The following is a 127,911-nucleotide window of genomic DNA, read 5'->3' as shown; positions in this document are numbered from 1 at the left end:
TTTACCGGATTATGCAAAGTATCTGTTCAGAATTTTAATTATTGCATGTAAGAAAACTGTAACCAGACACTGGCTCCTCCCTGATCCCCCTACTCTGGAAAGATGGATAGAATGTGTTAACGAAATCTACCAGATGGAAAGACTAACATTTTCACTCCGCTTGCAGATGAATAAATTTGTAATCTTATGGTCAAAATGGGTATCCTATGTTAATCAAACACTACATGCAGGAATGTTGTCTTGATTGTTTCTACTTCTACTGTATTTTATTATTATTATTATTTTTTTTTTTTTTTCATAATTGTGTTTGTCGTATTTCACTTCTATACATATTAGAGATTTGTCACATTGTAATGCACCCTTTGTTTTGTGTTCTAATGTGTTCGTTATATTTACAAAATCGGAATGTTGGGAATGGAGAACTGTGGTCTTGATCACAGACTGGAACTGTGACCATGTGGTAAATGTAAATCTGGCTATTGTACCACTCCCAATGTTTCAAAAATAAAGAATTAAAAAAAATAAAATAAAATAAAAAGATTTTGGTTTCTATTTGGTTTTATAAGCTAATTTGTATTATTTTGGTTAACACGTTTATGTATGAGTCAAGTATTTTTTTTCTCTATAAATGCAATTTAAAAAAAGAGGGAGTACACAAGAGCAATTCACAAACACAGGACCCTACAAATAATACAGACAAAAAAACTTTTTTTGCACTTACATAAATTTGGATTACTTGGTGGTTGCAGTGCAATGCCCCGTAAGGAGAGAAATAAGAAAAAGAAGGAGAGGGAGCGACAGCAGGCAGCCAAGGGTAGCAGCTCACTTACTTCATGGATTAGGCCAGTTTGTAGCAAGGAAGAAGAAAAGGAAGGAAGTAGTAATTCAGATGTAGAGAGAGAAGCGATAGATGATGTACAAGAATTTGCTGGTGAACAAGATACAGGAGCCTCTGCAGGAGAGTTACCAGAAGGAGATGCAAGAGAAGAAAGCCAGTATGGAACTGCTAGTGTAGATCAAGAGAATGTGATGGAGACCGGTGCGGGGGAATTACCTCCAGATTACTAAATAATCTTGATATAAAAAAGGGTGGGGGGTGCCCTTTTTCAGTTTCAGCACATGCCCCTCAAAAGGTCTGTGCACGGCCCTGTTGGCCGCTACCAATGTGTGGGCACAACCTGTATCTACCAATGCCGGAAGTTGTTTACCATTCAACAAGACAGTGACAACTGGCTTAGAATCTTAGATTGACTTTGATAGCTTGAACACGCCCCGAATCCCTCAGACTTACCCTTGGTGGCCTGCAGGATGCCTGAACCCCTCCTTGCCGCTATATAGACCTCCACCAGGTTAGCAGCATGCGCAGCAGTGGTTGGATTCCTTTCCTTGACTCAAGTTCTCACCTCTGGATGCAAGACCCACAGGTACTGTTCAAGCACAATAGCCTCCATGATGTTGTCTTTGCTGCTTTTGGTGAACTGGACCCACTTGCAGAACAGATCCTTGAGGCAAGTGTAGAGCTCTTGTGGTGACTCATTCATAGGGGTATTTAAAGAACGGAACCTCAGACGATAAGTCTCAGTTCTGATCTCATACTTTTTCAGTATGGCTTGCTTCAGCTGGTCATAATCCTGTGTTTGTGAAGGGTTCATTGCCATGAAAGCACTCCTTGCCTTGCCTGTAAGCAGGGGGATAAGGCGTATAGCCCAGTCTCCTTTTGGCCACTGGTAAACTTCAGCCAGTCTCTCAAAAGAGGGCAAAATATGTTCTATGTCATCTGTGTCCTCAAGCCTGGCCAATTTTGGCTCCTGGCCTTTCACCCTGGCTGCTTTTCCATCACTGTCGGTACCTGAAACTCTGGTACGCTCCATATCCAGCTGCATTTGGTTGACTTGATGGCTGAGGACTTTGTAGTGTTGTTCTCGTCTGCTCTTTTCCCGCTCCTGCCATTCGTCCCGCTCTCGCTGATACCGCTTGAAGGACTCAAACATGTGTGCAAGAGTTGTAATAGCAGAATCCCCTCCAGCTGATGAAACCTCAGCAGGTTGCACACTTGCCTCCGAGGTACCTTCTATGGCACCCTGATCCATGTCCTGAACTGCGCCTTCCTCAGGCTAACTCCTTAGTTTGGGAGGCATGTCAGAAGAGGGAAAAAAAAATATCCCCACTTGTCACTCGACCGGTACTTAATCCCACTTCTGACACCACTTGTTAGGATGTACCGGCAGCCAGGTGTAAATAAGACAGTAGGGAACAAATTGCACAGTATATTTACAATATACAAACAAATGTAAGTTTGGCTATACCAATATCCAGGCCTAAAAATACAGGTGTAAATTAATCTCTCCATACAACCCTTTTCTCTTCTTCTTCTTCTTCTTCTTCTTCTTTTTGATTGGCGGTTTGCAACTATTTCTTGTGCATTACCGCCACCACTGGACTGGAGTAGGCACGGGAGTTACTAACTATTCCCAAACTAAATATACCAGCACGTTAAACTAATATAATAATAATAATAAAAAAATAATAAAAAATAAAAATGAAAAAATAAAAACCCTTATATCCTTTTTAACAGGCCTGTACTTTTCAAAAAAAGAAGTAATAAATCAAAATTTTCCCTTGAGCTTCTTTTCAATAGTGTTTTAATTTCTAACGACATTTTCTTTGTTTTCAACTCATTAACAAGCCTCTGCCTTGCCTCATTGTATTTATGACAGTGCATTATTACATGCTCTACTGTTTCAGGTATATTGTTCTGGCAATACTCACAATTTCCATCTCCATGCTTTTTTATTAAGAACATTGTACTATTCAACTTTGTATGACCCAACCTCATCCTTGTTAGTATAATTTCTTCCTGTCTTGATCTGACAACCCTTTTCTCCCCTAAAATGACTGCCTTTTAAAGCTTTGGCTCCTCCTATATTTGGAACATACCATGTTAGGGAGGAAATTCTATAATTAACAATCAGGTGATAAGATAAAACCATAATAACATCATTTTAGTTTGGCTCTACAACATACGTCACCTACATCTATAACAGTTTAAAATGCTCAAAAACAATAAAGATATGACTTGTAAGAAAACCCTTACATACATGGTTTTCTCCCTCCCCTGTGAGGTCAGAACCAGACGGAGAAATCTCTCATGACCAAATGTTATCTTAAAATGGCTAATTCCCATGTGGACATTTGCCAAAGTGAGAGGTGCACCAGAGGGTATGTTTAGCTGTTTGAAATGTATTGAAGTTACCTTGATAATTAAATTAAATGAAATAAACACTTGTTATGTAAAGTATTCTGGTCTTCTTTTCTTGTGCTGAACATTAAACATTTAAACAAATAACATTTAACAGACAAACAACTTGAGATGAAAACTGGGATGTCACAACACCAAAATTAGCGCTACAAACATAAGGATGGTATATTTTTGCCGGCATTTAGTTTCTATGTGTAATGGTGGAAAATGTTTGTTGTGTGCACATGCCCATGCTCAATCCCTTCAGAATAAAAGTCCTAGGTCACAGTCAGTCTGTGACAGTAGCTATGCAAAGTATTTGAGTGGATTCATAGGAAAATTGTTTTTTTTTTTAGATTATCATGGATATCATGCAGAAAACTTAATTGCATGCATTTTAAAGCCATTTCAATTTAAACTTCTGACATAGGGAACAATCTGAACAATGACATCTAGTGTGTGGCTGAATGTAATAGAAAAAAAATCCCTCCCTTTCACACTTTGGTGGTGCGTCATTATCGCCATCCCCTGATGCTTATAATTTATGAGGAGTAGTCGGATTTTTATCATTACAGGGAGATTTTTTGCACACATTTCCGACACACATTCATGTTCAAGCAAAATTTAATTTTGCATAATAGTTCCCCTTTAAAAACTATTCTCTTTTTCTCTTTTGGACTCAAATGGAATAAGTATAAATAGTCCTCATAAGCATTGGTTTTAAACTGCATTGATTTCCTCAAACGGTTTGAGTTATCTTAACTTATTGGGTTTTAACTAACTGTCCACATTACAAACAAAAGCGATTAAAAATATATTAAAAAAGACTGGAAGATGGAGAGCCTATTGATTAAAGTCCAGTCAAATCTACATGAAGAGAATACGCTCCAATTGCGCATAATGAAAAATGCAGATGCACTGTTGAACTCCTTGTATTTTCATTTGAATTGTATAATAGTTATTTATAAAAGTATAATTAAAAAGCACTTTAAAGGAGTTTTTCTGTTCCTTATAACTGTATGCAGACACACTTATGTAGGTTATAATTTAATAGTTAATGTGACAATTAAGTATGCCATTTAAAAAAAAAAAAGATGTTTTTTTACAACTGACGTGTGTCAGTAAATTAAAGGCAAAGCGCATTTGTCTCAGATTAATTTTAGCATTTAATTCAGTGAAGCAGCGATTTATTTTTATCATACACAGCTGCAGAAATAGAATCAGGGTCATCTTGTGTCTAAGATGACACAAAGAAGTTCCCAATGTTCCTGTTTACTATACTTTATTTTATCAGCTGAAGTTGGCAACTTCTGGATACTGGAGCAATCGCCCTCCAAAAAGCATGCTGCTGTATGGTTCTTTAGTTGTTTACCAGCAGGACTGGTATAGCTAGTAAGGTTAGCTGTGCAACACAGAGGCACAGGACAGTTAGACGGATGATTTGTGTTGGTGCTCACGTTATGCTAAATGAAAAATCTAATCTAACATTTTAGAAAAATCTGGGACTATTATCTGTCTTGGGCTAGACTGAGTGTGTCTGAATTCGACCCAATGTTCTTTACTTGAGGAAAACAGATATTTAAAGATAATTGTTGATACATTTTTGAGATCTTCTGCTTTATTCCTGAGTTAGCGCAGAGGGGCAATGGAGATAGACGTAATGAGGTATTGATTTTCAGATTTGAAGATGACGAGGGGGTTTATAACATGAGATAAAAAAAAACATTTGACAAAGAACTGGAAAAATACACCCACTTACACAAAGACAGAAAATATATTTGATTTCTGTTTTTTATTAGTATTTTATTGCATGTCCTTCCTTGACTCTGTTAAGGTTACATGTTTATGTGCTCAGAGTTGTTAGACATCTCAGCTACAATGAAATTTGAATGGATGAGTTTTGAAATGATACGTTTTGCTTGATTTCTTTTGTTTCAGCCTTTACAATCTAAATCCTTAGAGCAGCAGAATGGGTTTCTTGGCACCTGTCTCTATACACAAAAGAGTGCTGGCGATTTCATGATGTCTCATGGTCTAAGTTCCGTAAAGGTGAACAGTGTAATTCATGCACCACTAGTGACAACAAACTTAATTGCAAAATAATAATAATCATCATCATCATAATTTTTAAATAGGTTTCTTGAATGCTGACTATCTATCTATCTATCTATCTATCTATCTATCTATCTATCTATCTATCTATCTATCTATCTATCTATCTATCTATCTATCTATCTATTCCCAGCCCTTTATATATGTGTGGAGGACAGATTCTAGGGAATGAATTTCGAGGTCCAGTTCCAACTGGTTAGATGTTTTTGGAAATAGAAGGGAATTCTATATTTTATTCATTCAATAACCTAAACATTGCAAAATATACAATAATAAAAAGATATTTGTGTATATGGTTAGTTGCATAATTTCACATTTTGTGACTGCAGCCAATGGAAATGCTTCCCTGTCTGTGCGTGTCTTGTTCCTCAAAGCACAGATCGTGAAAGCAGACCACTTCAGGTAAATTATCTTGGATAAACCATGATATTGCTGAACATTTTACTTCAACAGATGCAGGAACAGAAAATTGGATATGGATAAAGCTGTTAACGTATGTGTTAACGTTTGAGTTAGACAGCGCTGAGTTTTTGTCCAGTGCTAAGTTTTGCAACATGTAGACGCAATGTAAATAAGAGATTTTTTGTACAGTGTAGAGAGCTTTCAATGATTAAAATGGACGTTTGTGAGATCGTGATAAACTAAATGAGAGACAACATTTAAATGATTATAAAGGGAGTTTACAAATGTGATACTTATTTTATACAACAGTTCAAAAAAACAAGTTAATAATAAGTGACTTATATTTTAGGACCACAGTCCAGCAGTTCCAAACAAATACACAGCTGAGCTTCTGTGCATTCAGAAAGAGAAAACAGTGCTTCAGTAATGAATTATTTTTGAATCATTTTTGAAGTCAATAATTTTTTACTTTTATAAAAAAAATAATAATAACTTGCTTCACTCCTGAATGAACCAGCCATTTGAATAAATCGGTTGAATGAATGATTCAGTGACGAAGAGGGGGATTGAGTTTAATTTCATTTAAGTATCATTTCAGTTTAAATAATTAAATATTTTTTTTACTTTATATTTAAAACATTAATCTCATAACATTATTATTTTGTTTGAATGCATTCCCGCCAGCTCTGAGCTTCATTAAACAGTCTGTAAATATACTTAAATGCCACTTTTGTGCTCTTCTGTGCACCTCTGTAGTGCAAAGATTCATTTTGTTGATACTGAGTACATTTCATTGGTAACTTATTCTTCCTGGTTGTGTTTTATTTTTCAATTCAATTTATTGTTTTCAAATATATATATATATATATATATATATATATATATATATATATATATATATATATATATAGTACAGAGCAAAAGTTTGGACACACCTTCTCACTTAAAGAGTTTTCTTTATTTTCATGACTATGAAAATTGTCGAGTCACACTGAAGGCATCAAGGGCTATTTGACCAAGAAGGAGAGTGATGGGGTGCTGCGCCAGATGACCTGGCCTCCACAGTCACCGGACCTGAACCCAATCGAGATGGTTTAGGGGTGAGCTGGACCGCAGACAGAAGGCAAAAGGGCCAACAAGTGCTAAGCATCTCTCGGGGAACTCCTTCAAGACTGTTGGAAGACCATTTCAGGTGACTACCTCTTGAAGCTCATCAAGAGAATGCCAAGAGTGTGCAAAGCAGTAATCAAAGCAAAAGGTGGCTACTTTGAAGAACCTACAATATGACATATTTTCAGTTGTTTCACACTTTTTTTTTATGTATATAATTCCATATATAATTCCACATGTGTTCATTCATAGTTTTGATGCCTTCAGTGTGAATCTACAATTTTCATAGTCATGAAAATAAAGAAAACTCTTTGAATGAGAAGGTGTGTCCAAACTTTTGGTCTGTACTGTAGATATATATATATATATATATATATATATATATATATATATATATATATATATATATATATATATATATATATATATAGTTTATAAGTACACATTTATAAATTTGATATAAATTTGACATGAAGCATGACATATTTAAAATGTAAAAAAGAATTATATCACCTCATAATGTGGAGGTTATTTTTTCTCATTGATCAGAAGGTGCTCCTAAATGTTTTAAAATTAAGAGCACAAGTGCTCATTCTCCCTTTTTCATTAAAAATAAGTGTAATTAATACTGCTTACGTTATTATTAGAGTCCCCCCAGTAAAATGTTTTAATAAAGTATCTTCTGTTCACCAAGGCTCCATTTATGTGCTCAAAATCAGATTAAAAGGTCCGTTACATGTACATTTCTACTGCAAGCACTCAAGGACAGCATCATGCTCATACATTATGTTTTAAAGGATGTGCCCACAGATAATAAACATTTTTGATAATGAAGTGCTGATATACACTGCATGCTATCTTCACTATTCAGGTATTTTTTCCTGAGTATTATCATCCACATCTTTCCACCTACAACCTTGCAATAAAATGTAAGTGGTCTGATTTAGCATTGCTATTATAGAAACTACCAAAGCTTGTAATATTTATCTCCAAATCAAAGGAAAAAAAGGTTGTAAACCTGTCACTGTCCATCTATGGCGAATGAAATAACCTCTCAAATGCAGTGAAACAGGTGCTAGACCATCTGCATTCACTTTGATAGTTACCCTAAATCAGAGAGATTAGAATGTAAAACATTGTGAATGTTGTGCTGACATGTTTATATGTAACAGAAGATAGTAATAAGATTATAAAGATTATTCATCAACATTTTGTCTTATTTACATAACTAACCATCAGCTTGAACCCTTACATCTCATGTCTCACACCACATACGTATTTATTAGGGGTTCCACAAGGTTCAGTGTTCAGTCCTATTTACTTCTTATATAGATACAGTCAGGGGTGATATCCAAATAATGTCCTAGTTTAGTGAAGGGCTAAACTGTGTCCAACTGGCAATGCATCAAAACAGTCAATAATAACTTAAAGAGGTTGCCAACATGTACTTGACAGCAAACTAGCTCTGACTCTTTGAACTTTATTCAATGCTTATTTGTGATGCTTCCTGTTTGTTGATGGCCTTTCATTTTTCACTTTACCCATTTTACTGCTTTTCTGATGTTCAACAAAATACAATGAGGCATTTTCATTTATTTTTCCCTAATTGTCACCAACGACAGTAGAATGATGTGGAAAATAAGTACATAATATATTTTCTCAATGCAGATATATAAATACATATTTTTAAACAGTGAAAATTACTAAATCAGTACCACTACAGCTACAGCTGATCACTCAATAGCTTGGGACAATATTATCTAGAATGACATTTCATCAGAACTGACTTTGACATTTATCTCTCTTAATGCTAAACACAGATATACTGATGTTTTAGAGCTAAAAATACGTATCTCTGTGTACTTTTTGTGCAACACCATTTTTACGTACCTTACCGCACGTTTTGCAGCAGTTTCAAAGAGAAATGTCCACTGAGTGTCGCTAAAACATGGATTCAATATGTGAAAACTGCACATTTTAATTTAATTTTTTTATTATGTTGCTTCTGGTACGTATTGCAGGGGCTCAGAATTCAAATATCCAGGGACTGCCCCTAAAAGTTAATGCTCTATCATGTTGTAAATATGCCCTACATAAAAACTAAACTTAAACCTACCTGACAGTGTGAACAAATGCAAAACTGATATAACTGTTTTGTCAAACCATGGTTACACAGGTTTGAAACCAGAGCTACTCGCCACTCAAATACGTCTACATACTCCGTGACCTACCGAACAAACATACCGCCTATGAAAACCCATAGATATGAAGCTGAAGATGTGCCATGCTAACGTTCATCAGTTTTCAAATCTCCCAGCATACTAATATTGAAAAGGAAATAAAAGGTGTCAGAGTTTTATTGCCTCTAGTGTTCATTTATTTTGGAAACTGCAGTGCAGTGCAGTGCTTATTGGTACATAGTGTATTTTGCATCTTGCTAAAAAGTGCCCCCAGGTATATTTATGCCATAAGACCAGGTAGACTTATTACTTGGTTTATCACATTGACTGCCAGGCAGGATAGCACTGGACAAAGTTTGAAAATAAATCTGGTGTGAGACTTTGATTTGATCCACTCAGAAGAATGAAAGAAAAAGACACAAAATGCAGAGACAAGGAGATGATTAGACCATGCGCACTGGTGCGCACATCTTCAGCTGTAATGACACCTACATTGTGTGTTTCTCACACAAACATACACAGAACAGCCACGTAGTCTAAAAGTTGAAGTGAATATTCAACACAGAGGCAGGTTTTTACACTCTTAGCTCACAGCTGAGGTGCTGACAAAGCTTTCAGCATCTCTCCCTCCTGAAATCCATTTTAAACCATTGTTAAAGCTACAGTAACAGCCACAGTCTACCATATTCTAATCAAAGCTGATCAGCAATCTGTCTGCCCAGAGATCAGACCATATTGTGATTATTCATTTCTTACCACACACCAAAGACAGCACAGAATTTGAAAAAAAAAAAAAAATCCAAATATTTAGTGTATTGAAATTGGTATATTTAAAAAATGATGACATCAGCAAAATCACACAAGTTTTTGGTTACCTTGACCAAAAACCTAAAATTCTGACTATGAACTGGTCTCTTATTAGCATGCAAATAACTAGCATACTGGCTATTTATTGGTACGAATAAAGTACATATTAATGTCTTATTCTGCATGAAAATATTTTAGATCCCTGAATCTGACTCCATACCTAAACTTATCAACGTCCTTACTATTAATAAGCAATAGAAATAGAAAATCTTTCAATAAATCACTTTTGATAGTAAACTGGAAACAAATCAATGTGTTTAGATTTGGATACTGAGAACTCTGAATCTTTTATTGCTATCTAACATTAGATAAGCTGAACAACCACAATTTACAAGGGTGCCAATGGTCAGAAAGGGACCAGCCATTTGTTTTTGTTTTTTCTGTCTTTTCTGATTGCTCAGTTTTGTGGTTTTATAACCAACCTCACCCCTGAACACAAACATATGTATATTTCTCTTGACAACTTGGGTGTAAACAAGTCATAAATCAACAGTCATAGCATAAATGGCTCCTACACAATGACTTAATGTGAACTAACACATGCACAAAGGCACTTTTGTTCTCATGAACGCTTCCTGTCAAAGCACATCAGAATAACTTTGCTATTATCACTTTCATGTCAGGCTGGTAATAACAGCTGTGTGCATGCTAACTCTTATCATGGTTATTCATTTCAACCATTACCACCTTCATTTCTGTTACAATCATTCAGTCAGTCAATCAATATTCTGTGCAGAACTTTGTCTTCAACAAGATGCGCTCAGACCTACAGGATGAAAGAAGAGCGCTTTATGTTCCCAGGCTCCACTTTTCGACCCCTCACTGTGAGGCTGAAGCCATCGGCGCAAGCGACTCTGACTCTCCTTGAGGTGGCTCTGACATCCAGCTTTTATTTCGTTGTACCTTTATCTCTCTTGTCTAACTCTTAACAGGATGTAGCAATCCATTAACGCTTCTCTTCATCCACAAAGTGACCCAGTCGACCTACTTTCTTTTCCTCTAACTCTGTACTCCCCTCTCCGCTCACTTTGTGTTTTTTTTTGCTCAGTTTTTTTTTTTTTTTGCAATGCCCACTACGAGTCACCTTTTAAGGTTTTGACCCTGAATGGATGTGGATTTTTGCACAGCCCACCCTCCCTTTGAGTCCCCGATCAGTCAGAGATGCTCAAGCATGAATGAGGAAATGTCAGCTAAAAATGGGTTGGCTATTACAGATCAGAAATCAGTTACTATCTACAGTACAATATCTACTAGGTCTATGAAATGTAATCTTTGATATAATCTTTATACATTGAGAATGGTCTGCATTCTGTTGTGCAGCCTTCAAACTACATTTACATTGTCAATAAAACCGAACCTATGTATAGTATTACTATTATTATTATAATTATGGTTGAAGGTTGAAATAGAAAAGGAATAGTTCTTAAAAACTGCAAAAGACAAACACATTGAATATTCCTATGGTGAAATTTATTTCGCTGATTTATTTTAACTTAAAATTTCCATTTATTAATTTTGCAGAGGCAAAAGGCTTTCAAAGCAACTTATGATTGAGAAAAATATAAGCAGAAGAAACTACATAGAGAAAAACCAGAATAGAGAAAACCAGAAAACTATTTAAATTAAAATTATTTAGTTTTATGCTAGATAAACAAACAAACAATGAAAAATAACTTTAAAGCATTAATTTTTTAATAAAGTTTATTTTTACATTTATTAACACATTAATAAAATCAAAAGTTAAGATTTGTTAAAATAACTTAATGGACATGAGCTGATATGAACAAACAATGAACAATTGTATTTTTTTAACTAATGTTAACAAAGATTAATGCATACTGTAAGAAATATTTTGCTTATTGTTAGTTAACTTTAGTGAATGCATTAAAAGGATAGTTACCAAATATGATAATTCTGTCATCCTTTACTCATCCTTAAGTTGTTCTAAACCTGTACAAATTTCTTTCTTCTGTTGAATACAAAGAATATATTGAAAAATGTTGGAAAACAAACAGTGATTGACTTTCATAGCAATAGTCAAAGTCAATGGCTACCATGTTTGATTACCAAACGTCTTCAAAATATCTGCTTTAACATTCGACAGAAGAAAGAAACTTGAGGGAGAGTAAATGATGACAGAACCACTGATCTATAACAGAGAACATTATATAGATCAGAGGACAGAACTGTCATGTTCGGGAGTATCCCGGTACTAGTTGGGCCTCATTGTAAAGTGTTACCAAAAATTATTTTGTTTGCTTATGAGTTGACAGATGAAAACAGTGTCTGAATCACTGAAATACACATCAAATTTTCACACTGAAAGAATCATTCTTCAGTATGTGGATGTGAAGAAAAGCTGTGAAAATGAATTTGTTTTAAATGCACTGAATGAAAAAGGTTTGATAAATTAAAATGTGTAAATTAGGAAAATTATACAACACATTATTCATGTGTAGCTCAAGTCACATCCATTAATTAGGAGAAGAGCTGAAACATAACTCATGTTTGCATGATCCAGTGCAATTATCAGTTAGTGGAAGTTACATCACACCACCTAAAGCTATTAAATCTCTCTGTGCTCTCTGATTTGTGGGAAAAGACACTAAAAAGAACAGATTAAAAGTGCATATTGCATCCCTGCAAAACACCAACCTCAAAAGCATAATAGTGATTTTTTTGTCAGATGAGACACCTAGTACTAATTTAAAGCACTTGTGCTTCTTCATTACTGAACCTTTTGCTAAAACAAGAAACACAAAATCAATAAATATGCTAATATTTGTTCATGGCCAGTGTTGGGAAGGTTACATTGGAAATGTAATAGGTTACAGATTACAAGTTACCCTATTTAAAATGTAATAGTAGTGTAACTTTTTTAATTACTTTAATAAAGTAATGTAACTAATTACTTTTGAGTACATTTTGATTACTTTTATAAATTTCTAATGAATGTTAATTTGCAACTATTAATCATCTTCAACCATTTTACACCATGCAGGTTTAACCTTAACAGTAGTGCTCAATACTGTCAGACTTTCATCATTCTTCATCACCTGAATTAAGATGATCAAATTTGAACACATCCACCACACAATCAGACTTTACTTAGAGATTGATCTGAAGTTCAAAGCAGATTTAAAATCAAAAGAAATAGTTTATAGATACTGTTTTTGAAACCAAATCTTTGCATAACTACAGGCATCTAACTGCATCTAACAATGGTTTGGGGAAAAATAGTTAATAAAAAAAATAAAAGCATATACATCAACTCAAATACGGTTATCTAATAAGCATGTGTCCTATTTTGTGTACTAAACTCCTGAAACATTGGTGTCTTTCTGAAACACTGCTGTCTCTTTGTATATGATATGATGATAGTTTCTCAAAATAAGTAAAAATGCTCATGAAGTGACTGTTCTAGAGATTAATTTCCATGAGGGGTGGACTGGGAAAAAAAAATAGGCTGGGAAATCTCACACTCATACACCCACAACCCATTCTGAAACATGGACAACCCTATTTTTTTTTGGACCTGACATGAAAAAGATTTGAATCCTTAGGTTGGGGACATGCAACGTAATTAAGAGTTCTCTCCTGAACTGCACCTTCACTTCCATTATCCATCCATCTCTCTCATGACTTTAATACTGAAGATTTTTATTTGACTTTTACCATGTTTTGTAAGAGCAATTTTGTTTTTTTGGCAAATGAATTACCACTTGTATTTATTTTTACTACAAATTCCATAATTAAACCACGGTTAGTGCCATACCATAGGCTACATTAATTTTCCTAAGGGTTGTGTTTTTGTATCCACTAGCTCCCCCTAAACCTATGATAAAATATGATGATTTGTCTGCTAACTTACTACTGTAACATTACAAAAGATAATAATGACGTCGTGTATACAGTATTTTGAGTGATTGCGAGCAATGTGCTGCTGCTGCTTGACTAAAGACAAAACTACAATAGCATCTTTACAGATGAAACTGACCTGCACCTGAAACCCTGAACAGAAGTGTCGCTTCTCTGCTCCAGCTGTGCGCTTACACAGTTCACTCCGGTCTCTCTCTCTCGCATTGATTACTCGGAGTCTGATCCAAACCGTTCGGCGGAGGCGCGGAGAGCGCGCGAGCCCAACCATTGCCAGTCACGACTAACCGATTCATGATTTATTAGAGATTTAATTATCGAATGGCGGATTCGGAAATAATCGCTTTAGTATATTCGGCCTGCAATTATACAATAACAATATTAAAGTAGAAGGCCAAATCGTCTGCCAGGCCACCGGGAATAGTCCCGGTTCTCCCGATGTCCAGTCAGCGCCTGATTTCCACAGACACGCAGAACGTGCAGGATTCATATTCAGTCTTTTTGCGGCTTAATATTCACAGACATCAGTCCATATCGGGTTTTGATTCAAGTGTACTGACCTACTTTTGATCTACTCGTCCAAAATGTGGCATATTGCGTCCGCGTTATAGGCTGAATTCCATTTTTATGACTGGATTCTACGAATGTGTTTTCCGCGTCTCGGAGATTATGGGCCATATGTCTTAGTGCAATTTGGGAAAGAAATAAGCTGTAGGCCTATGTGGATGTGTGTAAATATTCAAATGTAATCCTCTTTGTAATCGTTACAATTTTCATAAGTAACTGTAATTTAATTACTCATTTTTTCTTAGTAACTGTAACTGATTACTGTTACATTTATTTTGTAATTAAATTACGTAACGCCGTTACATGTAACTAGTTACTCCCCAACACTGTTCATGGCCACACATGCACTAATGCATTTTGTGACATGAGAGGATTGTGACTGTTGTAGACATGACTATACATGGTAATGTCACAATCAGAGGTGCCATGCTCTCATTATTTTTCAGGGGACACAAGTGTGTGTGTGGGGGGGGGGGGAGCCACAACAGCACTTATGTTTTATTTATTTTTTTCCTTTTTATCCGAAACATTCCCAAAACCATTAACTATTTCATTAAATATCTCGATTCTAACCTTGATTATATTCAATGGTCAAATAGCCTAATAATGTAATCTATTAACTATGCATAAAAACCATAAGCAACAGATATGGGTGTCGTGCCATAAGATATTTTTTATATGACTGACTTTATTTTAAATGTGAATTTAACATTGAAAGTTAATGTGAATAAAAATGGTGTAAGTTAGGCTACTAATCTTTCATTGTACAGAAAGAGAGCAAAGACTATTTACATTGTCAAAGAACATCTTCACTTACAGTCTAGAGCTTAACCACTCTAAAAACTCCCATTAAAATCACTGAATCTGTAATTTCACTGTGAAATCAATATCTTACAGATTCGTACAAACATCAGCCCCCTTTGATGTTTCTGATGAAAGAATTCACCAGAAAGAGGTATTCAGTCAGCAAGCGAGTGAAGAAAGCACCGTCCTTTCAGCGATGACTCATCTGAACACCTCTGATTGGCCATTGCATTCATAAGCTCAACAGAATTGTGTGTGATTGGTTATAAAACACAGTGCTGTAAACACGCATCTGTCTCTGGCTCAGCTCCTGCCAGTGAATGCAGATTTGAATTTAGCAGCTGATGATATGACACGCTGAACGTTCCCACACCTGTGTGATTGTATCAAATATGGAAAATATTAATCAGCTATTTTTTGCATTCAAAATTAACTTTGCTCAAAAATCTCACTTTGAATGGGCATGACGCTTCTGATCACAATAATGAACATGACATAATAATTATTTATCATTCAGATTTTTAGAATGCATTTAAAGAATACTTTATCCATCATCCAGTTAAAATGCATGACAGCACCATAAACTGCGTCAAAGAGGTGTGCGCACACTCTGATGTAAACAGGCACATTCACACTCTAACAGCAGATGGCGCTGCAGGATCAGCAGACATGCAGCCGTTACTGCAGTAATCCTGTAAACCAAGGGTCTTAAACCGGCGGTCCGCAGCAGTGCTGCAGGGGATCTGCCAATTAATGTAATGTGATGGCAGATGGACTATTCTAAAGATGCTTTTCAAAATTTTCTGGACCTTGACAGAGTAACTTACTAGGCAGTCTATGGAACAGTAACAAGCCTCATGGTTTTCATCCAAAATATCTTAAAAAGCTTCATTCCAAAGATGAACGAAGCATTTATGGGTTTGGAATGACATGGGGGGTAAGTGATTAATGACAAAATTTTCATTTTGGGGTGGAGTATCCCTTTAATGGAACATTGTGAGATTTCGCCAACTGAGATGAATGACAGCTTTTTAGTGATAGTAAATTGAGTGGTCTTTCGTACTTTTGAGGCGATATCCCTGCTAACACACGACGTAACAGTTACGTAATGTATTGGTAATTTTTGGTAATTCCATGACTTACCAATTGACAACGTAACTACGACGTCGCATGCACGTAATTGTATTACCATCACATTACCAACTCACAACGTCGTCAGTACGTCCTTCCAACGTAACAAGATAACCAAGAACGTCCCAGATAGGTCCTCTATTCGTAATATATTGGTAACTTCATGACTTACTGGTAACGTAACTACAACGTCGTATGCACGTAATTTTAATCACCATAATTTTTTTACATTCTTTATATGCTCCCTGAGTATAGTGCTATTTATAAAGTGTAATTAAACTTCAGACACACGATTAAACGTTCCTTAAAGATAAAATGTGTTTCTTTTCACCAAGTCAGAATATGGACATGCTTTAAATATATAGTGACGTGGCATACAGCGCGCGCACGCTTCCACAACTGACGCACCCACGCGCACAATATTGACAAGAAAGGAAATACATTTTTCGGAGTTGTGAAACTTTCTATTTCGTAAGGAGTTGTGAACGTGAAATAATGACAGACTGGCTACACCATCTCATCTGCCGCAGATACAGTAACGTTATCAGGAGGACAGCGCGTTTGTTTGAAGTACTTTTCACTTCAACTGTGTCTGACAGGAGAATTGGCTTTTCTGAGGTGAGTCTTACAATTTATAATAAATAAAGAGGTTGATAAAATCTATAAAACAAAAGTCTTGATCTCCGTAAAGACGCTAAAACCCTTTTTTAATATTATTGTTTTTATTAGCCTACTAGCCGTTGAGAGTTACCATGGCAACAGCGGACAGATCAGCTGCTGGAGAGGAGAGGACTCGTCTGACAGTTTCTCTGTTTCTCGTCAGTTATAGCAAAGAAAAGTTCAACAACTGCGACAGATTGGTTAAGTAACATATGTTAATATTATCCACAGTCTACTTTAAGTACTTTTGTTAACATTTATACCTCTGTGATTATGGCATCTTAATTATCTGATATGCATACTTGCCAACCTTGAGACCTCAGAATTAGGGAGATATTAAAAAGGGGGGGGGGGGCTGTGTGTCGTCATATATATCACATACACAAACGATGTGTCGCCATATATAATATCACGTACACAAACGCAAAGAAAAATGTAATTCATTTACTTGACAAATTCAATTCCTTAAGGCCTCTCCTCAGGAGGTTAGACCCTAATTTGTTAGCTACTGTAAATGAAGAGATATGAAATAGCTAGATCTTATCAATAAACATTTATTAATTCATAGCCTAATGCAACAATTACATAAGTAATATCTCAAAACATTATAATTATGACATTTCATTTTTAAATTTTCATGTAACAGTCTAAAGCTGAATAAATAGCTGTTCTTGCCTTTCATTTCAGACGTCTGCTTCTAGGGGCCGTTCACATATCGCATCTTTTTCGCGCTCAAGGTCGTTATTTCAACCGTAGGTGCGCAGCCGCGGTGAGCACGCTCATAATGGAAGCAACGTGGTGCGCTACTTTTTCCAGGCGGGTTTTTCCTTCTCATCTCCAGAAATATATCTAGTAGTAAAGCTAATGCGAGCCGAGGTGAGGCTAGAAATCAATTAATCCTTTGCTGATACTTCTTCGTCGTCATCATGGAGAGCGAAGTTTGGTTGCATAGCAACGACAGACGCCATGGGAGCGCAAGCGTTTGGTCTAAAACGGCGCCCAGTGACGGATGGTGTAGCAATATTGTTGTCCGGGTGGAAATCGGGAGAAATTCGGGAGAAAGGTCGGTCCGGGAGATTTTCGGGAGGGGCTTTGAAATTCGGGAGTCTCCCGGAAAATTAGGGAGGGTTGGCATGTATGCTGATATGTCTGCTAGCAAATATTATGCTAGCTTAGAAGCATAAGTATAACATAATAGATTTGAGCTCTTATTAATGAACGTTTGGGCTTTTAATCACATCTTATGTGTAAAGGAGCGGTTTTTATAGCTTTGTAAACGTTTTTGATGATAATATGTCAAAAGATAAATGGAAGTAAGCTAATTAATTAAAACTAAAAGTCTGCACTGTAGAGTCTATCAGTGACGTCACTCGCGGTCTAAATTTGGCTGAAACTATTTCAAACCAGTGTTTCAAACACGTTTTGATTTTTCATTGTAAACAAATATTGATTAAAATTGTACTGTGATTTCAGGAGTGTCTTAAAAACCCTCTAAAACAGAGGGGAAGTTCCAAGAAAAATTCTAATGGGAGCTGCTGACAGAGATAGAAAACACAGGTGATCCGAGGAAGCTTATTAAATAACTTAATATTTATTTTACACAACATATCATTATGCATCTGTAACATCAAAAAATGTGAATACTGGTATTTTAAGATTTATATGTATGTTTTCCATTTTGCTATTTTTCTTTTCTGCATTTCCCCTATTCTCTAGTTTGTTTATTTCTAATAAGGAGCTGGAAGCTGTGGAGAAGCAGATGCGTGACCTCGTGGAGAAGCAGGCCCAGCAGAGAGTGGAGAGAGTGGAGAGCTGTGCTGGAAACATTCAGGGGTTGACGCTCATAAGTCCAGGGTAAGTAAACAGCTAACCCTACTACCACCTCTACTCTGTGGTTCTCAGCACAAGCTTGGTGCACCCAGGGCGCGATCTTCCCAGATGTCCATAGCGTAAGACATGAACCAGGACCTGGGCAATATGACCTCTCTCCTTCCAACGCCTCCGGTCTTCAGGATCTCCACCTGCAGGAGCTCCACTTCGCGAGACAGAACACGACACTGTTATCATCTGAGAGGGTTAACGACACCACGCTGCGGCAGACGGAGACGCTGAAGAGGGACTTCAGGAGCCTGATCGAGACGGTTTGCAGCACGACACCCGCGGCGACGATCATCGTGTCAGGACCACTGCCCACGTATCGACGAGGACACGAAAGGTTCAGTAGACTTGTTGCTTTAAATGAATGGTTGTTGTCATGGTGTAAAGAACAGAAACTGCTATTTGTTAATAACTGGAATCTTTTCTGGGAGCGTCCTAGGCTGTTTCGCGCTGATGGCTTGCACCCCAGCAGAGTCGGAGCGGAGCTGCTCTCTGACAACATCTCCAGGACACTTCGCTCCATGTGACTAGTAAGACAATTCTCAAATAACTATTATGATGAGTTTTGTTCTACACGCTCAAATAGAAGTACTTGTGCTGTCCAATCAATAAAGATTGTGTTTGTTCCAGTGTTAATTTTGACAGGCATTTTTGATTTAGCCTTAGTCTAAACTCCACCAAACTACTGTTATAAGCATGAGCCCCGTCAGACTGGTAGTGGCTGAGGTGTTGCAACAATATATAGTGATATTCTCAATGTTACCCAGAAAACAGGATACAGGTTTAACTCATTCAAAATACTTCAGCTTAATGTTACACTGTCAGACATGCAAAAGAAATCTAATGTATCTCTTGCTCTGGCTACTAGGGGTGTGACGAGACACTTATCCCACAAGACGAGATGAGACACGAGACTGGGTTCATGAGAGCGAGACGAGATTTTTTTTTTCTTAAAGAAATTCTCAATGATTTTTTTTTTGCATTATTGACACTGTTTTCCTAATGAATGTTGTTCAGTTGCTTTGACGCAATGTATTTTGTTTAAAGCGATATATAAATAAAGGTGACTTTGACTTTGAATGATAAAATAAATATTTCATTTCATTTCATTCATCTCCTTTTTCGTAGTACATACATTTTCACATCAATTTATTAAAAGTAAAAAAAAAAAACATGTTTAGGGCCCTATGAAATGTTTCATTTTTTCCCCAGCATATTATTTTTTATTATTATTGTTAACAAATTCTGTATTTTAGCATGTCTAACTATTTGAATGCATAACATTCAACATTTGATAACATTCATAACATTTGAATGCATAACAATTTATTCATTTTATTTTTTTCTTAAAGGTAGCCTTACTGATATAGATATCATACCTCAAAGTGTTGTTACTGACCACTTCCTTGTATCGTGCATGATGCATATTACTGATATTAACTATATTTCCAAAATGAGCATTATGAATGTAAGAGCCTTACATTACATTTATAACAATCATTGTTAATGTTTGAATTGTATTTCAGGGCAGTTTGTGAAGACAGATAATCAAGAGAAGTCAGTTCCAGATCCACCTTCCACACCAGACCTCTCTCTCACGAGGATTGCTGTCTACTAGCATATTGTGTTCTCTTCAGACTTCGGGGGATGCAGATATTACTCAGGGACATGTACACTTGAATATTGCAAGAATAGAGAAAGTAAGAATTACTTAAGATTTTAGAATTTAATGTTAATTGCTTAAACATATATACATATATATTTTTTTTAGATATATTTTTTGTGGCAGTGTGAACTGGCCATAATGCTGTATGATAGGTGTGAGATTCATTAAACTTGATTTGCTATAATACATCTGTTCATAAGCTATTGCATATTATTTTCAATGAATTATTTTTAGTGGTTTGGTTAAGGGTGTGATTAGCTGACGTATTATTTGTGGGAGCTTGTGATTAGTTGATGAATGTGTGCATTGTTAATGCTAATATTTAAATGCAATGTACTGAGTGCCTACTAAGACTTGCATGTTGGTGCATAATGTTTTGACCCTGGATGCTTACAGAAGGGTATAGATATTTAAATATATGGAAATGTATTTATTATTAATATATCTCAATCTATGTGCTTCTGTATGGGCTGAATGCTTTCAATCATATTTCGCTGTATATCCTACGTTTTTATTAATAATCTGGGTGTATTACTGTTCATATTTGCTTGTTAATAAATTAACTGAATTCATTTCGAGTATGTATTCATCATTCACAGCTGCTGAAACAGCCTTTAAATTAGTTTGGGCATATGAGGACATAAATTAGGTTCAAGTACTGCATGTCCGCCCATAGAATAATTATAAAAAATGACCAACTGATTACCAGCACACGACCACCGATCCGCGACGTTGCCACGACGTCGCAGTTACTTACTGGCAACGTCACAAAGTTACGTTGTGGCGACGTATCTGGGAATTTCACTTTTCCGGTTGCCACGGCGTAACTAATTACGTCGCCACGACGAAAGTTTGGTCACCAGATTACGTTGCAGTTACGTAACAGTTACGTATTTGTGTTAGCTGGGATAGATATAATCTTTTGAATAAAATTATTGTTTGGAAGTGACATCTACATATAAATGCACAAAGTAATTCAGTCTGAAGGTGCACTTGACATAGTGATACTAGCAGTGGACAAAAACATGGCATGCCAAATAGATGTAAATGAAGAAAAATATTCTTATTATTACTTTTTTAAAATTCAATTCCAATTATTTGCAAAAGTAATGCCTTAATCTTAAACTTAATCTTAAATGTCTCGCTGTACATTGCTATTCTTGTCATGTTGGAACTGGTGCTTGTACTGTACATTGCATCTGTACTTTATTAGAAAACACTCACTAATTTCACATAGTCATTGTCATTCAAAAAAAAGTAGGTACTCGATGGCGCCGCACATGGCTGCTTCAATGCTTGGCTCTCCAGTGTTTGTACGGTTTTTGTTCGTTTTTCCTGTTTTTTGTTTAACAAACACGATCAGTTTCACAAGGGATGAACTGTTGAACATTCGGCAGAACACACCACAGGATATTTTTCCGGATTTCAATTATACAGACGTTTTACTGAACATTGTTATCGGAGGAGCAGCGGCGCTGATCAAACGCTTCAGGACGCGCAGGCGGGGAAAGCGAGCGGGAGCGCTCGTCAGACTCAGGAAGCGCGGATTTCGAACGCCGTTGCCTAGCATCCATCTGGCAAATCTCCGCTCTCTTCCCAACAAAACACACGAATTCCTTCTGCTCTCTCGGACAAATAAGGATTTCTCACACTCTGCTGCTCTGTGTTTCACGGAAACCTGGCTGAATGACGCCATACCGGACAGCGCGCTCCATCTGCCGGGCTTTCAGCTGTTTAGAGCGGATCGCGAAGCAGAATCAACAGGGAAATCGCGCGGCGGCGGGACATGCTTTTACATCAATGAACGGTGGTGTACAGATGTAACGTAGACTAACCATGTTCCGTACACAACGATTGCCTTTTGCCGCCGATTGCTGAATAAATACTTCCGGGTCATATATAAAATATATATCTGTTTCATCTTAATCTTCCCCTCTTTCACCCCCGATCACGACAGAGACCCTTCAACCATTTGTTTCAGTGGGATTTCAGTAAGTTTGTCAGGTGCGCCCACTGCGCTTGAAAATGGACGGTGGGCAAGCTAAACGGGAGACTGCCGCTTGGGTGGGGAAACAGCTAGAGCAGCGAAAATGTACATTTCGATTTAATTTATGCTTCTCGCAGTATTACAGTCTTTATGAAACGAATATTATGTTATTACAAATTGATAAATAAATTACATTTTGTTGAATAAATGCTTTGAAATGGGAATATTTATACGTCAATTGTGGGTGATGATGACCACTTGGCGCCATTCTCCGCCTCAGGCAGAGAAAAGACGCTGTTTGCCCATTGTCCTGCGCGCAGTGATGTTTATATTCATAAAGGATCATATAAGTTAACATTAACTTACATGAATTTATTGTTTTAACATTTAATTGTCATGCTTTAATTAATTAAACGAACTAATACTCAATTGATTGTGTTATTTCATTGCCAAATTTTCATTAAGTTAAACTTAACATTAACCTAAAGTAAAAGTTAAACACAATGATAGGATATTCAGAGATTTAAGTTATTTAATAAGTTTTAATTCATCAAGTTAACAAATACAAAACTTTGTGAATAAACAATTAGAAGTTAAGGTTAACAACTATGTTACATGATTAACATAATATTATATTTCAAAAGGAAAGTCAGTAAAGCAAAAGAAAGAAAGATGTCAGGCAAGAAAAAACAGTATTCAAAGGAGAAATTAAACGAGGCAGTTGAGGAAGTAAAGGCAGGAGCAAGCTTAAGAGAAACAGCAAAATAAATTGGCATTCACCACACCACCCTACAGGACTATAAAAAAAACAAATATGTCCACAACCCTCATCCTAATTCGGCCCTGACACCTGGAGAGGAAGAGGCTCTCCTGTCGTTTATATTTTGGATGGCAGACCATGGCTTCCCAGTGACAAGATCCGTGGTCAAAGTTCTGGCTACTGGGATTATTAAAGAGAGTGGCAGAAGCGAGACCACCACCGTAAACCTGGAGAAGGGGCCAAGTGATGTGTGGTGGTCCAGGTTTAAGGTCTTCAACCCACTTAAGACTGCTTTCTCCACCATGGCTTCCAGGATGGGTCTGGTGCGAGGGGACATTGTTGTGGGGAAGAAGCAGTTTTCAGCTCTCCTCAAACATGTCTATCCCACTGCTGTCACAGTCCAAAACATTAAGGCCGGGTTTCGCAAGGCTGGCCTTTTTCCTCTGTCCAGGGCTGCTGTGGACACAACCCAGGTAATTTTGACATTAATACAATGATAATTCACGCTCTGAGCTACTTCCATTTCTTTTCAAGTGTGTTAATGAGTTTTACATACGTTTTATTTTCTTAGGTGGTGAGAGTGCTCCCATCTATAGATGGAAGTGATGCCACACAATCCAGCCCTGCCGCCACTGCCTTAATTACACCATCCATCGCTCCCACTGTACCATCCATCACGTCACCTACTGACATATCAGTCATAACTCAAACACCTTGCCCCACCTGTAATATTAATAAAGTGGATCACAAAAATTACCTGGTGGCAGCAGGTGTAATACCAGAGAGTCTGGCTAACGTCCTCATGAGCCCAGCCCTGGAGAGGAAGGAGAAGGTGAGGCGTCTCATTCCGCTGCCAGCCTAAGTCATCAATAGCGATGAGTATTTTGACCTGCTGGTAGAGAAAGAAACCGAGGAGAAAGACAAGGAAGAAAAGAAGCAAAAGCGTAAGGAAGAGATGGCAAAGAAGAAGGAGGAAAAAAGACAAGCCCAGGAGGCCAAAAGGCAAAAAAATCAGGAACCTCCTCCTACTGAAAATGGAGAACACTGCGCTCTCTGCCATAGAGTGGTCCCACCTGGCTCAGGAGATGAGGCCATTGATGAATGGGTCCGGTGTGACCTGTGCCATTTGTGGTTCCACCTGGAGTGCGCAGAAGTGGAGGAAGTGCCAGACACTGACTGGCTTTGCCATAAATGTAGTCTGTCCACATAAAAACACACGTTACACACACACACAATGTAAATGGTGCACACACAAAAAATTAACATTCATTTCTAGTTATGGTATTTTTTTATCAGTTTAGTGTTAAATGTAAATAGTTGTAAACACACACACACAATGTAAATAGTGCACACAGAAAATGAACATGTTAATTTCCAGTTATGGTATTTTTTTATCAGTTTAGTGTTAAATGTAAATAGTTGTAAACAAACACACATAATGTAAATAGTGCACACAGAAAATGAACATGTTAATTTCCAGTTATGGTATTTTTTTAATCAGTTTAGTGTTAAATGTAAATAGTTGTAAACAAACACACATACACACACACACACACGTATCCTGATAATTTGTTTTGAAGTTTTCACATTGATTAATCATTAAATATTTTTAATCAGTTCAAATTGTTTGCCCTTTTTTGTCTTCAGAAAGATATGGTAACGTTATTCACTTGCTTAACTCACATGCCATAATCAATATCATGACACAATCAGGCCTAGCTTGCATGCTCCTCTAGCTTTTTAAAGCAGCAAATAACTTAAATTTTAAACAAATAAAAAAGTTACTCACCTTTCTTATTCATTGAAATGATGTTTCTCCAGTTAAAATAAATAAATAGCTCAAAGTTGATCCGTTAAATGTCCATTTTCGTCATGAAAATAAAAGAAGGCGTTCTGTACGGAACATCGTAATAGCCTGTACGGAACACCGTTAACGCTTATCATCTTCCGTACATGTGCGGAGGAGGTACTTTTCCCCACTTTTCTCAAAAACTATTGGTCCAAAAGACATCAATCAAAGTGTGGACTGTGCAATAGGTATTCCCCCAGAGAATGATCACACAAACATGCTTGTCTGGCTTTCAACAACGGAGGAGTGGTTGCTGGTGTGCGGTGAAGGGTGAAAAGTGTACGGAACATGGTTAGTCTACGTTAACAGTGTTAAAGAAGATGTGCTGTCCTAATCTAGAAATGCAATTTGTCAACTGCAAGCAGTTCTATTTGCCGCGGGAGTTTCACTCGTTCATTTTGGTGAGTGTTTACATCCCTCCGCAAGCGCACGTGAGCTCAGCTTTACAGAAACTCGCTGATCAGATCACAGAGACAGAACAACAACACCCGGACTCTGTTTTAATCATTCTCGGGGACTTTAATAAAGCCAATCTCTCCCGTGAACTGCCAAAATACAGACAGCATGTTACATGTCCCACCAGAGACAGTAATGTATTGGATCACTATCACACCACAATGCATTTCACTCTGTTCCACAAGCAGCTTTGGGACGTTCTGATCACTGTCTGGTTCATCTTATACCGTCCTACAAGCAGAAACTAAAATCTTCTAAACCTGTACTAAAGACTGTGAAGAGATGGACCAGCGAAACAGAGGAGGATTTACAATCTTGTTTTGAAATCACTGATTGGAGTGTTTTTGAAGCTGCTACCACCGATCTGGATGAACTCACAGAGACTGTAAAATCCTATATTAGTTTCTGTGAGGATATATGCATTCCTACCAGGACTTATTTAACATTCAACAATGATAAGCCATGGTTTACAGTAAAACTCAGACATCTTCGTCAGGCCAAAGAGGATGCCTACAGAAATGGGGACAGGGTCTTGTACAATCAGGCCAGGAACACACTGAACAAAGAGATTAGAGCGGCTAAAAAGACCTACGCTAAAAAGTTGGAAGACCAGTTTACTTCCAACGACTCAACTTCAGTGTGGAGAGGACTTAGAGCCATCACAAACTACAAGACACCATCCCCTTGCACTGAGGCTAATCAACGACTTGCTAACGACCTGAATGAGTTTTATTGTAGATTTGAAACCCCCAACACCCACTCTGACTATCTCCCTACACAACCATTAACACCTCCTGCAATCCCCCTCTCCATACCTCCTGCTCTTCAAATCTGTGAAGATGATGTGCGCCAGGTCTAACAGAAGAACAAAAGAAGAAAAGCACCAGGCCCAGATGGCGTTACACCAGCCTGTCTGAAAACCTGTGCTGACCAGCTGGCCCCCATCTTTTCACAGATCTTCAACAGATCCCTGGAGTTGTGTGAAGTGCCTTCCTGCTTCAAATGCTCCACCATCATCCCTGTTCCAAAGAAACCCAAGATAACAGGACTTAACGACTACAGATCTGTGGCTCTAACGTCTGTCGTCATGAAGTCGTTTGAAAAACTGGTTCTGGCTTATCTGAAGGACATCACTGGACCCTTACTGGACCCCCTGCAGTTTGCTTACAAAATTGCACTCCATCCTGCAACATCTGGACAAAACAGGGACTTATGTGAGGATACTGTTTGTGGACTTTAGTTCGGCTTTCAACACCATCATCCCAACAGCCCTTCAGACCAAACCGACCCAGCTCTCTGTTCCTAGCTCTATCTGTCAGTGGATCACCAGCTTTCTGACAGATAGGCAACAGTTAGTGAGACTGGGGAAATTCTTGTCAAACAGCTGCTCCACCAACACTGGTGCCCCTCAGGTATGTGTTCTCTCCCCTCTGCTCTTCTCCCTGTACACCAACGACTGCACCTCTAAAGACCCCTCTGTCAAGCTCCTGAAGTTTGCAGACGACACTACAGTCATCGGCCTCATCCAGGACGGTGACGAGTCTGCTTACAGACAGGAGGTTGAGCAGCTGGCTGCCTGGTTCAGTCTTAACAACCTGGAGCTGAACACGCTCAAAACAGTGGAGATGATCGTGGACTTTAGGAGAAACCCCCCTGCACTTTCTCCACTCACCATCATGAACAGCACTGTGACTGCAGTGGAGTCATTCAGATTCCTGGCAACCACCATCTCTCAGGATCTGAAGTGGGACAATCACATTGACTCCATTGTGAAAAAGGCCCAACAAAGGTTGTACTTCCTTCGCCGGCTGAGGAAGTTAAACCTGCCACAGGAGCTGCTGAAACAGTTCTACTCAGCTGTCATTGAGTCTGTACTGTGTACTTCAATAACTGTCTGGTTTGGTTCAGCAACAAAATCAGACATCAGAAGACTACGGACTACAGTTTGGACTGCTGAAAGGATTATTGGTGCTCCCCTGTCCACCCTTCAATAACTCTATACATACAGAGTGAGGAAAAGGGCTCAGAAAATAACTCTGGATCCCTCACATCCAAGTTACCCCATCTTTGAACTTTTGCCATCTGGCCGGCGCCTCAGAGCCGCAAATACCAGAACAGTCAGGCACAAGAACAGTTTCTTCCCCCAGGCAATCTACCTCATGAACAGTTAAATGATCCCCACTTATGCTTATGCAATAAAAATGTGCAATATCCTTATATTTATTTGTTACCTCTCCATCCTAGTACATCCCTACATCTTACTCAATCCTATTCCATTATCATTTATAGCACAAATGTTTTTACACTTATTTATCTGCTTAATTTTTTTTTTTTTGTCTGTGTGTTGTTGTCTCTGTTTACTGGAAGCTTATGTCACTAAAACAAAAGTATGCGCAAGCATACTTGGCAATAAAGCTCTTTCTGATTCTGATTCTGATTTGATTCTTAATTGTCCAGCGCACAGTAAAATTAAACTGTTAGGTTTTAGTAAATTTTAAGCTAAATTCAAAATAAATGTTTATTTTTCCATCTAACAGTCAAATTAAAATGTGAATATTAATAAACTTACAGCTAAAATTCAGGTAAATGTATGTAATGTCAACATGGTTTTTGTTTTTTAAGTTGCAAAAATCTAAATTTTAATAATAAAAAGTAATATACAGGCAGCGATACATGTGCAACAACAATAATGTGTGTAGTTCTGATCTACTGTCTTAACAATATACAGTACGGACCAAAAGTTTGGAAACATTACTATTTTTTATGTTTTTGAAAGAAGTTTCGTCTGCTCATCAAGCCTGCATTTATTTGATCAAAAATACAGAAAAAACTGTAATATTGTGAAATATTATTACAACTTAAAATAATAGTTTTCTATTTGAATATTATATTCAATTAAAATAACTTATTCCTGTGATGCAAAGCTGAATTTTCAGCATCATTACTCCAGCCTTCAGTGTCACATGTAACATCAGTCTATCACATGATCATTTAGAAATCATTCTAATATTCTGATTTATTATGAGTGTTGGAAACAGTTCTGCTGTCTAATATATTTGATGAATAAAAGGTTAAAAAGAACTGCATTTATTAAAAAAAAAAAAAAAATTCTAATAATATATATTCTAATATATAAATAGTAATGTTTCCAAACTTGTGGTCTGTACTGTACATATACATATATTCTAAATCATAATACTGCAATTTTCTATTAATATTGAAGGCTATAAACTTAATATGTATAGCTCTGCTTGACACATTTTTTTATCAGGGGTCACTGCTCCATGTCTATCACCTAAGGGGTCCTTGCTCTGAAAAATGCTGACGACCCCTGCTGTAAACAAAGCAGCTGTGCTACTTTCTGTTTCTGAACAGGATTTGATTGTTTTAAACAGCCATTCAGATTTGCAGTGTCGTTTGACACAACACCAAATATCAAATACTTAAAGACTCAAACTTCAACATTTTTACATTTTAATCTGCACCTGTTTCAGTACAACAACACTTTTTTCACAACTTATTTCAATACCAAAATGAACTCTTCAGAAATTATAGCAGCATGACATTTTGATACCATCATATGCCTTGTTTGTTATTAACAAAAAATGAAGCATGTATTCATCATTATGTCTCGAACTTGAGGAGAGAATGTACCGTATTGCTTCCCCAGCAGTTTTACTGGCAGGAGGTGCTTTGTTGCAGATGTGCTAATGGTGCTCTAACAGTCAGGTGCACAGCGAATTAGTAGGCCTATGCCGTTCACTGATTTTTAATGTCAATTAAAACCAGGAGTGTGACAAGACCTCCATAAAACAACTGCTCCATGACAGGAGCTGCTCTCCACAGCTGCTCTGTGGCCCTTGAATGAGTTATGCTAATAGACATCAGAACTGGCCAAAATGCCATTTTGATTTGCATATGGCACATTTTCTCTCTTTATTGATTTTGGGATGGAAGGCTTGACTGGATTGACAGTTTATTTGATTGGATTGACACTGTATGACATTATCAGTGGCACAATGGGCTTACTTCTTTTTTGCACCATCATTTTCCCTTAGCTCAAATCCAGTAATGATTGCAGTATACCTGAAACCGTTTTAAAAGAGATTTGCAATCAGGTTAAATTAATTAAATCTCATGACGGACATGTTCTAGAGGAACCTTAAAATAACCTGCAACTGTTACTTTAAATAACTTTTTAAAGTGATCCAACCCATAACTTTTTGTTGTTGTTGTTGTTGGTGGTGGTATAAATAGATGTTTATATACTACGGTCCAAAATTTGGGGATTAGGGAGATTTGTAATATTTTTTGAAGAAATATTTTCTGCTGATCAGGGCTGCATTTATTTGATCAGAAATGCAAGCATATGTGAAATATTATTAATATTTTAAACAAAGGTTTTCTATTTTAACATACTTTTAAATACATTGACAAAATTATAAACGCAACAATTTTGTTTTTGCCCCCATTTTTCATGACCTGAACTCAAAGTAAATAAAAATCTCATCTTTGCTAAGCATGTCCCAGCCATGTTCGTCATGGTTCCCTTAAAATTTTCCAATGTGGTATGTGGGTATGTGCAGCGCGTATCAGTTTTTTTTCTGTTTCGACAAATTGATAAAGATGTTTTCTTAATATGCAGGTGTTTTCTTTTTCATTTGCAGCGGGTTGAGCTCACTCAGCCACCGTATGTAAATCATTACTGACGTTCGTGAAGCAGCTGAACTTCTGATCTTAAGTACTGGACAGATTGAAACGCATGCTTTTGGAGCACACCTGGCAGTGCAAAAATCCTCAGAAAAAAATATATTCATTACTCCAACTCCTCACCTCCTCCTCATTCCAGGGACGGTGGCTGCCACCACAAGAACGAATCAAAGATAGCGTTAGTCCTCTTCCTCCCACAAGAGGGGAATCTGAGAATGAGACACACTAGATTACACATAATGGTTTGATATGTCTGAATTTCACACCTGTGAAGTGGGAAATGGTGCTCCGTAGCTGACTGAAGGTGAGATTAGGAAGTCATTTTGATTAATGTTAAATCACACACTTTGACGTGGGAGTAGAATCAGCTCAGCACAAGGAGTGAGAACAATGTTACACAGTCCCTTACTGCTACTGAAAGCAAAGAACTCTGGGAGAGTTAGCGCATCTACTGATGAAATCAATTTGTCCAAGCTGCTCGGATGCTTTTGAATCCAATATTTGAGGAGAGTGTTTCCTATCTCCCTATCCTAATGACACAGTCCTATTTAAAATGAAGAGATGATAAAGACCTTTCACAGACTAAAACGGCCTTATGCAACCTTTGATGGGATCAAAACAGCAAAAAAAAAAAAAAAACAGATACGTATCCACAGAAATGCTAACCAATTTTTATGTTTTCCCTCTTCAACCACATCAGATGCAGCCAGTCGACACATGATCTAGCCATCAAACAACAGGCACCATTTATTGTGGGGACCTTTTACCATGCCATTTTGTCCCAAGCCTGGATTTTTGGCTTGGACCAGTATCCTGGGGAGAACCTGGTAACTTATTGTAGGTGGAGTAAACGTCTCCAAAGATGTGCACCATTGGGTCTCTTGAGGAATCATTTTACAGCCCTGTTTTATCCTTTATTTATGAAAGCCTTTCTGCAGTTGTGCATTCAGAAAGAACATTCAGCTCGTGCATATATGTAATGAGCATATTTGTACAAAGCACCAGCCAATACTGTGAAATCCAGCAAACCACGAAAAACACTCTAATCTACAGTATAAGTAGTCTCTGTATATTTCAGAGTGAAAATTGTTGAACCTTTTTTTGTTTAAACATTTTTTTGTTTAGTTTAATTTGTTTAATTTTGGAAAAATTATAAATAAAATAAATTTAAGTGACATTGGGGTGTAACAGTACACATAACAAATATTTTCAGCATTTGTCTTTCAGTCCGGTACAAATGTGTACATTACCAATACAACGTTGTTTTGAACACTGGATGTGTGGAACTTTCAAACACCTTGTTGTAGATATCTTCATTTTAATGAATCAATCGATTCTTAAATCGTAAAATCAATATTATGTTGTTTCAGTTGATGTGTGAATAAAACTTCACTAGACATTATATACCATGCCAACTATACAACTTTTACGTTTCTTTCAATAAGGAAATGTAAACAACAAATGCAGTTTTGGTGCTCTTTAATGTGTCATAACAGATCGTTGTATAGATAACCCAGTTCAAACAGCATGCCAAATAATTAGGGAGACATAAAAAAATTTGGGGCCCGTCCTAAAAGACAGGATGCTGTCTCTTTTGCTGAAGAGTGAGGTGTATGTTTTGTTTCAGGCAGAGCTTTGTGTGAACGTTGTAATGAGCAAATTTTATTCTTATGGCACATCATGATAAGGTTTGGTGGCATTTAACTTATAGAGTTTCGTTGATAATCCCTCATTAGTGGTGATAGAGAAATGCAGGAAGGATGAGTTGTTAATGATAGCTGCCCACTTCCAAATGACAATTCCAAAGAAATCTTTAAAAAAGGTGGAATTGATTGAAGTAAATTTGGAGTTTTAAGCTTGCCAGACGTAGACAGAAGGGTGGAGTCCATGGATGAGGAGCATGACATTGTGGAAATAGGTAGAAGGGAAGATTAGTTAGCCGCAACTGAGGCAGAGGCTTAAGTTGGGGCAACTCTTTCACCTTTTGAACTTTTTTCACTAGGTTCTCCCAAATTAACAGGAGATTCAACTTTGTCTTTAGAAGACAGCCTTAAGTATGATGTAGTTAAGCTATCCGTACTCAAAGCTTATGAACTAGTTCCAGAGGCCAATAGGCAGCAATTTCATTCTCATAGGAAAAACACCAGTCAAACATACATTGAATTTGCCCGAGATTATTTTGATAGATGGTGCACTTCTAGTAAAGCGGACGATTTTATGTCGCTTTCGAGAACATGTGTTATTCAAAGAGTTTAAACAGTGTCTTCCAGAAAGAATGGTCCTGTATTTAAACGAACAAAAAGTATCAAAAGTATCTCAGGCAGCGGTGGTAGTGGACAAATTTGTGTTTATGCACAGGAACGTTTTTCAGTCAATAGGGGCTGAGAAAGGTTATATGAAGTCACTGGTGAAAGTTCAGCCGCCCAAATTGAGTGTTGAAAAGCCCAAAGAAATGCGGGAATGATTTCACTGCCATAAGAAAGGACATGTTATTGCAGAGTGTTTGTCTTTGAAGTGTAAACACAAGTCCCAGAAAAAAAAGAGGTGAAAACTGTTAGTCAGAGTGCGCATATTGAGCAGACAAAAGATAAAGTTGACAGTGTATATGTTCCATTCCTTTTCAAAGATGTGTGTCGCTTTCAGTTAAGGAAGAGGATCAAGTAGAAGTGCAGGTCTTAAGGGACACTGGTGCAGCCCATTCATTTGTGTGTGAAGATGTTTTGCATTTTTCAGATCAGACGTCAGTTGGATCTAGTATGGTCCAGAGTTTTAATATGGAGATCATTAGAGTCCCTGTACACTGCATTCACCTGCAAACATACTTGGTTTCTGGTTTTGTAAAGGTAGGAGTACGCCCGGTCTTACCAGTGAAAAAAGTATCCTTTATTTTAGGTAACAATCTGGCCGGAGGGAAAGTTGTACCTTCACTCAAAGTGACCGAGACATTGTCAAAAGAGCATAGCTCCTCTGAATTGCCTCAGAAATATCCAAATGCATTTACTGATTGTGTAATCACACGTGCTCAATCAAAGAAAGATAATGAGGTCTTTATCTGACTCTTCTTATGTGTAGATCAGGAGGCTGAGGAAAGGCCTTAAGATAAGTCTCATGTCAGTGGTCAGGTGAGCGAGGTCATAGTGAATGACCCATTGAATTTGACAGTAACTCATGACAAATTAATTGAAGCTTAGAAGAATAATGTTTTACTTGTGAAATACTTTAAATTGGCTGAGAAACCAGAACTTGACGATGTCTCATTTGTTGTGAAGGAAGGTCTACTAATGTAGAAGTGGCATAAAAATAACACTACTGATGATAAGTGGAATGTTGTTTATCAGGTGGTGGGGCCCTCAATTTTTCATCAGCAGGTACTATCATTGGAGCATGACCAATTGTTGTTGGGGCACATAAGAGTGACAAAAACATACAACTGTGTCCTACAACATTTCTTTTGGTATGGTTTGAAGCATGACGTTGTGCAGTTTTGTAAGATTTGTCATGTTTGCCAGTATGCTGGGAGACCAAACCAGATTATCCCTTCAGCACCTTTAATTCCAGTTCTTGTCATAGGTGAAATTTTTGAGCATATTATAGTGGATTGTGTGGGTACTTTACCAAAGGCCAAGTCCAGTAACCAGTTTTTATTGACGGTTATGTGAACAGCTACCAGATATCGTGAAGCAATTCAATTTCGTAGATCACAGCCCAAGCAGTTGTCAAAGTTTTAACAAAGATTTTTACCACTTGGTTTACCAAGAATACTCCAGGCCGATCAGGGGACTAATTTTCTATCTAAATTGTGTGCTCAAGCTTTTAAATCAAACATCGCATTTCCAGTGCTTATCAGGGGTCAGGGGCCACTGGAAAGGTTCCATTAAACATTAAAAGCAATGCTTTGGAAGTACTGTATTGAGACAGGGTCTGAGTGGGACGAAGGTGTTCTTTTGCTTTTATTTGGAATCCGTGATACTGTGCAGGAGTCTCTCAAGTTCAGCCCATCAGAGCTGGTGTTTGGCCATACTGTAAAAGGACCACTGAAATTCCTGAAAGAGAGGATATTAGGCATTGAGGACTCAAAAAAAAACTATTGTTTTAGACTATGTGAGCAAATTTCACATCCGACTTCAGAAGGTTTGTATGCTGGCTCGTGAGTCATTGACTAAAGTTCAGGGTAAGATGAAAATGTGGTATAACAAATCTGCTATAAACAGATATTTTGCAGTGGGCGACCAAGTGGTTTTACTTCCTGTTCCTGGATCAGCATTAACCACACGTTTTTCGGGTCCTTACAAGCTCCTGGAAAGAAGGGTTGACACATATTACGTATTGAGTATACCAGACAAAAAACGTCAAAAACGGGTATGTCATATGAACATGTTAAAAGCTTACCATACCAGATATGATTAGGGATGGGAACCGAGAACCGGTTCTTATTCAGAACTGGTTTTGTTCTTTGAAAAGAACCTGAACCGTGAGCAATTTCTAAGTTTCGGTTCCGAAAACGGTTCTGGTGCAACACTTGACCAAGTGCTGTGAGCCGCCTTGCACTGGTGTTCGGAGTATTCAGCGTTTCCCACAAAGGATGTCATGAACCGAATAACAGACACGCCTCCCTGCCTCTTTTAATTACTGAGCACATTGATTCCAATGACGCGCATCCACAGACTTGTTGCGCTGTCGCATCTTTAATTGCCGAACACATTGTTTCCCATGACTGTATGTGCACTCGCGCCTTTGATAACTGTGCACATCGTTTTGACTGACTGTAGATCTAACGGCAGCGCGCTGCACCTGCCGCCACTAAATTACATTATATTTGTCCCATATTGTCACTAATATACATACTGGCTTCAACTTGGACCACTAAATAAATATACTGCTATTGTTATGCAAGTATGAGGGTTAGATTATTTAGTATACAGTGTTAAACAAAGTGATAGAAAATATTTATTTTAATGCATTTTAAATGTTAAAAAATGTGGAAACCACTCATTGCATCACACCATCTCCTGACTGCATTATTATTTGTAAAATAGGGACTTTATGGAGAGTGTATACATGTTTATAAGTTTAACCATTTATATTTCATTAATTAAGGGAAATTAACAAGTTTCTCAGCCCTCAAGGGACTATTTTGCCAACAAGCTTATTCCTGCTAGAAAAGCAAAGCGTTACTGATAGTGTAAAAAACATCAACTTTGAAACACATTCTGATTGATGGACTAGCATTACTCCACATTACTTACTTCCTTCCAGCAATGCTACATTCATTGAAGGTAAAATAGAAAAAAAATAATTTAAATGGAACCGGAACATTTCTAAAAATACCCCACCCTACTTATGAAGATCTGTACACTGTAATATATGTTGCATTTTGGCATTGCCAACTTTTACATTAAGTTGACAGTAAGTAATAAACAGTATTGAGCACTGAGTATTGTGCATTTTTCCTTACCACTATTTCTTAATAATTGTTTAATGATTTTAATGGAACCAGAATCAGAACCGGAACCGTTAGGTGGAACCGGAACTGGAAAATTTCTAACGATTCCCAACCCTAGATAGGATGCAAAGTTACTTGACGAAAAGCAAGATGATTCAGCCTGTCCAATTGTGTTTGTGTGGGACAAAAATCCAGGTAGTGAGCAGCAAGATTATTTGGAAGGCTCGATGGAGTCTGATACTCCATTATTGTCTGCCAGATTGACTAATTCTAAAACTTTAGCCAATTTGTCAAATTTTTTAGCACATCTTAACATTGATCAGAGGAAAGATGTTGTTAAACTTCTTGGCAAGTTCCATAAACCCCTAGAACATCAGAAATTTCAGCTTCCGTAACACCAGCATGGGCGGATCTACAGGGGGGCAAGGGGGGGCAGGTGCCCCCCCACTCTAGAGCCTTGCCCCCCCAGCTGCCCCCCTAACTTTAATGATCCAAAAACTGTACTTACAAAAACAACCCACCACTATGTCCAATACATTTACCAAAAGTGAACAATTTAATTTTTAATTTTAAATGTATTATTCGCCCTTCCCCCCTGCCCCTCAAATACTTTTTAGTTTTTAGTAAAGTTTTTAGTAAAGCCCCGAATATTTTGTTAACTTGTCTTTCTCACAGAGTAAAACAATTCATCAGAAAAACAAATGTGAATAAGATTACAGCGGCCGCGATTAACTATTCATGAACAGTGCATACTACATTTTTATTTATATTTTCCCCTTTGCATTAAAGGTACTTTTGACGTGCTTTTGCAACGTTGAGCATTGTAGCCAATCACAGACATGTCTGTTGATCACATCGGCCAATCAAAGGCGTTTAAATGAGTCACTGTGCTGAAGATGTGTTTTGCGCGAGCTCACCGAGTTCACGTTCGCAAACCTGTCATTATTATTGGCAATAAACTTAAGATGCAGATAAGAGATTCACTTGATATTATTATTGATGCTGCTCTGATGCACTACATTACGCAACGCTCTGTTTGTTGTTAGGAAGACTAAAAGTTCAGCGGTCTAGCTCATCAATGTCAAAATTATTATATAAGTTAACAAATGCCTGGTAAAATGTAAGTAGATAATTTAATATTTGACTGTTTTACAATAAAAAAAAGTTCAACTTTTTTTATTTATTTATTAAATTTTGCCTTTTTGAATTGAAAATATGCTATAATTTCCTTGATTCATTTATGTAAATTAAAAATAAAATATTAGTTGCAAATAGTTACAATTATTTCACTAATACAACAAGCCTTTCTTTTTCTTTATTCCCTTAAATCGCTTTAATAATTAATTAATTACTTTAAATAAAAATACCCAATTTTAGTTTGGGCTGTTACGTTACAACACACAATACAGTGCCAGTTAGGAGATCGATCATTTGATTAGCTAAGCCTAAGCAGTCCTATTAAATCCAATTCCTCTCAGATATCACAGCAATGAAACCAGGGGAAACAACTGGGGAAATAACAAATACAATAGAATTAAGTAGTCTAAACATAACTGGTGTGTGTGTTGTGAATTAAAAAACGTTGTAGTGTGTAAGGGCATGATTAAACAATAACTACTGTAGTTTAAAAGTGTTTTTGTGTTTTTTTTTTTAAAGCAATTCATATATAGGGATTCCATGTACCCCTGCCACCCAGCCAAGACCTCTTGCCACCCCTTTGCCCCCCCATGCAAAATTTTCTAGATCCGCCACTGAACACCAGACTGTTTCCTGCAATACTTTCCTGCAAAAAAAAAAAAAAGAATTATTTTCTTTAGCACCGCTTTTGTCCCTTACTTTTGTTGTCTTTAATCCATTAGGTTTTTATATAGTTATATAGTATATATAGTATATAGTATATAGTTATAAAATATATAGTAATATATTTTTATTTCTCTACTAAATGCAAAATTCGTATTCAGTTCTGTCTCTGCCTGCTTCTTAATGGGCTAGTTGCATATCTCCGCCATCTTGGATTTCCGGTCTTGCGAGTGTGTGCGTAGATATTTCCGGTTGTGCTAAAAGTTAGTGCTGAGAACCGGAGAAATCCAAATATTACCTTCTATATGTTTACAGGATTTATAATATCACTTCAAATGCAAATAAGATATGTACTGCTATTATTACTATACTATAAATGTTAACTGAGCCAGTGGGTTTGAAACGTGTGTATGTTTGGGTCTGGTGAATGAATTTAATACTCTTGTTCCCTACTGTTCACAAAATGAAAGTTGAACTCATGGTGTGTATACACAGCTACATAATGTATTTTTATCTTACCAATTATGTAAATGTGCAAATTACTTATTTCTCGAAAATGTTTGTATTAAATAGTTTTTTTTTTTTAATGAAATATTTACCTCGTGTGGCTGCGATTTATCTTCATAAGTATCCATTTCTCAATTGTACACATACATCACTTTGTTTCATCATTATTTTCACAACATATTTTATTATTTTACACAATTAACTAATGATTAATTTTAATATCTGTTTTATCTGATAATTAATGCAAAAGAATAACAATATACCTGCGCTGCTCAGATAATGATTTATGCTGCAGATCTTTCACAAAACAAATAAACATTGATAAAACCACACATGAATGCAAACAGCGATCTTTTAATTTATGCAAACCTACCATAATTACATTGCGTTTAATTGTTTAAACGTTTAATTTAATTGTTATCAAATAAAGTTAATAAAACGTGCTTTATCAGAAATCTCTGTGCATCTTGTTTGACAGTCAGAAACCTTGATCTTACATAACAGTCAGAACAAAACCAGCTCTTCGAAAATGTTAAGTATTGCATATTTGAGTGGTTTGTGTTTGGAAGAAGAAATCCCAGTGGACTGATTAACCTGATGCTGATCCGCATAATCAACAGAAGAATAAAGCAATCTCCGTCTTGTTTCTTGATGAATTTCCACACAGAAGTACGCAAAAATATAGGGAGGATGTTTCTCCATGTCTTTGATATACCACTATCCGCTGTTAAATTAAAAATCATTGATTATATACATCTAGCCAAGTTTCGTATGTAAGTTTCCCTTATAGCAAATGCGAGCGTCGCAAGACCGGAAGTAAGTATGCACACACTCGCATCGCTAAAGCTCACCGGCGCCATCTTGTGCACCTAGCCCATTGCACACACCGCACCTCCATAGCAGAGAAAATAAATTTAGCTTAAATATCCTTTTATTTATTAAATGTTTTGTTACCTTCCAAAAAACCCTAGATGCCAAATAATTAGGGAATCATAACATTAACTGAATTTTCCTATACATTTATGTACATCAATTTGACAGTCACCACTGACAAGCTACTACTAAATATGTTGTAGAAACGTAATGTTCTATGAAGCTGCTTTGCAACGATTTGTATCATGAAAAGCACTATACAAATAAACTTGAATTGAACATACCTGTATGCTCATGCAGAATAAGCCATTAATATGTGCTTTATAATATAAGTACTAATGAACAGCCAATAAGCTAGTTATATGCATGCTAATAAGCAACAAGTGCAGTCTACTGGACAAAGTATACATGTGCCAGATAAAAAATAATATAAATTGTTGTTTTATTTATTATTTTTATTTTATTCTTTTCGTCCAATAATTATACATGACATATTGCCATAATTGTATTTCTTTTTTCACCAGTGGACCTGAATGATGAGTGTCGTACAGTACTTCAGCATTATTCCAGTGCATCCTTTGCGTGTATTTTGAGACATAAATAATTGAGAGCTGTAGCAAAGTGCCCCATGCCCTTGCAGAAAGCTCTGGCAGCGTGACACCTGGCACAGCTGTGGGAACAGATTAAGTGGGCATATGCTGCCTTCTGCATTCTGGAATACACATCTTGGGACTGGCAATAAAAGTGGCAAGTAATTTACTTTCCCAGAATCCCTGTCCTATTTACCCAGAGAGTTAGACTGTGCCAGACCCAGTCAAGGTACGATTAATGGAAAATCTTTATGAACAGTAAAGTGTAATCTTATGTAAATGGTAAAAACAGGTTCTATTATGACCAGCTAACATTAAAGATGCTCGTCCTTTCCTGTTGTGCTGCGGTCAGTTGCTTTGGATCCAACATACTCTTGCTGCACAATAAAGGAAAATCAAATTGAATGCCCGCACTTCAATGCAATAAATAGTTTGTTTATATTTAATCTGCTGTAGCCATCAGACTCGACCAGACCTCACTCAGGGAATGATGCATCCGGTCCCGAGATTCATTATTGTTGTGACTTTTACCAGGTCTAAAGGTGACAATGATTCTGCAATGCAGATGTCTCTGTTGCTCGCTGTAGTCATTTTTTACGTGTGAAATGTAAACCCCTATGGATTTCTAACACACACACACACACACACACACACACACACACACACACACACACACACACACACATATATATATATATATATATATATATATTGCATTTTACAAAGCAAAAAGTGATACTATATATGTCCAACTATGAAGTCAACATTAGTAATATCCATGCATGACTTACAAACATCACTTACTAAGATACATTTTTTATTAAATGCATGACTCATAAACAGGCAGCAATACTGGTGCATTTCTGGCTCAGCATTTTCACCTCACTAATGAGTTGATTGCAGCATAGTGTGTGCATGCACCACACGCCAGGCCTGTATTTTACCTCACGATCGATCTCACATGTTAATACACCAAGCGAAAGTAATTTGGTCTTTTGTGGATGGGTGTAAGTTTAATTATGTTGACTGCTCAGATCAATATTTAGCATCATGCAGGGACAGACCTTTCCAGATGTCGTTTGACGAGGAATCCGCAAATGCATTTAAAAGATCTCAAACAGTGAGCAACCGTCATTATTATGATGATTTTCATGTAGGGGTTTGCTGAGTAATTTGGTGACAATTGTTTGGTAAAAGGGGCAAGTTAGGTCCACCGTTTGCCTCCAGTGGAGCAGACGTGTTTTATAATGAGAGAATGGTTTTATTTCTCCAGAGGGAAAAGCCATTAAATTGAAACACTGTTCATCTGACACTGAAAGCCATTCACGTCTCATCGCCCGTAAATAGACTACTTTGTGCAATTTTATCTCTTGTGTACTTCTCTTTTCTAACCTGATCTGATGTGTGAGTCCACATTAGCAGAGTTAGAAGGTTTCTGCATTGTTCAACATGCTGTTAATGTTAAGTAACTGTCAAAAAGCTTTATGTTGAACCAGATCGATGGTTACAGCATCAATCTGCCCATGCTAATGAGCCAAACCCTGATCCTATGGATCAAATCAAGTCCCGTGCTAAAATGGCACATGAGTGCAGCATCATGGTGACTTTTAAACTTAATAATAAGAGTATCATACTACGAGAAACGCTGAGTTACAGCCGAGGTGAAGTGAGGCGACGACCCAGAAAGAGCAGTCTCTCATCTGTCTCCTGAAATCTCTCATTCATCACTCGGCGCTCTCAGAGGACAGCCTCACCTGAGGATGATGTCATTCAAAGGTGACAGCTCTGAGAATTACCTGTGAAAATATTATATTTATATGGATGAGTTCCCGTGTGACTGACAGTGTCATTTAGATGGATTCAGCCAATGTCTTCAGTCAGAACATACTGTGTGTTAACATTTGCACACTTTTATTGATATGATCCTGTTAAGATACTTATCAGTACTTATGAGTACTGTTGAGAAACGACAGCAGAAAATGCTGATAATGTAACAATACATCGTAAGGTAGAAAAATTACCAATAAAATGTTTTGCTACTTGAAATAAAAATAAAATGGAAAATGAAAATAAAATAGAAAAATTTATTTTAGCCAGTTTAGTACACTAGATGAACTAAAATAACTAAAATGAATAAAAAACATGCATACTGTGCATATTACAAATAACAAAAAAAGTCAAATTAAAATTATGTAAACATATTGGTAACACTTTAGATTAGGGAGCACATATTCATCATTAACTAAGAGTTTTCACCTCAATAAACTCTGAATTTGCTGTTTATTAATATTTAGTAAGGTAGTTTAGGTATGAGTACGGATTAAGGGATCGAGAATATGGTCATGAAAAATAAGTCATTAATATGTGTCTAACTCGTGCTAATGAACACCTAATATGCAAGTAATTTGCATGCTAATAATCATCTAGTTAAAGGAACACTCCGCTTTTTGGAAATAGGCTCATTTTCCAACTCCCTTAGAGTTAAACAGTTGAGTTTTACCGGTTTTGAATCCATTCAGCCGATCTCCGGGGCTGGAGGTAGCACTTTTAGCTGAACTTAGCATAGACCATTGAATCTGATTAGACCGTTAGCATCTCGCTCAAAAATGACCAAAGAGTTTCTATATTTCTTCTATTCAAAACTTGACTCTTCTGTAGTTACAGAAGTTGTACTAAGACAGACAGAACATGAAAAGTTGTGATTTTCTAGGCTGATATGGCTAGCAACTATAGTCTCATTCCGGTGTAATAATCAAGGATCTTTGCTGCTATACAATGGGTTCAGCAGGCGCAGTGATATTACTCAGTGCCTGAAAAAAAGGCCCCAGCAACTCTGCTATTGCTGAAACTACACAAACTAGCTCGGACTATTTTCAGGCGCTGCACAGTTTAAAATGCAAGTAAAACACCTGTGAAAAATCTATGCAGAAATACTTTAATAAAGAGTTAAGCTGTACTGAAAAGGCATTTTAAATCTCTAGCCATAGATTTAACAACTGAAAGACAATGACAACAGTTATAATCAAGTTCTTATTCAAGAGAATGTCATGTATAAGCAAAACTAATGACCACTCTCGGTTATGATGCTGGATGAGTGTTTATTTAGGTTGGGAGGAAACACAGTCCAGGTCCCAGAGCAGATCCTCAGAAATGGAGCAAATGCAACTATTTAATCTAGGAGCGTGTTGTTTGATTCTCAAGGACATCATCACCTCCACCTATATTGAAGAGAAGGGCAAAACATTTAATTGAGAGCACCATTTAAACAAGTCAGAGAGCACCGGCAAGGTCAACACGCAGCTATGTCAACATAGCACACAATCCCCGGAGTCTCTTTCTCAAGTCATCAGAAACAGCATGATATGTTTTGTTTCCAACTTTTGTCCCGAGCACAGTTTTGCAAATGTCTTGAGAATGAGGTGAGAGGACTAGTGAAAGTCACAGGAGAAAGTGGGGTCATCGTGAAAAGCAAACACGCAGATTACTGCCCTCCGTTTTCCCCTCAAGATACACATAACCTCAACACTAGATGATTGCAGCACAATATAAAAGCAGCCTTCTCGAAGTCACCTTTCCATAATGAAAAGAAGAGAGAAGTCAATGGTGAAAGCACAATATACCATAAGTAAGATGGTAAAGCTAAGAGGAAGAATTATGAAAAATGCATTTAGCTAAATTAATTCTCTCAGACTTTTAATATACACATGAATGTAGTCTGTATTCAACGCTGTTTAATTTAAGGCTAGATTTGGGACACGCAACTTTGTCAGTTTGTCGTAATAATAACTAAAATCCAAACAAAAATAACAACATCATGAGTGAGTTACGTGTCAGGATTGATTGCATCCAAGAGTTCGGCATGAATTCCATATTGTTCCAGGTTGATTTATGCTGATTAAAGCTGGTATGGTCTCAGCCTCAGACGTCATGCCCATGCAAATTCAAATTGCTGTATTAATCCATTGCCACAAGAACAAGAGTTTTTACATATTCACATTATCATATTAATGTGAATTTAAAGTTCACGGCATAGGATCTTTATAATAAAATTTCTAAAAAAATATGATAAAAAAAGCAACAAAATGTGATTATTTTTTTTAAGGGGGCTTATTCTTTTCTATAACCACTGTATGTACATATACAAATTCTATTTTGATATTTTTAATATTTTGTAAACTTATCTTCAAATATCCAGAGAATGTGTGTACATTGCCGTATGTCATGTATCACATTTCTCTATGTGCATGGCGAGAAAATTTTTATTTAAATGGTGCAAATTTTTATCAGTTAACAATTTGCAATCAAATTGTAATCGTACATGACGAGTTGAGATCTTAAGTTCTTTTTCATTAGTGAACAACTGGCGGTGCATGTGCATAGGCAGCAGTACGAGGAGAGAAACAGATGTGTATGAGGAATAGCCACACATCCTCATGGATCAGACAGCAATGAATGATTTATACAAATAAAAGACTTGAGCACTCCAGGAAAGCATTGTGTTATCGCTTTCATTCTCATGCTTTCACGGCTCCGTTCTGCTCTAAGAGCTGGATGCAACACAGTCAGTGTTTGAAGAACAAACAGATCCCGTCCTCCTCTTATCTCTAAATGTCTTTTTAAACACATCACAGCTCCTTGTAGTCTTTTTATAAAAAAGCAGGAAATGCATGCTTCATTTTAGCTCCCCGCGGAAAAATACAACATAAAGTGCATGCAGTAGGTCTAGGCTGGTTTTTGCTATATTTTTGTTCTTTTTTTATTTTATATTTTATATTTTTAAAGGACGTTATTACCTCTTATCCACTTTTGAGCATAGACCTGATTCTGATATTTCATTCTTAAATCATAGTGACTTAACCTTGCTCTCCTTTTAAAGAAGATTTTTGCTGTTGTAAAAAAAAAAAAAAAAAAAAAAGAAAAGTTCATTTTTATTAAACATGAACAAAAAAATACTATTTTACTATATAAAAATTATACTAGATCTTTTTATATATATATATATATATAAGTTTTTTATATATATATATACATATTATTTTCTTTTTCTTTTCTTTTTTTTGGCACAGCACCAAACTTTTAAATTCCTTTCATTTTCAATGTGCGTTTGAAGTGTATTTTATTTATAAAAAAAATAAAAAAATCAAGATAATTTACACTTCAAGTTCATGTTTTTTTCCTGATGAAGTAAAAAATTCTAAAAAACAAAATTGTTCAGTAAGAATTTGCCCAAGAGCACCGGAGGGTTGAACTAGTACATTTTTAAAAACTAATTGTACTTTTCTGCTTCTTCTGGCATGTATGTTTGGAATGCTAAAATGTGTTATTTTGTTTGCAGTTGCAATACTTTCTTGGGCCGGTAAACAACACATTTGCAAAAACTGAGTCATAATACATTTGATCATATGCACATATATGTACATTTTTATATATACGGTTTTCATATTTTAGCAGTTATGACGTGTGTCCCAGATTTCTGTCAGTTCTTTAAAAACAGAACTGTAGGAGTTCCTTTCTTCTGCTAAACACATGAGAAGGTATTTTGAAGAATTCGGCTGGTAACCGAACAGTTGATGGAGCACATTGACTTCCACACACTCTCAGTAAAAAAGCACAACAGTTGTCAGTGGGACAGTATTAAAAAAGTTCACCTTTTTACCTAAAGGGTCCATATAAGTACCTAAATGGTACAAAAGTGTAACTTACAAGAAGGTACAGTCGTAGCTTTTGTACCTTTTTTCTAAGAGTGTAATATAGAAAACTCGACTTTTGGGTACCAAATGACATTATATGGATTTAGTTTGTAATTTGCATATGGCACCTCTGCACCTTGATAAAATGACACACAGAGTGTATCTGTGCCAGTTTTGCAATAGCAATCTTCATTATAAATGTCCAGCGTTCTCTCTGCATGCTGATATGAGCAGCTTCATCAGGGCTGACTGAGATCCACGGCAGTGCTTCTCCTCTCCTGCTGTGATCAAACAGGGCTTTAGAGAGATGAGCGCTGCTCTTAATTCCAGGCGTCCATGAGGGTGAAAGTGCATCCATCACAGACACAATGCTCTGCCTCCAGTAATGATGTATGGCCAGAGAGGTCAGTGACAGGTCATTGTGAGGAGGCCATTGATCAGCAGCAGGAAACATCCAGTCATTAGGACACGGATGGAAGGTGAGCCTCAATCACTGGACATAAAATGAAAGAACTGATTATCTAGTTCAAGAGTTTTTGGGAGTGAATGACTCAAACTATTTGAAACACTCCTATCGGCAATGCAAGCTTCTTTTACATCTGCAGCATCTTGACAAACTACACCTTCTACGTAGCTTCCTCGACCACCATTCATATTAAAATCCCACAGGAACAGTCCAAATCGATTTATATGAGTGTGCTTTAACCCTCGTGCGTCAATGAAAAACAAATTACACAGGAGGACAAAAATGTCTTTGTCAAACAATATGATTTATTTATTTATTTATTACCAACATCAGTACTAAACATAACTACCAAAAACTCACAGATTTTCAGGACTTTAATCCTTTAAATGCAGGTCTCGGACAAGTCCATTTTTAGAAACAACATTAATTTTGATGCATTATTATTTTTGTAAAAAACACAAACAGATTTCTCACTACATCTAAGCCACTCTCTGATATCCATACCAATATATCCACACAGTTATAATTACATAACTTCAATTCAATTCAGCAGAAGCAGAAAACAGGGAAAAAAGTGTATTTTCGCCATAGGCCAAACATCAGAAAATGATGCCATTGGGTTGAAAATAATACAAATGCAATATATATAGTATACAAATTTTGAAGCTTTGCCAACAGAATGAAAGCCTATTAACAAAGAATGCATGATTTTTATGTTAAAATTGCACTGGAGTACATTTTTATGGATTTCAGTGTGGACCACTTTTGTCCTTAATATCTTGACTATTAATTTAGTTTGTTGTTTAGTTAGTTAGTTAGTTAGTTAGTTAGTACCTGGTTTTAAATAGATTTATGAAAGAAAATAATGGTGAAATATTGCAGTTCCAATAAAAATATATATTTGTAATTATTTTTTGAAAACTTTATGATGTGTGCATTTACACAAGAAAAAAAAAACATTAAATTTGAAAAAGACAAAAATGTCTCTAGAGGCATAAGGGAAAGTATTATTTTTTATAATATATTATTATTGTAGCTATTATTTTCATGACATCTTTCTTTTCCAAACTGAACAATGTGACTGCCTCCAGCATGCATTGCAAGTTTGTGGACAGTTTTACCAGACTGACTCGTTCGAACTGGCCTGTGAGGTTTAAATTAGGGAAGACACTTTTACACTGAGGAGAGGAGCAGCAACGTCTGTTAGCCGACCTATCAATCATTTCCCACTGGGATCCTCCTCAGACTGCTTTATTTATAACTCTTTCTGATGCAGAGTTAGACAGAGAGCGAACTGTGAACATCCAATTCATATTTGTGACCATTAGGATTCACAAGATGATCCATGTGTGAGAACAGCCTTCCTGTGAATTTCGCTGGCAATTAAGATGAGTTTTAAATCTAAAGGGCAGGTTACTTCACAAGTGTGATATTTTACTCAGGTTTTCCTCCAGTGAACTCAAAAGAGTGGCTAATGAAATTCCTCTGTGGAATGACAGATAAGTGGAGCATAAAGCCACGTACACAGAAACCTGTTGCGGTTAGTCCAATTAGAAAAAGACAAAAGATGATCATAGTGCTTTATAAAAGCTGATTAACATTCACGTCCTTGAAAGAGCACAGTTACGCGTCATTGCATCACTAGAAAAAGATGCAATAATGACTACTAACTGAGAAACGTAATGTCTGATGGTGGAGTTTATTTTATTATTCATTTAATTTTTATTTTTTTATCTGCATGACGACTTCTAAGGTCATCTGTTTCATTTCATCAATGCATCAAAGCACATGTACGCCCAGGAATATGCATCAAATATATACAAAATAAAACAACATACAAAATGCATGATTCAGGAAAAGCATTACTGCAATTTGGAGAATTGTTCTGCACAGTCAGATAATATAAAAAATGATATAGGCCATGTTTTGCTCCTCGTGTTTTTCTGTTGTCGTTACATGTTTTAGTTGCTCTGAAACAATGCTGAATTTCACATACAATATATAACATTTTTAAGGGACTTTTTTTGATCATTTTGACTGTGTTAATGCAAACACAACATAAATATTACAACAAAAAAGGTCTATTTTTAATACAATTTTAACACTTCACCCTCATTTTCTTTCATAAATCTGTTTTACACTAGGTACAAAACATAGTTACACTCAAGACCTTAAGAACAATAATGTCCTCTTGGAAACCTGTTAAAACTTCAATATTTAATCCCAGTGCCATTTAAGCATAAAATCATAAAATAATTGTTAGCAGGCTTTCATTCTGTTGGCAATTTTCAAACAAATGGCACAACTTTTGAGGTTTGGCCTATGGAACAATGTTTTTGTTTGTTTGTTTGTTTGTTTTTTGTCATCAAAAATGAATGTTGTTTCTAATCACTGATTTATGCAAAAGTGCAATAATAATAATAATAATAATAATAATAATAATAATAATAATAACAATCTGGTAGTATATGGAAGATTTTTTTTTTTTTTTCAAACAGAAAAAGATATAATCCGGAATCCAAGATGGCAGCTATCTAAGGTCTTCTCAGTGTCTCTCTCTGGACTGATTCCATTTAAATGGATTTCATAGTATTTTATTCCTTTTAAGTTGTAGTTTTTAAGTTGTACAAGTCATTTATATGGAAATTTCATCTTGAACTTTTAAGAAGATTGTGGACTACTATGAGTTTAAAAATGACACTATACCTCTGCTCTGAGCTAACTTTACTAACCTGAGCCTGATCCAACTGATCCTATTAGCCCAGGCTAAACAGAGCTAGGCTAACTGGCCTGGCCTGCTACATTCTCCTGGAGCTTGGGCTAACCAGCCTAAGCCTGCAACATCATTGTGGAAGCTGGGCCATACTCTACAAGATAAACTGGTACTGTTATTAGTCAACTTTACTATTAGTAAATTAATGACGATGGCATTTTTCTTAATTTTCTTATCCCTGTTGGTCACATGGAACTTGATTCCGGGCACTGATCCTAGGGTGAGTTGTTTTAATAATATGGTGGGCATACAGGATACCTACTATAGTGGCACAAAAACCAGTATTGACATGCACCAGGAACCATTACACTTTTGTTGGAACCTGGACTTCTGGATGGATCTGTATTGGGATTTGCCTAAACTGCAAAAATTTTTTGCTTTGTATAATTTGTCTTTCTCAATTAATGACAGGCAGTGCCTGGTTTCAGCATATGATAGGCCTGCTTCAAAATATACTGTGAAATGCAGATTGATTATTACACTACTCCTACTTTTATCTGGAAATGTGCAGCCCAATCCTGGCCCCTGTTTGCAATGTGTCTTGACCCCTGCTGAATTTAAATCAATGCCTGGACTTAAATTTCGCAGTTTACTACCCAAAATGGACATGGTTAGAATTTGGATTGAATCTACAGATGCAGATATAGCGATAATTTCGGAAACATGGTTGACGAAATCAGTTACTAATGAAGATATGTGCATGGGTATAATGTTTTTCGCAGTGACAGGCCGAAGAAAGGTGGTGGCGTAGCTATCTATGTTAAGTCAAGATTTGGTGCATCAGTTGTTCTGTCTGAGTCTCTCTGTAAGCAAATGGAGTTTTGGGCCTTAAATGTTGAAAGTCCCTTTCAATAACTGTTGTGGGGAAAATTTTTAATGAACAAGCCTATCATCATGATCTATCTTTGATTAACTGGGGACAGCTAGGCCTGTTACCTGACGTTGAGCTTGCCTGGACACTTTTTAAGGAGATTTTTGAGAAAATTGTAAATAAACATGTTCCTTGGACAAAGCACAGAGTGAAGGGACGGGAAAACCCTTGGTTTTCTCCAGAGTTGTCAGACGTTATCCATCAGCGAAATGTGGCATGGGCTAAAGCTAGAAATGGTGATTCTGCCACTGACTGGTCCATTTTCAGACAACTAAGAAATAAATGTACCTCTCTTATCAAAAAGGCTAAATCAGAATATTATTTATCAGTCACAAGTGAAAACCTCAATAATCCATAGAAATTTTGGAAAGTCATCAAGTCTCTTTCTGTGAATAAAAGTAATGAAGAGTTGCTGTCTTAAATTGCTTTAATGAGCATTTTGTATCAGTTGGTTCTCTGTCCGAGTCGACAGGAGTAGTCGCTGTCACTCCATGCACATACTCCTCAGTGTTTTCTGGAGAGCGTTTTAATTTAGTTTCTTTCACTGTGCAGCAGGTGCATGGAGCTCTTAAAGCATTAGATCACAGAAAACCTCCTGGACCAGATTTAATAGAGCCTTACGTTTTGAAAAAGGTGGCTGATTTTGTTGCAGAGCCCCTTACCATTCTTTTTAATCTGTCAATTCAAAACAATGAAATACCATCAGTTTGGAAGTCAGCTTTTGTTACTTTGTTTGTCCTGTTACTGCAGGACAGTCATACCAAAGTACACATCCAAATCTACTACTGCTTGGTTCAGGGATCAGTCATAGAATGTACTTGAGTGGCCTGTTAAATCCTCTCCAGGATTTAATTCTCATTGAAAATATCTGGTTGAACTGAAAGAAAGCAGTGGTCAATGTGAAAACCACAGATTATCAGTGATCTGGAAGCTTTTTCAGGCAAGGAATGGGCCAAGACTGTAGTAGAGAGGTGACAGAAGCTTCTAAACACTTACAGACAGCGTTTATTGGTGATTTCAAAGAATAAAAGATTCTGCACAAAATTTGAATTTTGGGGGTTGAATAATTTTGAACATAAACGTTTAGATCCAATTTGAATTTCATCATGATTCATCAGTGTTCCATTCTCAGAATCACTCAAAAGTGTATTAACAAACTTTCTCTAATACTTTACTGATGCCTTTGTTAAATTGTTTTCATAAAATTTTGTTGGCCACAGCAAAATGCCTTGCAGGTCAAAGGGGTTGGATAATTTTGATATATATATATATATACAGATATAAAATGTATGAACAATTTTTTTGTTTTGTTTTTGACAGACATTTTTGTCCTCTAAATCCTCTGCGTAACTTTTTGTAAGGGTTAGAGCTGGATAGTGATTTAGTCCTTGCAGAAATACTGAGATGCTCCAGTAAATCTCACAGGCTCACAATTATGTTTAAAATGTTCAGCACAAGCCACTGATAAACACTGTGCTAGCTGATATGATTTTAAACTGAGCTTAGGTCCAAAATATTCTATTGTCCCTTTGCACGCCTCACTTTTCAATTTATAAAACAAATTTGCCTTGTCAGTTCAGAAAGCACAGATAAGACCGGCAAGATGCACAAATCGCTGGGGTGCACTTGCTAAACATCACAAAAAGCAGATTTAAATATTACCACAAAACACTGTGACCCAGTTCTCCAATACAATGTGATGAAATCAGGAGCTTAACACAGGGTTAATAGCAAGGGCTGTATAATTAACATAGGGCTGCAATTTGGAGTCCACAACATGCCTTACATGTCGATGTAATAGACCCTCGAGTGATAGAACGGCTTCTCTTTATTTCCTACAAGATGTGCTCGAGTGTTAGTTTGGAGAAAGCCAAAGAACTGCCAGCCGATAAACATGGTGGAAATCAATGACAGTAAGCTGCCATCTTTTGGGACTCATTAAGTTTAACGTTTGCTCTGCATGTTGTATAACACTGAAGGGAAATTTCTAACGTCTGTAAGAGCATCTGCTGAAGGAGTTCCTCGGCTGAGGAATCAGCTGTATGCCAACATACAGGAATTACACGTCTGAAATGATGTATTTTAGTGATGGATTAAAGGTGAAGTCAAGGCATGTCGAGACACTGAATCAAAAAAAAACTTTAGGTACGAATATGTATCTTTAAGGCTTCAATATGCTCACTTTAGGTACAAAGGTAACCGCTTTGTTCCTAGTGACAGTTCTTGTGCCTTTTTTTCAGAGAGTGAAACATACAGAGATAGAAGTTGAAGCTCAAGGAACTTTATGCTTTTCTCATTAAATGTGACTTAAATTAAGTTTAAAATGGACCGAAGGTCCTAAACACTGGCACAGTGTTGTATGATTTTAGCAGGCTCAGATCTCTTATTTTTTGCCATATATGTGTCATGCCTGTTAAGTATATGTAAGGATTACTGTGTGTCTCTGGAGTGGTGTGGTGAACAGCTTCACCGTGACCCAGTCATCAAACACACCACCGCAGAAGGACACCGGCATCAGTCCTCGGGTCCTCGAAGTCATCTCATTCCAATCTCTTTTCCCTGCGTGTCTCACATACAGCGAGATGAGCAGCCAGAGGATCTACTGAGTAAACAGCATGAGACTCTCACTTTTCCAGAACACAAATAAACCCAGGATTCAGTGTTTCATCAGACAAGCACAGAGCCGATCAACCAGTTTATTTGATCAACCAGTATTGATTCTTAAATCTTAAGATCTGTCTTTAAGTAGTGACACTTTACAATAAGGTTCCATTAGCTGCCATTATTGTCTAGACTCATAACAGTGTGTGTGTGTGTGTGTGTGTGTGTGTGTGTGTGTGTGTGTGTGTGTGTGTGTGTGTGTGTGTGTGTGTGTGTGTGTGTGTGTGTGTGTGTGTGTGTGAGAGAGAGAGAGAGAGAGCATCTTTCCCAGCTCTGCTGTCAGCTCTGTCTCTCTGCTCAGCTGAACAACACACTTTCATTAACCCTCAACACACTCACACTGACACAGAGGTCACACTTCCACAAACATCCATCCGTATATGTGTGTGTTGGTTTGGGTGTGTTTATTTCAATCTGATCTTTTCTAGATTTCGTTCTTTTTGCAGTTAAATATTTAATCAGGGCATGCTTTATAAACACCTTCAAAAATTATGTCTTTGTCTTTAATTTAATGTTTGTTTCTATGATTTTCTTGTATTTTATTGGTGTAACTGTTTTTGTGCAGCACTTTGGCATACAGTCATTTTTACCAGCACTATAGGTGACTAAACACACAAACACACACACACATAAGACATCTTTTTTCTCAGGTTAATGATATTATCCATAATCTAACACAATCCGACCCCTAAATATATAAAAGGATTGGACTACATAATGTGAACACCCATTATAATATGGGTTATTAAATGCAGAAATGCAGATAAATGTAGTTTTTATTTCAGTGTAGTGATATAAAAAAAATGACAGGAGTGTCTGCAATCTTAAAGGCCCAATTATTTGGTGTTTTAGGAAAAACATCTTATGACTGAGTACACAAAGCATGGCAAGACTTCATCAGCAAAGAAGAAAAGTGAATATTGACTGTCAGTCACTAAGTATTGTGTCCAGACAACACAGAACTACTGCAACAAAGTGACAAAAACCTCAATATTCACTGTGAAGAAGACCCCGATTCCACAATAACGGTCCACGGAGAACTTAACAAAGCCAACATCAATGAAAGAGCTGCGACTGCTAAATCTTTAATCACACACACCAGTGCTGAAAAGATGGTTTATAAAACCTGAAGAGTTTGAGCACAAAGATACAAATCACCTGACTATGATCAAACCAGAGTGGATGGTGTTGAAGAGAAGAGTGAGAAGTATATCTCTGAAACAACTGGCAGATGTTTTTATAGGCTTCATTTAGAAGCTGTCTGAATTTGTTTTAGGAAGGTTTGAAGCTGTATTTAAAATGGCAAATGGTGGTAAGATACCTAAATAATGAAAGATTGCACATTTCCCATTTGCAGATGTTTTTTATGGTTATTTTAAACAAGCCAGTTCGTGTAAGTTTTATAAGATTTTGTTTGCACATATCTATATGTCTGAGTTCTCCACACTTGTTTTCCTCGTGTTTAATCTGTCCGTCAGGAAACACAGGAGCTCGAGAATGAGTGGACCCTGACACCCAGTGTCTCTCTGTGGAACTACGATCATTTGTCTCCTGAGCCTCAGTTGTTCTACCAAAAACCGATTCTTCTGATTTACTTTCTGAAAACCTGCTTGCTTGTTTGTTTATGAAAGGATTCATCATCCCTTTAATTAAACTCAATGCACCTGATGTGATGCTGCAGCACGATGAGAATCCAGCTGAAGTAAAGTAGCAGCACACTTCACTCACATAATCAGACTACAGTTACTTTTTTATTTATTACACATTACAATTACCATACAAATGCATTAAAATGCACAAATTTAGATTATTTCTTATTCACATGTAATGCATGGATTCCTTTTTCTTTTCTTTTTTTCTTTTGTCTGCTGAACCTCTTCTAATATTTGATTAAAATACCCCGAGATTTTAATAATTGATTTAAATACTAGCATGCTCACAGTTCTCTGACATAAATTAAAGCTCACATGACATGCAGGAAAACATAAAAAATGTAATCTTTTTTTTTTTTTTTTTTTAGAAAATTTTTATTTTAATTTGTCATTTTTTATGATTTCAGTTATTTAAAAAGACCCTTCTGCAGTTCCTTAATGGACCCCATAGGGAAACCTTGCTGTAATGTTTAATGCACTTCATGATGTTAACAACAAACATAATTTTCTTTCTCTTTAAATTTTGATATCAATATAGTACAGGATGATCCTATTTAAATCCATGGATCAACTAGCTCAAAAGTAATCTAAAATTAATCGAAAAGTCTGTTATGTCCTGTTCACTTTCAGAGTGTTTCTAAAGTTATGTTACTTGGTGCACTCTTCATATTACATTCCTGCAAAGATGACAGAAAGTGTACTTGCAGTTGCTGTTGTATTTTAGACCAGAAATGAGGCACAGCTCAGGTCTCACCTGTCTGAAGACCTCGATCAGCTGCTTCAGGTGTCTGTTTAATGAGGGTTTGAGCTCAACTCTGCAGGACAATGGCCCTCCGAGTGCAGAAGTGAAGAATCAATCGGCTTTGTGCTGGAAGGCTAAGAAATCTTAAAGAGATGTATAAAATTTGAACAAGAAGAGCAATTAATGGGACGTGCTTCTTTCCCTTTTATGATCATTTAATTCTCTTCCGTCTGGACTGGGAGAGCTGCTCTTGTGATCTATAATGCATATTGTGAAGAGCAGTTTGGAATAATTTCCAGAAGTCTCAGCCATGGAAGAAGCAGATGAGATGAAAAAAAATCTAGACTCCATCCATTTAAAGGTCTTAAATATTCTCTGTCAACTCGGCAGGGCTTTGAACGTGCTGCTGAATATTCAGACGCAGACACGTCTCTTGTCCTAAGCTCATTACAGATCAGTGATAGAGAAGCATTAAATAAATCATCGCTTGATTTTACATTGGGACCTGACCTGCTGCTCTCTGAGAATGAAGCAGTGATGGATGTTCATTACTGATGTATCAGTGGCATGCATTCAGAATTTTTATTTATTTTTCACTAAACAATGACTGTCTTTATCTGTAGCACTTTAGAATAATGGTCTGTAATTGCAGGAAGTAATGCATTGTCATAATTTCCTCAAGTTAATCCAAACTTTTATTTTGATGGGTTGCCATCGTTCAGTTTTAGTGATGGTAGTTTTTCTGAAACGTAAAGCTGAAGTGACTCTCAGAGTGGTCTGGGAACTTTGAATTGTGAGATAAAAAGTCAAAATGAACTTTTTTGATAGTGGCGTAAACATGCTTCCATATTTATCTTTCATCCACTTTTTTTTGCAATTTGTGTTTTGTTTGTTTGTTTCGGCTCTGCATTATGTTATATTTATTTTTAGTCCTAGTATTCTTAGATTTGTTGTTCTTGTATTAGAAAACCATAAATCCATGGTAATGAAAGAAGACTTCTAGTAATAAAACTATTCAAAGTAAATAACTTTTTATGCTCAGAAGTTGTCACGGTGTTGATGCTGGATCATCTTCAGTCTGGAGAATCATGCTAGTTTAGCTCCAGTGCAAAGAAACAAACCAAATTCTGACAAAATATGAAATCCATGCTCATGTTTCAGGGTATTTAGGAACAAAAAGTACAAAGATGAGGCGATTTGAAAGGCCGTATCATTTCTAGCAGAGTTTAGGAGAAACAAAGAATTCTGCCCAGTAACAGGAGCAGTCACAACCCCAGATTTATTTCAACAAAATAGTGAAAATACAGTTTATATAGCGCACTCTCTTCTCAGCTGTACATGATCAGTAACATTCATTTACAACAAAACATACAGTAAAAAAAAACCCTTCTGCTTATATATCATTAACACAATCAACACACAACACATACTAAAAAAGAAGAAGAAGAGAAGCATCTGGGTCCAGAGAGGTAAAGTAAGGATGAAAATGTAATACTCCAGTTATGTGCTGTAATATAATACATTTGCTTGTTTCATTTCAATCCTATACATCTAAGGTTTAGTTCATGTACAAATGTATTTGTTTGCTTACAGAGCAATAACTATTAAACCATTTTTGCATTCTATACAAAACTTTTCGTCCAAAGAGCATGAGCTAACAAGGAATGAAAATGCACATCTAGCATATAAATATATTTTCCTTTGACAAGCATTATCGATCTCGCTCACTATGTACAATGACAAGAGTAGCAAATCCAATAGCTGAGACTGTACAAATCAGACGACGCATCCGCACCATCCTTATTGCGTAAAAAAAACAGGCAGACGCAGCACGATGCGCATTTCAGCGAGAAGAAACACTGTAAACCGAGAATGTGTGTAAACACGTCAGATGCTGAAATCATGCGCCGCCGCCGAAACGTCCTTATCTCACACTTCACGCGTGTGCATCGTTAAAGTACCATAAAGGTTCGTCTCTGAAGCATGTTTGATCTGTGTTGGGCATGCACACGGTGTGACGCTCAATCAGATCAGGTTTCTCCCAGAGGAACTGAGCAGATGCTGAACAGTGGGCAGAAAAAGTAAGACGTCAGCTTAAAAAAGCATTTGGAGACTGTGGAGGCTTCATTTCTGAGAGATCTTTCTTCACCGGTCACTTAAAAACATCCGTCTCGAGTTGGTCGATGATCAAGAAGAGGCTTGTTTTGTCGTTAAATGACCTGCAAACCTGTAGAGTACCGTCTCTGTCCGTGAAGCGCTGACATCCGGTCACACGGCAGAAACCTGCTCTTCTGAAAGACACACAGGAGGACAAGCACATGACGCTGAGTTCAAACCATCACTGCTGGTCTGCACTGAGTGCTTCATCAACACTGACCCACAGCAATGCTATTTACAGCCGATGGCACTAAAACACGGCCAGGCCACATTTCACCCCACTGTAAATACAGGAAAAGGTTCATGCATGTGGTAAGTTGGATTGTAATTCACACAGAATGTTTTTTCTACTTTTGTGTGATATGTTCATCTTTTGCAGTATCGCTCATAAGAGACTCCATGTAAAGTTAAAAGAATTTAAACTTTTACACGCAGCGCCGCTCATTAGTGTAAGTTACGAAACAGTGGACCAATCAGAAGAGCCCGGAGGCGGGGCAAGCTTTGCAAGCTTTTGTTTGCAGAAGCAAATTGGCATGACTGTTTTATTTGACAGCAACATTGCAGAGGCATTCTGTGCTGCGCTTTTTTACAATCCAATCCTGAGCTCTGCATTTAAAGTTTTTAGATGCATTTTGTAAGAATGCCCCCTTATGCTGTGAAGCACTTCTACATCACCATAGTAGGTGATAGATATATGAACAAACCCTTCTGGAGAACCATTCGAAATATAGATAGGAGTAGAACTGTAAAGCCTGATGTACTGCTGAATTTGGCTCAAATCATTTAAAGATATGGAACTGATGCAAATAGATGAAGTGCATTTAAATAAACCCAGTGCAGTCAATGTAAGTCTCTACATTAGCAAATAAAAAATAAAAAAAATGAAAGAAAATTCCTAGCAGGGAAAGAGTTCCATTAGGCATTTTAGTTGTTTTCTTTTCATTAGTCTGAAACAGCACATTACAAATAGTGCCCAAAATTACAAAATTGACCAGTGCAATGCCTTGATATCACCTTCAACTAAATTCACTAGTGTGATGTAGAAGTAGCCAAAAATGGTGTTTTCTTGCTGTCAAATATGATTCAGGTCTAGGGACTGAGGGGTGAAGTGTGAGCCGGACGTGTTTCTCTGCTCTGCAGGGTTTGACCACATACCCTCCTCACTATCGGCGTGAGAACGGAGAGTAACACTGGCGAGGCTGTGTCGCAGCTTGCACCTCTGCAAGGCCACGCTATACTCGGGCGGCTTTACATGGGCCGGCCGCAAGGCTCCTCCGTCCTGCACATCGCCCAGCGTCAGGCCCTGGTACCCCGGCGGAGTCGGGGGCGGCGCTTTGAACCTATCGTCTTTACAGGGTGACGTTACACAATACACTGGCAGGAAGCAGGAGGAGAGGTGCAGGAAGTGACGTGATGAATGGGAAGGAGCACAGAAAGAAACAAAACACAGACACACACAAACACACACACAAAGCAAACATCAATGAATGAAACGGGGTACGTAAATCAAAAAGACATTCACTAAGACACTGACACGGCTGCAGCAGACACAACACAAGCAGATTCACATTAACCCTTGACTGCTCGACCCAGCTCCTCACATCTATTCTTGTGCAGTAAAAAGTGCTCTATTTATTTCTGATACTCAAATGTGTCACAGGGATAATCCTCAGCGGTAACTAGATTATAACTACTGATATAACTAGCTACTTATTTGATCATGTGTGTTTTTTTGCTAACATGACTGATTGGATACAGTCACTCTACCAGGATGTAAAAGCATGATCACTTCCTGTGTGACACAAATCTACAGAATGTTCCATTGTTTTTCAATCTGAAAATTCCATTTTTAGTCTATCTACTTGTTTTCTTTGTATTTATAAAACAAACACACACACACACAAAACTGACCCTCTAACACTAGCTATGAAGGCACAACAGAGCCAGCTGCACATTTATCATCGAGCAAGAGGACAGTGGACTCTGTGGGTGTCCCACGTAGACTGACGCTCACCTATGAGTCCCTTCTCCGTGCTGGATGTGACGGTCTTGTACGAAGCGTCTGTGCTTTGCTGATCTTGCGTCTTGCGTTTGACGGTGCTGTAGCTGCCCTCGTAGGTGTCCGACAGGGAACTGGAGGACGTCCAGCTCTGTCTGAGCTCAGATCCGTCTCTGGAGCAGCTGTCCTCCGCTGTCCCCTCTGCGATGGGGGCGCACAGGGGCGTGTGGCGATGGTTGAGCAGGTCCAGAGCTCGCTGGCCTGGAAGAGTCTGGAGGTTGTCGTGAGAGTTACTGGAGCAGGAGGTCCAGCTCCCGCGGCCGCTGTCGGCCAGCTCAGAGACGGAGGTTAGCTCGGGCACCGTCAGCTCCTCCGCGCTGCTGGACAACATGCAGCTGGTCTCCCTCACGGCAAGGTGTTGAGCTGAAGATGAACTGGGACGAAAGAAAAACACTGACTAAACACACACCGCATTCAGCTGTGAAACATGGTGCGAGGTTCAAAAATTCTGTAAATGTTTTATTCAATATATACTGTACATATGAATTCAAACTGGGTTACATCCTAATTTATCAATACATAAACATTTGCATTTGAGGGATATTGGACGATATGATAATCTTGTGTTTAAAAAGGCAAATCTGTATACTGAATGTGTTAAATTTACATTTAATCATTTAGCAGATGCTTTTATACAAAGAAGACAATGGAAGCAATAACCTTCCTGTGACGGACAGAGAGAAGCCACATGAGTTTACGTTGAATTAAACGGCAGATAAACTTTGTTATGTAACCAAAATACCAATTAATATCCCCCCCCAAAAAAAAAAAAAAAAAAAACGTAATGCATAATGTGGTACTTTTATTTTGAAATGCATTACTACTTTCAAATGCTGGCACTTTTGTTAAACCATTTAACAGTAAATTTAAGACCAAGGTAAAATATTAATACCAAGTCAAGTTAATTGAATGGAACACAATATGTCAATATGGTCTCTAAACGTCAATGTCTTTTATTTGTAAAATTCAAAGTTTGAAAATGCAATTTCCAAAAGCTCTCCATTACTTTTTAATTCATTTTACAAAATAATAATAATAAAACAAAAACTGCTCCCACTCATCGGAATAAGGAAATAACTTTTACTCTACCTTCTGCTCAGCATGTCTGTCTTGTTTTCAGTGCAAATGTCTAAAGACTCTTAAATAAGATAAATGTACTTGGGTAGCAACATAAGAAGTCTTGTTTTATGAGAAACTGATATCCAACGAATATCAAAAAAAAAAAATCTATTTAATTAAAAGGCAAAGTTTTCATTCCCCACTGACAGATATCATTTTGTTCAATTCCTCAGAAAACAAGACTTCCTATATCTTCAGTTCGCATCTGAAGTAAATGTATCTTGATTTAAGGATGTTAAGATATTTGTATTGGAAAACAAAACAAAAATACTGACACTTTTAAAAAAACATCCTGAAATTGCTCAAACTCGCATTACAGCACAGACATCATGACTCCAGCAGAAACGATTCGGATCAAGCTGCTTTGGGCAGGAGACGCCTTGAGGTGTTGTGGGATACACTACCTCGTGCCGGGCTGACTGCAGTCGGCTGGAGTGTGTGTGGGCGTCTCTGGCCGGACGCTGATGGAGGGCGCTGCGGGCATGGAGTCCACAGAGCCGTTACTGACGATGCTGGAGCGCGAGGAGATCTCGCTGGAGTCGGACAGGTCAGACCTGCCGGAGGGCATGAGGGCATAACCTGTGAGAGAGAGAGGAGACAGAAGATCAGACGACACAGACCTGAGAGTACAACACAAACCTCTGCCTGATGGAAAGCTCACAGTCAGATCATTACAGAGAAACAGTGAAGAAGAGAGAAACACGTGGAAGCATCGGCTCGCTGAGCAAGCAAAGATCCTGTCATCATTCACTCACAAAACATAACCTGACACAAGCTTTCTTGACATGCACATTCAATTTTTCAAATGCACAGATGAATCTGAATAAACGACGACAGGAGCTTCATCCTCGACTGAACTACACTGAAGCGGAGGGTTAAAGTGTCTGTCTGTCTTCAGACTGTCTCACTGTCCTAGTTCTGTCCCTGGACTCGCTCCTGTCTCTCGAGAGTCTGAAGGGGGACCTGAAGCGCTTGTGTGTCTCTTCCTGTCCCTGTCTGCCGCTCTGACAGGTCATCCTCGGGATCTGTCTCTGGAGGAAAGCCTCACCTATGCCACCCGAGCGTCCTCCCGTCCTGACACCGACCTCGCTGGCCAGAGACGAGGACGAACCCGACAGGTTCGGCTGACCGCAGTTCTGTCTGGGAGCTCCGCCCACTGTGAGGGAATGATGGGAATATTTCAGAAACACTGAAGCATGAATCACGATTAACACTGTAAAGCATGACCTGTTCAATAATAGCCTGAAAAGTGGAACTTTTAGACAAAATCTTTAGTCAAAAAAGCTTTTTTGTTCTGTGTCATATTTGATACATCAGGTGTATCAGCTCATACTGCTGATATTTATATGGACAAAAAAAAGTGATGAAATTCTGACGCTTTTAATGCAAATCAAAAGTAGATACTTACATAAAACTATATAAATATTACCAGTCACTCTATATCTCCAATTATATGTAACAGTAACATGATATTTAATGCTTAGTTTGATGATCAAAACATATAAAGCAATGCAATCCAATGATGATTGAGAGATGTCTGGATGATCATGTCAACTGAAGCTGCTTCAGTCCAGTAAGTGTTCAACTTTTTAAATATTACTAACAATATCAAAGTTATTCTTATGTTTAGTTTATAAAAATAAGCAAAGATTTCACACGTGATGCACGAGCTGAAGACGGACGTTTGTACAATTATTCTTTATTAGGAACTATTAATCGCTTCATCAAGTTTTGATCGTCTTGATAATTTAGCAGACTTCGTAATCTATGTATCAAATATAACAACTGCTTCCGTTTAGAGTAAATACATGACAAGACCTTGAGCTGAAGATCAGGGTCGTACCTTTGCGAGGAGATCCCTGTGGGGAGACGGTAGGACTGGAGTGCAGGGACGAGACGGTGGCTGTGTCGTCTGCTCTCTTGATGCTGATGTCATCGCCTGCTTTCTTCAGCATCTGAGGTGAGTTTGGACCTGAAGAGCACAGCAGACTGTGTTTCAGAAGGCACTGACACAGTTAGACAGCAGAGGGAGTCGATAAACCACGATAAACACAATGATGCTCGCCTCACACTGTTAAATACTACTGTGGTTATTTGTATCGACCCATTCGTTTGTTTTGATTTGATTTGCTACCTTTCTTCAGAGTGGTAGTGAGGACAGAGCAGGAAATGATGGTGAGAAGAAGGTATTATTATCCCTAATGAAATTATACAACCCACCTCTCAATGTTTTCGCACTACGAAGCATGATTTTCTTACTCAGTATTTTTGGCGTTTTCCATTTCAAATATGGAAACATTCTTAAATCAAGATACATTAACCTGAGAAGCAAAAAAAAAAGATTTCTGAAAAAATATCAAAATGTTTAAACTTGAAACAAGAAAAATCTACGTCGAGTTTCTCTTTGTATAAAGTTTATTTATCTTAACCATAGACACATTTTTTAAGTATAAACATTTAGGAGATAATTTTTTTTGAAAATAACACCTAATAATTTTTTTTCTTAGCAGGTTTACTTGATAAGAATACTTGGTAAGAAAATATATTTTAAAAAAAATTGAAGATCTGTTTTTCAAAATTGCTCTGATAATGTTTAAAGCAAAAAACTGTTTACATCTCAAATGTATTCAGAGGCAGTTTGAGTCAGTATAAACTTAACGGTGAAGAATAGATGAATATCTGTCAAAAAAAGTTTAAAAATATATAAGGACGTAAACAAAATAATTTGCATATGAAATACTTGTATTAATTCTTTACATTTTCAATTCCGTACAGTATAGGTTTTAAGAAATTGAATACGTTTTGTATTTGTATCTTCGTGTAGTTGACGTTTTGTAGTGGAAGTGATGCTCATTATGAAAATGGTAAAAAAAATAAGCTTCAGCGTGCACCGTTTTTTGGTTATTATGTAAAATTCTGCATCAATTGTTATGGAATTGTGTATGAGGTCTGAAATAATCCAGATGAAGATGATGAACACAGTATTGTGTCACTTCAGAAAGCTTGTGATGGGTCACGTACTGAAGGAAGCGGACAGGTCTTTGGCGATGCTCTTCTTGCGCAGAGGGTAAAGGCTGACGGGAGGAACCTGCAGCACCTGAGAGACACGGTTCTGAGGCTTGGCTGAAGACACACCGGAGCGCATGGACACCGGGGACATGTCTGATTTAGCAGACCGGCGCTCGCTCAGGTTCTTAGACACTGCAGGGGAAAAACACACACAGCTGAGTTTCACTGGGGGACATTATTCATTAAAATCTCCAGTGCTCCATATTTAACTGTTTAATTTCAAAATGTAAAGCAAAAACAGAAAGTTCTGGTAAACTATACTACATAAAATGTATAGTTCATAAGGTGGTTGTTGAGTTTAGGTATGGGGTTGGATTAGGGCTGTAGAATATGGTCATATATGATACACACGTGTGCTGTAGGCCGCTTCACACTGCAGAGACATGATCTGGAACTTCTCCTCGTCCGTCTCCACCTCCAGGTGAGCCAGGTACTGCTTCACCTTACGTGCCATCTGGGCGTCCTCGTACAGCTTCTTGGCGTTGAGCAGAGAGCTGCGGCGCACACGCTTCTTGTGATTGCCCTGAACGTCCAGCAGGTTTGAGTTAGTGCTGCCCTGACTCAGAGATCTGAGGAAACGGAGCGGATGAGGAGTGAGACAATAATTCAGATGCTTCATTCCTGCGTTCACTAATAAATGGGAGGACAGTTTTTTTTTACAATTATTTTTTTGGTCTTGCAAAGAAAAAAATGAAAGATTCGATTTCTGTGAATCTTGTTTTTCATGTATGGTTATGAGGTTCTTGCATGTACACTAGAGGTAAAAAGTTTGGGGTCAGTAAGATGGACAAATAATAATAATACATTTATTCAGCATGGAATTGATCAAAAATAATTTTATGAAAGAAAATGCATTTATTTCTTTTTCAAATAAATACTGTTCTTTTGCACTTTTTATTCATCAAAGAATCCTTAAAGAAAAAAATGATCACTGTTTACACAAAAAATATAAAGATTTTTCATCATTGATAATCAGAAATGTTTCTTGAGCAGTAAATCATCATATTTGAATGATTTCTGAAGATTATGTGACACTGAAGACTGGAGGAATGATGCTGAAAATACAGCTGTGCATCACAGGATTAAATTATATTTTACATAATATTCCCATAGAAAACAGTTATTTAAAATGTAAATAATATTTCACAATATTACTGTTTTTACTGTTTTTTTATCAAATAAATGAGCAAAAATAGCCTCAGTGTGAAGAGATTTTTTTCAGAAACTTAAAAAATCTTAATTATTCCAAACTTTTGACCAGTAGTGTATTTGTAGAACTTTATTTGTAAAAGTCCTTTCCTTTTTTCGTGGATATGAAACATTGAACCTCATATACTTGCCACTCGTAGCGAACTATGACTACAGCAGCGTAATGTGGCCATGCAATTTGTTCAGTTCCATTAATGCAAAAAATCCACAAATAACTCGAAAGCGAAGACCATGATCCGTTACGTGATGATCAATGGATTAGAGAATGAGAGAGAGGAAGGAAGAGTCGCAGGAGATGTTGTGTCCAGGTTAATGGTCATGACACATTCAGGACATGCAGGACAGCACACTTACCCTAAACTCTTCCACCTTTTCTTCCTGTAAGCAAAGCCAATGAGAGGCAGAAAACAGGTAAACAGAAAGAGAGAAACACTCAGACAGACAGAAGCACCACCAACAAATACTACACTTGATCCTACAAGAGAAAGAAAGAAATATATGCTGCAAGTGTGCGAGCGACTCGATGGCATTAAATGAATGACTAACTCAAGGATCGAGACTGGGACCGATCAAGCATTTTTTAACTGTTCAGCTATCCTAAACCCAATCCTGTCATGCCTGTGTCATGCACCTTCAACAACATTTTCTTTTAATAGTAACGTGTACTGATGAATTGTTCACAATAAAAGCCGGAGTAATTTCAGATTTCTTGTGTACTTTCAGTTCATGCTCTCTGTGGCTGTGTGCGAACGTCTGCAGCCGTCACCTCTGTCTGAACATGAGCGCTGGGTCCATGTTGGCTGACGTCATGCGCACCACATTTCGTATCTCCTTGCCGATCATTCGTAACTTCTCGAAATTCACCAGGCCATCAACACTGGAATCGTTACCTGAGAAAGATAAGAGATGACAGACAGTATTAAGACCTAAAACTAAAAATACTACTGTGTGTCAAACTATTTCACTTGCAATTTGTAAGTAATCTACCCAGCACTGCACATGTGTATTTCAGAAGGTGAACTTGACCTACTGACCTTCGTGCAGGAAGGTGAGATCTTTCTTGACCACAGGAAACAGCGGGATGATGGGAGGCTGTACGCTCTGGCTGCTCAGGATGTTGCGGTATTTGGCCATGTTTCGTGATGGGTCAAAGATGTCCTGAAGATCACGGAACAGTTTCTCATACTTGCTGGGTAGTTTCTCCCACGTGCTTCTCAGTCGAGCTACTGGAGCCAGATTAAGACCACTGAAGAGCACATAAAAACACAGCACATGAACATCACGTACGGTCCTGCTCTCGAGTTCACACACCCCTTACACAATCAAACAGATGTTGAACCATTTCAAAAATAAGAGTGATCATAAAACTGCATTGTATGTTCTGATGAAGCTGCGCACACTGTGGAACAAAGAGCATGTTTACTTTTTAACATGATCATTTTTGTAAATTGTCAGTTATGGATTATTTTGTCTTGTGGATAATTTAGAAATATTGGTACAGTGTGTCTATTCTGATGACTGTATATTCATGCATGCGACTGTGGAAAAAAAATATTTGGGCACACAAGTGTGTGACCCGACGAGGCCCCCCCGTTCTATGAGGTGCTAGAGAAACTAATAATAGCATTGGGGATCTTGCAAATGCTTCGGTCCAGTGTTTGCACTCTGGACAGCATCAACGTTTTTTCATATAAAATTCATATAAAAAAGAAAAAAAGAAAATGAAGATGTAAAAAAAAATTCTTGCATTTTTGCGTGCTATAAAAATGCATCCCTGGTGATAACCATAGCAATGAACAAGAACAACAAATATTTAATATGCATATATACAACATGTAAAAATAGGATGTGCATTAAGCGATATAAATGCACACTTACAGATTAATAGAATACTATTAAAATGTTCATAACATGCTGTTGCAATTATTTGAGAATGCATTTACTTGTATATCTTCTAATCACATAAAACTGGTCAGATTCTAAGCTTATCTGAAGCAGAGTTGGACATGAATGAGGCTTGGGGTAAAAATTAGTGAAAGTGCTGAATGAGAGGTTCACGTATCTTTAACAGGCTACACACTCTGAGCGAGTGACAGGTCGAACTACTTGTCAGGTGCATCTCATATTGAAAAAGTGAAATACTTTTATTTCAATCACTGCGAAATAGTTCTGAGAGCACAACTGACTCACCTAATGATGGCAAACATGGAGTTGAAGTTCTTGCACTCGCGGCAGTGCAGGGCGATCTTGATAAAGTGCTTGATGGTCTTCATGCGTTTGAGCGCGTTGGGCTCGCGCAGGATCTCAGAGGCCACCCAGAAGGTCTCCTGGTTGATGACCTCCTCGAACTGCTTCAAATGGCTGCTGCCGCCACCGCCGGGGTCCAGCTTAAACAAGTCGTCCACATACTCGGTGGACTCGATGTTACGAAACAAGCCGAAGTCTCTCATGGAGAGCTGCGCTGCCACCTCCACAGTACTGAGCTGCAGGAGCCCGATCTGACTCTCCCTCAGGAGCTCCTGAGCGTCTTCATCAGAGCAAAGCGTCTCTGTCTCCATGTTGTTCTTCAGGTAGTACCTGAGCAAACATACAAATGAAGGGATTATTGTAAAGTCTTGTCACACAAGCGCACATCACGGTGTCCCTCTTGGATCCATCAACTCAGTCTAAATGTAAGATTTATGGATTTGAATAGCATAAAATGTTTTCTATCAATTTGGATTACACAGCATTAACATAACTAATAAACTAAATGTGATGCACACTGAAATCAGAATGTAAACTAAATCAGAATTCTTCACTCAAAAAGGAAAACATGGTGTAGTCTATTTTTAACTATTTGCATCTATTTGTATTTAACAGTCATTTTCAAACCGTGTTTATTCAGATTGCTTATAATCAAATCATAAATCTGTAAATCTAAACTCATTAAGTGCTGTCAAATACATTCAAACGCACAAATTCAAATTTCTTATTTACAATTAATGCAGGGATTCCCAAAATTTGGGAATGTAATATATATCTTTTTTCTCTTTGTATTTTTTTTTATCAATATGGTACATAATTATCATATTTGAATTATTGATGTTAAAATTTATGTTTACACATGCAATTAATTGGCCACCCAACTCACAACTACTGCTTCTGTCTCTTTTTTTTTCTTGACAAGAATTGCATTCATTTTGCCGTTTTATTTAAATATGTCATTAAAAATTAATTGTACTGTCAGCCATTATAAGTGCTTGTAGAGTGTGCTCTTCAATTGCACGCAAAAATACAGCGGTGCATGCTGTATATAATTTCATATAAAGGCACAAAACAAAACTATGAGCCTGCACTGCCATTGTTATGTCACCAATTAAGCCACGAAGTTACCAAAAACGTGATTAAAGCTGCTTTAAACCTTGCACGTAAGTATTTTCTTGATATTTGATGTCTCTGAAATGCTGTTGTTTTCCAAACTGTTCATTAAAGAACAAAAGAAAAAAGAGCCTTCTGTAGCTTTAAGGATTCATCAATGTAACTTAATTCTATTTCTGAATAATTCCTACTTGCTGAAGATGACATTTATTATAATGGGTTTATGTGAAGATTGATTAAAGTTCACTCAAATTAGAAGTTGTTACTTTTTAAAGTCTAATAAATGTTTCAATTGATAGTTCTCAATTATACTGTAATGTTGAATGGCTACTCAATGGTAAAATATCAGAAAAAAAAAAAAATTCACAGAGAAATCAGTAGTAGTATTGCCACTGAACAAATATAAAAAATATACTGTATTTATGTAGTTTCTACATTAATTTGGAAATGGAATGTGAAATTATTGCAATGAGAAAGTATATTTCAATACTTTAATGTTAGGTGGGATTAATCGCTTATTACCTGACTTCTAATATCAGAAAAAAATGTGTGATTAATTAGTTTAGTTTTTTAATCGACTGACAGCACTCATTTAAATCAAAGTGGTAATTGAGTCAGATCAAAAGCAGTCTGATTATATTACCTAAAATGTGTAATGTAATTGTGTCATGCAATTTGAAATCCGTAACAGACTACAATTTTGTAAGTAATCTACTGGTCACACGTCTTCACTCTGAAATGCTGTGAAATTCGCAGAAGCTTGTCCATCCTTTAACCCACATTTGAATGCGTCTGAATGGATGTCAGTGGAGCCATGAGCTGGTTCTGCTTACCTGCCGTTGAGCTGGATGCGGTCCGCTAGTTTTGAGAGCTGGTCGGGCAGTCGGCGCTGTTTGATGACTCCTTCAGGACTAATGGAAACCTCACACAGCGAGTAGGTCTCTGGAGCGGCGATGAGGCTGAACTCACTGACCACATGTGAGACGACATCTTTAGCTGTGGTGTCTTTACTGATGATGATATAGCAGCTCTGCTGGTCGGCCTTGAACACGCGGATCACCTGATCGGGAATGTCTGTCAGTGTCCAGAGGAAAGAGATGGAGTTAAACACAACATATGTGAAGATGAATTATTCAAAACATATTCATCAGAGGAAATGAAAGAGGAGGTCAAAGGCTCAAAGGTGTTCAACTATTTACAGATGAAGTCTTATCGGCTTGGAACACACTCCATCACACTGATGCATTTTCACATGCTTTTGAACAAACATTTCATGCCACAAGCCTATAATCACGTGCAAACGAGTTCAAAACAGTGAGTTCACAACGTGTACTTACAGTAGAAACCAGCCACTTCGAGGAGCCAAGAAACACACAGAAAGTGAAGACGGAGAAAGAAATATGACACATGACAGACAGAGCACACATGATCCAACCGTGAAAACATCACAGCTAATCTAAACTAATATAAAGTCTCTCGTAGCGAACATCACGCTGCATATTAAAGCGATAGTTCACCAAAAAATGAAAATAAGGTCATCGTTTACTCACTCTGGTGTTGTTCTAATGTCATATGCCCTTCTATTGTTTTTAGAGCACGAAAAAGAGATTTTTTTGAAAACATTTAAAAATGTAATGCACACACTCTTGTCTATATAATGGCAGTTTTACTGTATATAATGTGCTGGTTTCCACATTCCTGTGCAGAGGATCTGAAACCGGCCACAAGCTTTCATTTGACACAACCCAGAGCTGAAGTTACAGTAAGGGGACATTTACAGGAATCCTTCCAACATCCTCATATATTCAAACTACATCTCTGTTTGAATGTAGAAGGTTTTCAGAGCATCGACATCAGGTCCACAAATCTACAGAAGAAACCCTCCACCTCGAAAGAAGATGAAATAACTAGATGAAATGAGCACTCATTATGAAATTAATATAATTTAAAAGAGCATACTTCAATGTGAACTGAGTGTAAAGATTTCGTTCAGCTAACTGCATGTCATTTACAATTAAATGAAAAAGTTATATTAAATGCAATTAGATGAACTTAAAGAGTATTTTTGACCAACTTAAGTAGAACTAAAGTACATCTTGGTAACACTTTAGATTAGGGACCAATTCTCACTATTAACTACTAACTACTATTATCAACATTTTGGCATTTATTATTACTTATAAAGCACATATTCTGCATGACCATATTCTACATCCCTATCCTACCTTATACCTAAACTTAACAACTACCTTATTAACAATTAATCAGCAGCAAATTAGAAGTTCATTGACGCAAAAGTCATAGTTAATGGTTTGTTAATAGCGAGTATAATTTAATACTTCTATTGTCTTTGAAATATGGCATAAATATGCATACTAAACTGCAAATAAGTACATTTAAAATATATTAATTTACATGCAATATCGAATAAGGCACTACAGTTAAAATTAAAATCAAGGACTTTACATGTGCTCAAGTATGTTAGGCCGCATATCAAAATAGGTGCACTTTAAAACAGAAAGGATTATTAAATGTAATTATTTCACATGTAATTTTAAAGTGATACATTTAATTTGACATTATTTCAGTGCACTTTTTAAAAGTGTACTTTAGTGATTTAAAGACAGACAATTTCATGACTATGTTTCTTAAATACACTTAAGAGGCCATTTAATTTTATTCATATTTTATTATATTATATTTACTGCAAGTACAGTTTTTATAAAAATATACTTTTAATACTTGAAGCACATTGCAAACGCCCATTCAATGAAATTAAGCACAAGTCTTTCACTCATGATGCCTGCCGTCATTCTGCTGCCACCATGTATCGTTTCACACTGCATTACACACACAGTCTGTGAATTCTGAGCAGCTCTTCAGCACATGCACTTCATGATGACACGTATCATCGGCTGCGGGTGGCTGAACTGGTGCTCTGATGGTGTGAGGTCTTACCTGAAGGGTTGGTAAAGTCCAGAGCGCTGGCGGTGGGATGCAGCAGGTCAGGACTGCTGGACGACAGACTGCCCGGGATGGGCATTATGGCCACGCTGTGCCTGCACTGCTTAGTGCCCACGATACTGTCGTCCTGAGACTGAGACATGCCACCGTCACTGCAGACACAGAGAGAGACGGATTTCATCCAGCACGAACACTAACACTGCATGCCAATGAACACATACACACACATGCAGATAGATGGAAGAGATTTTCACTAGGTGGTTTTATGAAGTGATTTTAAGACCTTTTTAAGACCAAGTAAAGAAAGTTTACGGAATAAATGAAATGGAACACAATACATCAAAATGGTCTCAAAAAATGTCAAAATAAAATATAAATAAAATGTATGCTTCAAATGGCTCCTCTCCAAACTACTAGAATTTCGAAATTAACTTACTGAAACTTCCGATCACATGACAAAAAAACCTGATGTTGTTCATCAGTATTTTATTATTTTTTTTTATGTTTAAAATTACTAAATTAAAATACATTTACTTGAGGATCAAAATGACATAAGAAGGCTTGCTTCCTGTGACCACAATGAAATGAGTTGATGATTAAAACAAGAACAAAGATCTGCCGATTGGCTCGGCAAAATCAACTTAATTCACAGGGAAAACTTTTCTTTCCCCAATGACAGATATTTGTTCTTGTCTTGAGCATTAACTCACAGAATTTTCTTCAATTTCTTAGGAAACATGACTTCATACTGTCACAATTCCTGTTCTGTGGCTTGCGTTTTGTGAGGACTTTTAAGTTGAAATGTAGTCTTAGTTTTCTTTGGTTCATGCTTCCTTCCTGTGTTTCTGTCTCTCCTTGTCTCGTTAGTTCCTATGGTTACCCTGATTAGTCACACCTGTAACTAGTTATCCCCATGTTCTGTGTGTTTCAGTCCTTGTGTTTAGGTCATGGTTTGTGAGTTGTTGTTTGCTGGGTTTCCTGTTCCTGTGCTTCTTTTCTTTTTATTCTTTTTTTGCCTGTTTCTCAGTCCTGCACTGAGATGTGGGCAAATCATAACACATATGTTTAAATTGCATCTCAAGTAAATTTGTCTCTATTTCAGAAGTTTTGGAAAACAAGTCAAAAATACTGAGGAAGATATACATTTTTTAGCAGTGCATGGAATATTTAATTAAAAAGCATAATTATGAGATAAATAAAAGAGTCGAAATTATGAGATAAAAAGTCCAGAGATAAGTCAAAATTGAAATACTGCATCTTAATTATGAGAAAAAAAGTAAAAAATTATGAGAAAATAAAATTGACATTAAGTCATAGTTGTGAGCTAAAAGGTAAACTCATGACACTAAGTCATAATGAGATAAATTCTGAAATATTAAAAAGCAATTATTCAAAATTATGATATTGTCATGATTCTGAGATAAGACAAAATGACATGTCTGTAGTAAATAGATGTAGTGTTAATTTTGTGTGAAAAGATTGTATTTGTGTTGTATGACGTATTGTGTTGTATGACTGATTTTATGAATGTAAGAATTTTTTGCTCTGATTTAAGACCTTTTTAGGCTTTAATTTGTGTAAGGGTGAGACTTGAGACTTGTTAAGATTCAAGACCCACAGATACCCTGCATATGGACATTTAGGCCGTTTTCACACTTGACTGACTCAATGGGATGAAGCCAGACCAAATGTGGATTGGCTAAAACAATAACTAGACAGCTCTTCGACTACTTATTAACATCATCCAGCAACCCTTAAGTGACGTCAAAGGAAAAATTTAAGACGCTTTAGAGAAAGCATCACTGATGAATTAAGAGAGGAAATAGAGGTAGTTCTGATTTGCAGTTGACACACGCCTTCATCTGCTGCAGACGTATTATAATGGATCGGAGAATGTGAGCTGCTCGCCGAAGGCCATGAGAAACGCTGTTAAGTCTAAACAAACTGAGATGTGATGCCAGAAGCTTCAGTGTGAAAGCGCTCTAAACAGACATGAGCACAAACACAGAATGAACACACACAATTCATGACTGAGACACGAGGCTTAGATGAACAAGCACAGCAGAAGAAGGGCGAGAACACATGACGTCTCAGACGAGAGGAAACAGTGCTGTCTCGTGTGTAAACTCTGTGCCAGTCAGACCTTTACACAGACGACCTGATTAACATGCTGCTGTCTTGCTCTCAGAGCAGAGAGTAAAGTCCGATCTGCTCTGAGAGGACAACACTGCCTCTCCATCCATCACTCGACTCTATGACATCATCATCAACACATCTGATACTGCGGGAAACATCAATACAAGTGCACAAAAACACTGTAGATACAACGTACATCACTTCAGATACACATGTATGCAAGCTCATTCCCACCACAAGAAAAAAAATAATTTAGTAAATCACAATCATGAGAAAGTCAGAATTATGAGATAAAATGTAAAATTATGTCATACTACGCCGTAATTATAAGATATAAAGCATAATTGAGGGAAATTGAAAATGATGAGATTAAAAAGTAAAAAGATAAGTCTAAATTTAAATACTATTTCTTAGTTATGAGATAAAAAGTAGAAAAAATAGACAAAACTAAATTTTGTAATTTCAAGTCAATTATGAGATAAGTCAAGATATGACATATTATGTCATAATTATAAGATAAAAATATGAGATAAACTGACAGTCAAAATTATGAGATAAAAAGTCAAAAGATAAGTCTAAATTGAAATACTGTATCTTAATTATGAGATAAAAAGTACAAAATTATTAGATAAAACAAAATTCATTTTAAGTCATAATTATGAGGTCAAGTTATGACATACTTTCATAATTATAAGATAAAAATAATATTTATGAGATAAACTGACATACTAAATCAAAGTTAGGAGAGAAAAAGCTTACATTTACATACTTTACCTTAAATATAGTATAAAAGACCATTTTTGACATTTTAAGTCATAATTATGAGATAAAAAAGTCAAGTTTTTATACAAAGTCATAATTAAAGTTTGAAATAGAAATAGATCAATAGTAATGAGATAAAAGTCAAAATTATGATATTGTCGTAATTATGAGATTTAAAAAAACTATTTCTGAGATAAAAGACAAAATTGTGTCATAATTATGAGACAAAAGTCATAATGTCATGAGACAATTAAACTTTTCTTAAATTTAAGTTCAAAGTCAAATTCAAGTGCTTTCAGCACCTTTCACAAAACCGGTTTCATTTTTTGTTCTTTTGTGGCAGAAATGGACTTCTATACACATGCGTAGCACACCTACACCTACAGACGGATGGAGATCTATCGGACTCTAAATGGGACCTACAGAAAGTGTTTGTGGAGTCACATATTGACTAAAGCTGTGATTGATGAGGAAGAAGGCGCTTTTGTCATGTTGTGCCCGGTTAGGTGTTGTCTTTTATTGGTCAACATCTTTTCCTTATGTAAATAACAGTGCAGTGTCAGTTCCTGTATGGAAGTCATTCGTTTCACTTCCTGTTTCTGTTTGTCACAGGACATGGCAGTGCATACTAGTGTAATACTGTAGCATTATTCTGTGTTTAGTATGTAATCCCAACTGTATATTTAACGTCATACTGTGATTAGCTGTTGGAAATGTTGTGCCTGGTTAGTATGTGACGCAAATCTTAGTGAACAGAGAGAAAGTGATATGTGTTGTGAACATGCACAAGGATGCTAAGTCCACTGTAAACACAATAATACGCTTGATATGAGGATGAAACAGCATGAAACACAATGTTCTCTTCTGGCAGAGGTTGTGCTGCACTACTCCCAACATTATGCCTTTATGATTATTTCATAAGAGAGAGAGAGAGTGTTAAGCAGGTGTCTCTTACCCAAACAGTCCCCTGTGCAGTGAAGCAGTCATAAAAACAGAAAACACGTGATGTCAACCAGTACAAGCATCAAGCACCTAGATGAACCTCAAACACAAGCCTGTGAGGTGCTCAAACACACTCTCACGCTCAGTCACACACACCTAGCAGGCTCACTTTACCTCAACATCCAAAAATAAAACATACACTGTGCATGAACGACATGACGCATGTTTTAGGACTTTTAGATTGTCTGCATTGTGACACTGTACCATGTCCTAACTAGACATGACATCCGATAAAAGGTCTTTTCAGGGTTTTTGCAGGTTTTATAACACTTGCACTCTCTGTTCTATTTCTATTCCCTGTACTTAAAAAAAAAAAACTTCACCCTCTAACACTAGTTCTCTCTTCTTTTTTTTTATTCTATCGACTTGTTTTCTTTTTATTTATTAAATAAATAACTTCAAACTCTAACAGTAGCTCTCTCTATTCAATTTCTCTTCTATGTACTTATCATTCTTTTTATTTATTATTTAAAAAAATAAAAAACTTGCTTCTGTTGTTTTCTTATTTGTAAGTCGCTTTGGATAAAAGCATCTGCTAAAAGAATAAAAGTAAATGTAATGTGAATGTGTATTGTTAAAACGTTTTAGTTATGATTATTTGCATTGCTTTAAATGCATGAAAATGACAATGGATTTACCCAACATCTTGAAAATGAAAGGAAACATGAACTTTAAACTGTGAACAAACGTGTACTTCATGATTAGGATTGTATGTATTTCGAGACTGTATGTATTATTTTGATGTTAAATGGTTTGATTTGATTATTTCATGACATTTGCAGTCCCTGCAATGAGAAAATAAGGAAATCATACAAGGGTGTAGTCAAGAGTTCAGCTCAATCACACCCAACTGAAGGTTTCTAAATAAACTATAACATCTTTACAGCAGTGAAGAATGTGCTTTACCATCATGAAAATAATGGCACAACTCTTGCTAGTCTTTAAACACTGATTTACTTTATGCAGAATGATTCTGGGATGAAATATGAGTAAAACGTTTTCATGAGCTCCTGTAGTGACCAGTGTATCTGCATCCTCCATCCTCTGTTCATTCATAAAGGCACCAAACCGATGGATGGAGGTCTGTTTAAACCCTGTGAGAAAGTCATGCAGTGAAATGCCTCTAGAGACCGTAAGAGCAGTAGCTCATGTTCTCTGTGTGGCGCCAGTCGTGATGCTGTACAAAAAAACATGTCTTTACCTGAAGGGTTTCGGGGGCAGGATGCTGAATCTGGTCTTCTCCAGCATCTTACGGATCTTGTTGCGTCCTCCAGACACCGTGTTGGCCTTCATCTTCTTGCGGCTCTTTCTGTCCGAGGGAAACTCCAAGTCGCCGGGCAGTTCAGGGATGGAGAAGCGGTTGATCCTCCGCTCCTGAATCTTAGGGATGTGAGGACCGCCGTTCTTCTTCTCGTTCCTCACGCGGCTCTGAAGCTCTTTGAAAACTGCAACAAAGTCAAATGGATCTGCTTTTCACATGACATGATGCACATGGTTTCATAGCAGCTTTACAGAAAGTAAAGCCTGTCACTAAAACACTCCACTTCAGCTTTCATTGTCATATGTGTAGAGTATGATCTTTTGGAGACACGTGGTGGAAACGCTTCTTTATTTGCTAAATGTTTTTTGTGGTGCTCCAGATTATTATTATTTTGTAATAAATTAAATTAGCAGCTCGGATGGAAACAGCTAATTCACGGGTGCTTCCTCAAAATGATTAAAATAATCCTCAAATCCTCGTTTTCTCAAATTCAAGAAGCTGTCACATCTGAGGAAATTACCTCAACACCTGTTAGCCAAGTTAGTTCTGAGACATACCGAAGATATTTGTCTTCACAGTAAGAGAGAGGTGCGTGTTGTTCTTCAGGAAATCCATTGCTTTGGAGTACGAGATGTTCTCAAAGTTCTGCCCATTGATCTCCAAGATCTGAGGACAGACGAGACACAATGTATTCATGCTGAAATACTGATATGGTAAATGTTGCTCGGTGCAGAGCAGAGCTCCTGTAATCTGTACCTGATCTCCACGCTTGAGTCCTGCTTCTGCCGCTTTACTGTCCTCCTCCACAGTCTCCACGAAGATGCCGAAGCCGCGCTCACTGCCGCCCTGAACGGAGAAGAACAGCGGAGACTCTCTGGACGGCTTCTGCAGGGTGATCTGACGACACTTGGCTTTAGCAGCACACGCAATGTTCAGCAGACGCAGATGACCCTTCATTTTCTGAGACACAAATTAACCATACATAAATATATTCCCTTTTATTTCTTTAAATATGTTCACAATTTGTAAATATTCTGATACTTGTTCATATTTTTATTCTTTGGGTTTATTATTATGTCTTGTTGTTGTGCTCATATGTGTGCACTGTGAGCTTCTTTAACAAGAAAAATTCCTTGGCAATAAAGCTCTTTCAGACGAACTTGCGTCAGTACGATGCGTTTGATTGTGAGAATGACTATAACTATAACTGCTCTGTCAGTGCTGTTGCTGTAGCTGTTCTGCTCTGCCGTTATATATGCACACTCATTTTTATTGTTTTAAATTAAATTTCCATGGCATTTCATGATTTAATTAATTCCCAGTAGGGATGCACAATATTGAACTTTCCCAATATCCAATATTTTTCAACTAATTTTAGCCGATATCCGATGCCGATACCGATATATTTTCTTTCGTTTGGAAACAACACAAAGTTATTTTTTAATTTTGGTTAGTTTTGAGCTAAAACTTACTTTTTAGAGCTAAATAAACAATAATGAAGTTGTTTATATCATGAGAGTATATTGAACGTTGGCTTTGAAAATAACTATTAAAAAAAACAATCACTTTGTTGCATTTAATTATATTTATTTTCAGACAGATGCAGTGCTTATTATATTATATTACATAACATATAAGTGACCCTGGACCACAAAACCAGTCTTAGGTGTAAATTTTTCTAAATTCAGGTTTATACATCATTTCCATTGATGTGTGGTTTGTTAGGATCTGACTTACAGGATAAGATTTGTCTGAGATACAACTATTTGAAAATCTGGAATCTGAGGGAGCAACACAATCTAAATATTGAGAAAATCCTCTTTAAAGTTGTCCAGATGAATTCTTAGCAATTCATATTACTAATCAAAAAATAATTTTGATATATTTGCATTAGGAAATTTACAAAATGTCTTCATGGAACATGATCTTTAATATCTTAATGATTTTTTGGCATTAAAGAAAAAATTTTCCGATACCCATACAATGTTTTTTTGGCTATTGCTAGAAATATACCCCAGAGACTTAAGGCTGGTTTTGTGCTCCAGGGTCATATATTATTTTATTATTATATATGTTATTTTAATCAGTCGTATCATTTGCATAGGAACCCTGTTTTATTGAATCAGTCTGGTTCTGTCTGATGTCGACACTCACCGAGGAGTCCAGTAACTTCTCAAAGTCCTCCAGGAACTGAGTCATTACCGGATCGCCTTCAAAGTCGTTAAAATGATTGTTTACCCACAACAACACGATTCTCGTCACCTGCCAGATCCCAAAATATGTCAACACATGCAACCCATTATTTACCACAAAAACAACACTGTAAGAAACAGAAAGAACGATGCACACACACACACATACTGACCGTGTCTCTGAGACTGTCCACTTTGAACCATTCCAGGAGTTTCTTGCCCACTTGCATGGGGCTGGACAGGAAGGTGCGGTACGTCAGGAGGAAGTCCTCAATGTAAGTGGGATCCACCACTGATGGCTCCTCCACCAGATGCATGATCAGACGCTCAGGAGTGCCCTGATACAAACAACACAAGAGCACCTGATACAGAGCATGCATGCAGACAGGGTGGTTTCTATGCGGTTGCTAGGGTCTGAGTGAAAAGAGCCCAGACGTCATCATCAGGAATCTCGTGAGCAGAGCTGGGTAGATTACGTACAAATTGTAGTCTGTTACTGATTACAGATTGCATGCTGAAAATTAGGTTACTCATTTTAGGTGATGTATTCTGACTACTTTTTATCTAACTAGTTTTAAACGTATTATTGAATGTAACGTATTGATATGAAAGCAAAGAGAACTAAAATAAATTGCAACTTTTGATATCAACATCATGAAATGCATTAAATATTACATTAGACCGGGGTTCCCAAACTGGGTTTAATGTAAGAACTTCTGTGGGTTTGTGTGTTGATAAAAAAATTATTAATTAAATAATTGTATTATGTTTGTTTACCAGCATGTCATTGTGTCAATTAACCGACATCTGATAAATGTATACATGTGCATTGTTAAATTATAGGAATATTAACTTCCTTAGAGATATTTCAAGTAAATATTTTATTTTAAGGGGTTTGACTGACAAAATTTTTTGTGAATCCCAGCATTACATGAACAAAAATGAACAAACATGAAAACAGAAGACATTTCATGCCCAAAGTCTTCCAGGTCTGAAATATTTTTGTCCTGCAGAATCAACACTTCCTGAACGTCTCTGGATATGATGATGACATTAAGTTTCTCAGCTACATCACCAGCGTTTAGTAACTAAGCATAATTATTTGTTTAAATTATAGGTTTGTAGATTGATTCAAATTGCTTTTGTGAATTAAGTTCAAGCTAAATGGTATGACACACAGTAGGATTTTTAGAAAAGAAAAAGCAATATACTCTAATTATGGAATCTGATAACGTAATCCAGATTACATGTAAACCCAGCACTGCTGGTGACTGATGCAGACATCACAAAGAGCAGCCGTTCTCCAGAGGATCAGAAACTGAACCTGACCCTGAACATCTCTGCTCAGAGAGCTCTGCCCCCACACATCCAACAGATGACGGGAAGCACCACTTCAACAACACCAGGGCTAAGAGTCTAGTTAAACTCACACAGAAACCCAAGCCACCACAGGTCAATAGGGTCATATTTAAAAAATGAACAGCATTCACCATACTTCCCCAGCTGATTAATCAAAGCAGATTAAAACATTACAATTTTTCCAAAATGTCATGTTTGAATATGTTAAAGAGACTTCATCAAAATATTAAATAGGCACTCATTTGCATAAGGTTTTTGCAGAGGGATTTTGGATTTATCTATTTATCACTGCAGACAGAAAAAAAGAAATCCTTACCATGTTTTCAGGAATTAAATATTATACGAATCAGGTGAATGATATATGAACAAACCCCTCTATATAAACCTTCAGAACAGACTATAAACAGAAATAAACTGTAAAGCTTGGTGTATGTAATTGCTGCTGAAGTGGAAAAAAAAAACCTCATGGCTTTTAAAGATATAGATTGAAACTGAAATATTCAAATGCAAATAGATAAAGTGTCAAATGTGCATTTTGGATGTTTTCTTTGCACTAGTTTGAAAGACGAAATATCTCTAATTGACTAGCACATAAAAAAGAGTCTTAAGTCAGGTTTTAAACCATGGTAGATGAGATCTTTCCCAAGGCTTTACTTTGGGTTAGTGTCTCAATGTGATGTTTATTTTTCAAATCGATCATCATTTGTTATTTTTGCCATATCCTTTTGACCAGCTTTAAACTGACCGTACTAAACATACAAAAGCTGCCCAAAGCAATGAACGATTCTAGAAACTACAGAGACTCTTCCTCACCTTAATGACGATGTGGCCCTTCCTGGTGCCGCTGCGGTCCAGCTCTCGGTGCTCCTTGACCATGACGATCTCGCCCTCCTCCTCCTCCTTGTGTGTGTTCTGCTCCACATGGTTGAGGATGCGGCAGTAGTCCTCTTGTGCGATGCACACAAACTGGTCCACAACAACATGAGGAAGAGCAATAAATTGATAGTAGAGCAGGAGGTTACTCTGCACCAAACACGGATACTTATTGCACCGACTCATGAGTGGAGCACGCTCGGTGCAACATGTCTATGAGAATGTGTGTGATCGTCGGCCTCACGGCTAAAGAGGAAGTTGAGGTGGAGTCTTTATTTTAGGGAATTAGCAGTGCTGCTATATCAGGAGGCATTTACATTTGAACCCTGACCACAGCACTGTGTGATATGTCAGTGATAACACTGCTCACTCATAACTCTGATTGAACTGAAAGGAGTGTGAGTATGTAGACATTTAAAGCTTTTATCCAAAGTGACTTGCATTGCATTCTAGGTAAAAAAAATTTATTGGTTCATGCATTATACACTTGGAATTGAACCCATGACCTCGTTAATTATATATCTTTCAGTCAGTTCCTTGTACAAAGCTATTAAATGTTTTCAGAAGATTTTTGTGATAAAGCATGCAGCTTCTTCAAAACGTTTCCAAAAAAAATAATCATACAGGTTTGGATCAACTTGAGGGTTAGTGCTTCCGCACACCATTGATGTCAACAAGAAAGATGTGTGACGAGGATATAGAAGGAAACAGCGAGGGTTTGTGAAACTGGCACTCCGTGAGAAAGTTTTAACCTGTTGACCAAACCCCCCATTATGGGACTCACAGCTGAAAGTGCTCTACCTAACTTAAGATTGTAACAGTTTTCTATTTCAGTGTGTTACACACATAATTTTGGTTTCTGTGGAAAATGACTATTTTGGCTTTACTTTTTTTTCAACCAGAGTTGATAATGCTCAAAATATTAAAATTTATAGACACTGAAGTGCCTTAAAAAATTGTTTCCACACTGAATTGTTTTTTAGTTGATATAAAAAATACATGAAATCAGTCCTGGAGCAATCTAGAAAAGTAATGGGTTGAAAGTCACATCTCATGAGTTTCTATTTAAAATCTGAAGAAGATACCATGTAAAAATGAGATTCCTGCAAACATTTTTCTGACACTATGTCTTGTTACCCCCCCCAATATAAAAAATATTTACCAACTGTATTGAAGGGTTCTACAAACTGTTTTAGTCATTAAACATACCACTGCATAGTTTTTCCAATTATAAAACAATAGACAGAAACTCATACATCATATAAATTATTTGAGTACAATAAATAAAATAAAAAAAGATTTAACTTTGTATGCCAATTACAGAACATCCTGAGATGGCTACAACTGCAGCATTTACAATGATTTCTGTTCATATAGTCAATTATCACGTGTTGACGTGCTGATGGCCAGTTATAGAGATGGTAATCATATAAATGTGCCATAAAGTCAATGATCACACACACTATTCATATAGATGCCATTCACATTGATAACTGTGGTTACACAGTAATAGCGAGCTGATTTGCGCTCAAACAGATGGTAATCATCAAGATACAGGCACATTCAACGTAAAACACACTCTCGCATACAGTATATGAAAGAAAAAGACAATCGCTATAAGTTACACCTCCATCAGATGACATGTGCGTCAGAGCGCGTCACGAGTCGTCACGACAGAGCGCCAGAATTAAAATAAACAATCTTCCGCCTATCTTTCACTTTATTTTTTGGATAATCACTGTATGCTACAAAACCATGCCGTTTTTTTACTACCAAGACGCAGTTTCCGACTGTGAGTTATTCCATAACGGACACAAACACTACTCTCCATGAAGAACTGAAACATAAACAATGGAAATATCATCCATATTACAACGTTATTTCCCCCCGTTGGACCAAACGTGCTTCATGAGATGTCATTCAGTGGACCCTTACCTTTCTAACTAAACTGGGATTTACAGCTGTGGATGTGTTGATGACTCGTTATTACGACGAATCTGGTATGTACTGCGTTTCCATTCTTCATGTTTTGATGTGTACTGCTTACACAAATCTAGCAAATACAATCTTTATAAGCTTTCCATTGAAAAACAGGGATCTGTCGTCGATGCTTGAGGCTTAGCTCTTTATAATGATACATAGTTTGTCGAGATAAAATTTGTCCCGTTTCATTTAATCTATTCGTAAATATTGACACGTGCAAACCAGGAGAGTTCAAGACGCCCATGTTTGGGTGCGTGTTAAGAGGTAAACTTGTGCATTGTGATGCATATGTCTGTTGACCAATGAGAAGTTCACACAAGTGGTTTTTGCTGCACATTAAAGGGATAATTCACACAAAAATGGACATTCGGTCATCATTTACTCACCTTTGTGCTGTTCCAAATGTCAAAGCTGTTTGGACATCAGTGACTTTCAAAATATCCTCCCTTCTTTTGTATTTTTATGTCATTATTGACATTTTATTACATAATTTCAACTTTTTATTTCAGAATTATAGCTACATGTTATTTCCGACTTTGTCATAATTTTGTTTAGTTTTTATCTCATAATTGTTCTTTATTATCTCATAATTATAACATAATATGATATAATTTTGTCTTTATCTCATAATTACAATTTAATATATTATAATTTTGTCTTTTTATCTCATGAATAATACATAGAGTTTTATAATTATGACATAGTACAAAAATGTTGAATGTATCTAATAATTATGAGATAATTATATCTCATAGTACATTCATATAATTAATCATAATGTGTCTTAGTATGACTTAAACTCATATTAATCTCAATTAATTTCATAGTTTTTACACAGTTACACAGTATGTCATCATTTCAAATATATCTCATAATTATGATTTTGTATCTCATAATTCTGACTTACTTCATAATGTCCATTTTATCACATAATTCTGATTTCCCAAAGCATTATGTTTTTTTTGGGATTCAGAAATGGACTTGCATGCATGCTCTCACCTGGCAGTCATCTCCTTTGGTGCACACAACCCCGTTCATGAACTGTCTGTCTAGAGACGGTGAGATTCCAAAGCTGTTGCCCATGCACAGGATCTCTGTTCGGCCATCTCCATAGCTGATCTCTACAGCACCATTCAGGATCACGTACCACAGGTCCAGCTACAAACACAACAGTGCACTATGATCACAAGACAGACATCAAATGAGCTTTATGGATGTCAGATCGGTTATTACAGATGATGGTATGGTGGTGAAGAACAACTGAGATGGCGTTCCAGGGATCACATTCTTGTCAATAAAGATGATAGCTCCCTTGCATTTTTACTGGATATGGATATTTTGTTTGTACTGCATATTCTGTGTGTCTCTGTTGATTTGAGCGTCTGCGTCTCAATATATGTAGATATGAGCATGTGAACTTCATCTCCAGAGCTGCTCTGAGACTCACTTCACCAGCTGTACTCTGAGAAAAACAACCATCGAATACACACTGAAACTAAAAGTAAAACAGAAAGTCCTTTACAACAATCTGTCAAAATAAAAGCCTGGTTTAACTTGCAGAAATTATGACAGAAATATATTACTATTGTATACTAAAATGTAATTCGCAAGTAATAATAATGATAATAATTATGTTAATAATAATAATAAGGTATCCAATGCTTAATAATAAAAATAATAAAAATCCAATGCTTGTTGGAAATTAATTATGTTTTCATTTCATTACATTTTAAAAGATTGATTTAATTTTTATTAATTTAATTAGACCTCATTTCTTATGATAAATGTGTATTAAATCAAAAAACACAGAATCCAGAAAGAAAGGAAAACAGAATTTGGTGGAAAATAACAGATTTCATGGAGCCCTAAATTAAAATGTAGCACTGTGGCGTTTAATTGTGAACAAACTAACAAACGAGAAAAAACATTTCCTTCCCCATTAATGCTAAATGAGTGAATATCGATATTTTATGATATTGAAATATTATGATAACATTTTTGACCATATCGCCTAGCCTGGAAAGGTGAAGTGGCTCCATTAATGTGAAAATGTGTGTGTGAACACTTTGTGTGTTTGTCTCCTTCTCGTCCACACAGAAGTTTGTTTGTCCTGTTGACCTTCACTGTAGCCCACACACGAATAAGACGGCTAAATGCGTTTCCGCTCTCAGCTCTTTTAAACTCATTTATGACGTGCTTCAAAGTGTCTTCCTGTGGTCTGACATCTAACATAATTACTCGGTTTCATGATAGACTGCTCAACCTCAAAAAACAGCACACACAATGCTCTTTAGAGGGCTAGATTGTCAACCATGTCACCAGCGACTGCTTTTATTGTTGTCTTCATGAATCGTTTGTCCATTCTTAAATGATTCTCTTCTTAGTCACAACTATGTGTATGTAATGTGCTGTAAAATATCTCCAAATCAAGGAGTGTGAGATCATTACAGATCAATGTTTTGGAGCTTATTACAGTGTGAGGATGATCATACAGCAGTCTATTTGTTTTTAAGCCAAACCTTTGAGTTTGAACTAGGCTTAAATCAAATTCATAAGAGGGTGTGAATGGAATTGATTTATGGAATGGGTGTCAATACCTAGCCCTACTAGTAATAGTGAAGCTGACATAGCACGTCTCTACCTCCTGCTTGTCCTGAAGAATGACGGTGCCTTCCTGTTCAACCACCTCGAACATCATGACCCGACACAGCTCCCTCCTGACAGACATGGTCATGTTAGCAAACGCCGGCAGCTGATGCATGAACTCCAGGAGCTGCTCTGTAGAGAGAGATGTTGATGAGTGTGATGTCTGCCTTTCATTCAGACTAAAATAAAAACAAGAAGTGATTATTGTGCATCAAGTAAAGCATTGGACTGTTTGGCATTGAGAATTTTTACAATTACGTACAACACTCTTTGTCCTGATTTTCAAACACATTTTGATTCCAGTAAGCAAGAGCACTTAAACAAGGTTCCTGCAGGTTTTATAACAATAAATTACGACTTTTTAAAGACCCTTTTAAGACCAAGTAAAGAAGGAACAAATATTTCAGTTCATGATTCTGAAAATTCAGATTTGCATCACAGTAATAACTTATCTTTTAAAGTATATTTAAACAGAAAACTGTTTAGGCAGAAGAGACTTCTAAATTTCTCAGAAAACGACTTCACATCTTCATTTTGCATCTCAAGTAAATGTATCAAGATTTAAAGGAAGTTTAGATATTTGAATCCGAAAACAATCCAAAAATAAATTTTTAGCAATGCATGCAACATTTAATGCCACGACTTTATCAATTTGAGACTTTATGCTCTGATTGAAGACCTTTTTAGGCCTTATTGTGTGGAACGGGGAATATGAACTGAATATCAACTTAAGACCTGCAGAAACCCTGTTGCCTCAACAACCGAGCGCTTTACCGATGTCGTCATCGGTGCGATCCACCGCATCCTTCTCCAGACACTCTCGCACCAGATCTCTGCCCAGAAGAGCCTCAGAGGAGCGCTCGATATCTTCATCCTCCTCCTCTTCCTCAGAGTCCACGGGAGCTTCAGGGAGGCCGGACAGATCCACGTCTCCCAGCTCGCTCTCTGTGGCCTGTGGAGGAACACACAGCATTGATTGCGGCTGCTCAGTTTTAGGAAAGCAAATCACTAGGCCTGTGTCCCATTGGGACTCCTGCTTTCGCTGCTATTCAGCACTTCCTTTCTCATTAATGTCATTGTAATCTCTGCTAAACTGATAAAGAAGGGATTTTTGAGAAACCTGCATGGATCAAGCTCTAGATGCAAATATCAGGTGCTTTCCTGTCATGAGCCGCATATGCAGCGCTGCAGTTATTAACATCAGAGACATTCAGAGCAAACTGCATCTCATAGCACTGTCTGTCATGAGTTTACTGGCTTGTTGTGCATGTGTGTACCGAAGGTGAATGGTGTTTAACACCTAAAGAAGCTGTTCTGGAACTGATACCAGTCCTTTCATTTATTATGAATCATTAAATGGTTTACTTTGGTTTCTTTCATCCAAACCTATGAATAGTCAGCAGCATAACAATACAATGTGAATGCACATCACGTACATGAACCATGCGATATATATAAGGGTGGAGTCATTTTTTTTTCACATCTCAACACTCATATTTAATCATACAAATCATAAACCTCTTATTTACTGTGAGGATTCAGACAGATCTGATTTGTGTACACTAATGCAATCATGTGATATTCTTGTTTATTTCTGCAGTAATTAAATCATGGCCTGCATTATGACATTTAAAATGTATTTAAAACATATTTGCATGTAATCGGTGAATGTGCATAATGTGTCTGACATCATTCAGTATTTCCAGGTATATTTTTTGATTATATTTCTTAATCTCTTGTCATTGTGTACTTCATGATGAAAAGGCATGATGATCGTCAGGCTCTGATGTACTGCATGTTTTCTGATTTCTGAATGAACACTGTATCAATCAAACGTCAACTTAATTTAACCCTAAGACTGTATTTGTTTTTATATATGACCATCAGCACCCTTCACATACAGTACATCACACATCAGCATTGGCCAAAACACAAACCTTTATACAAGCTATTTATTCTTCATCAAGATTATGATTTTTAACTGATCAGATCGGTCACTAATCTATGATCATCGGTCAAAAAATATGTATGAAAGCAAAGACAGCTAGCAGAGCTTTATTAAGCTGCCTTCGAGACTGGAAGGACAGAAAAGGCACAGATTACTTTCTAGCGAAAGTCAGAGAGGAACCAGAACTCAATAGTGTGTCACTAACACTTTCATACTGACGCAAAGAGACATGTTCCTATAATAACACAGAACTGGCATTATACATTCAAACATTTATACATTTATATACAGAGAGATATAATATATATTTTAATATAAATATATTTAACATTTATGTTAGAAATACTGTATGTTGTACACAGCGAAGCTCAATTTTTGCCTTCAAACACCAAAATATATTTCAGTTTAAGAAAGTTTTCTTACTGTAGCCAACATTTAGGCTTTACTCATTATTTGTTTTTATTCAAATGTGTCTTTTTTATGTGCTACAGATAAGGTTTTACAAATCTGACATATGTTCAAGTTGATTTATTTGTTTCTACAATATTTAGTGAATGTATTTTCTTTGATTGAAACATTTGGAGCTTTTTAAATGTTTTAAAAAATATATTAAAAAAATTTTTTTTTCAAAAACTGGTCAGAAATATAATGGTAAAAAATATATTTACATAAATATATTTTTAATTATATTTTAGCAAATGTATTTTTTGTTTATTTTACATTTTATGTTTAAGAATATATTTGAAAATGTATGTTTTTTCCACTTTGTTTCCATGATTTAGATACTCTGAACTGTCAGTTCAAAACTGGTTCAATAATTCGTTGGAGTTATCGTTGAAAAATGTTCACAGAAAAAGCTTCAAACTCTGACTCAGATTCAGGTGATAAAGTGGCTGTACCTGGTAGATGTCTGATAGGCTGCTGCTCCCCGAGTCACTGGCGATGCTGCATCCTGATTGGCTGGGAGGCATGTGCATCTGCTGGTGGGAGTGGTCTGTCAGGTGCATCTTGCTGAGGTCACCAGGAAGCTGTGCAGACAAGACAGGAAGTGAGAAATGTTGAATTGAGGACATCATTTATAATGCAGCTCATGAGCGACCTGTCTGCCTCTGAATGTGAGTGAGAAAAACACACAGGACAACTTAATGACACGGACAGAAAACAACTCAACAGTTTAACAGTTAAAACAGTCCTTCAAGATGAAGGTATTGGGTCCTGAGAGCCAAAAACAGTGTGTCTGAGGATTGTTTTAATTCATAAATAAATCAAATCAAAATGTTTCATCAGTTGAGCCCAATTAGACATGAATATAATCAATGTTTTATCAGGATATGATTTTTTTACATTGAGATATCCATGTGACACGGAAAAGATACTGTAAGGGGTTAAGTCTGAAGTCATTTTTATTTTTAAAATAAGCATCAACTAAAAACAAACAGTGTACAAAAGAACCAAAAACAAGGTTAACTAGTAATTTCAACGTTTTATTGGTCTTTTCTTGCCATTTACAAATAATATATACCCAAAAAACTTATTGTCACAAACCTGGTTTATTTGAACTGTCAGAGTCATATGTATGACAAATAAAAATAATTTATGTAATTTAGTAATTTATGCATTTTCTGCATTCTTGTTTCTTGCAGTGTTTTAGTGAAAGTGTTTCACTGTCTTTCTGCTTCTGTTGTAAAAATAAGCACATCATCTGAAGCTCTTTCATTGCTTTCTGCCCGAGAAGTAACTCGCACAAAGCAGAACTGGTTTGAATCAAACGCGTACCTTAAACAAGCCTGAGCGCTAACATTAGGATGTGTTATGAATGCATAGATTTCTTATCTTTTCTTACATTTTCAATGTAAAATCATTGCAGAGTTGATCAAGAGTCAAACAGAGGATCTGTTGATGAGAGCGCTGGTGCGTCAGGCCTTTCATTCTGTGAATGAGCTGGACAGCTGTGTAAAGGGCATCTGTGATTCCTAACTGAGGCATAGGGGCAGACGAGAGGCGCTGCTAATTGCTGCAGTCGTACTGTGCTCACTCACACGAGGGTCTCTCCCCTGCGCTTCAACTAATGATGCCGGGAGATTAAATATGAATGCATGCTGCCTCCTGCCCCACATCAGCCAGACTCCAGGACTCACACTGGACCCATGCACTGATGCACACTCTCAGAGACACGCTAGCCTGGAGAGAAAAGCACCGTATTCACATAAACTGTGCGTTTGAGCCTCACTGTAATACTGAAAGATACTCATACCGCAGCTAATTAGGAAGTGATGTTTTTATGAGGAGGTTTTATGGGAGGTAACTCCTGGGGCGCTGAGAGATGCTGTCCTTGTGAAAGGTCCACTGAATTATTCATACGTGCCCCCACGCTCACGTCTAGACTAGACACATTCAGACTGACCATCACTTCATGATGGTTTAGTATTAGATCAAAAAATGCCCTCATGAAAGAAAAAATGCCGGTGGAAACAAAATACTGGCCTTAATAATACGTGAATAAAGTTCACATGTACTCGAAACGGTGTTTCCCATGAATTACCTAAAGTCAGGCAACCAGTCACAAAAATATTTGTACACTTCTTATAAAAACATAATGTCTCCATCGTTGTTTTGTGACATCGCACTGACAAAGCATCTGATTTGTGCTTAATGCGCTTAACAAATGAAAAAAGGCTGCACTGTAATGAAGTATATAGTCCTCACTGTGTTCATTTACACATGAGCAGCTCATGATCCAGTGTTTTCAGCATCTCTGAGAAGCTCAGTTTCCAGAGAATGCTCTGTGATTGTTATTATACAGTGTGGATTATTATTTTTAGGGGTTCAAGTGCAGAGCAAAAAGCATGTCAGATTTTAAAAAAACAAAAGCAATATGTTCTATTTTGGATTTTTTTTTTTTAAAAAAACATATTTTTGTAAACTAGACAAAACACACATTTTGATTTAACAGTGAATTCTTTATCTATTAGGGTTGTCAAATTATGACAATTTGTCATCTATATAAGTACATTTAGATTGATTACCCTAATTAATCACAAATTAATTTCACATCACTTTCGGACATTTTAACACATTACTGTGTTAACTAAGAAAAGCATTAAATAGACATTACAAAACGTAGCTTTAGAGATTAATATTTTGATTTAACCTTGCATAAATAATGATAATAAATAATAAATTAGTATTTTTTATTTTTTTAATGAACATTTTTACTAAATACATTACTAAATTTCCTATTACTAATAAGGAATAAAAAAATATATATATATTACTCTCAAAAGTGCCAGTAGGTGGTGGCAAATCATTGAGTCCTTCATTCCACCAATTACTTGGTGATACATTCAGAAACAAAGCTAGTGCTTTTATTTTAATTTGCAAATAAAACAGACAATATTGACAATACTATGTCTAAGATTTAGCACAACCTTAACTTCTTGTTCACTGAACTGTTGTATAAAATGATTATCTCTTTTGAAACCATGCAGATATTAAGGAAAAACAGCACTTTTGCTCATGTGATAATGCTAAACTATATCACATATGAAATAAATATAAGTCACAAACCCATAAAGGAGCATTTCCTGCCATCATATCTTGAATTTTAGAACATATAACCACATTCTTACAGACTTCATCATGCAGTGCAGTCAGTCATCCTGCATCATGTTCATCAGCAACTGCATCATTATGAGATGACACACAGATCTGGGCAGCTGCGTTAAATGTGTTTATCATTCTAACATTCTATCAGCTCACTTAATTAACTCACTAATAAAGTCCATTTTTTAGATGAAACGTTGTTTATTTGGTATTTCCAACAGCTCACACATGCTCCACAGCCCTGCTCTGATAATACACACATCACAGATTCAGTGCTGTGAACACGAACAGATCTCAAAACGGATCATAAAGCAGGACTCCGACACAAACTGTGCTGTTTGCTCTCCTGCAGGCCTGATGTCCAGCTGCATTAGTGTTGGATGTAATTCACCAGCAGCGAGCCCTCTCATAAATGACCCTGCAGTGCACAGCCATGATCAATGCAGTGCATGTTTAATGCTATTACAGCAGAGAAGAGCCCTGCAGCACATACATTAAACTCTGAGTGAACCAGACCTACACTGAGCTCCCCAAACCAACACAGACCCCTAAACACAGCATTACACGAGACATCAATCATGTGTGCTGAGGAGAATGCCCTGCTTCTTTTCAACATTTTCAATTCAAAACAGCAAAATTTGGGGAAAAAAGTCAAGCAGTTTGCATCGCTGGATATTATACTAGATATCAACATTTCTATTATAGAACAATATAAAATATTTCACTACTTCCAGTTAAAACTGACGCTTCGCATTGCAATTTGTGTTCTGCCTTTGTGAACCACAAACTCTGCCTACTTTGGATTGATTTGATTCTGGCATTGACGAGTGCTGTTACTCGCAGCACAGGCAGACCAACCTGAAAATGTAATGTTTAAACCAAATAAAGTACAGCATAATGGAGGGCAGCAGTGCAGTACAAGAGTTTCAGATATTGGAGGAACAATTTGTCCATTTCTATTAGGGCTGCACGATTAATCATATTTTAATCTCGATATTAAAGATATCCACCTTTCTCGATTAATAAAAAATAATTGTCATGATATTGGCCGGCTCGTTATTTATCCTGAAACGTGTTTTCAATTTGGCATTTACATTATCTTGCATTGCTAACAAGTCTTCACTAGCGTAGCGTTCATACTCGTGGTTGCCAGATGTGAAGAGCTTTAAGCCCCAAAACAGAGCTTTTCTCCTCTAAGGATACACTTTCTGCCCAGTGTTTTATTTAATTTGTGCAATCTGGCAACCCGGTGCACGTTTGCTGATGACGATATGATACGAGTTTAGCGATCTCTCCACAGTGATATTCTGCTCATATGAAAGTGTCACATAGACAATGTTTTTCACAAGCTATTTGGACTGACAAGGAATACATGTGCTTTTCCTAGCTGTGACAATACAATGGGGAAAAATGTACATAAATTGGAATTGTTTGAATTTATATTAAGAGTTTCTAAAGTTTTTACCAGTTTTCGTGTTGAAAATGACATGGCAATGTTAGTTTTCAGTGGGTATTAACAATCTTTGAGTAAATTCGCTGTGGAATCTGAGTGGCTTTTACCCATTTGCGAACAAATTGTCACTTAGAAAATGTAATGTGAATACAGATGCAAAACACTAACCAAAACCATGAGTTTTGTATTATCATAGTTGGTTAAATGAAGTCAGTGTATAGTCAGTGGAGGTTGGTTAAAGGACACATGAAATGTTATTTCCTTTCCCTGTTGAAAAAAATTAAATAAAACGCTAGACCCAGCCTAAGCTGGTTGACTGATTTTAGTTGGTCATCCAGCTCGGTCTTTGCTGGTCGAAGCTGGTCAGAAGGCTGGTTTAAAAGAGGTTTTGACCACTTCCTTAGCTGGACAGGCTGGGAAACCAACTGGAACAACCAGCTAAAACCAGCTTGACCAAGCTGGAAGACAAGCTTAAACCAGCTAATTTAGGATGGTTTTAGCAGGGGTTTTATCAAAAATCGAAATTATCGTGATTATCAGTTTAACCATTATCGTGCAGCCCTGATTTCTATGATGGTTACAGCCCTGGTTTGTTTGACAATGAGGGAATTAAGACAGCAAATTGCAATTTAAAATGTCTTGTATTGTATTAAGTAATGTTTATAATAATAACTCTCCTTATGAACAAGCACAGCAAACCTGAAACTTTTTTAATTAAATTGCATTTTAAATTGCAGCTTTCATTGGGAAGAACACAACTACATTGTGCAGCCCCAAACGTGCAGCCCTAAAAACAACAGGGTAAAAACAGCTTAAACATTTTAGCAACCGCATATAATTGCCCCAGCAAACACCTACAACAACTCATCACACCAGAACGTTTCGCATGGGCACAACAGACAGACAGATGGTATGTTTGTATTTAAGACAGTGCTATCCAGGGGCAAACAACGTGCCAACCTACACCATGTGAGTACTGTGAACAGACCAGCCACATGACACCCTGCCCTGTCCATACACTCCACGAACAAAGCCCAAGCTCTTCCTAAGAGACACTCGATGTCAGACCTCCAACCTGAACCTAGAATCAACTGCGTGACGTCACACACTCGTGACATGATTACGGCTGATCTGATCCCATCTGCCTTCACACAACAAGTATAGGAAGATCAAAAGCTAATGATTCGGGAATCACAGATGCATCCCGAACACACAGAGCTCAGGTCAGCATGGGTCCGCTGGGGAGGCTTTATAAAGCGAACACTGTCCTCAGAAAGATGAGAGAAAACCCAATTGTATACTGATGGAAACAGATGACTATAAGTGGCACTGAAGCACTGAAGGCTGATGTTTAACTGGATGATGAACTGCAGCATTATAATGAGCGAGGATAGGTACCGACCCTGTTGTTTTAGGCCTTTATGTACTTCCAACATGGCCCATAATCTAGAAAAAAACATGTTCTTGATGAGAACAGGCAAGTTTGTCTTGCTGCTGTCAATTAATTAAATAACAAACTTCTAGATCCAGTCACAACTACATAGTCCAAAGCCATCACTCTTTAAGTGTGGAGTGGTTTCACAGAGCAAGCTAAAGTTATCAGACGTATGCCAACCGTACCTTTCTTTCAAATAAAAGATATGCTCTTACCATCTGAATATTATCCAAACAGATGCTGAGAGCTTTTAGCTGCTCTATCCTGGGAGGTTTAGGGTGTCATGTGGACAGGAAGGTGAGGCGATCGGGATCAATACACTCAGCATTAGTCTCAACACGTTCTTTTCCATCGTTAAATTATGAGTCAAGGCAAATGCTGCACTTTGAGAGAGCAGCTTACCTCCAGCTCCTGTTACTCACCAGATCTGCTGACTGAAAGAAAATCTATGAGTGAAAGCGTGACCATCGGCAAAACACAACAACAACAAAGGTCAGAGCATCCGAAAATGTTACCATTGGATTAGGTAAATGTTAAGAACTGGTGCACGTAGAGAAGTGGATCAGATCTAGACCTGTAATCATGGACTCACATATCACGACCGACTCAGAGGCTAAACTAATGTGTGAACAACTAGAGGATGGTATTTCTGTTAAGTCATGTCTCAGTGATGTACCTTTACTCTGCAGTCGCTTAGTACGGACGATATCAGTTATTATAACTAGCTAAAACTAATGAAAAACATACTTTTTCTCTCTCTCTCTCTCTCTCTCTCTCTCTCTCAAGTTAGGTTAACTTTAAAATTAAGATGAAAACAGAAAACCAATTCAGAATAAAACTGATCAAATGTATACATTGATCGCAACACAAGTCGCTCTGGATTAAAGTGCCTGCGATATGTATACATGTAAATACATAAAAAATACAGGTTTGCATTATATCTAATGCATTCTTATCAAAACGTGCTGATATGACGTGGAGTTTCTGATCTGGGGCTGTAACAGGATATGTTTGAGTTTGAAATTACTTAGAACTGTTTTTATCTCAGTGTCTTGAAAATACTCATGACGCAAGACTCTTGAAAAACAACAAGACGTGACTGACTGCACATGTGTACAAGGTACTTCTGTGGAAGTGATGGTATTCAACACTTTCACCATTATTCAGATTAGTCAAGGTCTTTAAGGGGGTTTCACAGCAGTGGAACAGAAGAACCATTGACACCAATAAAGAAGCTTTGATTTAAAGAGTGTACTGTCAGTGTAGCCCGTGTTAGCCTCCCTGAGAAAGAGCAACTGACATCCGAGAACTAAGACACTGACACTCGTCCATGGACAGTATAGAGGAGAAAATAGCTTTAATAACACGGCCAGGCGGTTGGCTGCCAAGTTCAAAGATGGCCAGACCCCGGGACACTAATGGAGCCGGAGAGTGCAGCTGAGACACAAAGCTGAAGGCCAATTATCGGCTCCTGAATTATGAATGATGGAGATCTTCCAGCTCGGACAAATCACAGCAGGCCAAGAGCAGAGCTCGATCACTGAGACGTTATGAGGCTGCTAAACATCAACAGTAAATCACGAATGGAGAGGGAAAGAAACGTATGTTTGAGTGCAGCATTTAAACAGAAACAAATTGGGAAAAAAAGAAATAAATTACGCAAACTCTGATTATGATGAACTCAAATGATTTGGGACATGTACAGTAATCTGCATCGTAATTTGAGCCCTAGATAATAAACTGACCTTTGACCTACTTAAACAGATCACAGTTGACCCAAGCCTCATGTAATAGATGTTCCTGACAATATAAATCTCCAGAGACGTTCACTGTATTACAGTCCCACCAGCATTATTTCACCTTTTTGATTTTTTTTTTACTTTTGATAATTTTTGGTGGGATCTTAGTTTCAGACCAATTCTCACTATTAAATAGTTGCTTATTAGCATGCACATTACTAGCATATTGGCTGTTTATTAGTACTTATAATGCATGGTCCATATTTTAGATTCTTTAATTCGATCCAATAGCGAGTCTCTTGAGCTAAAGTAGTAGTTAATAGTTAGACAGTGAGAATTAGTCCCCAAACTAAAGTGTGACCATTTTTTTTATAATTAAGATAACAAATGAGATACCTAATGTGTCAGTAACTTTAAGTAGTATGGCATTTTTTCATGATTATCATGTAGCTAATTATGTAAGATTGCAACACAAAGGTATCATTTTGTTGATATTGTATTACGTTCCACAATGGTGGCATGAAAGCCAACTATAATTCCCTCATATTCTGCTAAACTCTGCATGAGAAGGCGGACCAATCAGGTCTGATAACACAAGGACAAGTGAATTATGAGAGTCTTCTTTTTAGACCTATTCTACCAAATGCATTACACACATATAACAGTCTCTGTGTTTACAGTATTAGTGAATGATTAACAGCATAGTGAAGCCTGTGAGCTTCATGATGAAGACAAACACCAGACAGACACACCTGTCACACTCCATTCACGTCCAGCTGTACTGAATCATCACTGAAGCGACTGCATATCAGACACGTGTTGGTAAAGTCTGGACTCGACTGCATGCAAGAGAAGGGAAACCCAGAGCTACTCCTGCTATTTATTCTCTCTCCGGCTCAGAGGAAGGAAACGTCCTCTATAAACCCATCAGAGCACAAACGCACCTGACTTGCATGTTGTTTTTCGAAACTATTCACTTTACCGTAATAACTCAGACTCTGACTACTGTGTGACACGCCCACTTTTCAGTATCCAATTAAATACTGTGTTTCTCTTGTTGTATGTGAGGTTTGAGAGACATTCTGGTAGCTCACAGTTCAGAGTCGTTGGCAGCTTGACTTCCTGATGTGTGAAATGCGGTGACTTTGCAATGCTTTGAGAATATTGTTTTGTTTGAGTGGCCCAATCAGACGAGTTTGGAGGCGGGACTATCTGTCTGACTGATCAATGGCAGATGGGGAGTGCTTGGGAAACACTCAGAAATGACACACTTACAGACTCAAACGTTCATGTACAGTAAAAACACCTGACTGATGATCAGAACGGGGGAAACTGTGCCATGAGCTCCATGCAGCCCATCTATACATCTGACTTCTGATATTCACTGCATGCAGGATATTCTGTGAAACAGGATGCGTTCGAGCCGTCATCGATTCATGAGAATCAAGAAAAAAGTCTTTCATGAAAGTATAAATTAATTTGTCAGCAGATGCATGAAGAAAGAAAAGAAAACTGCATGGCAATCCACAACAAAGTACAAACACACATGCAATCGACACACACCACAAAAATGACATCACTTACTTTGGAGGACCACGGCTGCAAGCAGTTGGCATAGCAACGGACGAGGAAAGCCATTTCTCAATAAGAGAGGGAAACTTTCCAGCGAATGGGAAAAGCAAGAGCAAGTTCCTCTGGGAATCCAAACGAATACACACTCGATCTGGCCGTGATGTCAAAGAACGAGCGAATCACGCAGTATCCATGCCATCAGGGATCGCCAGAAACGAGCCTCGCAGGATCTATTCAGCGCACACTTACAGAACCCCGTCCAGATCCATCAGCACTCCACAAACTTCCTCTTCACACGAGCACAACTCCAGGAGTCGGAAAACTCTACACGCTCTTCTGTCCGAGTCTGCACCAGACACCGAGCCCAATGCAGACGCTTTCTGGGGAGAACGGCAGAATCCGGCTCTGGGGCTCGTCCCGCTGCTTCATCCAGCTTCTGAGCGCACATCCCTGGCTGGAGACTCTCCCTCGAGACACATACATCGATCGGACGCTCTGCCTCTGAAGACGCAGCGTCTAGGAGTGAGAGGGACGGAGAGGAGCCCGGTGGAAAAGCATGACATCACCTGTGCTGGGAGGGGTGGGGTGGGGGGGTTGCATTAGAGCGATTGGCTGCATGGAGGAGAGGAGAGGAAACCCGAGCGCCTTTATTGATCAGAAAACAGCCAGCGTCTTCTCCTCTAAAAACTCCTCTGTGCACAAACACAGTTCATAAATGACAATGACAGACAGCATAAATCACAGCCGATTGTTGACAGAGGGTGAAATCCGCTCATTATGCTAATGTATTCCTTCTGCACGCGCACCGTGATCTGTTGCGCTCTTTTGTGCGCATGTGACAAAGGTGCATTTCTGCAGTGGCATGAAGAAAAGAGATCCTATAATCAGGCTGTGAACACAATGGAAAGATGCACAAAAAAACCCATTGCATTAAAAACACTGCATGCCATTTATGCTGCAGCTGCGTGAACACACTGAAGCTCATGCTTTTTCTCTGAAGATGTAATGGGAAACGTCTCTGAATCCCATGCCTGCTCCCTACAGAAGCTCAAGCATGACATCATCTCTTTCAGAGGCAGCCAATGGGAGCGCAGCAAATAGAGCTTCCCAAGGAGTGATCGAGTCGCTTCTCATCCCTCAGTTCGGTGCGCTTCAGATATTTCTCCAGATGAGGCATGAAGAACATGTTTATCTTTTTTTCTTTCTTTTTTTCTTTTTTTTTTATAAAAAAATGGTTTAATTAAAAATACAAATAATGTAGAAAAAAAAGAAACAAAAGATCAAAACAACATTATTTATGTGAAAACTATAGAGTCAACTATTAGTGAGCCATTTATGTGGTTTGATTACATAAAAAAAATTTATGTAAAATTTATGTGTCATGTGACAAAAAAGAGATTTTTATGTAATGTGTAGTAAAATCTGTGCGATTAACTTAAAAAAGAAAAATCAAAACATCTGGACCAGCCTGACACAGTAATACTGACTCAACCAATGAGGTGGGACTGAGGTGGGACTGAGGCGGGACTATCGTTTGTCTGACCAATGGGAACGAGGGAGGTGTCGGGGAAAAATACACACGGCACCATTCATATTTGAAATATTACTTAAAAAAAAACAGTAATATTAAAAATAATAACATGTCATTCTACTCTCTGCAATACTTGTTTATGAAGCCCTAATTAATAATGTATAACTGACAATTAAATTATTTATATGACCATTAACCAGACAAAAGTAATAACTGTCACAAGCTTAAAGGGACAGTTCACCCAAAAATGGGAATTCTGACAGTGAGCTGTTTGTTTACTAACATTCTTCAAAATATCTTCTTTTGTGTTCAACAGAAGAAAGAAACTCATGCAGGTTTGGAACAACTTGAAGATGAGTAAATGATGACAGAATTATCATTTTGGGGTGAACTGTCCCTTTAAGTCGACCCACTGCAAACCTGCTTTAGCTAAGTTTACATGAAAAGAGCTGCGGTGCAGCTGTAGAGAGTGTAAATAGATGACAGAAAGGATGTACTTCCTGTCTGAGCGAGTGTGTGAGAGGGTGAGTGTCAAGGCTGCTGGTTCAGAATTTACATTATATATTATATATATTAATATTTAATATATAAACAAAACATATTTTCTAAATATATTCATGCATGTATTTATATATACATAATAAATATACACAGTACGCACCAATATATTATGTGAACAACAACTTTTATTTGGGATGTGTTTACTAGTGATTTATCATTTGACAGCACTAATGAATAAATAAATTAAAGAAATATTTTTTCCAGAATTGGACACTGCTAGACTGGGAAACCAGCACATGACATGACTTCAGACTCCATTCACTGTAAAAAAGTTTCTCCTTTTGTGTTACTTTTTTTTTGCATGATCTACTTAGCGTCTAGTACTAGGGAGTTACTGTCTGTAGGGTTCACACTATTCTTCCAGCTCCACACACACTTCCTGTGGAGTGAGCTCAGATCTAAAGCAGAGTGAAAACCATCCATCATGAGAGATGTCTTCTGCTATAAGTGGATGAAAATATGAAGCGGCCCATGAGGCCGAGCTGGATGATGTCATCCTCTAAATATAGACCTCCAGCACAAACAGCAGCCGCAGAGATGCTCCCGCACACACGTCCACGTGAAGCTCCCCATCGCTCTCATGCAGCACACTCACTCGTGCGCTCGGTAAAACACGTGCATTTCTCCAAGATACAATACTGATTCTCAAGCACAGCCACAGAACACAAGACGTGCTCTGCTTGACAGTTTAAGGTCACTCTGACTTCATTACGCAGAAGGAAAGCTGCAGGCCGCCTCTGACTCAAGGATATTAAAACATGCTTGTTCTGTTTCCAGAGTGTTTGTGGAATCTAATCTGCACAGAGTCACATGAACATGAAGAGCATAATGTTTTTATATTTGGATATACTTTAAAATGTAATTTATTTCTGTGATGCACAGCTGTATTTTCAGCATCATTCCAGAGTCCAGAGTCTTCTTCAGAGTCACATGATCTTCAGAAATCAGAATAATATACTGATTTATTATCAATGTTGGAAACATCTTTGTTGCCTAATATTTTTTTGGAACCTGTGATGCTTTTTTCAGGATTCTCTGATGAATAAACTTTAAAAGAACAACATTTATCCAAAACAGAAGTGAACAGACGTGTTTTTTTTTCAATATAAGTCTTTACTATCAATCTTTTCATCAATCTTTAACACATCCTTGCTATATAGAAGTATTAATTTCTTTTTTTTTTAAAAACTAAATAAAAATTACTGACCCCAAATCTTTGAACGATAGTGTAGATTTATATTTTAAATAAATACAATAATTTTTTTTCTGTCCTGAAAAAGTATCATAGTATAAAATTATATATATATAGCCTTGAAAAGCATAACAAATGTCTTGAAAAAAACAACATTAAAAATCCTAATCCCAAACCTGTCAGTGATTTCGTAATGCTCTGTAAATGATGCTTTTATATGGAGAATGTTATTAAAACACGTACAATAGCGAGTGGGTGTTGATATTGTTTCCTATACCGTGACGTTAGCCAATCATGAGAGTGTTGCAGTGTTTTTCTTCACAGTAGCAGGTTGGCATCGCAACTAATTTATTTTTATGGCAACAGTGGGGAGGAGACATTCATAGTGGCTGCATTCAAAAATAGTAGCTATCTATTCTGCTGTTTGGCTATTTTCTGTTATTTCCGTTATTGCATCACATCTGTAAAAGCGCCTCTCAAGACCCTGGAGTTCTGCACTGCGCTTTTTTAAAACCATTCCTGAGTGCTGCGTCTGGTGTTTTTAGACACAAAGATGTGCTCTGTGTAAACAGCCCTTTAGAGAGGCAGGAAAGTCATGATGACCACACAACGCTGGTGGTCAAGGATGCTGGACAGAGGGTCACATGCACAAGGTCCCAGAATCCCTAGCGACGATGAGCACAAGTATTAGTCAAACGAATGATGCAGCTGTGACACAGTTCAGCAGCCGCTGTAAAGCTTAAGCCATTTTAACACCAAACCCCACATCAGACTGTATACACTGACACAGACTCACTTCTGACATAGTCTGGATATTACTGCACACATTTCTGAGCCAATCCCCAGTGGTTTAAATTCAGATACATACCCCATATCTGGACATCTGACCTATGTCTGAACACACACACTGCATTTAAAAGTTAGCCTCTAATGCTCATTAAGGCTGCATTTAATTGATCAAAAATACAGTAAAACTGTTATATTGTGAAATATTATTACAATTCAAAATTACAATTTTCTATTTTAATATACTGTAAAATGTCATTTATTTCTGTGATCAAAGTTGTATTTTCATCCAGTCTTCAGTGTCACATGATCCTTCAGAAATCATTCTAATATACTGATTTAATATCAATGTTGGAAACAGCTGTTGTTGTTTTTTTCAGTATTCTTTGATGAATAAAAAGCTTAAAAGAACAACTTTTATTCCAGGTCTTTAGTATCTTTTTTTTATTTTTATCAATGGAACACATACATGCTGCATAAAAGTATTAATTTCTTCAAAATAAATAAAGGAAAAAATGTACTGACTCCAAACTTTTGAATGGTAGTGTAGATTTTAACAGAACATTTCTATTTGGAATAAAGTAATACAGTTAGCAGACAGGTTTCCCAGCATGCCACTGGTGTTGACCCTTTACAGGAAGTCTTGCTCTGTCTCTGCAGACTTTGAGCTTGTAACTTCAGGAAACACCTTGAGCTCTTCACGAGAAACAGAGTACGAGACGGTAGAGAAACGCGGCAGCAGCATGTCAACATGAGCTTCAGATTGCAGAAGTCTGGTGAATCTCCGAGGCATGACTGTCAGTCGATTGGCCAGACGTCTTGCAGACTGACAGGAAACACAACACCACAAACCTGCATTCTGCTCTTGTTTTCTTTCCCATGTTTCTTTCACACTTCACATAACGACTGAGCCTTTAATTACACACACAATCCGCTCTTTTAATTTACTCAAAACATGCAGCTCATACATTCAATGGATTGAATATAACTCTTCTGTGATGAATGTAATTTTAAAACATTATTTTGATAATGTTAGTTATCATAAAGAGGACATCAGCAGACTCTCATGAACATGTGTCGAGGTCAGCAAGTCTTCTGGTGCAGCTCTCCAAAAACCCACTGACATTTATGAATGAAGAATTTATGATAATTGTCAAATATATATATTTAAAATCTTTTAAATAATAACGATTAAGATGTGCACAAACATGCATTCAATGTGATTTTTTTTTACTACATTATATAGTTAGAGTCATTACATTTAAAAAAAAATAATATATTTTTTTAATGAACTTAAGAATTTGGCAGGTGATTTTTAACTATATTTTTACCCTAATTTAATTTATTTTTTATTTTTTTCATATTATTTATTTTCAAAATGTGTGCGTACATATATATTTACATGTGTGTGAATGTATGCATAATAAAATGTTTACCGTTACTATTATTTTAATTTAGTCTGATCTTTTATTTTATTTATTTAATCCTTTATTTTTTTATTTTATTTTACTTTCTTCTGGGTTGCATGGCAAAAGACTGAAATTGTAAAAATCTTTGTTTCTCATTTTTATTTATCTTCTTGTACAATATGGCTGGCAGAGAAGACAAGGGAGATGTGGATCTAAGTGCAGGACATTTAAGGAATGAAAAAAAACAGCAATACTGTATCCAGAGCTGAACCAATGAACTAATGAGTAACCAGCGGGTGGGTGTGGCCTAATGAGTGTCCTTAACAACTAACAAGAAAACAGAGCAACAATGAAGACACAGAAGCACACAACAAGAGTCCATAACCACAGTCACAGGAGAAACAGACAGGGATTGCACTGGCAATTCAAGAAATAAACCTCATCAGTCACTTTCTAACAGCGTTTAAAAGACGAACTCTGCAGTCAGATGGCCAAACCACAGCGCTAGAGGACATGAAGACCATGGCAAGCATTCAAAGACCCACTGCAGCAGACCGTGAGAGTTCAGCACTGTCCCTACTGTATCATTACCCAGAAAACCTTCATCACAAACATGTGAGATATTAAGATTCACTTGAGACAGCGGTCACAAGCCACACTTAACCCTGTGAAGCCAGAGAAATCACATATTTTGGATCGAGCTGATCATTTAGAGACCTGACTTGCACATCAAATATAACTCAGTAGATCTACAGGTTCAATATTCTTCTGAGGATGTTAAGAGACGAACATGAAGCACATCCACAGAAGGAACAGAGGCTGAGCACTTACCTGCTACAGGACATCAGCACAGAAAGAAGAAGAACACATTCAAGATGACGGTTTCTCGCTGTCTGCACAGGAAACAACACAGCCTCCGCTAACAAACTACCAGCAGCAGATAACAGCCTTGAGAGTCCTTGTGTGTTCAACAGATTACTGAGAAGTCTAACTGACGGCTACTGATGCTATCAGGAGAAGAAACTCCCTTCTTGACTTCACTCACGCAATCCAGACATTTCCCAGATCTGAGCACCGAGGTAATATTCCCTTGAACTACCCTAACACTGGGAATCTGAGCGAAGATGGTGTTGTCTTACCGTGGCCGATGCCTCATGGGCGTCTATGATCAGCTGCCGCTCTCCTCCGGTGTTCACTTTATGGACGCGGCGGCGAGAGTTTCCCTGTAGAGCCGCGTCGTCGCTCTCGCTGGCGTTCTGCACCTGTAAAGAGCCCGAGTCAGAGACATCAGCCTCCTGGTTGAACATCCAGTTCTTCCAGATCACTGAGAGCCTGTGGAAGCGCAGGAGACTCATCTGGACGGCGTTTACATGCTATACGGGACGAAAGAAAGCGGGTTCGAGAGGCTGAGTCGGCTAGAGTCGCTCAGCAGAGCTACAGTCGGGCCACAGCTTCCTGTAGGAAGCCGTATAAACACAAATATCCTCTGCGAGCAGAAGCAGCACGTCTCTAGCGAGTCCTTTGTACAGCGTGCTGTGTCTCTGAAACTGTAAATAGCCAGAGTCCAACTTCATGTACTCTAGTAGTGCATCTGAAGAACATGTTTCAAGTGAATCTGTGTGAAGTCTGTTCAGAGCTGACACTTACATATCAGATCATGAGCTGTGTGTTGTTTCATGAAGGTACTTTTGCAAGACCTTTTTAAGATCAAGTAAAGAAAACTGAAGGAATAAATTGATGGGGATGCAAAAGGTCAATATGGTCTCTAAATGTCAATGTGTAGACAGCACATAATGAGTTGTATCAACACTTCAAAGTTAGAAAATGCAACTTCCTACAGAATGAGATTTTCACTACATTTTGAACAACATATTCAATTCAAGTTTTGACAAACATATATAACTATTGCGGAAATATTGTTCTTGGAAATAACTGTATCTGATACAGTAAATACAAAAAGTGCTGTTCTTCCTCAGTATTTTTGTCTGGTTTTCTATTGCTAATCTCTAAAAGACTTTTAAATCAATATACAATTACTTAAGAAGCAAAAGGACAAAAGTCGTCTTTGTGAGAAACTGATTAAAGTGAGTTTGGTTTATGATTAAAACAAGAACAAATTCCTGCTAGTGCATTCAGAGAAATCTACTTAATTCAAAGGGAAAACAAAAGAGAAAAGTTTTCATTACACACTGACAGATAATGGTTCATGTTTTAAGCATATGTGACCTGAGCTGGCAAAATGAATCACAATGAGCATTTTTTCGATAATGCGTTATTTTTATGTTCACTTTCTCCGTTAAAAACCTTCAGAATGATGTATGATTTGTTGGATTCGACTGAAATGACTGAGCTACACCAGTTTGACGTTGACAGATTCAGCAGTGTTAAGTAAAAATTTTTGAAGGTCCCAAAGCAGAATCACAAAGCAACATTGCATCTTTTTTCCTCTACTTCTTTTCTTAATCAGGGCTTGAATTTTGACGTGGGATTGTGGGGATTGCGCATAATTCTACTCATTCTCTCAGTTTCCGCTCTTGTAACGAGGGAAATTCCCAGTGTCGTAATGTAACAAAGTAAAAATACTTGACATAGCGAACCATTACATTGTATTCTGTGCACGCGTGCGCACTTCCGGAAAAATCGGCCGACAAAAAAAAAAAACGGCTGATTGCTGATCGCGTATTTTAATCAAAAACTGTCCGGTTCTGATTCATGGCCGATCAACCGGTGCATCCCTAGTTTACTTATTGAATGAATCCGCTTTTAGGACAAATCGGTTGAATAAATGATTCAGTGATTCATTCATTAACAAGGTCAAATGCTTTGTTTCTGAATGAATTGGCCGTTTGAATGAATCAGTTGAATCTCAATGACTCACTGATTAACATTCACTTGCTGTCACCTACTGGTGGTTTTAATTTCACATTTCAACTATTTTGTTTCATGTTTTAAATTATTTCAAATATCAGTAGTTCTGGAACAAGTGCTTCTTATTCGTACCAAAAAATACAAAATGGAAGAAATAGTTAAAACTGAACACAATCTCGCTACTCAAGCTCTGTATCAACATAAATGGTGACTTCAACTTCTGCCAAAGTCATTTTCTGGGACAGATGAGGGAATGTATCATTTGCATGTGCTTTTGAGTCATTGATTTTAAACATTCAATTCAGTGCTCTCTGTGAGCTCACACCCAAACCACTGACTGTTTACTTGTCTTTTTTAGTTAAAATAAATTCAATTCAGAGTTTGGAATCAAAGTTCTTTTTAAGTATATTCCTCACAATATAAATATGAATCAACAACATTATAAATTCTAAAACACAAATACACTGGGTGATGAATCATTTAAGTTTGATGACTGTAGTTTAAAATATGTCAAAAAATACCCAAACTCCCCCTCAAATGAACAAAAGTCCCCCCATAAGGGCCACCTAAAGGGGGAATTTCCCCATTATCCAAAACAAAATTCAGGCCGTTAATAATATTCACTATATAAATAATCACAATTATTTAAGAAGAACAAATATAAGAAATAAAATCAAATAGTGTATACATTTTTTTATCTTTCATCTAAAATGCATTCAAGAAAAGCAAATCAAAGCAAGTATAAATCACTTCAGCGTCTTCATTACAAATAAACAGATTATTAAAACTACAAAAGCAGCTCAATCAAGAGCAGTGAGTGATTGCCTCTTTTCTTTTATTGTTATAAATTATAAGTTATACATTAAAACCAACTGTTATGCACGGACCTTAAAACTATACTGAACTTTTGCTAAGGTCGTCAAGAAGCGAGAAGAGATCATTTTAGATGTTTAATTAATATTTGGAGCAATGAAATAGCTAGATGAGGGCTTAATTAAAAAAAAATTTTCTGAAAGCCTTAAATTCAATCAAAAATGTTCACTTGTTTGGTCCGTAGCTCTAAATTAGCCCGTGCACATTCCCACTCACTTTGCCAGCACAGGTCACATATTTTAATTTTGCATGTCAATTATCTTGATTTAAGGATGTTTAGATATTTGTATTGGGAAACCGGATGAAAACACTTAAAAAGATAGTCATTTTTGTGCACACAATATTTAAGGCAGTGACTTTTATCATTTTAAGATGTTTTGCACTGATTTGAGACCTTTTTAAGACCTGTAAGAAAAAATCATAATTTTTACAGTAAAAAATCTTGTGTGCTGAGGGCGTATATACTTGTTAAATTATTGTGCCATTAGTCTTGTGCACTTCATGTGAGGAGTGTAATCTGTCAGATCAGTCGCTTATGAGAAGTGGATGCTCTCTTAAACAGATGCTGCCTGTAAAGCCAGCAGACTCGGAGGTGCACGGAGTGAAGAGACAGAGACAGGTTGTCATGTCGGAGCAGAACGGTCATCTATCACGCCTTTAATGTGACACGCAGCCTTAAGCATCAAGGGGACAGAAGACAGAAAAGGCAGATCCCAGTGTTCACCTCAGGATGAGTTATGAGAGGAATATGTGAAAACTAGCTGTAAAATAAATGAAATTAAAAAAGCATAATGATAATAATGTTAGACATATTCTGACAGAAACGTTTCTACAAGTCATGCACGCATGTGTACTGAACTAATGCAGCGCTGTTTTAAACACTGTACATGCAGTGCACAAATTCAGTGTTTCTAGGATGGCACAATATCAGTACATCGATATATCTGATGTTATAAAAACACCATCCAAAATTTAGCTGTTGCAAGAAGTTGTCCTAAACATGAGGCATGCTTTCAGGGTCAGAAATTATTGATTTCCAGGGGCAGTTTTTATAATTACCTTCTAAATGGACCTGTGTTGTTTTTTTATGTCAAATGCTTCCTTCAATCACAATACTATAGACTACAATCAATCAACAAAAGCCATCTTTACACTACAAACATGGAATTTGTCAGGTACTGCCTTGTTTTATTAAACGTATATACTGCGCTTGGATCCTCCTCCTTGTTTCCGTTACAATATTGAATCTGTGGGTGTGTTTTTGTTCATTTTTACCCCAAGATACCATTTCTGATTCTGAATGCTTTTCATCAAGCACTTCAAAGTGTGTTAGGTCGTATTATTTGTGCTATTGCTAATTAGTAGGGATGTCCAGATCCGATCACGTGATCGGAAATCGGGCCCGATCGCGTGGTTTCCGACTCGATCGGAATCGGACGTTACCTCCCGATCAGGACTCGGATATATATATATTCTCATTAATTTTTAACACATCTTTAGTTATGCGGTGGCACAGAGTTAGACCCTTTTGACTCCACACAGAAACAGCGACGCGTGCGGCATGACATCACTTTGTTTTCAAGAGCTGGTGTGAATAAATATAGATTCAAACTCAAAGAGACATGATAGTTTGCGCATGACCTGATATTTCATTCGGACCCAGGATTATGGCGTGCGCGCACAGCGTTTGAAGCCCAATTCATGCGTCCCGCAAATTGAGACTGTGTCACGCAAAATCAATGCTTGCTCAAAAAAAGTTGATGTCCTCTATATCCTCGAGCCCCAGGCAGCCAATGAACATTACTTGACAGTTCAGCACGCTACTGCGAGAGCGGGAGCGAGCGAGTTTGAATGAGAGATGAAGTTTACATCTTTATTATTTCTGTTTTAACGTTTTTCCTACATTATTTATATTAAAATATGTTATGTAGGCAAAAACTCAGTTTACTATTCGACTAATTTACTGAGGTGGCATCGTTGTTAACTTACAAAAATGATAATTTGGTGGATAATTTACATTTTTCCGTTAATAACAGGTAGTGTATTCCGATGTAAAATTACCAGTCGCCTGTGGACGCTCAACAACCATCTTATCTGAGCTCAAAACGCTGCTTGAGCAAGTGTCAAGATACTAAAAGTAATAAATACATAATTATGAATGTTTATGTGTGTTTATTTTTGTTCTCAGTACGTTATTTTAATAGCAATTAATGATTATGAACATAAAAGCATTACAATATATATATATATTATTATTACTATACTATTGATGAAACCACAAAGCTGACGCGGGAGGTATGTATAACTGCAATAGCTATAAAGTAATTTTGATTATTATTGCTATTAGTATTATTTTCTAAAATTAGGTAGATGTAATATAAAAGTACACATGGCAATGTTTTTGCAACAGCTCCAAGTCTCACGCGCAGTGTAGGTTATACGTCACTGTCCGAATCCGTTCACTTATTTATTTATTCACTCCTTCCTGATATAGTGAACTCAACTGCCATACACTATATAGGGATTAGTGAATGAGTGAATTCCCTTCCCTTGAGTTGTGATGTCAGACTTTTTTTTAAACTGTTCCTGTGGTGTTGAGCAACTACAATTCATTTTAATCCTATAATTTTATATTATAATTTATTTAAAGTGAATAAATTGTAATGAAAAATTAATAAAATAGCTAAAGTAAATCATAAGTGGAAGTGCATCCGTCAATTCTGTCATGAGCATACATCAGCAATTACACATGTTTAGGGGAATAGGGCATTATTAATATACCATGTAAGGTGGTATGTGCTAGAAATGGCACTATCAGTGAGTCTGCCCATGGGGTGTCCCACATTGTCCCTCAGAAACGTACCCCTTGTCCCCCCTTGGGCTTATTAGCAGGTGGTCACCCTACCCAGGATACAGCGAGATGAACATCACAGAGCGCTAAACTCTCATGCAGTGTGTGTTTCATTCATACTCGAAGCCGGAGCGCGCTCTCGCGCTGATATCAGGAAACTCCTAATATGGACAAAAGCGTCCAGCTATGCTGTGGTGCGCACAGGAAAACAGAAACTTATGCAAACACGAAGACGTTAATATACGATCACGACAATAAATTGTTCTTCAAGTCATCTCCAGCAGGTGATAAATAAAGTATGAACAATGCAGTGCTGATTGACATAGTATTTATTACAGTATAGAAACTATTCTGCAATTATTATGTGATAAACAGTGTTTGTAGTATATAAACAAATCATTATTATTTGTTATTGTCCAGCATTTATAGATTTCTAAGCCAATTAAAAGCTAGAAAATAAGAGAAAAATTAAAGTTGCCTATACTACCAGTCAGAAGTTTTTGAACAGTAAGCTTGTTAAGGTTTTTTTTTTTTTTTTTTAAGAAGTCCCTTCTATTCACCAAACCTGCATTTATTTGATCCAAAGTACAGCAAAACAGTAAGATTTTGAAATATTTTTGCTAGCCTATTTAAAATAGCTGTTTTATATTTGAATATATTTCAAAATGTAATTTATTGAACATCCTGGATCTGTTTTTTCGCTCTTCTTTATTCTTTTTTTATGTATTATAGAAGTATCGGATCGGGACTCGGTATCGGCAGATACTCAAAATCAAATGACTCGGACTCGGACTCGAGGACAAAAAAACCTGATCGGGACATCCCTACTAATTAGTTTATTTATTTCTTTTCTTTAATAATGTCGGCAGGCTATATCAGTTAGCCTTGCTGTTTTTGCCGTGGTATTTTTGTTCAAAACAAAAGACAAGATAATAAACTGTTTGACTTCTTGTTTTTATACCTTATTGGAACCAACTTGGAATCACTAAGAATCAGAATCAATAAGCAGAATCAGAATCACTAAGATTCTAAAACATTCTAAATAGCTAAACAATGTTCATTTGGAGTTTGTTTCGGTGGATAAAATCAGCCCGTCAGTGCAAACTTTTCTGGAAATCTTAATTTTTTCACTCGATCGATTGAGGTCAGACAACTTGAAAACGCAAACAAACCGGAGACCTGAAATGCAGAGCTGGTGTGAACATGTCTATTATTTACATTTATGCATTTTAGCAGACGCTTTTATCCAAAGCGACTTACAGTGCATTCAGGCTATACATTTTTTTACCAGTACGTGTGTTCCCTGGGAATCGAACCCACAACCTTTTGCGCTGCTAACGCAATGCTCTACCACCGAGTCACAGGAACACCATTATAATGCAGAATGCTCGAAGAACAAAAAAACAGCATTCAATGTGTGTCCCACATATTTCACTGTTCTAACTCTAGCTTATTTCTGTCATTACTATCAGTAGCAAAGGGGGCCGATTGACGAGAAATATACAAATTCATACCATTATGCTGATAACATTTAATTTACCATCAAAATATCTGAGTAACTTTAGAAAATAAATAACTTTGACTTTGTTTTCCCAATTATTCACTGTCACATCTCCTGTAAACATCCTCCTCAGTAAATGAGTTTCAACAGGTTAAGCCTGATAAAGCCTGAGCTTTCATTTTCAGAGTTGATGACCATCAGCTCATGTGAGATAAAGCTCATATAATGGCTCATTTCCTGCTCGCTGGAGAACAATGATATTATGATATGATGTTATTACCCACACCAACTCTCCAGCGTTCACCAGCTTTTCCCTGTGACTGATTTTGTCACCTTACATCAGAGCTGGCAAACTGCTCCTGGAGGCCTTTCTGAGAAAGACGTACACTTCAGCAAACTTTTAAAAAGAGCACTTGTTACAGAAATCATTTTTTATAAGAACATACTCATACTACATGTAACATTTTCAGACATTGACCAGCAAGTTATTTACATTTAAATGAAAATTTCTCGTATTTTAAATATATATTAAATCCAAATAGCTGGTCTTAAGAAATATGTCTTTGAAATATGGTTAGTGTACAGCTGAATGTACTGACAAACATTTATGGTAAACTAAAATATACTATAATATCATTTCTAATTGAACTTCTATATCGTGTATTTAAATAAATGTATAATTACGGATCTGTAATGATAAAGTTGCAATTTAGTATGTTTAACACTCTGCAGTTAAAATTACAGTTATTATTAGACATTTTTATTCATAATCATAAGTGTACATATTTAAAGTATTAAACAAAATTCTATTAAAACGATTATTTAAAATGCACTTTAAAGGTTTTTTTTTGGGGGGGGGGGGTCATTATACCATAGTGCTTTTTTTTACACTTGGAGACATATTTAGTAACAGCCTGCACCACTGCAATCCCTTTTCTGTCGTTAAAAAACTAATGTAAGGATTTAATAAACATTAGCAATAAAAAGACATGTTTTTTCTTCAGCTGTCCTTAATGCATAATTATTTTCCTTTAGTAATCAGGTTGCATACTTTATTTAAATCTCCCGACGTCCCAGTGGTGGTGCTTCTTTTTCAGATTTTTCATTGTTTGATATTATGGCTGTAACTTTTCTCATCTTAATTATTCACTACCGGCTAAAAAGACTGCCTCAACTAAAACAGTAACCTAAAACAATGACTGAACAGATTCTGACAGCCAGTGTTGGGGAAAGTTACTTTTAAAAGTAATGCATTACAATATTGCATTACAATATTTACTAGTTATAAAATGTAATCTGATCCTGTTACTTGAAATGCATTAGCCCCAACACTGCTGACAGCTAACTAGTTGACAATAGTTGACATCTGCAGCCTAGGTCAAAAGGGAAAGTGGTTTCAGAGGGTGAAGATCAGGCATGTGTATTAAGAAAGCATGTTGTGAGTGGACGTCAGCAGACGCCTGCTGTGTGAGGAGATGTGTGTATCGTGCCACTCACCACAATCATCTCGGACGGCTCTAAAGTGATGCATTCACAGCCTCGTCTTCCTCCACGCTGCGTCCCGAAACTGCAGTCACACAGAGAGACAGAAAGAGGGAATTAGAGCCTGAACCTCTCTGGATAAACCACACAAACTGACACGTTAAACACATTCATATAATTCAGTGACTGTAGTCAGAGAACCGTCTGATTAGACAGTAACAAAAAAAAGTAAGTATGTGCACTGCTTGATTTAGCACTGACGAGTGAAGCGCATCAGTGACACTTTTTCTTTTTGCTCTGAAAACAGCAGCATGAGATCTTGAACAGCTGGCGTCTTTAAGAAGAAAAAAAACACTGATATACAATAAGGTCAGTGCTTAATTTCACACTGCTAATTTATGTATTCAGCAGACACAAATTCGGAAAAGAACATTCATAACACAGAATGCCAAGTTCATTAGACAACTACAAGCTAGAGAAGAGGACAAAAGCTACAAACACCAATTGAGCCGTCTGTGTGCAGGAATGGACTCTCAGTTTGTGTTCACAGATCACGGTGCAGAAGTGTCATTACTGTGTGAGTGAAGCCAGAGAGGGTCAGAGGTCAGGTCTGATCTCTTCACACTGGAGTGAGACTGAACCCTGCTGACAGATGAAGGGAAGAGCTGCTAGCTCATGTGCTCCTCTCTGTGGATGAACACAAGTGCTGCAGCTCCAGTGCTGCTGTCATCTAAAGCAGACTCTCCTGAAGCTCCACATCCCTCTTTAGTGCTGTTCACTAGCTCAGTCTTCACTAGTGCTGGACTTCCTAATAAAGTCAATCACATATGCCCTTTACAAACAAAAAGTGTCTTAGGAAATTTACATCAATCTATTGTTTTCTGTGAGCGAGTAAACAAGATGATTTTCATATCATTTTGAAGCAAAACTTCCTAAGACCCCAGAGGATTCACCAACTACAAACTACAACATTTGTCTCAATAAACTCATAATTTGCTGCTTATTAATAGTTATTAAGGTAGTTGTTAGTTAAGGCATGGGGTGGATTAAGGGATCTAAAATATGCTCATGCATGATAATACATAAATATGTGATTTATAAGTACTAATAAACAGCGAATATGCTAGTCATATGCATGATAATGAGCAAATAGTAAATAGTGAGAATTAGTCTCTAAATTAAAGCGTTAACAATTAAATTTTAGGAATCAAAAAGCTAATTAATTTAAATGAATTTTAACAACAAATAAAAAAATGTAGAGCCCTACGTGTTATGTTTTATATTTACATTACATTTAGTCATTTAGTAGATGTTTTTAACCAAAAATTCTGTTTTATTGTTCCCCAATTTTATGCTTTTCATTTTTATTTTTCTAGTTTATGCTTAAATTATTTCATTAAATGTTAAATCTTTGTGCCAAAAAGAATATCTAATAAATTGAATTATTACAACTTTTAAAATGCAACAATTTGTAAAAAAAATAATAATAAATTACAATAATATGACCCAAATGATTATTTTTTATTATTATTAAAATGTATTATCAAAAACTGTGGTAATCAAATAAAGCCATAAAAACATTAACCATTTAAATTAGTATTAAAAAGCTTATTGTTTATTGTTTAAATTAAAACATGGACAATAAAATGTTTTAATCTCTATTATTAACTGTAATAATAATAATTATTATTATTATTATTATTATTTCTGTTGTAATTTATTCCAGTTAAACTAAATTTCTCAGAGCAGCTCTGGAGATACACAAACAAGCTCCCCGTGCATGTGAGTCTGAGTAGCAGACGAAACTGTGCCACTCGTTCACACAGAGACACGCAGACTTCAGATTTCAAAAGCACTCTTTTTGCAGGTTAATATTCACAGACACAAGTCCATGTTGCCATGCAATATTCGGTGACATTCTGTGTCGTACAGTAAATGAAAAGTTTATGACTGGATTCTGTGGTTCCGAAACACATCATTTCATATAAAAAATAAGACCAGAGCACATCAAGGCGAGTGATATAAAGACGTCAGAGAGCTGAGCATGCTCAACATCAGCAGAAGTGAGTCTGAGCTCAACTTTCTCTTCCTGACACTGATAATGTTAAAACATGACAAAGCCGTGAGTCCGAGACAACACAGAGTGCTGACACTGAACCCACAAACCACCAGCAGCCAGCGACTGCAGTTAAAACTACAAGTTCAGAAGTCACAGAAAAACTGCTATTACCCACAACCAACCGACTGTGATCCGAACAGCTCACTCACACCTCCACCAGTCCTTTCAGAATGAATCAGGTGCTGCTACAGGAGCCCAACGTCCTCAGATGAGAGTCGCTTATCCATGACGTGAAGACCAACGCTTCAGCCCGAGAGCCAAATTAAAGCAGCCAAATCGGCTCAAAGCATCCGAAATATTTCCACTCAGATTCCTCTGTCCTGCAGAACAACGTCTTGTTTCCGAGAAATCATGATTGTCATGCTCTGAAACTTCAGAAGCATGAATTCTGAAATCCTGAAGGGAAACTTCCCGGTCTTCTTGCGAGAGAGCATGTGTGTGTGTGCGTGTGTGTGTGTGTGTGTATGTGTGTGTTGGGGGGGGGGGGGGGGTCACAGGAGTGAGGGCTGCTTCCTGTCTGGATGCATTCATGACACACACAGCTGGAAAACTCTAGCGACACGAGTTCGGCATTCCTCAGTGCCACTGACCCCTGCAGAGGTCAGGAAACACACACCCACACACACTCTTCCCTTTATGTTTCAGGACAAAACACACCCACAATGAACACAAACACTCCAGCCACGAGGCTTAAATAATCAAACAGACAGTAAAAAAGCAAAAGAAAAATACAATAGAATATAAAGATACAAATGAAACAAATTGTGCTTTAATGTTTTTTTTTTATGCAAGTCTCAAGCAGTTTACAGCCTACTACAGAAATTAATAATCAAATGTAAAATAAAACAGCAAAGTCTTCACTGTAAGCATGAAGCTTTTTTGTTTCTTAAGCTTTAAAGCTAAGCAACAAAAATCCTTCACTCAAGAGCAGTGTGTGACTTTGAATTAGTCTTTTGCAGAGGTGTGCACTCGAGTCATGTGACCTGGACTCGAGTCAGACTCGAGTCATGAATTTGATGACTTCAGACTCGACTCGACAAAATGTACAAAGACTTGCAACTCGACTTGGACTTTAACATCAATGACTCATGCCTTCACTCGGACTTGCACCTTTTGACTCGAGAAGACTTGCTACTTGCCATGAAAACCTGGGGGAAAAAAATGTTCACACGGCCGCGCCGCTCTCAGTGTATCTGCATCTGTGAAAAAAATGTGCACCACCTGTATGCATGCAGAGAGCACACGCGCTGCCTGCAAGACATCCAATCACTGTAATCCCATGTTGGTTTGATTCGACAGCAACTAAGCAGGCACATTGCAAGACAACCACTGAAGCGCAACAAGCAACAACGCGCCAGTTGGCAAAATTATGGAGTCAATTTAATGGCGTATATATAAGCAAAAAAATTACGTTTTGCAAAAGAAAATAAAGTTTTGCAAACTAAAAAATTAAAGTATTGAGGAAAATAAATTTGCATTTTGCAAACAAAAATTAAGAATTGCAAAAGATAAATGAAACAGTGCGAAAGCAATGATTTTGCAATACATATTTTCCATGGTCATATCTATTAATTTATTTGCAACGCTGCTTTTATTTTGCGTGTCAGTCTAGTTTGAGCTTGCGATACCATTTTTCCTTAAACATGCACTTTGCTGCAAACGGAAACCTAAAATCATTTCTATTTAATAATCAATTCTTTATTCAAAAGACAAACTCAAACTGTGCAACAAAACAAAAACTGAGTTGTACAAACATTTAAATTGTACATACATTATGTCAATTTTTAATAGCAATTATGTTTCTACTCCTATTTATTGTGGAAATATATAAAAACATGAAATATAAACGGTGGCAGAAATAAAACCTTGTATTCATGATTAAACAATAGTTAGTCTACTAATCTACAGCTGTAGTTGTAGTGTGCCTTCTGAATAAAGTACTATTTTTAACAATCAGGATGTTTGGTGCTGGAATGAGTAAAGAGAAACGAGAGGCATGCATTGGCTGACACACATTACGCCTGTGACATCATCACTTCACCATGCATCACACACGTGTGGAAGAGCGAGGAGAGGTACATACCAGCACCGCGCCAGATACATGTGCTCCTTGACCAGCACTGAGCCCGAGAGCAGGACGAACCAGCACGTGGAGATGCTGTTAGCACTGGAACAAAAAACACCGGTCACATGAGCACATGAGCACATCAGGACGCCGCCTGCGCTGGGTGTTAGTATCCATCATTTACTGTTAAGATTGGATTTTTATGGATGAGAATTCATTTGCAACAATTAATGAAATGACTCCTGTCTCGACTCTCCAGCTTAACTCTTTCCCCACCATTGACGAGTTATCTCATCATTTAGAAGACAACTCTTCCCGCCATTGCCGTGTTTTTACGGCTATCCGTTTTTTCACTGTTATACACTAGGGGGTGCTATTACACATCTTCTGCAACAGATGCACATCAGTAATAGACAGCATATAAATGAAAACTGCATAATGTTACAGAGTAAAATGATGATCCAGGAAGTGGTATATGTCTGTGCAAGCTTTGGAGGTGATGATGGAAGCGATTAACTGGATTTATACTTTGATAATCATACTGAATAATATCCTGATGTAGTTTTTGATATAAATGTGGTTTCCTCACCTTTTTGCTCAAAATTATACATTTTTATGAAACCTACCTATATTCAAGTGTTGATAAAAAAAGAATGCTTTAAGATAGAATAAAACAGGTTTTGATCTTTATTTTAGTGTGTTGCTTATTATTTAGTGTAAAATATACTGGAGGCCATCAAATTTTAGTGAAAGTCATCAAACATGCTGGCGGGGAAAGAGTTAAAGACTTCAGACTGACTCGGAATTCAGATGAAAGACTTGTGCACATGTCTGCTGTCCAGTTTTAGTTGTTTAGTTTAGATTAGATACAGTCATTTTTGTCTGTTTTTTACTTTACTTTTTCTATGCAGAGATGTACTTACTAGAAGAGGACGTGGTTGGCCTCATAGCGCTCGTACCGGGCCGTCATGCACATGGACCTGTAACACAGAGAAGTGTGAGAGTGTTTGATCTGCTGGGAATGAACACCTTATTAGCTTAAAGAGTGAATGCACATTAACGTTTGCCGTCATTTGAAGTAATTTTCTTTTTCAAATAAATTAATACTTTTATTCATCAAGGATGCATTCAATCAAAATTGATAGCACAGACATTTATAAGGTTTCAAAAGATTTCTATTTCAAATAAATGCTGTACTTTTGAAATTTATATGTATCAAAAAAAATCAAGGTATCAAGGTTTCCACAAAAATATGCATCAGCACAACTGTTTTCAACATTGATAATAAATACGCATATCAGAATGATTTCAGAAGGATTATGTGACTAATTAAGACTGGAGTAATGATGCTGAAAATTCAGCTTTGATCACAGGAATAAATTATATTTTACAATATATTCACACAGAAAACAGTTATTGGAAATTGTAATAATATAAAAACTAATTTTAGTCTGTCCCACCTCAGCGACTATAACCCTTTCAGCTGCATTTAACCATGAAAATCAATATAATAATTTCATTATTTAAACATAATTGCAGTTGCAGTGATTTTCAAGTCATGCTTTTAATTATTATCGTTACATTCTGGAGTTATTTTTTCTTTTTCTTAGTTTATGATGTTGATTGTTAGTAAAGGGTGTATTTAAACACATTTTGACTAAATTTTAGGTTGCATCAATTGCAAAGCTTAATGAATATAAAATTATAATTTATATAAAATGTATATAAAATAAAACGAATGTAAGTAACACTTTAGTGACCAATTCTCACTATTACCTATTTGCTTATTATCATGTATAACCAAACTGTTGTGGCTGTTTATTCATATTTATAATGCACATATTAATGTCTATTCTTCTGCATGATTATATTTTAGATCCCTTAATCCACCCTAAACCTAAACTCACAACTACCTTATTAACTCTAAAATATGCAGCAAATTAGGAGTTTATTGAGACAAAATTCATAGCTAATAGCTAGTTATTAGAAAACACAGGTCAGACTCACCTGAGCTGATGTTCTCTGAGGTGACACAGCACATCCATGTGGTACAGACAAGTGTAGATGGTGTTCAAGTCCTAGACAAGACAAACACACACACATCAGTGAGCAACACCGATGCTCTCTTAGCTCTGCATCAGTATTGTGATTGGCTGATCGGATTGCCACTATTCATTTTTAAAGTGCCTCTAAACCAAGTAACATGATAATGGAGCATTTTACAGAGTAATACTGCAGTGTGAAATCCTAACATTAAATATCTGACACACTCATCTCAGGTCTTGGAGTCTCTATTAATGTGCTGATGATCTGAATCAGATGTGTTTGATTAAGAGAAATGGAAAACATGAAGTTTTTGGGAGGTGAAATGTTTGGTCCAATTAAAATGGACTCTTGTGCAACTGAATCAGTGAATCAGCGTTGAGTTGAATCAGTGTGAACGCTGCCATCTGAACTTTGTCATGCACCAAACAATCAGACCGAGATATACCTTTTGAGTCCGCTTTAAAATGAACTCTGGTGCAGTTATATGAAGGATGTTGCCCATTTAGTTCGGTACAAACCCAAACTTTATTAGTTCCCAACTATTCCGAGTATTAACATCCTCATGCCCTTAATGTTGTTTTGCACTGTTTTCCATCAATATTTCTTTTTTGAATATAGCATTGCATCAGTGGATGCTCTGCAGTGAATGGGTGCCGTCAGAATGAGAGTCCAAACAGCTGATTAAAAACATCACAATAATACACAGCACTCCAGTCCATCAGTTAACATCCTCTAAACTGAAAAGGCGTGTGTTTGCAATAAACAAAGCAAGAGATGTAATGCTTAATGTCTCCAAATCTGTTCAGATGAAGAAATAAACTCAGGGTGAGGACATTTTCAGCACAGTTTCATATTTGGGTGAACTATTCCTTTAAATGTCTGTATAATCAAAATGATGTTTACTTTGATTACTTCTTTTATATTTCCTTTAATATTTACCTGGTCCTGTGAGGTATCTGTGTATACACACACACACACAGGGGTGCATTTCCCAAAACCATAGTTGCTAACCTGTTAGGAACTTAGTTGGTTGGCAATGGGAAATTGCATTGCAACCAACAAAGTTGCTAACTTAGTTAGCAACTATGGTTTTGGGAAACGCATCCCCAGAATAGCAGAATGATAGTAAAGCTCAAGTTGCACTTGACAGAGAGAGAGATTTGTAATTAGTAAATTATATCTCAAACACGCTGAAACATGTGAAAACATTGTTTGCAACTGATTAAAGTAATGTACTAAATTCAAAGAAGATCACACAGTTGTGTTTTGGTGATTAAACCAATGTTGTAATTACATGTTATAATCCTGTTTTTGTATAACAGTGGTTATGCATGGTTATAAAGAAAATACTGTATGCACAACTAAGAATGACTGGCATTACAAATGTGATCAGTTGGAGGTTTTCAAAAAATACCACTTAATTGTAAAAAAGTTGCAAAAGCTTTTTTTGCTGCTGTTATTTTACTATGTGATCAGATGCACCAGTTTTGCCTGCTGGACCATAAAATAGGTCAAAAATCCCACATATGCACACTGAAAGAAGAAGTTGGGCCAGTAAGGAAGCACCCAGAACACCCTGAGACAGCACATCCAGCAGCATGAATATAGCTGGATCAGAAGAATAATGAGGGAAATAAGTGACGACAGTGCAGACGCAGGGAAAGTGTGGTGTGGCATGGAGCCGAGCCACGCTAAACCAATCGGAAAACACAGACATTCCCGCTGCCATGGTGAAGAAGGAAAGTTACACAATCTGTCTTCATCTGCAGACGTAACGGCTAACTCGTGATACACAAATCTCTTATTCTGTTTCAGTCATGTGACTTCTCCAGCTCATCCGTCATATTTACGACCATCAGTATGTTAATATCTTTAAGCATACATGTGATCTGTCTAGAGGAATGTGAGAACAATCTATGAGAGTTTTTACCAGGATTTACTGTAGAAGCACTAACTGCACCATGGTATTGTGGCAGAAATATGGGATATTCATACAGAATTTTAAACATGTTAAATGTGTTAACTGAGTAATAGTTGTTAATGGGCCATAGCATGTGTGCATTTGCATTTATACTAAACGTATTCAGGCTATTGCTTTCCATACAAACACCACAGAAACCATATAGTTAGATTTTCCCATGGTAGTGAGGGGCTGTGTGTGGTTTTACCTTTGGTGATCTAATTGTGTGGTACTATAGATGACCAGTGGTTTGTTTTAACAAAAGAGTCCTAAATCAAACAGTCAGAACATTTCAATTTTACCCTATAAATATGAGGTTGTCACAATTTTTACAGATATCACTGTTTTTGTAAATGAATATAAAAAATGTAGATCTGCATCATGCCATCAAACTCAGGGAACACAAACCTGTTCAATATCACCTCATTAACTGTCTGGTTTCTACAGCTTTCCCTCAGGAGAAGGATTCTGCCTTTAAACTAGTGCTCGACCGATATGGGCTTTTAAATGGCCGATATCGATATTGAGAAATCAATCTGGCCGATATGAGGCCGATATAATACATGTAATTAATTACAGTAAATGAGAGACATGCAGAAAATAGGCAAAACTAAATGAACATTTATTATGCATAAATATTACTGCGGTGTCACTGTCAGAGAGAACAGAGAGCGAAAAAGAGTGCGTTTCAATAATGCACAAAATAAGTACTGAAACAGTTTCAAATATTTCAGTAGCTCTATGCATCAAAAAAACTATTTTTTTTTGACAATGCAGGTGCTACAGAGCCGCGGGCCACAGGAACAGCACTATGCGCTGAATGACATGGGAAACAGAACATGCAAATCACACACTATAACGTGCTCTGACTTGTGGCAGTATGCTCCCGCTGCAGCAGTAAACCATCAGTCCAGCGGTCAGGCCCGAGCAGATCAGCATGACGTGAAGCATGACTTCTACACTGTCTGCAGTGCTGTAGTTTAAGATGTCAGGATCCATCCTGTCTCCATCAGAGAAAGCACTTGTGCAAAACATCACCTGGCATTAATATAGACGGTACATATAATTCATGTCACAACATAGCAAACTGGTTGTGAAACCCACTGAACATTAGTGCTGTGCAGCCGCACAATACAGGTCACATGCAAGCAGGGCCATTTTTATATTTTCATGGAATATTCACGATTTTATCACGATTCTTTGTCATGTTGGTTTTGTTATTTTGCAAGTTGTCTGAGCAGCAAAGCCCTATCCCTATTTAAAGAAAAGCAAAGCCTTGCAAGGCAAAAAAATAAATAAATATATATATATATATATATATATATATATATATATATAATAAAATAAAAAAGAATGGTAGATATTTAAGCCAAATTGCAAGAAGATAAAAATCCGTCATTGTTTTATCTTTGTTATTAAAAAATAAGAACAAAGATACACAGTGCTTTATTTTTTCAGGTACAGTTTGAATAAATGTATCAGTAGCATTCAAGAAATTGAATAAACATTTATAAAACAAAACACTATATACATCAATTATACATTGAGTCTTATTAAAGCAACTGTATTAAAGTTCTTAACACAGCGATTTTTCTCTTTGTGTTTTGTTGTTTATCAACATTAAAGGGACTGCCAAAATTTTAAATTCTGTCATATTTTACTCACTCTCAAGTTGTTTAATCCTGAATGAGTTTGTTTCTTGTGCTGAACACAAAAGAAGATATTTTGTGACATAATGATGGCTATCCAAACAGTTGCTGGTCTCCTGTGACTTCCACAGTATTATTTTTTTTTCCTATTATCAGTCAATGTGGACCAGCTACTGTTTGGTTACCCGCATTCTTCAAAATATCTTCTTTTGTGTTCAACACAAGAAAGAAATTAATACAGGTTTGGGACAAAATGTGAGTGAGTAAATAATGACAGAAATTCTGTGTGAACTCTCCCTTTAATGACAACCGCCAGCATCTTTAGTAATGTCTCTTTAAGAGCTGCATGGATATATCACATTGGTGAATACACTGCATTTGATTTCATTCAGGAAAATGTCAAATAAAACCGGCAAATAAAACAACACGTTTAGAAACGGTCTAAACAATATATCTTAGTCTCCCTCTGAACCGACACGTTGTGTGTGGGCGTATTTGTACGCTCTTTGTTTTGTAATTATATTTAATTATTTCATATTTCACTGGAATATAAGTCAGTACATTTCAGATGATAAACAAAATATTAATTCTGGAAATCATGGTACATTTTATCCAGTTTATGGGATCTTTTGAGTCACAAATACAAATGTGTAAGCTGTAGTTGTAGATGTGTATGTTTAATCGCTCATGCATTCAGTCCCAAACACACTTAAAGCCACTGTGTGATTATGAATTAGGGGTGGGCGATATGGAAAAAATATCATATCACAATTCTTTATCATGTTGTCTTTATTATTTTGCAAGTTGTCTGAGCATCACAGCCAAACTCATTTCCCTATAAAGACAAAGCCTTTCAAGTTAACAAAAAAAAAAAGATTGGCAGATATTTAGGTCAAAGAGGGCGAAGATAAAAATCTGTGTTATTATTTTTTAATAACAAAGATAAAAGAATGACAAAGATACACATTAAACTACACACAATATACAAATAAAACAAGCAGTGCTTTATTTTCAGGTACAATCGGTGTATTTAGCAGAGCATTTAAGAAACTGAATAAACAAATATAAAAAATAACGCACTAAGCTGATTCCTAAAGCAACGGTATTAATGTTCTTCAGTGCGTGAGCAGTGAGTGATTTTTCTCTCTGTGTTTTGTTGTTTTATTAACGTTAAAGGAATAGCTCACCAAAAAATAAAAGAGAAAGTCAGCTGTCTGTCGATTCTGTCATAGTGTTTTATTTTTACACCACCATTTACTCACTCAAAAGTGGTTTTAAACCTGAAGGAGTTTCTTTCTTCTGAACATAAATGCTATTTTGAGGAACGTGGAGAACCAAACAGTTGCTGGTCCACAGTGACTTCCAGAGTATTTTTTACTACGAACAAATTCAATGTGGACCAGCAACAGTTTGGTTATCCACATTCTTCAGAATATCTTCTTTTGTGTTCAGCACAAGAAAGAAATTAATACAGGTTTGGGACAAAATGTGAGTGAGTAAATAATGACGATTAGGGCTGGATTAGAATATTCGATTATTCGTTCGATGGGTTGGCATTCGATTTTAGATTTTATTTGTTTTCTTCGTTTTTTAAACACCTGGCATCCCCCGCGAACCAGTCTTCATTCACGCTTGAATATAGCCAAATATATGACTGGTAGTATACGTGTAGCCTATAGTTTGAAGTTAAAGATATTAATATTAATAGTGAGAATGAGATGTTTATTTGACAGTGATTTCACATTTCCTGTTTGTATAAAGGCTAAATACAAATAAAAGGTGAACATTTATCTATTTGTGCCATTTTTTCCCTCTGAAATATTATATAGTTTTATAGGAATAGGTTTCATAGACTTGGCAAATAAATTTTTCATAAGTTAGTAGGTACAGACATCTGTTGAGGCCATTCTTGGCAGTTTTTATGAAGCGAAGGAAAAATTGTTGCTGCTCCACATACTCTGCTCCTGAAGTGTGTTTTTTTTTTCTTTATTTTACCGTTATGATTTTTACATTCAAAATAGGGGTGTGAGCTATGTTGACAAAAATGTATTTTTGTCTATAAAATACTTCAACAGTATTTTGCTGAGTGTATTTTTCAGATTTAGGTCATGCATGGCTAAAGAAATATGAGACTAAAACCACCAGTTGGTGGCTGCAAGTCCCTGCCTTCATGAGTGATTCACTGAATCATTCATTTAAACAATTCATTCAAAACGGCTGATTTGTTTAGAAATGAAGCAAGTGGCTGTCTTCATGATTGGATCATTGAATCACTGACCCAAATGATTCTTTCAAAAGCAGATTCATTCAGGAACTAAACACTTCAGTGTTCAGTTCAGATGCTGTACTCCAGCTTTATTTGGAACTATTTTAGTTAGCAAAACACAAAACTCTGACAATATGACAATAAATCAATATCGCGTTTGCCAAAATGACACTTGTGCATTAGAGGGATTCAAACTGCATTCTAATAGTCTTCATCACTCAGTGAATGTTTTTTGGACTCTCAAGATGTGTTTTTGTTTGTTTTAGGCAAAGTGAGTGACATAATAATATCAACTTAAAAAACATAGCTAAAAAAAACAATTATTATCATAGACAATACATTTGATCAGACAGTCATGTATTTTATTTCTTTGAATAAACAGTTTGATGCAATGCTTGATTTGGTTTCTAGTTTCTTCTAGTTTTTGCCTGTAAATATATTCTAACTGAAATTCTGACATTTAAAATGTAAATTCTAGTTCAGTTTTAAAAAATCTAATTTTCGATAGTTTTTATCCTTCTGACAGCTCTTGAGCTTCAAACATGCTCAATATGAGAAATCTCGGTTAGCCCAGAGTCACATGACAAGCAGCTGAATGAGTTCGACTCATGGCTTTTCTGTCACATCAGGAAGTGATTCAGTATTTTCTTGTGCTAAAACGCCTGACACACACACACACACACATACAATGTGTGGATCAACAATAACCTAGCACACAACAACCTGCTCATGTATGATATGACAATTTTAATATAATTTTGCACATAATTCACAATTGTATTTTTATTGAATATTTGTTAGTTACAATATTGAAGTGTCAGTCTAAGAAATGCCATATTGACATTCGGTATGATGTACATTTATATACATTTTTATTAGCTTTAAATCTTATTTTGTTAAAAAAGTGGGAGAATAATTTTTGTTAACCTTTTAATAAATTGATGTTAAATTATATGTTTTGTGATGTAGCCCCTTTCATAACTGATGCCACATCTGCAACTCTTCACAACGTCACCACAGAAAGACTAGTATGTTTCTTTTTTTTTTTCGGCGTCCACAACGAGTTCTGTGACAGCTGTGACACTAGCACAAAAGTGCCTTCGTACATGTCTTCAAACACAATGAAACGAAATGACAGACAATGATATCAATCCTGCAAACTGGAATATTACAATGGAGGAAATGTTGGTGGAACTTTGACAAGATTTCAGGAGTCAAAATCACATAATCTGACAGTGACTGTCGTAACCTACAAAAAATTGTGTAGTCTGACTCCCTTAAGAGTACAAACTGTAGTAAGCACATGCTTAAACACTGTTATAATTATGAGAAAAATAAAAAAATCATGCTGATTTTGCAGTACATAATTTTTTGTAAAAAAAAATAATACAAGACGTAGTCAACCAGACGATAAACACTAATAACTGCAATTATTATATGATGCAGTCACATTTGTAGCAAAGTGCTGTCAAACACGTAAACTTTAAACTGAATAGAGTGAATCCACGTGAGCCATCTATGCTATTAAAATGTTCACAAGCAAAATCAGTTCAAATGTACAATCACAATAACTTTACAGGTTCTCTGTTGTTTCTAAATATCTGCGCGAATCTCCTTAAGTTACAAGAAAGCATGCAGGAGTACATTTTCAGAGAGTTTCCTGACCAAAAAGGGTTTCGCTGGATTTTGAGGATTTTATTAGTGCCACAACGTGTGTTTTGAGTCTGTCCTGTCTTCAGCAGTTCACCACATCTGAGCACACCATCAAACTCCCCTCAGGCAAAGCAGCCTGCGGGACGAGGTGGGCGGCATAATGTTATGGAAATTGAGACTAGGATTATTTGTTTTGTTCTTACGTAATACTAGACACACCCATCTGGACCCATCTAGAAACTCAGCATCAGAGCAACGAGAGCTGTGCAGTTTGTGTTTGTTAGTCTGATCAGCAGCTTTCACTGCGCTCAGATGATCAGAAAGAAAGCCCACACTTGCAGCGCTGTACACTACCTGGAGAGGATGTGAGAGCGGCAGAAAGCTCTCAATGAAGCACAGATGACCAATCCTAAACCAACTCCTCTTGGTTTCTTACACACACTTCCCAAAATGGCACTGAAGTGGCCTGCTTTATCAAACTCGATAACAAGGGTGGCACAGTTTTGGGCCAGCTGCCCTATTATTGTCACTAAAAATCTATTTTTGTGCATTGCAAATGCAAACCTTTCTGTTATGCATTCTGTTGTTGCAAATCCTGCTAATATGTCACCAAGAGTCAAACTGTGTCAGAACGAGTTCATCATGATAATTTCAGATAACACTTAAGCAAAACATTGTCGGGTCAAAGTGTCTGAATATTTTTTAGACCCGAATTTGATCAATTTGATCAATTTTCTTCAACTTCTCAGAAAACAAGACTTCATATCTTCAAATTGCATTTCAAGTATCTTGATTTAAGGATGTTTAGATGTGTGTATTAGAAAACAAGACAATAATACTGAGGAAGATATTAAATTAAATTTAATTAAATTAAATGTACATTTATGCATTTAGCAGACGCTTTTATCCAAAGCGACATACAGTGCATTCAGGATAACATTTTTTACCTAACATGTGCTTAATATTAATTTATTGTAGAGCATGCATTTGCCACGGCTTTCTGCTCTGATTTAAGAGATTTTTAAGGCCTGAATTTGTGGAGGGGTGAATTAAGGATTTTTTAAGACCCACAGGAACCATGTCAACATTATGCATTGAACAGTGAATATAAATCGTATTGTTGAGCTCTGTAATAAAACAAACCTTTGTACTTCGAACTGATATTTGAGCTGTCTCAGGCCAAACTTAGGACAGGCTCTTAATACAATGACCCAGGTTTACTTTAAATCAAGCAGACACATTGCTAATGCTGCTGTTGTGTGGTGTCGCCCAGCTGTTTTCTTCAGCTTTGATCCAGATGTGTGAATCACCTCACACTAGAAAGACCTCATGGCCCTCCAATGCCAGCATACAAACTATCTGAGTAGGTTTTAAATGCTAGTCGTTGTCTAGTTAGTCAGCTCACTAGGATTTGAGACACAGCCCGCTCCTCGAGTGTCTGACTGCACCGCTGGAATGCAATCAAGTTTCATTGATTTCTGTCATTAATAAACGACTTGAGACGTGAAACATAGAACTTATTTCAAATATTCACACTTGCAGCTAATGTGTACAGGATCAAGTACTGCAGTTTTGTTCTACTTCACTGAGAACAAGTCTGTGCAGTAGCTTAACATCTGTCATCGAACTACTTAAACTTAAGGAATACAAAAACACCACTTAGAGATCTCAAACAAATAAATAAAACAGCTACAGATAAATACATAAGATTAAACAACGAGCACGAGACAAGTTAGTTCATGCGTGAATCTTTGTAGCGATTTGGTTAAGTTACTGAGTCTTGAATCGAAACTAATCAGCTACATTGTGTGATAGTTCAGATTTTAGCGCGAGTTATTGACATTGTAAAGCGGTTATTTTACTCATGTCTGTTGATATCAAGTAAGTTATTTCTGTGGGTGTTTTTACCTCAGCAGTTCGTCGTGTCGGAGGAGTTTTCAGCGCTTTCTTCAGCAATAAATCCAATGAAGAATTCATATTAAAACCTCTGATTTCCGGGAATAAAAACTTCATATATTCACATGTGTCGAAAAAAATTACGTAAAATGTAAAACTGAAATTAAATTAAATAAAAATCTCATCATTAAACCCTTGAAGAATCTGGTAAATCTGGCAGTGATTTGAGTTAGCTTCAGTTAGCATGTGAAGTGAAGTCGCTGCTGAAAGTGATGTTGGAGGTGAAGCGCGAATCAGAAACAGCTAAAGTTGACAAAAAAAACAATCCTTCATTCCTGTAAAATTTCTCCATTCTTGACGGTGAAACATCATAAATAATCAGAGGTTTATATGATCCTCCGAACAGAAGCGTCCAGCAACAGCCCATGACTGCAGGTCAGTCCAGAGCACCGCCTCAACAACATCCACATGATGAGCTGCTGCTACTACTGGAGACCAGTGTACTAAACTACACTCAGAGAGATGTGAGACCAGTGCATACTAAACTACACTCAGACAGATGTGAGACCAGTGCATACTAAACTACACTCAGACAGATGTGAGACCAGTGCATACTAAACTACACTCAGAGAGATGTGAGACCAGTGCATACTAAACTACACTCAGACAGATGTGAGACCAGTGCATACTAAACTACACTCAGACAGATGTGACACCAGTGCGTACTAAACTACACTCAGACAGATGTGAGACCAGTGCATACTAAACTACACTCAGAGAGATGTGAGACCAGTGCATACTAAACTACACTCAGACAGATGTGACACCAGTGCGTACTAAACTACACTCGGACAGATGTGAGACCAGCGCATACTTAACTACACTCATCAGACAGATGTGAGACCAGTGTACTGAAATACACTCAGACAGATGTGAGACCAGTGCATACTAAACTACACTCAGACAGATGTGAGACCAGTG

The 127,911-nt window shown here is 37.0% G+C and overlaps 1 protein-coding gene and 1 long non-coding RNA gene across 9 annotated transcripts; both read right to left on the bottom strand.

The window, feature by feature from the left end:
* Positions 1-23,512: 23,512 nt before the first annotated feature.
* On the bottom strand, positions 23,513-25,364 carry LOC132130733 (uncharacterized). Its single transcript, XR_009428765.1, has 3 exons — positions 25,028-25,364; positions 23,795-24,130; positions 23,513-23,694 (listed from the first exon to the last, which is right to left on the bottom strand). It is a non-coding gene; the product is annotated as an uncharacterized LOC132130733 (long non-coding RNA).
* Positions 25,365-56,380: 31,016 nt separating this feature from the next.
* rapgef6 (Rap guanine nucleotide exchange factor (GEF) 6) lies at positions 56,381-127,387 on the bottom strand. 8 transcript variants are annotated; one of them, XM_059542843.1, is made up of 31 exons: positions 126,943-127,387; positions 117,468-117,538; positions 116,384-116,440; positions 115,479-115,562; positions 111,292-111,361; positions 102,841-102,963; positions 87,320-87,448; positions 85,247-85,424; positions 84,468-84,604; positions 82,826-82,984; positions 79,784-79,936; positions 77,785-77,949; positions 77,574-77,681; positions 76,176-76,379; positions 75,977-76,085; positions 75,360-75,603; positions 70,253-70,410; positions 68,632-68,646; positions 68,128-68,368; positions 66,125-66,511; positions 64,969-65,180; positions 64,701-64,824; positions 64,289-64,312; positions 63,077-63,294; positions 62,678-62,857; positions 61,500-61,628; positions 60,705-60,812; positions 60,061-60,235; positions 58,493-58,911; positions 57,634-57,852; positions 56,381-56,612 (listed from the first exon to the last, which is right to left on the bottom strand). In XM_059542843.1, the coding sequence occupies exons 1-31, from the start codon at positions 127,045-127,047 to the stop codon at positions 56,590-56,592; spliced, it is 4,728 nt and encodes a 1,575-aa protein (XP_059398826.1). In that variant the 5' UTR covers positions 127,048-127,387; the 3' UTR covers positions 56,381-56,589. The 8 variants fall into 8 exon arrangements, with proteins under 8 accessions (XP_059398826.1, XP_059398831.1, XP_059398828.1 ...); XM_059542848.1 differs by lacking the exon at positions 57,634-57,852; XM_059542845.1 differs by lacking the exon at positions 64,289-64,312.
* Positions 127,388-127,911: the final 524 nt, after the last annotated feature.

The sequence above is a fragment of the Carassius carassius genome, chromosome 47, assembly GCF_963082965.1.
Source record: "Carassius carassius chromosome 47, fCarCar2.1, whole genome shotgun sequence".
Classification (NCBI taxonomy): Eukaryota; Metazoa; Chordata; class Actinopteri; order Cypriniformes; family Cyprinidae; genus Carassius; species Carassius carassius.
Note: the sequence above shows the minus strand (reverse complement) of the source record. Positions and strands in the feature narration are given on the sequence as shown.

Bases quoted from the DNA above. Each gene is read 5' to 3' on its own strand.
- rapgef6 (XM_059542843.1), bottom strand. From the start codon at position 127,047: ATGAAGTTTTTATTCCCGGAAATCAGAGGTTTTAATATGAATTCTTCA. The intron at 64,313-64,700 runs GTGACGGCTGCA...CTTTGCTTACAG, and splicing joins GCGCTCATGTTCAGACAGAG to GAAGAAAAGGTGGAAGAGTT. The intron at 56,613-57,633 runs GTATGTGGTCAA...TGTGTCTTTCAG, and splicing joins TCACGCCGATAGTGAGGAGG to AAGAGCAGGTTTCTGCCGTG.